At 49.6% G+C, this 144,179-nt stretch overlaps 2 protein-coding genes and 1 long non-coding RNA gene across 4 annotated transcripts in view; 1 reads left to right on the forward strand and 2 right to left on the reverse strand.

Annotated features, from left to right (window-relative positions):
- Positions 1–14,054: 14,054 nt before the first annotated feature.
- Positions 14,055–45,932, reverse strand: LOC140403979 (uncharacterized). Of its 2 annotated transcripts, XM_072492289.1 has the most exons (9): positions 45,667–45,932; positions 38,056–38,166; positions 37,219–37,323; positions 34,776–34,835; positions 23,974–24,117; positions 22,277–22,418; positions 18,821–19,395; positions 16,850–16,938; positions 14,055–14,567 (listed from the first exon to the last, which is right to left on the reverse strand). In XM_072492289.1, exons 2-8 carry the CDS (start codon positions 38,116–38,118, stop codon positions 16,879–16,881), a joined length of 1,149 nt encoding a protein of 382 aa, XP_072348390.1. In that variant the 5' UTR covers positions 38,119–38,166; positions 45,667–45,932; the 3' UTR covers positions 14,055–14,567; positions 16,850–16,878. The 2 variants fall into 2 exon arrangements, with proteins under 2 accessions (XP_072348390.1, XP_072348391.1); XM_072492290.1 differs by lacking the exon at positions 16,850–16,938 and having other exon boundaries at positions 45,667–45,930.
- On the forward strand, positions 45,044–65,950 carry LOC140403980 (uncharacterized). The gene is made up of 3 exons (XR_011938445.1): positions 45,044–45,214; positions 46,423–47,040; positions 64,764–65,950. It is a non-coding gene; the product is annotated as an uncharacterized lncRNA (long non-coding RNA).
- A 58,538-nt stretch (positions 65,951–124,488) lies between these two features.
- The window catches only part of aldh16a1 (aldehyde dehydrogenase 16 family, member A1), a 77,859-nt gene continuing 58,168 nt past the window's right edge, over positions 124,489–144,179 (reverse strand). Inside the window, exons 15-17 of the mRNA XM_072492291.1 lie at positions 139,550–139,735; positions 136,952–137,077; positions 124,489–127,912 (exon numbers count right to left, since the gene is read on the reverse strand). Of these exons, the coding sequence (XP_072348392.1) occupies positions 127,739–127,912; positions 136,952–137,077; positions 139,550–139,735 (486 nt within the window). The 3' untranslated portion in view covers positions 124,489–127,738. The remainder of the gene's footprint in view (positions 127,913–136,951; positions 137,078–139,549; positions 139,736–144,179) is intronic.

Here is a 144,179-nt window from a genome sequence, read left to right on the forward strand (position 1 = left end):
AGAGTGGACGTGGAGAGGATGTTTCCACTTGTAGGAAAAGCTAGAAGCAGAGGACACAATCTCAGACTAAAGGGACCATCCTTCAAAACAGAGATGAGGAGGAATTTCTTCAGCCAGAGGGTGGCGAATCTGTGGAACTCCTTGCCGTAGAAGGCTGTGGAGGCCAAATCACTGAGCGTCTTTAAGACAGAGATAGATAGGTTCTTGCTTAATATGGGGATCAGGGGTTATGGGGAGAAGGCAGGAGAATGGGGATGAGAAAAATATCAGCCATGATTGAATGGCGGAGCAGACTCGATGGGCCGAGTGGCTTAATTCTGCTCTTCTGGTCGGGTTGTTTGCTTCGCCCACTGCAATGCCAATGGCCCATGTCCACAGATTAAAGGACTCTTTGTGGAGAAGGTTTTTACTCAGGGTGTGGTCTTCTCCATTATTTCACTTGTGTCAGGTACAAATTACTCTCACTGATTCCCTCATCTCTGTCTCTCTCTCTTTCTCTCTCTCTCTCTTCCAACTCTCCTCACCTCCCAAGGGGTGCCTGAAGCATCTTTATTATTTTTGGTGGATGGCCAAGTGGAATTCAAACATGTAGAAAGCCTCGCAACAATCAAAAAGACATGTGCGTCTTCTGTTGTCAGAAAGTGTTGAAACAATATTTCAAAGACAAGCAAAAATTGAAAGCCTCTTTAATAGTCTGCTTCTTGGCAATATCCCAGACTTTTAGCCAACTTCCAGTAATATATTGGCACTGCTATACTGATCTCTAAAAGCAATTTCCACAACCAAAATAAAAGTCACTGGGTGTGTGACTTAAAGGAGAAATGGCCAAGAGGAGATTTGACAGGAGAGAGACAAAGAGAGATCTTGTGGCACAGTGGGTGGCATCCCTACCTCTGGGCCCAGGTGTTTTGAGTTCAAGCCCCATTGCAGGAGTGGACGGATGGGGGAAAGATGCACAAGAGGGGGGGAGAGTTTTCTGCTCAGCCAGGCTGTCGATGGCAAGGCAAACTCATACATCCTTTCCCGAGCAGCATCATTGGCCAATGCGATGGAAACCGATGCCCTCTTAGAGCAGGGTACCTGGGAGAGGAGTCAATGAGGAGAAACTGCTTTCTTTGACGGGGGAGAGTCAGTAGCCAGGGGACTCACACTCAAGGTGATCAGAGACCACTCCCACCCAGGCATCGCCTTCTTCCAGACCCTTCCATCAGGCAGAAGGTACAGAAGTCTGAAGACCCGCCCATTAGCACACTGGTCTAAATCGCTGGCTTTGAAAGCAGACCAAGGCAGGCCAGCAGCACTGTTCAATTCCCGTACCAGCCTCCCCGAACAGGTGCCGGAATGTGGCGACTAGGGGCTTTTCACAGTAACTTCATTTGAAGCCTACTTGTGACAATAAGCGATTTTCATTTTCATTTCATTTCATCCAGACACAGGAACAGCTTCTTCCCCACAGCTACTAGACTCCTCAACGACTCCCCCTCGGACTGATCTGTTCCCTGTAAGAACACTATTCACGGCGCCCTATGCTCCTCTTGCTCATGTATTTGCTTTGTTTGGCCCCTTGTTCCACACTGTAACCAATCACTGTTTGTCGATGTACCATTTGTCAATGTTCTCTGTTGATTATTCTTGTGTCTACGATGTACGTACTGTGTACGTTCCCTCGGCCGCAGAAAAATACTTTTCACTGTACTTCGGTACGTGTGACAATAAATCAAATCAAATCAAAATTGGAAAATGAACTGTAATGTAGCGTGGTGTTGCGACCTGGATCGCACTGACTGACCTTACGACATTCGAAAGTTGGATAAACAAGGGGAAACATTTGCAAGGTTGTGAGGAAAGAGCAGGCGAGGGAAACTAATTGGATACCAAATCAAAAAAAGCCAACACAGACATAATGGGCCATATATGCTCGTTGAGTATCGTACCATTCTGCCCATCTACGATGCTGGATATCAGAAATTTTAAAAATACAAGAAATGGCTGGAAATACTCCGCAGGTCAGGCAGAATCTGTGGAGAGAGAGAAACCCCCCAGAATTGACAGAATTGGGTAGCGTAGTGGTTAGCACTGCTGCCTCACAATGATAGGGACCCGGGTTCTATGCCAGGCTTGGGTGAATGTCTGTATAGAGTTTGCACTTTCTCCCCTTGATTGCGTGGGTTTCTTCCGGGTGCTCCGGTTTCCTCCCACAGTCCAAAGACGTGCAGGGTAGATGGATTGGCCGTGACAAATTGCCCCTTAGTGTCTAAAGGTTAGGTGGGGTTACGAGGATGGGGCAGGAGAGTGGGCCTAGGTGGGGTGCTCTTTCAGAGAGTCGGTGCAGACCCGATGGGCCGAATGGCCTCCTTCTGCACTGTAGGGATTCTATAGCACAGAAACAGAACTCCCTGGTTAATTGACCTCCTCTCTTCTGCAAAGTACCAACTCTGGGGTCAAGGGTCCTTTCCTCACCCGTGAACTTGGCAAGCAACCCCCAGCGATGTCAAGGTGGCTAAACATAGGCCAGGCTTCCTGCACCTGCGTGCATTCGCAGAGCTGAACCCGGGCTTTGTGGTAAAAGAACACAAAGTGAACATACAAAATAAGAGCAAGAGGAGGTCATGTGGGGTCACGGGCCTGCCCAATCTCAGAATCGTCTATCTTCCATTGAGATCACCGTTCACTCTTCGAAGCCCGAGAGAGAGCAAATCAAAATTCAAACTCCAAATTCACAAGGCGTTTAAAATCCAGCTGCACTCAAAACGCGGACTGATTCCAGAGGACACGCCGTAAAGATTCTGCAGAAGGCTCATCTTCGCTGTGAAACGCCAACTGTTGTTTCTCTTCACAGATGCTGCCCAGACTTGCTAAGATTATCCAGCATTTTCTGTCGTAAAGACCCTCTGGGCAGCCTTTGAGCCAGGACATGGGAGCCAATTCACGTACAGGACTGCGTGATTTGTTCAGTTGGCATATAACTGGCAGCATTCATTTCAATTTCGCCAACAGGATTTCAAATCCATTTAAAGTTGGGTGGCTCCATCATGCAATCATTCATTTAGGAGCCCCTGTGTGGGAGCTATGAGGGTGAGGGGGAGGAGATGGGGGTCTTAATGACAGTAAGGAGGGATGCACAGAGGTAGCGAGGTAGCAGTAGGCATAGGTGCGAGGAGATGCAAACTAAGGTGCAAGGGCGTCACCCCTGGCAGGAGAGCGTTACTACAGTGTGATGTTTACATAGGCAGATAACACCAGGGGGGTGGCGACGTCATGGTGACACCACTGGACCAGAAAGTCAAAAATAAAAACATCCAGGCCAATATTCTGGGGCAAATGAGTTTAAAATCCCACCAGGGCAGCCGGTGCAAACATGTCTAAGTGTGGTAACGAGCGGGAACTGCCGCTATAAAACGTTAGTGGGTCCACTTAATGAGTCCCGATGGGCTTCGCGCCCCAAATGATGGTCCCGCCGGCTGATTCACTGGGACGGCGCTCGCTGGGCCCCCCGCTAACAAGGGAGGGCAGCACTTAAACCGACCCTGCACAGTCAACACCACACAGCTGGCAGCCATGCCACCAGCCCCACCATTCCGGGCTGCCGACCTGGACAGATTTCTGGACGCAGTCGGGGTCAGGTGGGATAACCTGTTCCCCCAGAGGGTCAGCCACAGGGCAGCCAGTGAGGCCGAGGAGGAAGTGACAAGGGCCACCAGCTCGGCGAGGGTGGCCAGAAGGACCGGCACCCAGGTTCCACAAGAAGACCAAAAGACCTCTCCCACCTCCCCTCCCCCCATACTCGCCATTCAACCCCATATGAGCCGTCTCCCCGCCGAACCCCCCCTCCTCCTCCCCACCCCCACGATGAACGACGCCTATGGCTAACGATACCCCCGCTGTGTCCCCGCAGGATACGTTGGTCCACAAGGGGCGGGCGAGGGCCCAGATGGGCAGCGGGGTGCCAGACATCAGAGTCCTCACCCGTACAAGGAACGGGCCCCTGAGGTCGCAGGGGTGGCCAAGGACAGATCAGTAACCAACGTAGAGGTTGGCACATGACGCAGAGGTGAGGGTGCAGTATCCCCCACCCAGATGACCTGTCACGCGTGAATTGTTAATGCCATATAGACTGACCCATCCATCCCTCCCACTGACCACATGTCCATTCTCGTCATGACCATGACGTCGCCACCCCCCTGGTGTTATCTGCCTATGTAAACATCACACTGTAGTAACGCTCTCCTGCCAGGGGTGACGCTCTTGCACCTTAGTTTGCATCTCCTCGCACCTATGCCTACTGCAGAGATTCCTCGCCACCTCTGGTGCATCCCTCCTCACTGTGATTAAGACCCCCATCCCCTCCTCCTCTCCCTCGTAGCTCCCACACAGGGGCTCCTAAAGGATCTCCATCTGACGCCGCCGGTACATCCGGGGTGGTCCCCCCACCTCCCCCCCAGCCCTGCGCCACCTCCCATGAGGGGACCTCGGAGGGGACCTCCGAGCAGACTACTGTTGAAACGTCACAGCTGTCATCCCCACCCTCCACTAGCGCAGAGGCACACACACCTCGGTGGGCAACAATAGTGGTCAGCCTTGGGCACAATCTGGTGAGCGCCACACAGTCGCTGACGCACATCAGGCGGAGGCAGGAATGCCCAGGCGAGACCAGTTGGCGGCCTGCTGGATCCGAGGACCCAGCTGGGTGCCAGCTGGTGCTGAGTCCCTGGACGAGGTTGACCCAGAGGTGATGCAGGCGCGAGGGGGCAGCCGGGGCTCAACCCAACTGCCCCTCCGTCCCGAGGTGAACTCCAGGGCCCTATGGCCACCGACCTGCAGGAGGGGGCACTGGGCGTACAGCGCGCGTCTCGGAGTCGCACCCGGAACAGGGCTGTGCAAGTGGCGCCGGCAAGTGCCCCGGGGCCCTCCGGCCCCAGAGGATGCCCGCCAGGGGCATCGAAAGCCTTGGGGCGTGGTGGGCAACAGGCTGCCCCCACCTCTGATGTGCATCCTCGGGACACACCCAGGTGCAGCGGTAGAGCACGGGAGGTTAAGCAGGTCGAGGGTCACTGAGAGGGCACGGTGTGGGGGGGGGGGGGGGGGCGCGTGTGTAAAGAGGACACCATCGGGGGTGTCGGGGCAGTTGGGGACACATTTCCTGTATAGTAGAAATCGTTGTCCTCAAGCAACGTGACAACTCTGGCGCGTTCTTCCGCGATGCAGGCCGAGCACCAATCCCGTGCCCCGTCGCCCAGGACACGGAGGTCCTGGGTGCGTCTTCCCCCCCCCCCCCCCCCCCCCCATCCCCGGCATGCCCTGCCCACGCACCCCGGCCGCAGCAGGTACCCCTGGCCACCAGATCCCACCGCCTGTACCTCAGGCACCCACACGCAATGCTACCTGGACCAGGCGCTGGTCCCCTCCCTGGTCCACACATCCACCCTCTGGTCGCGGAAATGCCCCCGGCCCTCGGGCCCAGCCCCTGGTTGCTTGGAGGTTAGGCCGCTGTGCCTGTGGTGTTGCCTCCTGCAGTGTCTGGGCATCAAGGTCTGACCGGGATGCTGGCAAACACACATGCCACTGTGGTGAATGTATAATTACTGATAATTCACCAGTGCACTGTGTTACGTTATTAACCCTGTGGGCTCTATCTATGTGCCATTGTGTGGCTTCACCCACAGGGGATATGTTGGGGCATGTACGGGCTCCGCCCATGGCTCCACCCCCTTTACAGGAAGTATAAGAGCTGCCGACCTGCGGGGCGGCCTTCAGTGTTGTACCGGTCGCAGGCAGGCTCAGTTCTAAGCTGATTAAAACCACGGTTTACTTCTCCGGTGTCTTCGAGTGAATTGATGGTCGCATCAATTTAATCAGCTTAAAATACTACTATGGAATTAGCCCTCAAACCTGACAGACTGGAACTCGAACCACAGGCCGCGGAGGCGAAATAAATTTCTTCACATTGGCTTTGATGCTTCAAGGCCTATCTCGCAGCGTCGCCTACGCCATCCGTCACTGACGAACAGAAGCGGAGCCTCCTCCGCGCACGGGTGAGCCATCGCATTTCTGTCCAGCTCGACGAAGCCGCTTCCTACACAGAGGCCCTCGCACTACTCGAACGCCTCTACGTGCGGCCTGTGAACGAGGTATATGCACGGCACGTCTTCACCACTCGCCGCCAGCGCCCCGGGGAGTTGCTAGATGATTATCTACGCGACCTCAAAGCCCTCGCGCGCAACTGTAACTACCAGGCCGTTACGGCCACTCAGCACATGGAGCTCGCCGTCCGAGACTTTTACGTGGCGGGGGTCCGGTCGAACTATGTGAGACAGCGCCTGCTCGAAAAAGGGACCCAGGACCTGGACGACACGGTAAAACAGGCTACCTCTCTGGAGGCTGCTTTTCAGAGCCTTACTGCGTTCACAGCCGATCACGCAACCCCCTTGTGGGCCCCCGACCCGAGACTACCTCAGGCCTGTGCCGCGCGGCCGCCCGCCCATCATGGGGGGCTATCCTGCTACTTTTGCAGCCAGTCTCAACACCCCCGACTGCACTGCCCGGCCCGCACCGCCAACTGCAGCAGCTGCGGGCGAAAAGGACACTTCGCCAAGGTCTGCCTGGCCAGGTCTAAGAACTCGAACTCACAGACTCGACCCACAGACTCACAGGCCCGCAGACCCCGCAAGGTGGCAGCGTGTCTGCCGACTCCGCCTCCGCATAACATGTGCGACTCATGGGGGCCGCCATCTTGGCCATCCTCCCCCAAACGGCCGGCCACGTGCGATCCATGGGGGACGCCATCTTGGACGCCATCTTCCTCACCGCCCACCACGCTCCACCAACGGGGGCCGCCATCTTGGCCACCATCTGCTACGCCGCTCGATGCATACGACCTACACGGACAGTCATCGTGGGGCCGCCCCAGCACCTCCGATCACGCCGCAGGCTACCCACACCTCAGCGCGGTCACCCTGGACCAGTCGCGACCTAAGCACCTCCGGAGCTCCATGATGGCCGTCCGGGTTAACGGGTACGAGACGCCTTGCCTTTTCGACTCCGGGAGCACAGAGAGCTTCATTCACCCGGACATGGTCAGACGCTGCTCGCTCCCAATATTCCCGACGCAACAAACCATATCCCTCGCCTCTGGGTCGCACTCGGTGCAAATCCAAGGGTGCACTACTGCAACTCTTGCGATACAGGGCGCTGAGTACGCTAATTGTCAACTATATGTGCTCCCAGACCTCTGTGCTCCTCTCCTTTTGGGACTCGACTTCCAGTGCAACCTCAGGAGCCTAACTCTTAAGTTCGGGGGGCCCCTGCCCCCGCTCACCATATGCAGCCTCGCGACCCTAAAAATCGACCCCCCCCCCCCCCCCCCCCCCACCCCATTCGCAAACCTCACCGCCGATTGCAAGCCAGTCGCCACCAGAAGCAGGCGGTATAGCATGCGGGACAGGACATTCATTAGGTCCGAGGTCCAGCGTCTCTTGCGGGAGGCGATCATAGAAGCCAGCAATAGCCCCTGGAGAGCTCAGGTGGTGGTTGTCAAGACCGGGGAAAAGTTCCGGGTGGTGGTTGATTACAGCCAGACCATTAACCGGTTTACGCACCTCGATGCGTACCCCTTTCCCCGGATTGCAGCCATGGTAAATCAGATCGCTCACTACCGCGTGTTCTCCACGTTGGATCTGAAGTCTGCATGCCACCAGCTCCCAATCCGCCCGGAGGACCGCCATTACACGGCGTTTCAGGCAGACGGCCGCCTTTTCCATTTCCTCCGGGTCCCCTTTGGCGTCACGAACGGGGTTTTGGTGTTCCAACAAGCGATGGACCGAATGGTGGACCAGTACGAGCTGCAGGCCACATTTCCGTACTTGGACAATGTCACCATCTGCGGCCATGATCAGCAGGACCATGGCGCCAACTTCCACAGATTTCTCCAAACCGCCCAAAAACTCAACCTCACCTACAACAAGGAGAAATGCGTTTTCCGCACAACCAGGCTAGCCATCCTTGGCTACGCCGTGGAAAACGAGGTCCTAGGGCCTGACCCTGACCGTATGCGCCCCCTCCTACAACTCCCTCTCCCTCGCTGTCCCAAGGCCCTGAAGAGGTGCCTTGGATTTTTCTCCTATTACGCCCAGTGGGTCCCCAAGTATGCGGACAAAGCCCGCCCACTATTTAAGGCCACCCTCTTTCCTCTGGCAGCCAAGGCCCGCCAGGCCTTCAACTGCATCAAGGCGGACATCGCCAAAACTGCGATGCGCACGGTGGACGAGTCCGCCCCCTTCCAGGGGGAGAGCGACGCCTCAGAGGTCGCTCTCGCCGCCACCCTCAACCAAGCAGGCAGACCGGTGGTGTTTTTTTCACGCACCCTCACCACCTCCGAAATTCGACACTCCTCGGTCGAAAAAGAGGCCCCCGCCATCGTGGAAGCCGTGCGGCACTGGAGGCACTACCTCGCTGGTAGGAGGTTTACCCTCGTCACCGACCAACGATCAGTTGCCTTCATGTTTGACAATACGCAGCGGGGCAAGATCAAGAATGATAAGATCTTGAGGTGGAGAATCGAACTCTCCACCTATAACTACGATATAGTATATCGTCCTGGGAAGCTCAACGAGCCCCCAGATGCCCTGTCCCGCGGCACATGCGCCAGCGCGTAAGATGACCAACTACGGGCTATCCACGATGACCTCTGCCACCCAGAGGTCACCCGGCCCGCCCATTACATCAAGGTCCGCAACCTGCCCTACTCCACCGAGGAGGTCAGAGCTATAACCAGAGACTGCCAGATCTGTGCGGAGTGTAAACCGCACTTCTATTGACCGGATAAGGCCCACCTGGTAAAGGCATCCCGGCCCTTTGAACGCCTCAGTATCAATTTCAAAGGGCCCCTCCCCTCCAATAACCGCAACACGTACTTCCTTAACATCATAGATGAGTTCTCCCGCTTCCCGTTTGCCATCCCCTGCCCTGATATGACCACCCCCACTGTCATTAAAGCCCTGCATAGTGTCTTCACCCTGTTCGGTTTCCCCAACTACGTTCACAGCGACAGGGGCTCGTCGTTCATGAGCGACGAACTGCGTCAGTACCTGCTCAGTAAGGGCATCACCTCGAGCAGGACTACCAGTTATAACCCCAGGGGAAATGGGCAGGTGGAGTGGGAGAACATGATGGTCTGGAAGACCGTCCTACTGACCCTGCGGTCCAGGAATCTCCCAGTTTCTCACTGGCAGGAGGTCCTCCCCGGTGCGCTCCACTCTATTAGGTCCCTCCTTTGCACAGCCACAAACCAGACTCCTCATGACCGTTTGTTTGTTTTCCCTAGGGGAGCTCCCTCAGGGGCCTCGCTTCCGCCCTGGCTGATGACACCGGGTCCAGTCCTCCTCCGAAAATATGTTTGGAGCCATAAGACCGACCCCCTGGTAGAGAGGGTCCAGCTCCTGCACTCCAACCCACACTATGCGTACGTCGAACACCCCAATGGCCGGCAGGATACCGTCTCCCTCCGGGACCTGGCGCCCGCAGGCTCCAACACCGCTCCCACGACTGCAGCCCCCACACTATGTCCCGTCCAACCTCCCATGTTCAGCGCCCCCACCCCTTTATGGTTCCCGCGCTCCCTCCCACCCGCCGCACTGGTCCACAGGAATGAAGCTCCGGAAGAGCCGCTCCCGGAGTCCACGCCTGTGCCTGCTCCGGATCCACTTCCACAGCCACCCGAAGCGGCTGCAACACCAGTGCTTCGGCGGTCGCAACGTACGATCCGGGCACCGGATCGACTGAATCTATGAGCCTGTCACCCCCGCCGGACTTCATTTTTAAACAGGGGGTGAATGTGGTGAATGTATAATTACTGATAATTCACCAGCGCACTGTGTTATGTTATTAACCCTGTGGGCTCTACCTATGGGCCATTGTGTGGCTTCACCCACAGGGGATATGTTGGGGCATGTACGGTCTCCGCCCATGGCTCCACCCCCTTTACAGGAAGTATAAGAGCTGCCGACCTGCGGGGCGGCCTTCAGTGTTGTACCGGTCACAGGCAGGCTCAGTTCTAAGCTGATTAAAACCACGGTTTACTTCTCCACGTGTCTTCGAGTGAATTGATGGTCGAAATGCCCCCAGCCCTCGGGCCCAGCCCCTGGTTGCTTGGGTGTTAGGCCGCTGCGCCTGTGGTGTTGCCTCCCACAGTGTCTGGGCACCAAGGTCTGACAGGGATGCTGGCAAACACATGCCACGTTTACCCACGGGGATCCACTTGGGTTGTGTGAAGTGCTCACTGAAGTATGATTGACAATTCCCTATTAGCAATAGCCTGCAGCCGCATGGCCAGAGGCCTCGGCGGTCAGGGGGAGTTCTGGGCGGTCGGTGGGACGGACAGGCAGGGATGGGGATGTTGCCCCTGGACCAGGACCACGCAGTCCAGGGATTGGCATGGTGGATCCGTGGGCACTGAGACATCCATCTCTCCTCTTCCCCCCCCCCAGGGACACTTCCCCCCCCCACAGAGCACCGAGGCAGCAACCCTAGGACCCGACGGCAGCAGGCCGGTTCGATTGCAGACAGATCGGCGCCTGCACGATTTTGGCCTCTCCCACGATTTCGCCGACTCTTTGCGTTCTTGCTCAAGCGCGACGCGACCATCAAAACACGCCCCTAGCCTCCACAGTGGCGGCCATGAAACTAACGGCTCGAGAGAAATAGTGAACGAGTGCCCTTCAGGGAGGGAAATCTGCCGCCCTTACCCGGTCTGGCCTACATGGGACTTCAGACCCACAGCAATGTGGTTGGCTCCTAATCACCTTCCGGAATGGCCGAGTGAGTCACTCAATTCAGCGGGATGGGCAACACAAGTCGGCCCTGCCCACATCCCAGAGGATAATACTTTTCTTTTTAAATTAAGGACACCAGAGCTTATAAGAGAAAAGTTGGCGCAAAAGCACGAGATTGGGAAATAAGGTTTGAAACAGTTTATCATTGTTTGCAGAGTTTTTTTTAATAGGTCTGACTCAAGGGGCTGATGTCGCAACACTTTGCAGAAGTGAAACTGTTTCAAACCACAGACGGCTCCAGTGGCCAATTTTGTGTCAAATTTTAAAAAGGCCACATGGTATCCCAGCCAGATATCAAAGGCTGAAAAGATACTGGAGATAGTGCACTTAGGAGAGAGTGATTTAAAGAACAGGAGAGGAAGCTGAGTCCTGGGGCGCGATTTAACTGAAAAAAGATCTATGTCGGGTTTTGGGCGTGTTTAGCTGGGTGTTTCTTGGTGGCTGCGGCGCGGAGGAACGCCCCGCTATTCGACGGCACTGTGCCGTATTGGGTCGCGCTGATGAGTAATTTCCATCTGGCGGGGCCAGCAGGAAAGGCTCCTCGAGAATTGGGCTGCCATTTTGTCCGGCTGCCCCAATCTTTATTTTCTTCCTTCTGGAATGAAATGAAAATGGCTTATTGTCACAAGTAGGCTTCAAATGAAGTTACTGTGAAAAGCCCCCAGTCGCCACATTCCGGCGCCTGTTCGGGGAGGCCGGCATGGGGAAATTGAACCCGCGCTGCTGGCCTGCTTTCAAAGCCAGCGATTTAGCCCTGTGCTAAACCAGCCCCTCTTTTCTCCCCCCACATCAACACCCCTTCGCCCCGGTGCACCCCCCTCCTTCACCTTGTAAAGCACCCCCCCCCCCCCCAACCCCGGACCCGATCCCTGGCACTGCCGGCCTGCCACACAGGCAGGGCATTTAAAAGGTGCCACCTTTTCCTGGCCCCGACCACCCAGGGACCCTAATGCCCCCCCCAGTTGGCATTACAACTGGTCCAGGTTTGTGGCAAGGTCTCGCATGAATGCAGACATTGGATGATTGCAGAGACAACACTAACCCATTGCACAGTTAGAGACTGGTGGCATCTCCGTGGAAAATCAAACATATAAAACACGAAACAGTCCCATTATCATCCCCTGTGCCTTTGCGCCCTCATTCCTTTAGTCATTTAATCTCTCCCGGCTTCCGCCCTATCACAGGCCTTCCCTCTTGTCACTTCTCATTCGGCCCCAAGGGCTGGTAGAATCCAGCGAACGCATATTTAAATATCTGTGTCACGGTCAGTGAGGGCGAGTATCAGATCGTGACATCTCGCAAGACTTAAATCTCACTCTGCGTTTCGAGCGTCGCAAATCTCGAGAGCAAGAGAAAGACAGAGAGAGAGAGAGACAGAAAGACAGAGGAGAGAAGGAGAGAGGGGAAAGAGAGAGACAGAGGGGAGCGGGAGAGAGAGATTTGCAAAATTTAGCGGCCTCATCATGTCACCAAGTCGGGCCTCCCCAATATTGTCGTGCTCAAATACAAATCTACGAAACCCTACTCTCAGCAATAACACCACCCCACACCGCACATGACATCCAAAATAGGAGATGCCGGGAGAGAACAGCCCGGGGCAGCACGGTAGCATTGTGGATAGCACAATTGCTTCACAGCTCCAGGGTCCCAGGTTTGATTCCGGCTTGGGTCACTGTCTGTGCGGAGTCTGCACGTTCTCCCCGTGTGTGCGTGGCTTTCCTCCGGGTGCTCCGGTTTCCTCCCACAGTCCAAAGATGTGCAGGTTAGGTGGATTGGCCGTGCTAAATTGCCCTTAGTGTCCAAAATTGCTCTTAGTGTTGCGTGGGGTTACTGGGTTATGGGAATAGGGTGGAGGTGTTGACCTTGGGTAGGGTGCTCTTTCCAAGAGCCGGTGCAGACTCGATGGGCCGAATGGCCTCCTTCTGCACTGTAAATTCTATGATAACAAAAATGAAAGCATCTATTTACAATAGTTCAAACTATAATCCATCAATACTAAAATTTGCTTTTATTTTTAGGAAAGAAAAATAAATAGTTTTTATAAGCTCACATTCTCTGGACATGGTACAGCACAGCCGTAATACATATATATATTTTTTTTAAATTATGCCCCCAATGAGGTCTGTTACTCTTCCAAGATACCTCACAGGAGAACGGTACACTTCGGCTTTAGTCTTGTCAGCATTGCGGACAAACATCTGTATTCTGCTAGCAATTATGAAAGAATGCAGTTGACAATGTTCAGACAATACATTTTTGTTTAATCGAGGGAGAAGGATTGGCCGGAACACTGGGATTGTGTTTTAAATCTATCCACCAGAACAAGCAGACGGGATCTTGGTTAACCATCTCATCCCTGAGACAGCTTCTCCGACCCCCACCCCCCTCTCAGGCGGCTGCTGTGGAGCGTGAGAGAATTGGCTGGGAAAATTCTTTGTCCTCGCTCCCAGCAAAGCGGGGCGGACTCGCTATCCCGGCCTTAAGAATTTTGGGATATTGGACGGAGTCCTCAAATGGTTTGTCTGACATCTCGGTCAAATGTACCCTTTGTAAAATAGCAAGTACAAGTACAATTTGCTTTTTTCAACAACAAAAAAAGTAGCATACACCTTCATTGCTCCATTATTCCTCCCTCAGACTATTATTGCCAGGAGATGGTCCAGCACACTTCTTCCGCAGTTCTTCCCTCTCTCTTCCCCCGTGCCACCCCTGCCCTCCTTCTGCACTCGCTTGCCCCATCTCGCTGCCATAAACTCCCTCAGTCACTTGTCTCACAGCAGTCCCGATCCAGTCAGATCCTGCCTCATTCCTGGTTTTCTCCCAGCCTAGCCCCCTCCTCATTCTAGGCTGGGGTCTCACTCGCCTCCCCACTCGGATCCTGCCCCAGGGTTTGCTCCCTTGGCAGAGTGAAATTCAAAAGCTAGAATTAAACGAAAAAAGGAAATAGCAAGGCAACAATAGGCACAAAAGATAACAAATTATATATATAAAACTCAACAGGAAAGTCCTAATTCTTTGGATCACAGTTGAGCCAGGCTGCAGAAGGTCAGGCGATCCGCGTGGGTAATGATCCACAGAAAGCCATTAAGCATCTGGTGCCAATATTTCATCACTTGCCCCATTACAAGGCATCATCCTGGATGAGTAGTCATTTTCTCTGCTGTTCTCTCAACTCAAGACACCGACTTCTTTCCTTCCCTGGTTGGGGCTGACGAGGGTCACTTCCTCCACAAAAGGGGAGAGACATTTTCATTGCCTCCGAGGGGAGCAGCAAGTGGTCCCTCCCTGAAGATTGAGGCTGCCTTACCGGGGGAAGAGGGAGCAATGCAGGGTCTGTCAGTTCACTCGGCCCAAGGTCAACCAGCCAGGGTTACCAAGGGAGCCATGGGATCTTTGCTCGTCGATGAAGTTCGCATAATAAAAAAGGCAACGTCACTCTTTCCCTCCCCAGCCTTTCTCCCCCCAGTCGATCGACCATCCCTCCTGTCCAAACTGAAAACCTTTTCCCCCTCCCGCCAACCTGGCTTACTGGGGGGCAGCCTATTTCACAATTCAAGGTGATATGTGGGGAGAGGGAGGAGGGGGGGGCGGGGTGGATACAGACATGAGAGACGAGTCAGAATCGCAGCACGAAATAGATTATAGACCAGGCAATGCATGCTGAGACTTTTGAACATGGCGGAAAGCAGGACTCTCTCAAAAGTAGAAGTCCTCAGGAAGTCGTCTTGCTTTTCACATGTTCTGTAACAAAGAATAAACCTTCATCAGTTAACGTGACAACACGAGTGCTCAAATAACAAATGGAGCATAAAGTGCTTGGCAGCGAGGACTGCAGAATGACACCTGCCGAAATAGAAGGCTGAAATTCACAAGCTTTACGGGAGCATCTACCGAAACGCACTTGCACGGTTACACATTTACAACCTTCATCGTAAAAGTTCAATAAATTCTGATCATTAACTACCGGCCTCACAAACACCCCCCCCCCCCCCCCCCCCCACGCAGGGGTGCGGAGTGGCACCCCATAACCTCTGGCAACTGGATTGCGACCTGTGCCAGGAAATGCCAGCTCTGGCAACAGACGCAAGCACATGACTCTCTCTGCCTCGTGTTCTAGGAAAAAGGGGGACAAGGTGGGTGCATGAGGGAAGAGAGGAACGTTGTCATCGGGTCGGGCGGGGAGGGGGCTCCAGGGCGCAAACGTCTGCAGAGGCTGGGTGGACTGAATGACCTCTTCCTGATCTGCGTTAACCACAAGTTGGTTCCTGCTTTGAAGGAACTCTCCAATTGATTACTCAATTCCATCCTCCACCCCCTCCTCCCAGTTACAGGTGTCTCACTGTGAAAGCTGTGCAGGGTCTGGGAGCTCACGTCCGAACATGCACTCTCTCACTCACTCAAACATGATAATGGCATGTCGAGAGGTTGAATAAACTCGGTTTGTTCTCACTGGAACGACGGAGGTTGAGGGGCGACCTGATAGAGGTCTACAAAATTATGAGGGGCATAGACAGAGTGGATAGTCAGAGGCTTTTCCCCAGGGCAGAGGGGTCAATTACAAGGGGGCATAGGTTTAAGGTGCGAGGGGCAAGGTTTAGAGGAGATGTACGAGGCAAGTTTTTTTTACACAGAGGGTAGTGGGTGCCTGGAACTCGCTACCGGAGGAGGTGGTGGAAGCAGGGGCGATAGTGACATTTAAGGGGCATCTTGACAAATACTTGAATAGGATAGGATTGGAAGGCGACTGACCCCGGAAGAGTAGAAGATTTTAGTTTAGACGGGCAGCATGGTCGGCGCAGGCTTGGAGGGCCGAAGGGCCTGTTCCTGTGCTGTACTTTTCTTTGTTCTTAGTTGTCTTCTTGTAGTAAGGCGGCCCACAAAACAAAAGGCGTGGGTTTTATTCACACAGTGGGGGTGCGGGGGGGGGGGGGGGGGGGGGCATGGGGACAGGTTGAAGAGTATTTGAACCTCAGGAGCGAGGAGGGAAAATTAAATAGGGCAAGGGGTTCCACTTCTGATCCCAGTCCAGCGATGCATCTCCCTCCACACCCACCGCGCGCCCCCCTCCCCCTCCCCCTCCCCCTCTTAGTGGGCAAAAAGTAATGGGATTCGGGGTAGGGCGAGAATCAGGCTGCATGTAAATGTGAGCCACACTGGAGGAAATTTAAATGATTTGGCTAGGGTTGGTGGGAGAGGCACCCCCCCCCCCCCCCCCCCCCACGCATCCCTCCCAACGCAATGAGAGTCAATGCCATAAATGAAAAGGGTGAATATAACCCTTGCATTCTCACACGACGCGCACACACACACACACACACAGAGCTAAGTTTTACTCAGGTCACAGGATTTTTGCAGCCCTATCAAACTGGCACCTTCCCACAGGAACGCGAGTAGACATTGGCCGAAATGTTGGGATGAAATAAAGAGCATTGAGCATTCACTACAACTAACCCGGAGCCCGGTTGTGAGAAAGGATTTGCTATTGTGAACGCGGTGACTCAGTCCTATTGATGCGGGTCCCCGGCTGTGGTTGCCAAGGGGGATGGGAGCCGAGTTACCAATGGCGACTGTGCATAAATTTGAGAAGTGAAAAGGAGCCTCGCTGCCGAATCCCTTGATGTCGTCGACAACCGCCTCTCACAGGGAACGGAACCATGGTTGTCTTACTGGGTGAGCAATGCCGAGGCCTGGGCTATTAATGGCAGGCGTTCAAATCTCATCGTGGCTGCTTGCGAGTTTGAATCCAATTCAATAAAGTCTCCTCGAAACAACCGGATTGTCATCTGGAAACTCATCTGATTCACGGATGTCCTCAAGTGGAGTAAATCTGTCCTCCGTACCCGGTCTGAGCTACACGTGACTCCCGACCCACGGCAACGCGGGTGACTCTGAGCTGCCCCCCCCCCCCCCCCCCGAAGCGGCCTTGCGAGCCACTCCATTGTACTCGAGTGGACAGCTCACCAACACACCCGAGAGAATGGGCAACAAATGCTGGCATCGCCAGCGATAAAATTAAAACTCACCTCCTCATTCCTTTCCAAAGCTCTCTTCCCTAGGCCTCAGCAATCTCCACCTCTGACAATGGCTCCATTTCAGTCATATGTGCAGGGGCCTACATGACAGAAAGAGAGCCCTTTAATATAGCTGAACTAAAAGTGGCACAAGTTCTTCATACATAAACGGGTGGGATCAGTGTCAGCGAGTAGGGTCTGTAGAACACCATTTGGCCTCTTGAGCTAGTTTTTCGCCATGCAATGAAGCATGGCCGACATCTACCTTCACTCCATCTAACCACCGTTGCTATCTCCACGGCAACACCTCAGCCAATCAAGAGATGACTTGCCAACCAATCAGCCCCCTTTTCTCCTGGAGTATAAATTATTGAGTTAGTTTGAAATTTGACCTTCTTGCATTTGTCCTGATGAGTGGCAGATGAAAAGCTTCAGCAACATGTCTCTCTTTTCAGCCATATTCAAGTTTTGTCCTATTGCGTCACCTGGTTCCCCGATCCCAGGATTTGGACTGCTGCGGCTTCATTCTGTACTCCGCTAAGGAAGACATGGTCCCAGGTTTGCTTGCGGGGGGGGGGGGGGTTCTCTGACAGATCCGCAGGTACCATCTACCATCGCCTGCAAATCGCTCCAACGTCCACGCCGCGTCACGTTGGCTAGTGAACTGCGCAATGCATCGCTCATCAAATCGCTGACTGCCCTGGCGTGCGCCCCAGCAGGCGCTGCTACACGGGGATCAACAGCAGGAACTGGGATTAGGGGGACACCCCACTCTAACTTCGAAAATCGACAGCCTCACCACCTCCCGGGATGTAAATTGGGACCGCCTAGTCTGACCTTTTGCTAACGGAGCCGCGGGATGCACGGCCAAATGCAAGCGATACAAAACATGGAGTCAGCACCTGCAGGGCCCATTACTCGGAGCACCGTGAAAGACCCTGGTGAGCACACAAGGAACTCTAGTGATCAAGTGGATTTAAAAGCTTGCATGACCACAGTTACGTCCCAAAAACCCTTACACTAAACTGACTTCAAGCCTTCTCCCATCTCATTTGAGCTGCAGATACCACCGTAACCCTCCACCCCCTAATCGTGCTTCCCCTCCGGTTGTATCTATACTCTTCGATTCGACCACTCCCTGTGGTAGTGAGTTGCCCATTCTCCGCACTCTCTGGCTAAAAGACTTTTCGTCCGAATTCCCCTAGTCTTGGTGCCTCTCTCATATTGATGACCTTCAGGAAAAAGAAAACCTGCTTGTTTGTTTAAAGTCTGCCTCAACGTCCGCAACCTTTTAAGAGTAGGTTGTTTTTTAAAAATAGGAGGTATATGTTCACACACGCACACACACACGCGCACACGCACATACGCACACACACAAGGTTTCCCCTTGGGGAATGGTGGTGGACAGATTCGTGGGTGGATTGTCAGCTGGTTGAACCGTGTCATGAAGGCTCCACCGGGCAGCACGGTGGCACAGTGGTTAGCACTGCTGCCTCACGGCGCCGAGGTCCCAGGTTCGATCCCGGCTCTGGGTCCCTGTCCCCGTTCTCCCACATTCTCCCCGCGTTTGCGCGGGTTTCGCCCCCACAACCCAAAGGTGTGCAGGGTGGGTGGATTGGCCACGCTAAATTGCCCCTTGATAGGAAAAAAATAAATTGGGTACTCTAAATTTTTTTTTTTTTTTAAATGAAGGCTCCGTCCGTGGCCTGGGCCCTCGTGTGCGGCGTCAACCCCGAGCTCCAAACCCAGAGGCCCGGGGACTGTGTCACTGCACCACGAGGCCTTCATATTTGAAAGACATGAAACTTTTCAACCCCTTTGCGTTTGGGCAAGTGATTGTTGTTGTAATGTGCAACAGGGATTTTGACAGGTGCTGAGCTGTAATTGATTTTGCTTTGAAAAGTCGAGGGCCACAAAAGCCTTCTCTCCGATATTTCTTTGAGGGAGGGGGTGGGGGGGAAAAAAAACAAACAGTCTACTTACCAGCCGCCTGTTCCTTTTCAATAAGCATCCGACAAGGAACATGTTCATGAGGACACTGACGACCAGAACGATTACGACCATTTGCGTTGTCAGCGGAGCGACTGCCGGAGAGGGTTCAGTGTTGCATCTCAGTGTTGCCGCCATTATACCATCTTTTTCAGGGGCTAAAGATGTCGGGTTGACCTCGGTCCGGTTGGCTGCGGTTGCTAGGCTGCCATTGGCTAGAACAGGAACGGCGTTGGAGCCATTGATCAGGTCCATGAGGCCGGCGTTGATCAAGGATGGAGGCGGCCTGGTTTGGTTGACATCCGCTGGCCTGCCCCCGGCTAAATCTGGAGTGGCGCTGGTTCTATCGGTCAAGCCCAATAAGCTGCCATTGGTTAAGAGTGGAGAGGACGGATTGGTTATGTCGGTCGGGTCGCCATGGGTTGAGGTTGGAGTGGGGTTGGTTGTGTTGCCTTGAGTGGTTGGAGTGGCATTGGTTGTTGGATTGTCAGTTCCACTGGCGAAGGTTCCTGGTTCTATTGAAGGCGTTGTGGCATTTGTTACGGTTGGTAGCATTATTTCAATGCGTCCTGGAACAAGGGGTTCAAAAAGAAATGTTACTAATGCCCTTCTGACCAGGAGGCATTGGTGCGATCACTAGAGTTACATGTGGGTGCGCAAAGTGGGGAGGGATATGAGCCACAGAGTACATTCTCCACATACCTGTATCAGGAACCAATGGAAAAGGGGCTTCAAGTAGGCTCTGAGCTCCTTCTTTGCAAAGACAAAGTAGCAGTCAGCTTCAGGCATGTGCAAAGGACGCCTAACATTCCTGCTTATCCAATCTGGCGGACAGCACAGTTGTGGCTCCAACTCCCCCACAGCTCCACCACCCCCCCAACCCTGTCAAGAAGCAGGCACAGTGCCAAGCAGAATAGAACTTGCCAAACATTTCTCTGCTAAATTCCACGCCAGGCAGCAAGGTCACGTGATGGAGCCAATCAAATGAAAACAAGAGGTCCGAACAAGTAAAGGCGTGCTGCGGTTGTATAGACCCTTGGTAAGGTCGCGCACAATTCTGGTCGCCACACTACCAGAAGGATGTGGAGGCTTTGGAGAGGGTGCAGAGGAGGTTTACCAGGATGTTGCCTGGTCTGGAGGGTGTTAGCTATGCGGAGAGGCTGAATAGACTCGGACTGTTTTCATTAGAAAGACGGAGATTGAGGGACGACCTGATCGAGGTCTACAAGATTGTGAGAGGCATGGATAGAGTGGATGAGCAGGTACTCTTTCCCAGGGTCGAGGGGTCAGTCACCAAGAGGCATAGGTTTAAGGTCCATGGGGCAAAGTTTAGAGGAGGTGTGCGAGACAGGTTTTTTTACACAGAGGGTGGTGAGTGCCTGGAATGCGTTGCCAGGGGAGGCTGTGGAAGCAGATACATTAACGGCGTTCAAAAGGCATCTTGACAAATACATGGATAGGATGGGTATAGAGGGATACGGCACTCTGAAGCGCTGAGGGATTTGGAAAAGGTTGGTATCACGACTGGTACAGGCTTGTAGGGCCGAAGGGCCTGTTCCTGTGCTGTATTATTCTTTGTTCGTTGATCGTTAGCTGGGGTGAATGCACTCCCTCGGAATTTCCAGCCCTTTCCTGGAGAAGATGGAATTTACATAGATGATTTGGAGTTGGGGACCGAGAGCAATGTGTCCAAGTTTGCAGACGACACTAAGATAAATGGTAAAGCAAAAAGGGCAGAGGATACTGGAAGTCTGCAGAGGGATTTGGATAGGCTAAGTGAATGGGCTAGGGTCTGGCAGATGGAATACAATGTTGACAAATGTGAGGTTATCCATTTTGGTAGGAATAACAGCAAAAGGGATTATTATTTAAATGATAAAATATTAAAACATGCTGCTGTGCAGAGAGACCTGGGTGTGCTAGTGCATGAGTCACAAAAAGTTGGTTTACAGGTGCAACAGGTGATTAAGAAGGCAAATGGAATTTTGTCCTTCATTGCTAGAGGGATGGAGTTTAAGACTAGGGAGGTTTTGCTGCAATTGTATAAGGTGTTGGTGAGGCCGCACCTGGAGTATTATGTTCAGTTTTGGTCTCCTTACTTGAGAAAGGTCGTACTGGCACTGGAGGGTGTGCAGAGGAGATTCACTAGGTTAATCCCAGAGCTGAAGGGGTTGGATTACGAGGAGAGGTTGAGTAGACTGGGACTGTACTCGTTGGAATTTAGAAGGATGAGGGGGGATCTTATAGAAACATATAAAATTATGAAGGGAATAGATAGGATAGATGCGGACAGGTTGTTTCCACTGGCGGGTGAAAGCAGAACTCGGGGGCATAGCCTCAAAATAAGGGGAAGTAGATTTAGGACTGAGTTTAGGAGGAACTTCTTCACCCAAAGGGTTGTGAATCTATGGAATTCCTTGCCCAGTGAAGCAGTAGAGGCTCCTTCATTAAATGTTTTTAAGATAAAGATAGATAGTTTTTTGAGGAATAAAGGGATTAAGGGTTATGGTGTTCGGGCCGGAAAGTGGAGCTGAGTCCACAAAAGATCAGCCATGATCTCATTGAATGGTGGAGCAGGCTCGAGGGGCCAGATGGCCTACTCCTGCTCCTAGTTCTTATGTTCTTAAGAGGACCTGCTTTTGTCTTTCTGTTCCGACTGTCGCATAGTGACTCATCAGAGCATCAACCCACAAGCAGGAGGGTGGTGAGACACCTGCTGCCGGTATTTGCAGACTCAAGCAGAACAGAAGGAGGCCATTTGGCCCATCAGACCTGTGGCGACTCTTTGGCAGAAACAGGTCCAGTTGTCATCTTCAAAGGGAACTGGGAAAATTATATGTGCAGAAGGGGAGGGTTGAGGAGGACCTCCTCCTCTGGTGTCAACCATTGACTCCACTGCACTGTGCCCCTTCGAAACACACTAAGGGCTGGTTTAGCACAGTGGGATAAATAGCTGGCTTGTAATGTAGAAAAAGGCAGCAGCGCGGGTTCAATTCCCCGAACAGGCGCCGGAATGTGGCAACTAGGGGCTTTTCGCAGTAACTTCATTTGAAGCCTACGTGTGACAATAAGCGATTTTCATTTCATTTTAATTTCAAGCCTTCCGTGCCCGGTGGCACGGCAGAGGTTGGATTGCATCATCGTCACCATTCCATTTTAGTTTAGTTAGTTCAGCTTCCTTTGACATTGTTTTGGGACTGAGTGGAACATTTCTGCCAGAGATCTGGCATAGGCAGCATGGGCTGAATGGACTCTTATCTGTGCCGTACGATTCTATGACTGGATAATGTGTGTATCCAACCCGCAGCGGGTCTCCCTCCCAAGTCTGAAGAGCATAATGCCCTCCGCCACCTTCCCGTCGCCCTCATGTGCGACGTCCAAATGACCACCCTCCCCTCAAACCCCCACAACAAGAACACATGGAAGTGACGGAAAGGGATCAGGGCTTACCTGTGCGGCAGGAATTTAAAGTGCATTGGCTAAAGTCGCATTTCTGCAGCTTAAATTTTGCATCGAAAGATCTGAAACGGTCCATCAAGCTCTGGAGAAGATGCGAGGAACTATATCGCACCATTTCACAGTTCGAGGATTCCTGGATTGAGGAATGAGAAATAGGCACGATCAGCAGAAAGATACGCACATTACTTTCTTGTTTTTTTTTCCTCTAAAAACGTTACTCAAAAGCAGCTCAAAGTGGTGTCAGCCCTAGCTCATTGCGTAGTGCTAAGATCTGGATCGGAAGGTCGACACTCCAAAGGTTTGAGCACCGGAGCTGGACTGACGTTCCCCGTGTGGCGCACAGGGAGCACGGGGCCAAAAGTGTACGGGCTTCCAAATGGCAAAGTGGTCAACTTTCCCAATACTGCCCACATATCCCAGGGCAGGTACAACATGGGCTTGGGTACAGAGTAAATATTGCTGGAAAAAGAGACACGTTGTCAAAGTTTTTCGCCCTGCACTCATCAGGACAAACACAGGAATGACAAATTTCAAACGATCGCGACAATGCAGGAGAAAAGGGTGCGGATTGGTTGGCAAGTCAATTGTCATTGAGACGTTGCCATGGAAAATAACACCATCAGCAATCCTGCAGTGTAAATTGTTGCGAGAGTCGACTTGCCAGCCAATCAGCGCCTTTTTCTCCTGTAGTGTTCCTCCCCAGAGAAACAGCCAGGTGTTCTCTCCAGGTCTTTGACACTTTGTCCAAATATAGGGGGTGCATTTTTGCGCTGTCATTCTTGAGCGGCGGGGGCCGAACGACACCTGCAAGCCCAGCTCCACAGAGATCGGGTGCCTTTTTAAAGAGCATACCGATCTCGAAGTAGAGACAGGCCCCCCCCCCCCCCCCCCCCCTCCACTCAGAGACATCGGGACCCCCACCCCCTTCCCCCAACCAACATCCATCATTGCCAGCAATCTCCTCCCCTCGGTAGAAAGAAACCGAGGCGCAGGAAGAGACAATTCAGCCCTTCGAGCCCGCTCCACCATTCATTATGATCATGGCTGATGATCCAACTCAAGAGACCAATCCCGCTTTTCCCCCCCCCCCATATCCTTTGATCCCCATTGCCCCAAGTGCTGTATCTAACTGCTTCTTGATAACATACAGGGTTGTGAGGAATACGGTAATGGGGTCCCATGAGACTCGAAGGGGACGAGAGTTCCTCCCCCCACCTACAGATGCCCTGACTAAATACATATCCAACAATACTACTAAAAAAAAAACCCCAGACTATCGTATTACTGTCTGTGGGAGCTCACGGTGTTAAATTGGCACCTGTCATGTTTCCGATGTTGCAACAGTCTTGGCTTGAAGGGGCGGGATGTTCTGGCACATCCCGCTGGAAGGGTGTTCCAGCCTCACCAAAGGTGATTCCCCCCGCGGTGGGTTCCCCTGGGGCAGGATGGGTGAGCCGCACAAAACCCCTGCAGGAACTCTTAACCTTAACTCCGAACCTTAGTGTCCAAAAAGGTTAAGTGGGGCTACGGGGTTACGGGGACAGGGTGGAGGCGTGAGCTTGAGTGGGGTGCTCTTTCCATGGGCCGGTGCAGACTCGATGGGCTGAATAGCCTCTTCTGCACTGTATATTCTATGCAACATTAACGCCCTTCCCCACGCGGCCTGTAAAAACAGATGGGAAACTTACACGAATGGGGCAGTCCATTAGAAACCTCAGCTCCGCTAAGACATTGGAGGTCACTGTTTGGAGGGGGTTGACGGAGTGGTGGTACAGGTGCCCGATTGACCGATTCAACGCCAACATCGCCTGCAGCTCAACGCAACAGCCGTCCTGTGGGGGAGAAACAATAAAGTCCGGCAAGGTTAGGCGACAACAATAATCAGCTGCCAATGTGCCTGGGGTAACCCATCAGCATCAGCTGCGGCACACTGGGTAACACTTACACCCCTCAAGTCAGAAGGTTGCGGGTTCAAATCCCACATCAGAGACTAGTGGACAAACACCTAGGCAGGTACTCCCAAAACCCCACTGAAGGAGTGCTAGACTGCCGCAGGTGCCAGTGTTAAACAGAGGACATGTCTACTTAGGTGGTCGACTTGCCCAATACTGCCCAAACATCTCAGGGCAGGCACTACATGGGTTTAGGTACACAGTAAATATGGCTGAAAAGAAGAGACACGTTGCCAAAGTTTTTTGCCTTGCACTCATCAGGACAAACACAGGGATGCCAAATTTCAAACGATCGCAACAATGCAGGAGAAAAGGGCGCGGATTGGTTGGCAAGTCAACCGTAATTGAGGTGTTGCCATGGACAAAAAAAAATCAGCAATCTCATAGTATAAATTGTTGAGAATGTCGGCTTGCCAACCAATCAGTACCCTTTTTCTCCTGTAGTGTAAATGATGAATGTTTGAAATTTGGCATTCTTGCATTTGTCCTGAGCAGTGCAAGACGAAAAACAACATGTCTCCCTTTTCAGCAAAGTTCTGAACTACCGAGATCCCATGACGCTGGAATTCTCCCCAGTGTCCCGGCCGATATTCATCCTTCAAACAACATCACCAAAACATACTTTCCGGTCATTATCATGTAGCTGTTTGTGTGATCTTGCTGTGCGCAATGTTTCCAGCATTAAACCGGTGGCTACACTTCAAAAGTATTTCATTGGCCGCCAAGCTTTTTGGGGGGGCCTGTGCTCAGCAAAGGGACGAAACCGAATCAAATCTTTCTCCAGAGTGGGGTTCAACAAGGCAGGGATAGAAGCTAAATTGGAAAGGGCGTCAATTAATAGATGCAAGAGGCAGATCAGGACATGCCGAGTCACGCAAGAAAGTTAACTTACTAGCGTATGGAGTGCTCAACGCAAACAATAGGAAAGAGCTGTGAAGGGAATCTAGACAAACACATGGGGGGGGGGGGGAGAAAGGGTTAGAAGGCAGCGCTGATGGGATTAGATGAAGTAAATTGGAAGAAAGGTTCGCGTGAAGCATTAACCTACACAGCGAGTGGGTTACAGCTCACCCAGGGAGTCAGAGAGTCCGAGTTGCCTTGCCAACGTGCACTTCTCCATGCATCGAGCTACGGATAGCGATGGTTCCAAATGTTCTTTCCGCCAGGTGGCTGACCAGGAACCTCTCCCACTCTCACCCCGCCCGCCATTGGCGTGCTTGGAAGGATTTACAAGTTGACGCCCTGCCTCCTTGGCCGCGCTACGAACGCACCTTCCTCGGCCCGTCAAGTCCTGGGGTGGGACCTCTGGACTCTGGCCGAAGAGGCGGGGACGTCAGCACTCCATGGGAGCCGCAAGACCGCCCACAAATGGCCCACCGCAAGGCGGGAGACTGTAGAATCACGGGACGAGGGGGGCAAACATTTAGCATGTCGCGCAACGGGCCGGCTCTTTTGGCAGAGTCATCATCTGAAACGGGGGAAACGGGAGGCGGAAGGTTCTCCATTTCAGGAGATTAGGAACTGCAAGATTGAAAATGGAAATAAGTGTTTGAATTAAATAACCGCAACTCAAACTACGAAGAGGAACAACAGAGGATGCAGAGTGGCGGCTGGTGCATGGTGGAGGGCAAACATTGCGATTTTCTACGCGAGGGTCAACGTTCCAACAAAAATGGCTGCCATCAAGAAAGCACCATTTAAAAACACGAAATGCAAATTGCTGATACCCAATTGGCTCTTTTCCAACTTCCTTATTATAATGTGGGGCCCACATCTGGGGCGAAATTCTCCGGTATCGGCGCGATGTCCGCCAACTGGCACCCAAAATGGCACAAATCAGTCGGGCATCGCGCCGCCCCAAAGGTGCGGAATCCTCTGCATCTTTGGGGGCCGAGCCCCAACCTTGAGGGGCTAGGTCCGAGCCGGACTGATTTCCGCCCCGCCAGCTGGCGGAAAAGGCCTTTGGTGCCCCGCCAGCTGGCGCAGAAATGACATCTCCGGGCGACACATGCGCGGGAGCGTCAGCGGCCGCTGACGGCATTCCCGCGCATGCGCAGTGGAGGGAGTCTCTTCCGCCTCCGCCATGGTGGAGACCATGGCGAAGGCGGAAGGGAAAGAGTGCCCCCACGGCACAGGCCCGCCCGCGGATTGGTGGGCCCCGATCGCGGGCCAGGCCACCGTGGGGGCACCCCCCCTGGGGCCAGATGCCCCGCGCCCCCCCAGGACCCCGGAGCCCGCCCGCGCCACCTTGTCCCGCCGGTAAGAGAGGTGGTTTAATCCACGCCGGCGGGACAGGCATTCTAGCAGCGGAACTTCGGCCCATCCGGGCCGGAGAATCGCCGGGGGGGCCCGCCAACCGGCACGGCCCGATTCCCGCCCCCGCCGAATATCCGGTGGTGGAGAATTCGGCAACCGGCGGGGGCGGGATTCACACCAGCCCCCGGCGATTCTCCGACCCGGCGGGGGTCGGAGAATCTCGCCCCTGATCACAATTAATTGCGGTCCTTTATCACCAGTAAATCACTTTGTTCCACTCACCGCCCACATTAATCATTTCAGTTCTGACCACACCTATTCTAATGGGAGTTGAATGAAAAATGTGAATATTGGCAGAGAAATCCATCTTACTAGAAATAAGGAACATGTTTTGGTTTTTTTAAACTCGCTACTCCTCCCTCTAATTTTTAAAAAAATGTTTTTATTCTCCATTTTCACATTTTCCTTCAAAATTTACACCCCTCCCACGAACAGTAAACGGTAACAAATACAAAATCAATCCCCTTAACAATAACAACGATCCCATCCTCCCACCACCCCAAACAACGGCCCACTTGTCAATATATGCACCCAATAAAACAAACCCTCCCACGGTGGCAACAAAAAAACAAAGGAGCAAAAGAAAAAGGAATCCGGGACCGCCCATCGTCACCATTGACCTATAGAGTAGACTCCCCCTCCGCCCCCTACACTCAACGCCCTCCAACCTCTGAAAGAGTACCGTACATGATACCCAAGAGTTGGACCCCCCCCCCCGCCAGCTCCCTCCAACTGCTCCCGTCCACTGCCTCTTGTAAAACTCCTCCCCCCAACCTCGGTTCCTTCCCCCCAACTTTCCACCCCGGCTAGACCACTCGGACCCTGTTCTGCCAGGCTCCGATGGCCGCAGCCCCTCCCCCCACCTCACTCCCATTCACTGGCCGGCTTAAACCGGCCAGCGTGGAGGCCCCCGCCCGGGTCCCTTTCCCCCTTGCCCGGCCCTAGGAAAGCCCAAAGATCCCCTTTTAGCACACAAACCCCGCATATCCACCTACACCCTAAAGAGCCCTCATTTCGAGTGAAAGTCCCATCACTTCCCTTGTCCAAATATATACAACATTGGCTCCTTTAGCCCATACACCCGCGCGCAGTGAAACAAAAAAGAAGAAAATACAGTCATGAGGTTACATCGGCACATGGTCATTCCTCAATTTGTCAGTTCTGCCACAGTCCTTCTGCCTTCGCAAACTCCTCCGCTGCTTCCGCCGTTCCAAAATAAAAGTCCCTGAGCTTGTAAGTCACCCTCAGCTTCGCTGGATATACAATGCCGCACTGCACCTTGCTAATGTACAGTGCCCACTTCACCCAGTTGAAGGCAGCCCACCTCCTCGCCAGCTCCACCGTAAACCCCTGGTATACACGTATACCAGCTCCAGCCCACTGCACCACCCGCTTCTGCTTGGCCCAGCTCAGGACCTTCTCCTTCACACTGTACCTACGGAAGCACAGAGTCACTACCCTTGGCGGCTCACACGCCTTTGGTACAGGCCTCCACGACCGATGAGCCCCATCCAGTTCATATCGGGAACTCCCCCTCCCCCAATAGTTTCGCCAGCATCGCAGCAAAACACTCAGTCGGCCTCGGTCCTTCAACTCCTTCGGGCAGCCCACGACCCTCAAATTCTGTCGCCTGGATCTGTTTTCCAGGTCTTCCATTTTTCCTCGCAGATCCTTGTTAATGTCCATCACCTTCCGCATCTCTTTCCCCATCGAGGTAAGTTGATCACCGTGCTGCAGTACCGTCTCCTCCACTTCCTTCAGCGCCTCCCCTTGCTCTCGCACCTCCGCCACTGCGCTCGCCACCGCCTTCGTCACCGGGGAAATCGCCTCCTCCACCAGCACACTCAAAACCTCTCTCATCTCCTTCCTCATTGTCTCCATGTATTTTGTAAACTGCCTTTCGAATTCCGCAGCCATCACCTTAGTTATTTCTTCAGCCGTAAGCAGTGCGGCCTTCCCTGGTGCTCCAGCCTCCATTTTCCTTGGTGACCCCGCGGTGACCTTTCCTCACCCCGACAGACCTTCAGCTGTTTTCCTTACGGACGTTCTTTTGCTGACCCTCGACATTTTTCTTCACTGTGCCTTCACTCTGCCACCTCTGTGCCTTCTTCCTGCTTTTGCCTCCTCCGTGGACCCTGGGACCAGGCTTAAAGCCCCGAAAATGCCGTTCCCGAACGGAAGCCCTCCATTGTGCGGCCGCCTCCCGCCCGCCGTCACCGGAAGTCTCCACCCCTCCCTTTAATAATTGGATCAAAGCTGATCCGTCTTTGTGGTAACATCACATTCTGGCACCCAGTGTTAGCCAGAATACCTCCCTTCAATTCCCCAACCAGCGCCTCCCAACCATCTCTTTCACCAATGCAACCCTCAAATCTAAAAGACAACAGTTAGTCGGTCACATGGAAACATGGATTCTCCTGTCTCTACGTTTCAATTCCGACTCTGATTAAAAGAGGATGCTCTCCATATCTTCGAATTCAGAATAGCACTAAGTAAAATAAAGCTACAGGGTTAGATGCAGAGGAAAGCTCCCTCTACACTATCCCCATCAAACACTCCCAGGGCAGGTACAGCACGGGGTTAGATATAGAGTAAAGCTCCCTCTACACTGTCCCCATCAAACACTCCCAGGACAGGTACAGCACGGGGTTAGATATAGAGTAAAGCTCTCTCTACACTGTCCCCATCAAACACCCCCAGGACAGGTACGGCACGGGGTTAGATACAGAGTAAAGCTCCCTCGACACTGTCCCCATCAAATACTCCCAGGACAGGTACAGCACGGGGTTAGATACAGAGTAAAGCTCCCTCTACACTGTCCCCATCAAACACTCCCAGGACAGGTACAGCACGGGGTTAGATACAGAGCAAATTTCCCTCTACACTGTCCCCATCAAATACTCCCAGGACAGGTACAACACGGGGTTAGATACAGAGCAAATTTCCCTCTACACTGTTCCCATCAAACACTCCCAGGGCAGGCACAGCACGGGGTTAGATACAGAGGAAAGCTCCCTCTACACTGTCCCCATCAAATACTCCCAGGACAGGTACAGCACGGGGTTAGATACAGAGTAAAGCTCCCTCTACACTGTCCCCATCAAATACTCCCAGGACAGGTACAGCACGCGGTTAGGTACAGCTAATAATGTCAATTTGAGAACTTTTGTTCCACCCCTTTTCAAACAAGCAGAGACCAGCTACCAGTTGAAGCTAATCACAGTTGAAAATGTTTGTTTTTTTAAACAGTGGACGGGAATTGCAAAATTTTAAGTTTCTGAAATGTCAGCTCTGCTGTGATGAATTAATCCATTTCCCCCCAAGCAGAATAGATCTGTGTTTTGTTTTACAGGTAACTTCAAATGAAATGAAATGAAAATCGCTTATTGTCACGAGTAGGCTTCAAATGAAGTTACTGTGAAAAGCCCCTAGTCGCCACATTCCGGCACCTGTTCGGGGACGCTGGTACGGGAATTGAACCGTGCTGCTGGCCTGCGTTGGTCTGCTTTAAAGCCAGCGATTTAGCCCTGTGCTAAACAGCCCCAGTGGGACCAGATTTGAAATGGCTTTAAGAATAAGAATTAATCCGCGGTCTTTAAGTATGACAGCAACCATCATGGACTAAAGTTTTGAAAAAAATTAAACAAGCTTGGACAAGCTAGGAGAGTGGGCAATGAAGTGGCAAATGAAATACAATGTGGAAAAGTGTGAGGTAATGCACTTTGGAAGGAGGAATCTAGGCATAGACTATTTTCTAAATGGGGAACTGCTTCGGAAAGCAGAAGCACAAAGGGACTTGGGAGTCCTTGTTCACGATTCTCTTAAGGTTAATGTACAGGTTCAGTCGGCAGTTAAGAAGGCAAATGCAATGTTAGCATTCATGTCAAGAGCGCTACAATACAAGAGCAGGGATGTACTTCTGAGGCTGTATAAGGCTCTGGTCAGACCCCATTTGGAGTATGGTGAGCAGTTTTGGGCCCCATATCTAAGGAAGGATGTGCTGGCCTTGGAAAGGGTCCAGAGGAGGTTCACAAGAATGATCCCTGGAATGAAGAACTTGTCGTATGAGGAACGTTTGAGGACTCTGGGTCTGTACTGGTTGGAGTTTAGAAGGACGAGAGGGGATCTTATTGAAACGTACAAGATACTGCGAGGCCTGGATAGAACGGATGTGGAGAGGATGTTTCCACTTGTAGGAAAAACTAGAACTAGAGGACACCATCTCAGATTAAAGGGACGATCCTTTAAAACTGAGATGAGGAGGAATTATTTCAGCCAGAGGGTAGTGAATCTGTGGAACTCTTTGCCGCAGAAGGCTGTGGAGGCTAAATCACTGAGTGTCTTTAAGACAGAGATAGATAGGTTCTTGATTAATAAGGGGATCAGGGGTTATGGGGAGAAGGCAGGAGAATGGGGGTGAGAAAATATCAGCCATGATTGAATGGCGGAGCAGACTCGATGGGCCGAGTGGCCTAAGTCTGCTCCTATGTCTTATGGTCTTATGGTCTAAACTGTAACCTATTCAGGGTGTCTGTTAATCCCAGAAACAGTGCTTGTGTCTGGGGAGTCTAGGGCTGAATTCTCCGTCCATTCACGGCAGCGGAATTCTCTGTCCTTGCCAGCAGCGGTACCAGCGAGGGACCCGGGGAATCCCGGCCCCGATGTACATACATTGCCCTACGAGTATCCAACTTTTAAGAAAACACCAAGCACAAGAAATTGGAATCGATGGAATCATTTTAATTCATACAAGTTGGTATTGTTAAGAAACAAAAAGGAGAAGAAAAAAAACCCTGACATTGAAAGGAATTCTGAGACAATTAAAAAAAAACACACATACACACACACACACACAGTCAAAGTGGTTCCTATGGATATGAGAACAAAGGTTATTCTGAAGAGCAGATTAAACAAACATGAATGGAAGTCTGTCAACCAAACAACACAGTTATTTGATTACGGAACAATTTCGGAGGTGCGGAAGTGAGATGTAAAGTTACTTTTGATGTCATCAGAGATAACTAACGCGCAATGAAGACATGTTAATTAATGACTGGAATCAAACAGAAATGTCTGATTTCCGATGTGAGAGTATTTAATTGGATCTGCAAAATGTCTCCAAGAGCTCGTGAATGAGACAGGACAGCACCGCGGCCGTTAGATCTCACCCTTGGACTGTGGGAGGAAACCCACGCAGACACTGGGGAGAACGTGCAAACTCCACACGGACAGTCACCCCAGGCCGGAATTGAACCCGGGCCCCTGGCGCTGTGAGGCAGCAGTGCTAACCACAGCATTGGTCTTAGCACCACACTCAAAATTAACAAGGGACAAAGAATGTGTGGTCTTTGAGGCAGTGATGTGAGGCTTCAAGGTTGAACAATTACTGGTGTGGAACCATCCAACTCCCTCGCAATTAAAATTCTACGCTCTGTGCTCTAAAGTTCTATTGTCAAAAGAGAAACAAATAGTAAAACAGTCATCCTTGTGCACTTAGTACAGTTTAACTTGTGATGTTTAAATGAGTATTACATTTCCTGGAGTATTGTGAGCAGTTTTGGTGCTCTTATCTGAGGAGGGATGTTCTTCCTATGGAGGGAGTGTAGCGAAGATTTACCAGGCTGATTCCTGGGATGGTGGGACTGTCATATGAGGGGGGACCAGGTCGGTTAGGATTATATTCATTGGAGTTCAGTTGAGTGAAAGGGGATTTCATAGCTAAATTCTAACAGGATTAGACAGGGTAGATTCAGAAAGATTGTTCCCATGGTGGGGGAGTCCAGAATTAGGGGTCGCAGTTTGAGGATAAGGGGTAAACCTTTTAGGACTGAGGTGAGGAAAAATGTCTTCACCCAGCGGGTGGTGAATCTGTGGAATTCACTACCACAGAAAGTAGTTGAGGCCAACGCGTTGTGTAATTTCAAGAAGGAATTAGATACAGCTCTTGGGGCTAAAGGGATCAAGGGATATGGGGGGAAGGCAGGATCACGGTATTGGACTTGATGATCAGCCATGATCATAATGACTGGCGGAGCCGGCTCGAAGGGCCGAATGGCCTCCTCCTGCTTCCTAGGTTTCTATGGTCATTCTGTGTCGCCATCTTTGATCTTGTAATTTTGGAATTAAGTTCTGTAATTAGTGTTTGTAACTCTGTAGTTCTTTTAAATTTTCATACCGGTTATATTTAGCAGAACAATCACTTTCAAGTATCTAATTTCAGTAACTGTCCCCTATTCTGCAAGTTTAATTAATTTACACCAGTCACAACAACTTTATACTATCGCAAAGCAGTTGTCTCAACAAAAGCACATTAAAGATAGATCAATTAGACCCCCAATGAACCCATGCTCCCAGATATCGCATGCTGTTTTATCTTAAGGAAAAGCAGACACGAAAACTATTTTCACTTACATTCTCTATACATAATGCTCAACTTTCTTACTCTATTCTTTGTTTTAGAAGTAAAGTAGCAAACAAACTTGAATTACCGCGAGAAACTAATTAGAAACTGATTGCGCCAACATAGTCCTTCCTGATCCGGGAGAGTATTCCGGTATCACTATTCAGTTAATGGGAAACTGGAGAGGGATTGAGCTCCGGATTTTCTACCGTAAGAGAGAGAGAGAGGGTGGGCGTTATGATGAACTTGCAAGAGCGCGGATTCGGGGTGGCAGCGGTGGTGAACCTATGGGAGTGGGAGGGAACCAGCCCGTCAACCGGGATCAGACAGAATGCACGGAAGCGTGAATTTGGAGAGGTCAGAAATAGGGGATAAGCAGCATCTTGGCAACATGCGGCAGAAATGGCACAATTTAAAATGCAGCAATCAGCTCCTTCTACCTCTCGCCTGCAGTTGGTGGGGGGGGGGTGTGGGGGCGGCAAGATAAGACAAGAGGAAATGAAGACCACATCTCAAGTGCTAATCAGAGATAAATCCTTGCAGTGTCAAAAACAAAACACCCAATGCTGCACTCTCTCCCACCCATAAAACTTAAAACAGCTCAAACTGGTAATCTGGCACAAGAAATGCAACGAAATTAAAAAGAAATCCTGGTTTGCAAAGTTACATGAAAGACCCCATGTGACAATCGAGCCCGTGATGTGCACCGCATGCTGTGCCTCTGTTGAACAGACAGTTTTCATCCCAACCAAACAACTTTTTTCTTTTTTTAAAAAAGAAGGCCGTAGACGGAGTGTTACCCAGCATTCTTTGCCGTGCTGAGTTGCAGGCTGTTTCTCAGCAAAAAAAAGATGGCAAAAGATTGAAGATGCGGGGCAAAAGGTGTCGGGGTGTGACTGGATGCTGTTGATGTGGTTTTCAACAGCTCGTGTAGGTTGGAGGAAGGAAGGAACTACTGAGGAGACCGGGGTAGCGAGAGAAAGAGAGGATGAATTTCAGGAGGGTGCGGTGGGCCGAAACGTTAACCTGGTTCCTCTCTCTATATACGCCGCCAGACCCACCAAACGTTTTGGTGTCTGGTCAGGGCATTTGACAAAAAATTTTTTAAATGGCTTTCCCAAGGAGTCATATTTGACTCGCAACATTGGGCGAGGGTTTCCAGGGCCGCCCGCCCGGGAACTGAAATTCCCGGCCAAGGTCAACGGATCTTTCGTTTGTTCCGTCGAATTCTCCGTTCCCCCTGTTCTTGTGACGATTCCCGCGGTGGGCGGGACCCGATGATGTCGGCCATTAACTCTCGTCTCTCACTCCGCAGCTGCGCTGAGCCTTCCCGGCACTCTCCGTTTTAATATTGTTTTGAATTTAAACGCAGACGGTTTCCGTTTCAAACGCGGACAGAAAACGTAAGAGGACGCAACTGCTCCTGCCCAGAGTTACCACCAACATAGGGCGAGGGCGCTGGTGTGTTAAACAGTAAAATAAAAAGAGACTTGTATTTTACATAAATCTAATTCGTGCCGCTAAAGCACTTTGGAGACAATGACCTACCTTTTGAAGAGCCGCTCCCACGTAGGAAAGGTGGCAGGAAATTCATGCACAGTAAGCTCCCTCAAACAGCAGTGTGATAACGAGGGGGGGAGGGACTGGAATGGGGGGAGGTCAGCTTGTGTGGGGAACGTTCCCCTAAGACAGCGACGCTCATCACTGCACTGAATGTCCCTTTTACCACTTGTGACAAGTGGGCTTCACCACCCCACAACCCCACCCCCACCCAATTTATTTAATCGTCCTTTAAACAGAAAAGGATTGACGCAAAACTTACCAGACTGGCAGAGTCCTGCAAGAAGACGGTGATGTTGTAGTCTGTAGGAAGATGGGTTATCTGTCAATAAAAGTTTTTAGAAAGAGAGATTTAAGGAACGTTTCTCTTTGCAGGATTGTTTCCGAAGTTAAAAGTCAGGAGCTCGAATTGAAAAATAAAAGAATGGGTGCGATGCAGCGACCAGGTTGTGCCCGGAGCGGAGCTGGGCGCAACAGGCGAATCGTGTGACAGCCCCAAATCGGACTTCACCAGTGACCCGACTCGGTTCGCCCGGGGCGATCTGCATCCCACCCTCAATGGACGAGATCTGGATCCGAATATTTAAATAAGCCCAATGAAGATGCATTTTGGAAGGTCTAATGCAGGTAGGGAATATACAGTGAATGGTAGAACCCTCAAGAGGGCCTGGAACCCGCTACCGGAGGAGGTAGTGGAAGCAGGGACGATAGGGACATTTAAGGGGCATCTTGACAAATATATGAATAGGATGGGAATAGAAGGATACGGACCCAGGAAGTGTAGAAGATTGTAGTTTAGTCGGGCAGCATGGTCGGCACGGGCTTGGAGGGCCGAAGGGCCTGTTCCTGTGCTGTACATTTCTTTGTTCTTTGTTCTTTGTACGCAAAGGTGGGCCAGGCATAACCGCACCTGGGGGGGGGGTCCTCTCAGGCCATTGGAGACCCTTGGGTGGTCAGAGACAGGGCAAGGTGGCACCCTGGCACCGTCATCTGGGCCCTGCGAGGGCACCAGGTTGGCACTGCCAAGGGGTAGGGCTGGGAGGGCCTTGCCACTTGGAGAGGGAAGAGAGTGAGGGAGGGTTGCCAGGGGCCAGGGAGGGTTGCCAGGGGCCACCCCAAGGTTTGGGAGTGAGGTTTACCGCCTCGCTCTACTATGCAAGATTTGCCAAAAGGTTATCCCGCCGTTTACATCGCAACGTCTAGCGAGATCACGTTGAATCTCACGAGGCGCGGCGGGTCAGGGAAATCCCAGGAGCGGGGTCTCCTGGCTTTCACCGGCCACACTGCGCCACGGCGAGCTGCTTTTCCGGCGGAAGGTGGCCATTGGATCGCGCCCATTGTCTAAGTATGGCCGACGCCCTTGTTCCGAGACTGTGACCTTGCTCAATTCCCCGGCTGGAGAAAAACATTTTCTCAGCACCCATTCCTGTGAAGGCCCTCACCCCGATGATGCCAATGACTTTGTGCCAACTCTGCTCGTGAACCCACCATTAGAACAGTAAGATGTCTAACCTCACCTGAGGAAGGAGCAGCGCTCCGAAAGCTAGTGATTCAAAACAAACCTGTTGGACTTTAACCTGGTGTTGGAAGACTTCTGACTGTGCTCACCCCAGTCCAACGCCGGCATCTTGGGGCTGGTCCAGCACAGTGGGCTAAACAGCTGGCTTGTCACGCAGAACAATGCCAGCAACGCGGGTTCAATTCCCGTACCGGCCTCCCCGAACAGGCGCCGGAATGTAGCGACTGGGGGCTTTTCACAGTAACTTCATTGAAGCCTACCTGTGACAATAAGCGATTATTATTATTATCATGGCCACCATTAGAAGGCAGCAGGATGGGCTGGAGATTTTCACCGTGCCCCTCGAACCTGGATTCGATGCCAGGCCCCTTGAGGCCAAAGTAGGAAATAGTTTAGCTACGGTTCCAAAGCTGCCCTATCTCCTCCCGAGCTGCCAGTCACCTTATCAATTACAAGAGGCATCAACTTCAGGGAAAAATTGAAACATGGGCCGGAGGCCTCTGTCGGAGCACCTCAAGGCTACTTAATCAATTGCAGAGAATGGTTGAGAGACCGTGTCTGATTGACTCTGAGCCGCACACTTTGCAAACGATGTCTGGGCCTTGGGGAGGGGGGGATATTACCAAAATGGAACAGCTTTCCTTAAAAGAGCTAAGGAGGTTCAGGGCAGGATTCAATAGGGGTGTTCAAAACCAAGAAAGGGTTTTGATTGCAGTGAATGAGAGGAACCAGTTCCCCCAGGCAGGAGGTTCGATAACCACGGTGTTGTCAAACCGGGGAATTGGATCAATATCGGAAGAGTAAGATGAAATGAAAATGAAAATCGCTTATTGCCACAAGTAGGCTTCAAATGAAGTTACTGTGAAAAGCCCCTAGTCGCCACATTCCGGCGCCTGTTCGGGGAGGCTGTTACACGAATTGAACTGTGCTGCTGGCCTGCCTTGGTCTGCTTTCAAAGCCAGCAATTTAGCCCTGTGCTAAACAGCCCCTGCCCATTCCCTTTCTCCCTCAGCAATTCTAATCTGTGGTGTGACCGCGGGACTGGAGTGCAATGGGAAGAGAAGACGGTCTAAATTGGACAGCAAAGTGTTGCCACGGGCAAAATAAGCCAAATGACCTCCTCGGCGTTGGATGACTCTTAGGGCAAGTAACCCTTACTCCCAGGCCCGCACCCCTCAATACTCACCAGCTTCTCAATTTTCCAATCATAGGATGAGGAGTATGGTGTAAAACCACCAAAGTTGCAGGCCCGGCAGCTTCCTGCTAAAAATATAACGGAGAAGAAAGCCACCTGAGGGAGAAAGAGGAAATAAAAAGTTACTTTACAACAAATTAATCTTTTTTTTAAAGGAAATATTCCACAGGATATTCTCCAACCTTCTTGCCCTCTTATGCCTGTTACTCCAAGGCCTCCTGCAGAGTGTGGTGAACTCAGCCCAATGTATCACACAAGCTTGCCACCTGCACATTGATTCTGTCTACACCTCCCGCTGCCTCATGTGGCGACTAGGGGCTTTTCACAGTAACTTCATTGAAGCCTACCTGTGACAATAAGCAATTTTTATCATATTCGCAGCAAAGCATTTCCAGCATTGATATTCTCCCCCTTTCAGGGATTTTTTAAACCAAAATTGTGAATGAGCAAAACTGCCTGAGGGAAGGGAAGAGAATGTTGTGTTGTCCTTCCCCCAAAATGAGTAATGACAGGCAAGGCACTAACTGAAAGAGCTGTCGAAGCAAATCCTGGAGGAACCTCAGAAAAAGGGAGTTCGACGCATGCTCAAAGCTAAAAGGAAGATTTGCGGGGCCGTGGGGAGTCAAACTTTCCAGAGGGCTGGAGAAGTTCTCCTCTTGTGCTTCAACCAAATTCAGCAAACAAAAAACTGAAACATTCGCTGTTGAGGAGCCTTCCCCGCTTTCTCTCTCTCGTTCTCTGGGAAGAGGGGAGGGGTTCGTTACTCCTCTGGAAAACTGGGATGGGAAGTAAAAGAAATATACATATATAAATAGAACAGGTACTCACAATCAGATTCTTCACAGCCCCTCGTTCCTTTAATGAGTCCTGATGTACATGACGAAATTTCATCTCAACATCGCCACGCTTTACATTCCACTCTCAAAGACCTTTCATTTCCTTAAAATGCAAGAGAATACTCGGTTACCCATTTAGCATGGTCAACAGACCAAATCTGTTAGCCTCCTCCGTGGGCTTGCAGAGGTTACCAGGTGGCAGGGGTCGGCAGCAATGCCAAGGTCGAGTTTACAATCAGATTATTTTATTTTTAATAATAATCTTTATTATTGTCACAAGTAGGCTTACATTAACACTGCAATGAAGTTACTGTGAAAAGCCCCTAGTCGCCACATTCCGGCGCCTGTTCGGGGACACGGAGGGAGGATTCAGAATGTCCGATTCACCTAACAAGCACATCTTTGGGACTGTGGGAGGAAACCAGAGCACCCGGAGGAAACCCACGCAGACACGGGGGGGGGGGAACGTGCAGACTCCGCACAGACAGTGCTCCAGCGGGGAATCGCACCCGGGACCCTGGTGCTGTGAAGCAACAGTGCTAGCCACTGTGCTACCATGCCTCCCTATTGAATGGCGGAGCAGGCTCGTCCTGCTACCTACGTCCATTCAATTGGCTCGAGTGCCACATACTTAATGGGCAATTCTCTTTTCGTGACCCGGCACTGTTGTGGGGGGCCGGGGGGGGGGGGGGGCGGGGCGGGGGGGGGGGAGCTGTTATTACAAATTCAGATCAGTTCTTTTGAGAGAGACACACACACATGCAGACTGAGGGGAAAATCGAAGAACATTTTACCCGGACCCCACCTTTTTAAAAATGAAACACTTCCTTAGGGATAAAACGGAAAGATACGCATAGGAGTAAAAGAAAAAAGAGAGAGCGATCTTTTGTATTTATTTAAGGGCGACCGGGTCTGCTCTTTCATTCTTCCTCCTTGTACAGCGGGGAATGAAAGGGTATACAATTTAAATTAATTAAAAACAGATTTGAATAAAAAGAACAATTGGGACTAAGCTTTGGAATAATCCATCAGTGGAGTGGAGCCCAGATTTAAAACTCGAGGTTACCAGTGCTGAGCAAGGGCTAATATGAACGCCTTAAATGTTTTTTAAATTTGAATTAGATGTTTGCATTTTTATTGGACGCATGCTAAAATGGCATTGACAGAAGGAACGGGGATGGGGCGGGGGGGGGGGGGGGGGGGGGGGGAAGAGTTATTGGGGTGGTGGTGGTGGACTCACCAACCCAAACCCATTTTGGAGGCTAGATCATGGCAGCCTCCGTGGCTTTTGGGAAGAATTGCTCTTCGCAGGCTGCGCCACGTAGAGTTTATATCGGAGCATCGGGCCACGGGTTCCGCTTCCCACACCACCCAACAAGCCTTCACTTTATTTCCTTCCCCAACACCCTGGAAATGGGTTTGTGACGCACAACCCTCCAATCCCCGACGTAATCGCTTGACTAAAAAAGAAAACGATAATACAGTGAATGGTCCCTTCCAAAGGGGCTTTGAACGACAATGCTGTGTTGCAGAATTTGTACCTCGACCCCAAACCCCAGGGGCCAGTTACTCCGATTCCGAGGCTAAGTGTGGAAGGTCTGTGGCATTTTACATTGAAAAAAATCAGCGGTGCCCCCTCACCAATGCTGCGACCGGTTGCGGGTCGAGCAGCCGCGCCACGTAAAACTCCCGGCCTCCACGAAATAAACGGCCGGAGAATGGCCGGGTCCGCGGCCGCGCACGGCGACGACCTGCAGCGGTCGTGCCGTAAAACATGGCGTCGGCCGTGTGCAAATCCGACCTGCCAGATAGTGCCCCCCTGGCCACCCACCACCAGTCCCCCCAGCCCTCGTGGAAGCACCCCCCCCCCCCCCCCCCCGGCCAGCGGCACGGCTCCCGCCCGACTGTGGCGCCGCTGGACACAGTCCGCAGCCGCCACGCCGGGTTCCCGCACGGCTGTGACCAGAAGTGAACCGCGCAGTCGGGAACTCGGCCCATCGGGGGCGGAGCATACGATACGTGCGTCAAACAGGCGGTGCCCCCCATTTCGGCGCCAAAAGGGATTCCCCGCTAAATCGCCAATTACAAAATCGGCGTCGGGTGACGGAGAAACACGCCCCACACCTTTTCCTTGCAAACAATATTGGAGGGAGTCCCTTTAAGTATTCAGGACAGGTCAGGGCAAGGTTTAACTTTTCCTGGTGATTTCCATCCAGATGTGGAAGGAAGCACATTGCGCAAGTCGATCTCCCTGCTGCCGCCGAAATGATGGTTTAGTCAAATCACATGTTTTCAACTAAAACTGACAGGCGATTAGCAACATCACTCCCTCTGTGTTATAACCCGACAGGAGGCCAGGCATCTGCAACCTCAGAGTGCCTGGGGCCTCACCCGAGTACAATGTAACTCGATGGAAGGGGGCAGAGCTACCCCGTTAATCCAGGGGCGTCTGGGACATAAATACTCCGGTCCCAGCGTGGGCCTGGCGCTGGAGACCTTTCGGGGAATAGGAGGTGAAATATAATAAATAAATATTTGGGTTTCTTACACTCATCTCTTGCCTGGGACTTTACACTCTCTCTCTCTCAATGGAATGCAAATGCTCGCCAACTGAAAACAAAAATTCATGCTTCTTTGCTCAGGTGGGAGCAAATAAAATGAGCGGGATCCTCCCATTCCGCGGCAGAGTGCCCACGCCGTCGGAAACGCCGTTGCGTTTCACCACGGCATGAATAGGCCGCTGGGAGTACCGATTCTGGCCCCTACAGGGGGCCAGCACGGCGCTGGAGCGGTTCGCACAGGTGTGGACGTCGCCGGCGGGACTCTGCCTTTTTAGAGCAGCCGCTCGGCCCATCCGGGCCGGAGAATCGGAGGACCGGCCGCGTATAGCGGCCCGCGACCGGCGCCGCGCGGAGCCGGCATCGGGGCGGCGTGGCCTGGTTGCGTGGATTCTCCAGCCCGGCGCCGAGCTAGGAGAATCCGGCCCAGTACCTTTGCAATAATCCAGAGGGGAATTAAATGAGAGATTTTATCACCGCTGTGACTAGTACTCCATAGTATTTCAACAGCTACAAAGCACTAGAATATTCTGAACTCCGTGTGATCATGGGAGTTCCTTGTCTGCTCACAAGGACCACTTTTCAATTGTGGACCCTACGATGCTCATGGTGGCCTTCATCAGCGCCTGGTGGCACTTATTTAGGGGATAATGTTTTGTAACTCCACTGGCTGAAGAAACAGATAGGTAAATCAGATACTGCTAAATTCAATGGTCAGTTCACCTGTTTCCATGATGTCGGTCGAGGGGAAATATTGGCCTTGACAGCGGGGAGAAATCTTCAGAATGTTTTTTTTCTGGCATTTACCCTAGAGGAAAATGAGGCCTCAATTTGGAGGCTCTCCGAAAAGTCTGCGCCTCTGACAGTGCAGCCCCTCTTATTCCGCCTCGACTGTGTCCTCAAGTCTCTGAACTTACTGACTCAAGAGTGTTACTCACCGTCATTGGGCTGTCACCGTACAAAATATAAATAGACTTTTCACACTCCTTCCCAACAATCTCACACATTTGGCACCAAATGACATGTGCACACTGCTGCGTATTTCAAATCTTTACATCCGCACAGTTTCTGTGTCACTGACCGCAAAGGGGAATCTCGGCAAACACCATGATTAGAGCTCACCTCTTGATGAGAAGCTCCACTATTTGAAATTCACCAGCTCCCAGCGATCACATTCTTTTTTTTAAATGAATGAATTATTTTTTTTAATTTTTCCAATTAAGGGGCAATTTTAGCGTCGCCAACCCACCTACCCCGCACATCTCTTGGGTTGTAGGGGTGAGACCCACGCAGACACAGGGAGAATGTGAAAATTCCACACGGACGGTGACCCGGGGCCGGGTCCTTGGCGCCGTGAGGCAGCAGTGCTAATCACTGTGCCACCATGCCCCCCCCCCCCCCCCCCCTCTATCGATTACATTCTTAACCTATCCAAAGACTGCAGACAATTTGCACACATCAACTATAATGTTTCGTAGAATCCCTAACTGCTAGGTCTGCACCGGCCCTCTGAAAGTGCACCCTTCCTCAGCCCACTCTCCCGCCCTGTCCCCATAACTCCACCTGATCTGCACATCTTTAGACACCAAGGAACAATTTAGCACGGACAATCCACCTAACCTATGTAAATTTGATGATTCTATGAACCTGCAGGTCTTTGGACTGTGGGAGGAAACCGGAGCACCTGGAGGAAATCCACGCAGACACGGGGAGAATGTGCAAGCTCCACACAGTCACCCGAGGCCAGAATCGAACCCGGGTCCCTGGCGCTGTGAGGCAGTGGCGCTGACCATTCTGCCATTGGCGGATGGCAGGTGGATGGATAGACACCTGGGTGAACACAAAACCAATTCCTGCCCCCCCCCCCCCCCCCACACCCCCACCCTACCCCCCAAAATAGTTTCATGGGATTATATTTATATTCACTCAAGTCACCAGTAGGGTCCTGGGTTTATGGTTTCACCTGAAAATAGACGACAGCTCGACCAGAAACGCCAGCCTAGTTTCTCTGTTCAAATCTCGGGGGAGCGAGACTGGCACCTGCAACTTTCTGATTCTAGAGATAGCAGTGCTACCCAGTGAGTCAGTTGTTCAGGACACTTGATACCTTCTGTTTTAACGAGAGGAAAGTTGGCAGTGTCAAACCAGCCGGTGTTTTAGAAATAAGTCAATCACCGCCACACCCGTCTGTACTTGTTCCGATGCTATACTCCTAATAGATGTACATGTGCGGTTTTGTTTTGCCTGCTTCAGATTTCTTGCCAGTTCTTGCTGTGATTCAGCGCTATGAGCACAGGAAGCAAAATCCCCAAAGCCTCGCACTACTGGCCAACGTCGAACCTTTAAAATTAATTTATGGTCTGTGGTACGTCATGGGCAAGGTCAGCACTAATTGCCCACCATAACTGTCCCCAGGAACGTGGTGGTGAGCCAACTTATTGAATACAATGGAATAGGCTATTTAATAATAACAATCTTAATTGTCACAAGTAGGCTTACATTAACACTGCAATGAAGTTACTGTGAAAAGCCCCTAGTCGCCACACTCCGGCGCCTGTTCGGGTACACAGAGGGAGAATTCAGAATGTCCAAATTACCTAACAGCACGTCTTTCGGGACTTGTGGGAGTAAATCGGAGCACCCGGAGGAAACCCACGCAGATACGGGGAGAACGTGCAGACTCCGCACAGACAGTGACCCAAGCCAGGAATCGAACCCGGGACCCTGGCGCTGTGAAGCAACAGTGCTAACCACTGTGCTACCGTGCTGCCCATTTCAGAGGGGCAGTTGAGAGTCAACTGCATCGCTGTGGGTCTGGGGTCACTTGTCGGCCAGACCGGGTAAGGTCTGCAGATATCTTTCCTTGAGGTATGTTAGTTTCCTGATCACGATTCCCGAAAGCAGCTTTTAATTCCTGATTTATTCGATGAATTGAATTTAAATTCTCCTGCTACCGATGGGGTCTGACTTTCATGTCTTTAAATCATTGGTTCCGACCTCTGGATTACTCAGCCAATTGACAGAATCTCGATACTAAAAGGTGCCACTTGACAGTGGGCTACAAGCGAGGAGATCATCAGAGGGCAATCTTGTCCTCACAGAAGGTCTGTACAGAGGTAACCCCCAACAGGGTGAATAGTGGGACCAGGAACAGAAATCCCAGCTGAGTCAGCTCCCCCCCCCCCCCCCCCCCGACCTCCATAACTTCGGGAAGTGAAAAGCAATGTAACTGCTCTCGCTGCGCTATCCTAACCCTTGTACGGGTTAGCAGCCCAGACTCAGCCACAAGTATTGAACACAAAACCAACAGCTCACTTACGGTGAAGGGTGTGAATACTTAGGTGGTTGATTCAGCATTTAAGCGTCGCCTCGGAGCTGAACCTGTCAGAGCCTGGAACACAAGTCACCGCACACCAGGAGGGCACTCTTACTTAAATCGGAGAACAATCATACGCCGGGTGCGGTAATCAGTCCACAGAGGACCATAGGCATCTCTCTCCGTTAGAGAGAGAAATTAAATTATTGAGCTTGAAGGGGACCATTCCACAAGGCGGCAAGGTGAGGAGAGTCAGGGTCTCCACGAACTGCCACAGCCGGTACAGGGATTGAACCCACGCCATCCGCGTCGTCCTACACCACACTCTAGCCAAGTGAGCTAACCTCCCCCCCCCCGCACCAGAGGAAAGCGAGTGGGATGGTGGAGCAGACATCAACGGGGCAGAAGAAAACCCCAAATCCCTTCTGCCAAACCTCCTGTTTGAGGAAAGACACAGCAGTGTTTTGGTGATTAGCCGGTCACCATTGGACCTACGGGCGCCAAACGGTGATGTGTGAAAAAGCAAAATACCGCAGATGCCGGAAATATGAAAGAAAAACCTCGAAAACGCTGGAAAGGCTCAGCAGGTCGGGCAGCATCTGCGGAGACAGGACAAGAGTTAACGCCGCGGAGCTAACATTTAGGTCTGAAATGTTAACTCTGGGCAGGATTTTCCACCCCCCCCCCCCCCGAGGTACCCTTTCACGAGGTAGCCCATCATCAGCCGCCGGGGGAACCTATTGAAAATCTCCCCCCCCCCCCCTTGCCCACTCCTTAATTTCTCTCCACAGATGCTGCCAGACCTGCTGAGTTTATCCAGCATTTTTCCTGCCAGTTTTGTAAAGGTTACTGGTAGATGTGTGTGGGTGTGGGTGTGGGGGGCGGTGGGGGGTTGTAGGGGGAGACAGGGACACCCTGTCTTTTAGTCGCACATTGGAAGATGCTTCACAGGATTGCTAACGCCACAGAAGTCTGACACAAGGCCTCATTTTGAAACATTAGGGAAGGGCAGGTCAAAGATCCAAGTGTTTTTTTGTGTGTGACGCGCAGGGAATGAATTCCAAGAGACTGGGGGGGGGGGGGGTGCAAAGCCTGTCCTAATTTGCCCTCCCTGCTTCCACTCCACCCCCCAAAAAAAACTTATTTCATTGGGAATTTTTGATGTCCCAAAAAGGTCATGCATAAATCGACACATTTTGGAACCACTTGTGTGAGCAGGCGCGCGCACACGCGCTGGGGCAGGAATATGGAGGCATATAGTGGCAAAGTTTGTACAGGTGAGGGACTAAACAAGACGGAAAACTTATTCAGAACTCCGGGGCGATCTTTGGTGGAAGGTAGTTTCAAAAGAAACCCAAAGGAGTGAGTTCAAAGAAAAAAATAAACCCGGGGCACCCACAAGCAGGATTCTTCCCATTCAGGGAAGAAATCTGTGTCAGCAATGGGGGCTGACAGTGTGGCGACTGCTGCCTCTCAGGGAAAGTTGTTACATTTTCACCCCGCGTGGATTGCCCTTCCTTCCCCCCCCCCCCCCCCCCCGCCCCCAGAAACTGATCAAGAGACAATTTCGGATACTGAAACTGATCACGGGCGCTTTTGAGATGAAAGTGTCAAATAAAACCCAAAACAACAACAAAAAAAGAGAGAGGAAATAAACTTTTGGTTTTTGCCGGGAGAAAGGGGGCGGTGGATAGAAGAAGAAAAAAGTTCCAGCAAAGTTGTCCTTTACCTGTAGCAGAGTTGAGAAGGTTCCCCCAGTTTGTGTGCGCTAAATCCACACTATCTCCTCGCCTCTCTCTCTCTCTCAGCTGTATCACCAGTGGCTCCTTTCACCGCTCGAAACCCCAAACAAAAGCAGCATCTTCGCTTTTTATCCGCTTTTATGGGCGTGTTTTTTTGGTGTCAAAAGTGCGGTGAAACCCAGCTGATTCTTAGAAGGTGTACATACATCCACTCAGGCGAGAGGGTGGGCGGGGGTTGGAAAAAAAAAATTCGTGTGTTTCCCCTACCCAGGGGAACGTGGAGGGGGAGGTGGTACCAATTCTGTGCAGAATTGAGTGGAAGGAAGGAGGTCGGAGAGAGAAAGAGAGGAACAGTTAGGGAAAAACTGAGTGTGTAGCAATCATGGACTTGTAACAGAGGAGAGGGAGCACAGTAAGAAGTCCTACAACACCAGGTTAAACACAGGTTTGTTTCGATGTCACTAGCTTTCGGAGCGCTGCGCCTTCCTCAGGTGAATGAAGAGGTATGTTCCAGAAACATATATATAAACAGATTCAAAGATGCCAGACAATGCTTGGAATAGGAGATTAGCAGGTGATTAAATCTTTACAGATCCAGAGATGGGGTAAGAGGAGAGGGAGTAATGGAACTTGGAAGAGGCACTGGGCGAATGGGAGACGCTTCCCCAACGTTCATAGAACCCAGGGTTAAACTCAATGCTCTGGGACGTTGCTTTACCACTGCCCTGTTTCTCTCTCCACAGATGCTGACAGACTTGCTGAGTTTATCCAGCATTTTACTGCTACAAAATAAGAATTTTTATTGTTGTCGCAAGTAGACTTACGTTGACACTGCAATGAAGTTACTGCGAAAAGCCCCTAGTCGCCACACTCCGGCGCCTGTTCAGGTACACGGAGGGAGAACTCAGAATGTCCAATTCACTTAACAAGCACGTCTTTCGGGATGAGCAGGAGGAAACCGGAGCGCCCGGAGGAAACCCACGCAGACACGGGGAGGGCGTGCTGACTCCGCACAGGCAGTGACCCAAGCCGGGAATCAAGCGACAGTGCTAACCACTCTGCTACCGTGCCTTTTCCAGCATTTCGCTTTTATCGTTAATCCCAGGTTTGCTCCTTTCGGGTACTGACCTGATTACAGATGGGACAAGGTCGGGGACACACAATTGCAAAGCTTAATGCTCCGAGTTTGGGAAAATCTTAATGGAAAATCCCTCAGAAAGATTTATATGGTGCCTTTCGAGGCCAGCGAGCTATTCCAAAGTGCTTTGGAAATGTGGGGGCAGGAGAAGGCTTTTCGCACCCACCTTTAAAATGTCACAGCTCTTGTCATGCAGGGAAGCACTTTGGCCAATTCACGCATGGTAAGCTCCCACAGACACCAACGCAATAGTAGTAACCAGATCATCCTTTTTTTATGATGTCGGTTGAGACATTTGGGGAGACAATGACCAGTAGCTTCGGTTTTTCATTATTCATTCATGGGATGTGGGAGTCGCCGGCTGGGCCAGCATTTATTACCCATCCTTAATTGCCCTTGAGAAGGTGGTGGTGAGCCGCGGTAGTCCCTGAGGTGTAGGTCAATCCACAGTGCTGTTAGGGAGAGAATTCCGGGATTTTGACCCAGCGATAGTGAAGGAACAGCCGATATATTTCCAATTCAAGATGGCTTAGAGGGAAATTTGCAGGTGGTGGTGTCCCCAGGTATGGTGAATGGTCACAGTAATACATTCACCACACTGCCCTATCCCTACAACCTGACCTAATATGCACATCTTTGGACACTAAGAGGCAATTTAGCATGACCAATCCACCTAACCTGCACATAAGAACATAAGAACTCGGAGCAGGAGTAGGCCATCTGGCCCCTCGAGCCTGCTCCGCCATTCAATGAGATCATGGCTGATCTTTTGTGGACTCAGCTCCACTTTCCGGCCGGAACACCACAACCCTTAATCCCTTTAATCTTCAAAAAACTATCTATCTTTATCTTAAAAACATTTAATGAAGGAGCCTCTACTGCTTCACTGGGCAAGGAATTCCATAGATTCACAACCCTTTGGGTGAAGAAGTTCCTCCTAAACTCAGTCCTAAATCTACTTCCCCTTATTTTGAGGCTATGCCCCCTAGTTCTGCTTTCACCCGCCAGTGGAAACAACCTGCCCGCATCTATCCTATCTATTCCCTTCATAATTTTATATGTTTCTATAAGATCCCCCCCTCATCCTTCTAAATTCCAACGAGTACAGTCCCAGTCTACTCAACCTCTCCTCATAATCCAACCCCTTCAGCTCTGGGATTAACCTAGTGAATCTCCACTGCACACCCCCCAGTGCCAGTACCTCCTTTCTCAAGTAAGGAGACCAAAACTGAACACAATACTCCAGGTGTGGCCTCACTAACACCTTCTACAATTGCAGCATAAACTGCCTAGTCTTAAACTCCAAACCTCTCGCAATGCAGGACAAAATTCCATTTGCCTTGTTAATCAGCTGTTGCACCTGTAAACCAAGTTTTTGCGACTCATGCACTAGCACACCCAGGTCTCTCTGCACAGCAGCATACTTTAATATTTTATCATTTAAATAATAATCCCTTTTGCTGTTATTCCTACCAAAATGGATCACCTCACATTTGTCAACATTGTATTCCATCTGCCAGACCCTAGCCCATTCACTTAGCCTATCCAAATCCCTCTGCAGACTTCCAGTATCCTCTGCACTTTTTGCTTTACCACTCATCTTAGTGTCGTCTGCAAACTTGGACACATTGCCCTTGGTCCCCAACTCCAAATCATCTCTGTAAATTGTGAACAATTGTGGGCCCAACACTGATCCCTGAGGGACACCACTAGCTACTGATTGCCAACCAGAGAAACACCCATTAATCCCCACTCTTTGCTTTCTATTAATTAACCAATCCTCTATCCATGCTACTACTTTCCCCTTAATGCCGTGCATCTTTATCTTATAGAAAACATAGAACATAGAAAAATACAGCACAGAACAGGCCCTTCGGCCCACGGTGTTGTGCCGAACCTTTGTCCTAGATTAATCATAGACTATCATTGAATTTACAGTGCAGAAGGAGGCCATTTGGCCCATTGAGTCTGCACCAGCTCTTGGAAAGAGCGCCGTACCCAAAGTCAACACCTCCACCCAACACTAAGGGCAATTTTGGACACTAAGGGCAATTTATCATGGCCAATCCACCTAACCTGCACAGCTTTGGACTGTGGGAGGAAACCGGAGCACCCGGAGGAAACCCACGCAGACACGGGGAGGTTGTCCAGACTCCGCACAGACAGTGACCCAAGCCGGAATCGAACCTGGGACCCTGGAGCTGTGAAGCAATTTTGTGCTATCCTCAATGCTACCGTGCTGCCCTTAAGAACAAATAAATCCAGACTATATCATTTTACTGTAATCCATGTAACTATCCAATAGCTGCTTGAAGGTCCCTAATGTTTCCGACTCAACTACTTCCACAGGCAGTGCATTCCATGCTCCCACTACTCTCTGGGTAAAGAACCTACCTCTGACATCCCCCCTATATCTTCCACCATTCACCTTAAATTTATGTCCCCTTGTAATGGTTTGTTCCACCCGGGGAAAAAGTCTCTGACTGTCTACTCTATCTATTCCCCTGATCATCTTATAAACCTCTATCAATTTGCCCCTCATCCTTCTCCGTTCTAATGAGAAAAGGCCTAGCACCCTCAACCTTTCCTCGTAAGACCTACTCTCCATTCCAGGCAACATCCTGGTAAATCTCCTTTGCACCTTTTCCAAAGCTTCCACATCCTTCCTAAAATGAGGTGTCCAGAACTGTACACAGTACTCCAAATGTGGCCTTACCAAAGTTTTGTACAGCTGCATCATCACCTCACGGCTCTTAAATTCAATCCCTCTGTTAATGAAAGCTAGCACACCATAGGCCTTCTTCACAGCTCTATCCACTTGAGTGGCAACTTTCAAAGATGTATGAACATAGACCCCAAGATTTCTCTGCTCCTCCACATTGCCAAGAACTCTACCGTTAACCCTGTATTCCGCATTCATATTTGTCCTTCCAAAATGGACAACCTCACACTTTTCAGGGTTAAACTCCATCTGCCACTTCTCAGCCCAGCTCTGCATCCTATCTATGTCTCTTTGCAGCCGACAACAGCCCTCCTCACGATCCACAACTCCACCAATCTTCGTATCGTCTGCAAATTTACTGACCCACCCTTCAACTCCCTCATCCAAGTCATTCATGAAAATCACAAACAGCAGAGGACTCAGAATTGATCCCTGCGGAACGCCACTGGTAACTGGGATCCAGGCTGAATATTTGCCATCCACCACCACTCTCTGACTTCTATCGGTTAGCCAATTCGTTATCCAACTGGCCAAATTTCCCACTATCCCATGCCTCCTTACTTTCTGCAGAAGCCTACCATGGGGAACCTTATCAAATGCCTTACTAAAATCCATGTACACTACATCCACTGCTTTACCTTCATCTACATGCTTGGTCACCTCCTCAAAGAATTCAATAAGACTTGTAAGGCAAGACCTACCCCTCACAAATCCGTGCTGACTATCCCGAATCAAGCAATGCCTTTCCAGATGCTCAGAAATCCTATCCTTCAGTACCCTTTCCATGACTTTGCCTACCACCGAAGTAAGACTAACTGGCCTGTAATTCCCAGGGTTATCCCTAGTCCCTTTTTTGAACAGGGGCACGACATTCGCCACTCTCCAATCCCCTGGTACCACCCCTGTTGACAGTGAGGACAAAAAGATCATTGCCAATGGCTCTGCCATTTCATCTCTTGCTTCCCATAGAATCCTTGCATATATCTCATCAGGCCCGGGGGACTTGTCTATCCTCAAGTTTTTCAAAATGCCCAACACATCTTCCTTCCTGACAAGTATTTCCTCGAGCTTACCAGTCTGTTTCACACTGTCCTCTCCAACAATATGGCCCCTCTCATTTGTAAATACAGAAGAAAAGTACTCGTTCAAGACCTCTCCTATCTCTTCAGACTCAATACACAATCTCCCGCTACTGTCCTTGATCGGACCTACCCTCGCTCTAGTCATTCTCATATTTCTCACATATGTGTAAAAGGCCTTGGGGTTTTCCTTGATCCTACCAGCCAAAGATTGTTCATGCCCTCTCTTAGCTCTCCTAATCCCTTTCTTCAGTTCCCTCCTGGCTATCTTGTATCCCTCCAACGCCCTGTCTGAACCTTGGTTCCTTAGCCTTACCTAAGTCTCCTTTTTCCTCTTAACAAGACATTCAACCTCTCTTGTCAACCATGGTTCCCTCACTCGACCATCTCTCCCTGCCTGACAGGGACATACATATCAAGGACACGTAGTACCTGTTCCTTGAACAAGTTCCACATTTCACTTGTGTCCTTCCTTGACAGCCTATGTTCCCAACTTATGCACTTCAATTCTTGTCTGACAACATCGTATTTACCCTTCCCCCAATTGTAAACCTTGCCCTGTTGCACGCACCTATCCCTCTCCATTACTAAAGTGAAAGTCACAGAATTGTGGTCACTATCTCCAAAATGCTCCCCCACTAACAACCTTTTGTGTGGCACCTTGTCAAAGGCTTTTTGGAAATCCAGATATACCACATCCATTGGCTCCCCATTATCTACCGCATTGGTAATGTCCTCAAAAAATTCCACGAAATTAGTTAGGCACGACCTGCCCTTTATGAACCCATGCTGCGTCTGCCCAATGGGACAATTTCCATCCAGATGCCTCGCTATTTCTTCCTTGATGATAGATTCCAGCATCTTCCCTACTACCAAAGTTAAGCTCACTGGCCTATAATTACCCGCTTTCTGCCTACCTCCTTTTTTAAACAGTGGTGTCACGTTTGCTAATTTCCAATCTGCCGGGACCACCCCAGAGTCTAGTGAATTTTGGGAAATTATCACTAGTGCATTTGCAATTTCCCTAGCCATCTCTTTTAGCACTCTGGGATGCATTCCATCAGGGCTAGGAGACTTGTCTACCTTTAACCCCATTAGCTTGCCCATCACTACCTCCTTAGTGATAACAATCCTCTCAAGGTCCTCACCTGTCATAGCCTCATTTCCATCAGTCACTGGCATGTTATTTGTGTCTTCCACTGTGAAGACCGACCCAAAAAACCTGTTCAGTTCCTCAGCCATTTCCTCATCTCCCATTATTAAATCTCCCTTCTCGTCCTCCAAAGGACCAATATTTACCTTAGCCACTCTTTTTTGTTTTATATATTTGTAGAAACTTTTACTATCTGTTTTTATATTCTGAGCAAGTTTACTCTCATAATCTATCTTTACTCTTCTTTATCGCTTTTTTAGTACCTTTCTGTTGCCCCCTAAAGATTTCCCAGTCCTCTAGTCTCCCACTAATCTTTGCTACTTTGTATGCTTTTTTGTTCAATTTGATACTCTTCCTTATTTCCTTCGATATCCACGGTCGATTTTCCCTCTTTCTACCGTCCTTTATTTTTGTTGGTATAAACCTTTGCTGAGCACTGTGAAAAATCGCTTGGAAGGTTCTCCACTGTTCCTCAACTGTTTCACCATAAAGTCTTTGCTCCCAGTCTACCTTAGCTAGTTCTTCTCTCATCCCATTGTAATCTCCTTTGTTTAAGCACAAAACACTAGTGTTTGATTTTACCTTCTCACCCTCCATCTGTATTTTAAATTCCACCATATTGTGATCCCTCCTTCCGATAGGATCCCTAACTATGAGATCCTGAATCAATCCTGTCTCATTACACAGGACCAGATCTAGGACCGCTTGTTCCCTCGTAGGTTCCATTACATACTGTTCTAGGAAACTATCGCGGATACATTCTATAAACTCCTCCTCAAGGCTGCCTTGACCAACCTGGTTAAACCAATCGACATGTAGATTAAAATCCCCCATAATAACTGCTGTACCATTTCTACATGCATCCGTTATTTCTTTGTTTATTGCCTACTCCACCATAATGTTACTATTTGGTGGCCTATAGACTACTCCTATCAGTGACTTTTTTGTCTTACTATTCCTGATTTCCACCCAAATGGATTCAACCTTATCCTCCATAGCACCGATGTCATCCCTTACTATTGCCTGGATGTCATCCTTAAATAACAGAGCTGCACCACCTCCTCTACCATCCACTCTGTCCTTCCGAATAGTTTGATACCCTTGGGTATTTAACTCCCAGTCGTGACCATCCTTTAACTATGTTTCAGTAATGGCCACTAAATCATAGTCATTCACGATGATTTGCGCCATCAACTCATTTACCTTATTCCGAATGCTACGAGCATTCAGGTAAAGTACACTTATGTTGGCTTTTTTTACCTCTGTTCTGAATCTTAACACCTCGATCAGTAACCTCTCCTAAGTTATATTTCCTCTTAACTTTTCTCCTAATTTTCCTTGTCGTTGAATCCATATCTTCATGTAACAACCTGCCGCGTCGCTTACCATTAATGTTTTTACTTCCCGTTTTATTCCTTTCAGTATTCCTGGTCCTATTGACTGAGCTCCCCTCAGTCACTGTACTTTGTACTGTCGCCCTTTTTGATTTTAGACTATGGCTTCTCTGCCTTACACTTTCCCCCTTACTGCCTTTTGTTTCTGTCCCTGTTTTACTGCCTTCCGACTTCCTGCATCGGTTCCCATCCCCCTGCCACATTGGTTTCAACCCTCCCAACAGCTCTAGCAAACACCCCCCCTAGGACATCGGTTCCAGTCCTGCCCAGGTGCATCTTTGGACTGTGGGAGGAAACCGGTGCACCCGGAGGAAACCCACGCAAACTCCAGTACGTGCAAACTCCACACACAGACAGTGACCCAAGGCCGGAATTTAACTGGGCCCCGGCACTGTGAGGCAGCGGTGCTGGCCACTGAGCCAAGCTGATGTGGTTAATGAGAGGAGAGGAGCACAGGACTTAGGGGGTAGGCCATTCGGCCTTAGGGCCTACTCTGTTTGCAGGGCTGAATAAGGCAGGGAAGAAAAAAACAGATATCACTGTGTGCTTTCAGTGTGAGAAATGACTGTTCGTTATTGTGTCATAACAGAATGATGAGATATGACCGGTAATGTTACTGCACCTTAAGGTATCCAGAACAATGAACTCTTGAGTATGCTGTATGCAGTAACGTATGGGGCGCTGCAGTGATGCTAATCAGGTTTGGGTTACATAACTTATCCCATCGTCTCAATCTCTTGATATGTTGCGACTTGCAAATGCAACATGACCTCCACTGGAAGTGTGATGCATGCTTAATATATTTTCCTCTATTGCAACTGGTCTTTCAGCTTCATTCACATTGCTGGATGCTTGTGCCAACAATAGGAAATGGAGAAAGCTGCATCATTATGCACCACTTAATCGAGTTAATCACAACGGTGACACAGTTTGAGAAGCTAAATATAGTTAGCAGCTCTTTCCACTGGTTAGCGGATGAATAAGATAAGGATTGAAATGACAAAGCGAAAGGTTCGAGGAATTCTTTTCCGAAGAACGTTGGAACATATATCATGCTGCCACAAATTAGTCATTAAAACCATAAAGAAAATACTTAAGAGGGAACAGGGTCAGAGGGCGCCAGAGAAGGTTAGCAGGTCTGGCAGCATCTGTGAGGAGAGAAAACCTTTTGAGTCCTGGGCAGCACGGTAGCACAAGTGATTAGCACTGTGGCTTCACAGCGCCAGGGGCCCAGGTTCGATTCCGGCTTGGGTCACTGTCTGCGAGGAGTCTGCACGTTCTCCCCGTGTCTGCGTGGGTTTCCTCCGGGTGCCCCGGTTTCCTCCCACAGTCCAAAGACGTGCAGGTTAGGCGGATTGGCCGTGATAAATTGCCCTTAGTGACCAAAAAGGTTAGGAGGGGTTATTGGGTTACGGGGATAAGATGGAAGTGAGGGCTTAAGTGGGTCGGTGCAGACTTGATGGGCCGAATGGCCTCCTTCTGCACTGTATGTTCTATGTTCCTTTGGATCTTCGTCAGAACTGATGGGAGAGGGAATGTGTTGCAGATGTGAGCGATTGCAACAAAAAGTCACAACTTTGAGAACATAATAAAGATGGCCGGGGGGGGGGGGGGGTGTTTGCCTGGAGGCAATACACGTATGGGATATTTTTAAAAAGGGGTTTCAGGTGGAGGAGGAAGTTGAGCGACGAAAGAAATGTATGTGTTGATGGGGTGAGAAGGGGTTGCGAAGATGACCGGCAGGGATTGCAGTTGGGCTAAATGAGCTTGTTCTGTCCTGCAAGTACATTGTCATGTACAAACGGTATGGTGGGTTTGGCAAGGTGTTTGTGTGACCAATGGACCTCTTCCTTTATTATTGATTCCTTCACTGTGGCCTCCCTACTATCCATGTAATGGACAATGTGGGTGAGCACCTGACCACAGTTAGATGGAAGTCACTTTCCTGCAGTCTAACTGTTGAAAGTGTCTTAAGTGAAGACATAACTGGAGGTTGCCAATTGACTGAAACATGCAGGTTCATGGGCGGCGCGGTAGCACAGTGGTTAGCACTGTTGCTTCACAGCACCAGGGACCCGGGTTCGATTCCTGACTTGGGTCACTGTCTGTGCGGGGTCTCCACGTTCTCCCCGTGTCTGCGTGGGTTTCCTCCGGGTGCTCCGGTTTCCTCCCACAAGGCAAGAAAAACGTGCTTGTTAGGTGAATTGGACATTCTGAATTCTTCCTCTGTGTACCCGAACAGGCGCTGGAATGTGGCGACTAGGGACTTTTCACAGTAACTTCATTGCGGTGTTAATGTAAGCCTACTTGTAACAATAATAATGATTATTAATAGATTATTAATTCACCTGAGGAAGGAGCAGCGCTCCGAAGGCTAGTGATTTGAAACAAACCTGTTGGACTTTAACCTGGTGTTGTAAAACTTCTTACTGTGCCCACCCCAGTCCAACGCCGGCATCTCCACATCATAGATTATTAATAGCATTGGAGGTAGTGAAAGAGAGAAATGGGCAGAGTGCGCCATAGGCTGCCCATTCAACCCTCCCATCCCAGTCTACTGTATAAGTGGCAGGGCATTAATGTATGGGTATCCCAAAAACTGGTACAGTATTACAGAACGTACACTGTTAAAGAATGTACAGTGCAACCCACCCCCCCCCCCCCCCCCCCCCACCCCCCCCCCCCCCCCCCCCCCCCCCACCCCCACCTTACGGGCCTTTATTAATTGATGGTGAGAACAGAGCCATCCATTTATCCAGTGCCTTGAAGATACTAGGTACTTCACAGGAGTGTAACCGTACAAAATGTAATGCAAGGCAACATAAGGTCAAAGAGTAAGTATTTAAGGAGTTTTTGAAAGGACAAGAGCGAGGCGGTGAGATTCAGACAGAGAATTCAAGAACTAAGATCTCACGAAGCTGAGGGCACAGCCCCCAAGGGTGAAACCATCAATATCTGGGATATGCAAGAAAGAGGCCAGAATTGGAACAGCATAGGTATCTCGGAGGATTGCAGGGCTGAAGAATGTCAATGCAGATACAGGGCTGTGGGAGGAAGGACAAGGTCACAGAGAGAATTGAAAACAGGGATAAAGGCTTTACAATCGAGGAGTTGATGGACTGGGAGCCAACAAGCGGAGTGACGATGGGTGAATGGGTTTTGGTGCAAGTTAGGATTCGGGCACCAGAGTTTTAGATGAACTCGAATTTATAGAACCACAGAGCCGCTTCAGTGTAGAGGGAGGCCATTCGGCCCATCGAGCCTGCACCGACCCTCTGAAGGAGCATCCCTACCTAGGCCCGCTCCCCTGCCCTATTCCTGTAACCCCACCTAACCTGCACATCCCTGGATACTAAGGGGCAATATCATGGCCAATCCACCTAACCTGCACATCCCTGGATACTAAGGGGCAATATCATGGTCAATCCACCTAACCTGCACATGTTTGGACTTGTGGAAACCGGAGCAACCGGAGGAAACCCACGCAGACACGTGGAGAAAGTGCAAACTCCACACAGTCACCCAAGGCCAGAATTGAACCTGGAACCCTGGCGCTGTGAGGCAACAGTGCTAACCGCTGTGCCAGCATGTCACCCTGTGGAGAATGTAAGATGTGTTGGAGGCGTGCGGGGGTGGGGCGGGGGGGGGGGGGGGGGTGCACGTGGCCAGGACATTATTGGTTTTTTTTAAATTAATTTACGGGATGTGGGCGTCGCTGGTCGGGCCCAGCATTTATTGCCCATCCCTAGTTGCCCTTCAGAAGGTGGTGGTGAGCTGCCTTCTTGAACTGCTGCAGTCCCTGAGGTGTAGGTACACCCACCGTGCTGTTAGGGAGGACATTCCAAGATTTTGCCCCTGCGACAGTGAAGGAACGGACAATATATTTCCAAGTCAGGATGGCGAGTGACTTGCAGGGGAACCTCCAGGTGGTGGGGTTCCCAGGTATCTGCTGCTCTTTCCTTCTAGATGGTAGCGGCCGTGGGTTTGGAAGGTGCTGCCTAAGGAACCTTGGTGAGTTACTGCAGTGCATCTTATAGATGGTACACACGGCTGCCGTTTTGCGTCGGTAGAAGAGGCTTTGAATGTTTGTAGAAAGGGGAGCAATCAATCAAGCTGCTTTGTCCTGGATGGTGTCGAGTTTCTCGAGTGTTGTTGGAGCTGCACTCATCCAGGCAAGTGGAGACTATTCCATCACACTCCTGACTTGTGTCTTGTAGATGGTGGACAGGCTTTGGGGGTGGGGGGGGGGGGGTCAGGAGGCGAGTTACTCACTGTAGGATTCCTAGCCTCTTTCCTGCCACAGTACTAATGTGGCTAGCCCAGTTCAGTTTCTGATCAATGGTAACCCCCAGGATGTTGATAGTGGGGGATTCAGTGAAGGTAATGCCATTGAATGCCAAGGGGCAATGGGTAGATTCTCTCTTGTCGGAGATGGTCATTGCCTGGCACTTGTGTGGCGCAAATATAACTTGCCACAAGCCTGGATATTGTCCGGGTCTTGCTGCATTTGGATATGGACTGCTTCAGCATGTGAGGAGTCGCGAATGGTGCTGAACATTGTGCAGTCATCCGCAAACATCCCCACTTCTGACCTTATGATGGAAGGGAGATCATTGATGAAGCAGCTGAAGATGGTTGGGGCCTAGGACACTACCCTGAGGAACTCCTGCAGCGATGCCCTGGTTGTCCTAATATAGTCAAGTCCAGCAAGGCAGCCAAGACGTGAAGAAGGATTTCCTGCTGCGGATTGGAGGAGGGGACAATCATGGTGCTGGAGAAGACTGTGTTGATGGAGCTCGGAATTTAATAGTACTCCAAAGTTGTGAGTGGCCTGATCTAGTCACAAAAAAATAAGAGTTTAGTCATTCCTCCAGCTGGCTAACTCAGTTCTGACAATGAGGCCAATATTGACAGCCAGAGTAAATGCATATGATAAACAATTTGCATGGAGTTGCGCCCAAATTGACCCAGATCAAATAACGGCTTGAAATACCATAACATGAGGGGCAACAAGGTGGCGCAGTGGGTTAGCCCTGCTGCCTCACGGCACTGAGGTCTCAGGTTCGATTCCGGCCCTGGGTCACTGTCTGTGTGGAGTTTGCACATTCTCCCCGTGTGAGTGCGGGTTTCGTCCCCACAACCCAAAGATGTGCAGGTTAGGTGGATTGGCCACGCTAAATTGCCCCTTAATTGGAAAAAATGAATTGGGTACTCTAAATTTATTTTTAAAAATACCACAACATGTTCCAGCTATCCTTTCCAGAACAGATTGGAATCTTCAGTTTAGTTCACAACAAGTTTATGTTTATTCACGGTTATCTTCGAGAGCAAAAGTTGAGAGAAATTGTGGAATTCACCCACTTCCAATTCCCTCTGCTTTGCTAAGTTTTGTTGAATCGGGGTTAGGTTAGGAAAACCGTCCTGCCGTCTCCACGTGAGATGTTGCCAGGAACCCTGCTCTTCCTCATATTCCTCTCTCCCGCGATGGGCGAATGTGGGTGAGGTTGACCGAGGCTGTGGTGCACCCAATGGCCCCGTCGCCCATTGTCCAGCTTCACAAGTGAAGAACGAGCACTCAGATGGGGCACCCTTCAACCTGTTGCCCAGTGAGAACCAGCACCCGACTGGAGAGGAGAGAGCCTGGGTAGACGGTAATGGGGCAGGAGGTGTCGTACATTGTTCCGTAACGGAGCGCTCTGCAAGTAGATTAAACCCTGACTTAGGCACCCAGCGATGAGCACTTTAGTAATATTTGCCCCCCCCTCTTCTCTCCTTATAGGTCAGCATAAAAGACTCGAGTGCAGGGAAGTACACAATGGAGCACCAATCAATATATGGGGCTGATTTAGCACAGGGCTAAATCGCTGGCTTTGAAAGCAGACCAAGGCAGGCCAGCAGCACAGTTCAATTCCCGTACCAGCCTCCCTGAATAGGTGCCGGAACGTGGCAACTAGGGGCTTTTCACAGTAACTTCATTTGAAGCCTACTTGTGACAATAAGCGATTTTCATTTCATATACCCTCCCACGGATATCACTGAAGCAGGTTATTTACTCATTTATCTCATTGCTTCTTGTGGGATCCTGCTGTGCACCAATTGATTTACATGCTACATATTCAAAAGCACTTTGTTGGCTCCGAGGCATTTTGGGAGGTCCTGACTTTAGCTATAGAGGTGCTATATAAATGCAACTCTCTCTTTCCTTCACTGTCGTATTTTGAAATATTCATTCGGGAAATAATTCTTCGAGCTGGTGCTACAAGGGGCTGATTGTTCTGTAACTACCTCCGGTTTTAGGCAAGGAAAGATATAATAATAATAATCGCTTATTGTCACAAGTAGGCTTCAACAAAGTTACTGTGAAAAGCCCCTAGTCGCCACATTCCGGCGCCTGTTCGGGGAGGCCGGTACGGGAATTGAACCGTGCTGCTGCCTTGTTCTACATTACAAGCCATCTATTTATCCCACTGTGCTAAACCAGCCCTTAGTGTGTTCCGAAGGGGCACAGTGCAGTGGAGTCAATGGTTGACACCAGAAACATACTTGACTTTTCTTGATTCCTTTGTGGGATGTGGGCTTCGCTGGCTGGGCCAGCATTTATTCAACTGGGCCATTTCAGAGTCAACCACATTGCTGTGGATCTGGATCCGCTTGTGGGCCAGGCAGGGGTAAGGGTGGCAGATTTCCTTCCCCCAAGGATAGAGAGAACAATGACAAAATTCCCGTCGGCCTTTCAGGAAACGAAGAAGAGGTGAGTTCCCGATGGCATTGCGGGTAAAGGATGTTCTCTTCCTTTGACGGCAGGAACATTGTCGAGCCTTTTTCTTTGCGACTTTTGAGGCTAAGAAGCTACGACATCGCCACCTTCTCCAGCGGGATGAATCTCTATGACGACGCGAAAACCAATGTGTTGTGCAGGATCCTGAAGCTGTAGAATCTTTCGGGTTCTGTGAAGGACAGCTCCAGTGGGAAGAGGATTTTCAGCTAAGGGTGAACAAAGGGAGTCAGTGTACTTGCACCCAATTAAACAGGTACGGCCAACACTCTAGCAGTGTGTTCCTCTGTGGATTCCAGCGTGGAACGCAAGAAAAACTCAGCAGGTCTGACAGCATCTGCGGGAGAGAAAACAGAGTTAACATTTTGAGTCCGTCTGACTCTCCATCAGATTCCACCATCCGCAGTATTTATGCTTATTTTGGGGAATTAAACATGTTTTACTCCCTGGACAACTTTTATTTTTATAATCTTTGTCACAAGTCGGCTTACATTAACACTGCAATGCAGGTACTCCAGCGCCTGTTCGGTACACTTCACGGTTAACCAGTGATATGTGACTCCCATCAAGAACGCCGATCTGGGAAAATCCTCCCACACAGGACGTCAATGCAAATTCCACCTGGACATGTGAATGACATAGACATACATATATGTGCAGAAAGAGGCCATTTGGCCCATCGAGTCTGCACCTGCCCTCTGAAAGATGACCCTACCTAAGCCCTCACCTCCACCCTTTCCCCCCAACCGTGGTAACCCCGTTTTACCTTTTTGGACACTAAGGGGCAATTTAGCGTGGCCAATCCACCTACCTGCACGCCTTTGGGACTGTGGGAGGAATCTGGAGCACCCGGAGGAAACCCACGCAGACACGGGGAGGATGTGCAGACTCCACACAGACAGTGACCCAAGCCGGGAAACGAACCCGGGACCCTGGAGCTGCGAAGCAACTGTGCTAACCACTGTGCTACCGTGCCACCCATGGGACTCATTGAGCATGACAAACAAGTGCCTGGTTTCAACGTTCCAAGGAAAAGAGTGGTCGAACCGTAACAGGTTCCGGACTGACCAAGGCCCCTACTTGGTCAACCTCCACAGATGGAACATTAGTGTCAGCCCCCTATATGCCTAGAACATTGAATTCCTACAGAGCAGAAGGAGGCCATTCGGACCATTGAATTTGTACCAACCCTCCAAAAGGACATCCTACCTAGGCCCACTCCTATCCCCGTAACCCCACCTAACCTGCGCAGCTTTGCACACCAAGGGGCAATTTAGCACGGCCAATCCAACTAACCTACAGGTCTTTGGACTGTGGGGGAGAGGGCAAGCCATGCAGCACATCATAGAAGGATGTCCAGTCCATAGACTCAGTGGAGGCCTAACCACACTCAACGCAGCACAAGCGGAAGAAACTGCTTGGCTTCGGGTCTTTGCACTCGCTAAATAAAATAGCGGCATTAAGGCATTGGTAGGTTCAGTGAGATGAGGATCTGAATGCTTCTCTGCTGTAGAAAACAATGGGGGGATTTTCTGGTCGCCGACGCCGAAATCGCATTCAGCAATCGGCCAGAGAATACCCGATTCCGACCAATTTCAAGCCGTTATTTGATCTGGGTCAATTTGGGCGCAACTCCATGCCAATTATTTATCATATGCATTTACTCTGGCTGTCAATATTGGCCTCATTGCCAGAACTGGGTTAGCCAACTGGAGGAATGACTAGACTCTTATTTCTTTGTGACCAGATCAGGCCACTCACAACCTCGGAGTGCTATTACATTCCGAGCTGAACCTCCATCAACACAGTCTTCTCCAGCACCATGTCTGTCTCCTCCTCCAATCCGCTGCAGGAAATCCTTTTCCACGTCTTGGCTGCCTTGCTGGACTTGACTATTTTAGGACAACCAGGGCATCGCTGCAGGAGTTCCTCAGGGTAGTGTCCTAGGCCCCAACCATCTTCAGCTGCTTCATCAATGATCTCCCTTCCATCATAAGGTCAGAAGTGGGGATGTTAGCGGATGACTGCGTAATGTTCGGCACCATTTGTGACTCCTCACACACCGAATAAGTCCATGTCCATATGCAGCAAGACCTGGACAATATCAGGCCTGGGCTGATGAGTGGCAAATAACGTTCATGCCACACAAGTGCCAGGCAATGACCATCTCCAACAAGAGAAAAACCATGGGCCTTTGACATTCCATGGAATTCCCATCGCTGAATTCCCCACGATCAATATCCTGGGCGTTTCCGTTGAAACTGCAGAAACTGAAATGGACTAGCCATATAGATACTACAGCTACAAGAGCGGGTCAGAGGCTAGGAATCCTCTCACCTCCTAATTCCCCAAAGTCTGTCCAACGTCTACAAGGTACAAGTCAGGAGTGCAATGGAATACTCCCCACTTGCCTGGATGAGCGCAGCTCCAACAGCACTCAAGAAGCTCGATACCATCCAGGACAAAGCAGCCCGCTTGATTGGTACCCCATCCACAAAAAACACTCCCTTCACCACTGATGAACAGTGGCAGCCGTGTGTACCATCTACAAGATGCACTGCTGTAACTCACCAAGGTTCCTCAGACAGCACCTTCCAAACCCACGACCGCTATCATCTAGAAGGACAAAGGCAGCAGATACCTGGGAACCCCACCACCTGGAGGCTCCCCTCCACATCACTCACCGCTTTGACTTGTCGCTGGGTCAAATTCCTGGAACTCCCTCGCTAACAGCGCTGTGGGTGTACCTAAGCCGCATGGACTGCAGCGGTTCAAGAAGGCAGCTCACCACCACCTTCTAAAGGGCAATTCAGGATGGGCAATGAATGCTGGCCTAGCCAGCAAAGTCCACAGCCCTTGAATGAGTAAAAACAAATTGTTGTCCACCCCACTTGAACTGATTGTTTTGTCGGCCATTTCAGAAGGCAGTGAAGAGTCAACCTCACTACTGTGGGCTGAGAGTCACGCACAGGCCAGACCGGTTAAGGATGGCAGATTTCCTTCCCTAAAAGACATTACACATTAGACAGACATCCCATTGCATTAGAGGCACAAGCGGATATGTACAAGGTAAAAAACAAACTTATGTTTTTTTGCAGAAAACATACTTTTTCTCAACCCCTTCTTGTCCTCTGGAAGGGCCAGCACTTTCCACCTTCCTTCATTTGTCCAATAATTTAAAAGCGAGTTGAGGTTGTTTTGTACAAACAACACCTTTCAGCCCGAATTTGACAAGTTTGGACACCGGGTGAGACTTGTAGGTGAATTTAAGTTTTGCAAACGGTCGCATTCCAAAAGTTACTCTTACAATCTTTCAAGACCCAACGCCTAAAGTTTATAAACTGGAGCTCCTGGCCCGTGACTAACTCTGGAATTTCTCAACAGCTGTATTGGATTGGATTTGTTTATTGTCACGTGAACCGAGGTACAGTGAAAAGCATTTTTCCGCGAGCAGCTCAACAGATCATTAAGTACATGAGAAGAAAAGGGAATAAAAGAAAATACATAATAGGGCAACACAAAGTATACAATGTAACTACATAAGCACTGGCATCGGATGAAGCATACAGGGTGTAGTGTTAATGAAATCAGCCCATAAGAGGGTAATTTAGGAGTCTGGTGACAGTGGGGAAGAAGCTGTTTTTGAGTCTGTTCGTGCGTGTTCTCAGACTTCTGTATCTCCTGCCCGATGGAAGAAGTTGGAAGAGTGAGTAAGCCGGGTGGGAGGGGTCTTTGATGATGCTGCCCGCTTTCCCCAGGCAGCAGGAGGTGTAGATGGAGTCAATGGATGGGAGGCAGGTTTGTGTGATGGACTGGGCAGTGTTCACGACTCTCTGAAGTTTCTTGCGGTCCTGACAAGGTGACTGAGGCAGATTTGCCTATTTACACCCATGCTCCTGCTTCGAGTGGTTACACATTAAGACCAGGTCACAGCTCAACGGCGCCATTGGCTCCAAGATACAGAGATGCCTGTGTGTGTTGCGGATGCTGATCTGCTCATCCATAACATATGGAAAATCTCCCGACTGGGGCCACTGCCTGTGGTCACGTTACTTCTTCCTTTGTGCTGTCATGCCCCTTTGCCGCAATTTGGCCTGGATTCCATGGCACTTTCAGGCGGGATCTTCCAGTTACGTTAAGGCGACCACCCACTCCCACCCTCCCTCCGTCCCCAATGGCCATGTGGGTGGGGGGGGAGGGGGGTAGAAAATCCAGACGTCTGTCTGCTGTAGCTCAGTCGGTCCACTCTTGCCCCGGAGTCAGAGGTTCCTGAGTTGAAGTCACACTGCAGATATTAGCCATGGTGTGGAGATGCTGGCGTTGGACCGGGGTGGGCACAGTAAGAAGTCTTACAACACCAGGTTAAAGTCCGACAGGTTTCTTTCGAATCACTAGCTTTCACCCCCCACCATCTGGCCTGGGCTTGCGAAATCCTACCAACTGTCCTGGCTTGAGACAATTCACACCTCGTTAACCTGCGATTATCCCTCTCTCCAGTCGCTCTGTCTGGACCTGTAAAGACTTAATTACCTGCAAAGACTCGCATTCAAAGCATTGTCTTGCATCTTTGACTTTGTCTATATATATGTTTCTGGAACCCACCTCTTCATTCACCTGAGGAAGGAGCAGTGCTCCGAAAGCTAGTGATTCGAAACAAACCTGTTGGACTTTAACCTGATGTTGTAAGACTTCTTACTGTGCAGATATTAGGAACAACAACAATCCAGGTTGATGTACTAGTGCATTACTGAGGGTGTGCTGCACTGTCAGAGGTGCTGTCTTTCGCGTGATATGCTAAGCTAAGGCCTTGTCTGTGTTCTCAGGTGGATGCGAAAGATCCCATGGCAGTATTTTGAAGAAGAGTAGGCGAGATACTCCTGACGTCTGGGCCAATCTTTATCCTTCAATCAGCAATCAATTCTCCCGTCTCTGTGCACCCGCCTCGGGAGCAACGATCTCAGCCAAGGGGACGGATTCTCCGGGTTTGTCCGTGGAGGGGCGCGTCGCTTGCGAGAATGGGAAATTTGCCGTTTCAGCCAAACCTCCATTCACTTTTTTTTTCTTTCAATTTAAAGTATCCAATTGTTTTTTTCCAACTATGGGGCAATTTATCATGGCCCAATCCACCTACCCTGCACCTCTTTGGATTGTGAGGGGTGAGACCCATGCAGACCCGGGGAGAATGTGCAAACTCCACACGGACAGTGACCCGGGGCCGAAATCGAACCCGGGTCCTGGGCGCCGTGCGGCAGCAGTGCTAACCACTGCACTGCCGTGCCGCCCTAAATCTTCGTTCACTTTTAGCGGCACTGGGAAATCCCAGCTGCTAATGAGGATTTTGGCCAATGTGTTTTATTGATGTAAACGTGTCACACTGTAATTACACAAGCGACCACCGGATGGCAGTGTTGTAAACTGCTTCACAGCCTTTCATCGCCAACCTTGGGAATATCAATCCCTCAGTCTCATAAGTGTCCCATGACCTGCTTAACCCCATGTTATGACAATTAATCCTTTACATTGCCCTATTTTTAACAGAATAGTTTCGATTGTATTAATTGCTTTCTTTTTAATTAATTTTTCAACTACCGGTTACTTTTGGCAAAATATAAACTGAATTCAGCATTCCCTTTGGCATCTGACCTTGCTGCTAATGACAGAGTTTTAGCCAGTACAGTTTGCATTTGTATAGCCCCTTTCACAGCCTCAGGATGGCACTGTTGCTTCACAGCCCCAGGGATTCGATTCCCGGCTTGGGTGACTGTCTGTGCGGAGTCTGCACGTTCTCCCCGTGTCTACGTAGGTTTCCTCCGGGTGCTCCGGTTTCCTCCCACAAGTCCAAAGACGCGCAGGTTAGATGGATTGGCCGTGATCAATTTCCCCTCAGTGTACCCGAACAGGCGCCGGATTGTGGCGACGAGGGGATTTTTGCGGTAACTTCATTGCAGTGTTAATGTAAGCCTCCTTGTGACAATGAAGATTATTATTAAATGGCCGACTTCTGCTCCTACGTCTTGTGGTCCCGTGGCCGGGTTTGAGTTATTTTTTTCCAAATAAATAATCTATCTTTTTGCTTGCTCTCGTTTGGCTGGATCCCCATGGCAACCGAGGTATCACACGGTCCACTGCCTCCATTTGCATTCAACTCACGAGGAACTGCAGAGTTTGCCAGTTCACCTGAAGGCGGCCCTTGGTTTTGATTGCGCGCGAACATTGCCACGGTGGAAGTTTTTTTGAAAGAATCTCAGAAACTCCCTGGGAGTTCATTCAAGGGCTTCAGCACTGAAAGACTGTAGTCAGAAGATAATGAAAATGTATGTTTAGAAACTTTCAGATTAATTTGGGGAAAATCATGACTGAGGCTGGCACGATTGATTTCAAGGAAGAACTTTTTCCTTTATTTGTTTGACCAGACTTGAAACGCTCTTCATGTTGAATTTGGTCTTTGGCCAATTAATCTGTTGTTGGGTGAAATCCAGTCAAGAGCGTCCAGGAACTAACATTTTCTGGCCCATTAACTCCTTTTGTGTTATTCCCACACTTCTTTCTTTTTAAGTCTCCCAATTTGCCATCCAATCCTGAAGGCACAGCATCAGAATGCTCAGCAAGCCCCCCTGTGTGAAATTAATGCCAGGGGGCAGTGCCAAGGTACGCAAGAGCAAGTCCCTCCTCCCTCCCCGCTCCCGGGGCTGTACTTACCTGTGCCTCCCCCCCCCCCCCCCCCCAACCCGCGGCATGACCTCATCGGCGATGGGGTAGATCCCATTGCGGGGAACGATACGATGGGGGGGTCCCGCTAACGAGATTGAAATGAGCTTCCCGAGCTTTCTGGAAGAGAACCTCATTACATCAATGGCGGGAGGGGCAGGAACCATCGTTTTGCAAGGTCTCGCCGGCGGAAATCTCGCTTTTAGCCCCTCACGGGACTTTGCGCCCATGCCCGCCATTTGCGGAGAGCACAAAACCGCGGCCAACATAATAATAATAATCTTGATTAATGTCACAAGTCGGCTTACATTAACACTGCAATGAAGTTGCTGTGAAAATCCCCTCTCTTCTTGCGTTGTTTAATTCTGCTGCACGCTTCACTTAATCTCATTCTTTCTCCAATTTTACGCTTGTATCTTTGTTTGCTTCCCCCCTCCAGTTTGTTCATCTTGCGAACTGGTTCCGTGATCCTCCATGACCTTACTGACAATCTTATTTATCGTCTATTGCTTTTCTATCAGTGTGTCGGCCACTCAACCAGTTAGGCGGCTCTTTGTGATTCATCCCGCTGTCTGATTCTCTCCTTTCTTCCCATCGCGAGCCCCGTTTTTATTGAACCAAAACTTTACTAAAATGCCCGCATCTCCTTTAGTTTCCAGTTCTGATAAAAATTATACGGCCTTCAAACCTGTAGCTAACAAAACTCGAAAACTCTCTTAAACGAACGGCTTCTACAGAGTTAAGAAGCACCGAGGAGGACGAATATCGAATGTGTACACTCAGTCTCTCAGTCTCACTTTGCTTTACCCAAAGGTTCATTCAAGTACTGAATATGACTAGAGTACAGACGTGTCCGAGAAGGAATTATTATGTAATTAGATCTCCAGGCAAAGATTCGCTGAAAATCGTACGTTGAACTCTCAAAGTGAATGGGGAATCGGGCGAGATTCTCCGACCCCCCCGCCGGGTCGGAGAATCGGCAGGGGCTGGCGTGAATCCCGCCCCCGCCGGTTGCCGAATTCTCCACTACCGGAGATTCGGCGGGGACAGGAATCGCGCCGCGCCGGTTGGCGGCCCCCCCCCCCCCCGCGATTCTCCGGTCCGGATGGGCCGAAGTCCCGCCGCTAAAATGCCTGTCCCGCCAGCGTAGATTAAACCACCTACCTTACCGGCGGGACAAGGCGGCGCGGGCGGGCTCCGTGGTCCTTGGGGGGGGGGGGGCGCGGGGCGATCTGGCCCCGGGGGGGGTGCCCCCATGGTGGCCTGGCCCGCGATTGGGGCCCACCGATCCGCGGGCTGGCCTGTGCCGTGGGGGCACTCTTTCCCTTCCGCCTTCGCCACGGTCTCCACCATGGCGGAGGCGGAAGAGACTCCCTCCACTGCGCATGCGCGGGAATGACGTCAGCGGCCGCTGACGCACCCGCGCATGCGCCGCCCTGAGATGTCATTTCCACGCCAGCTGGCGGGGCACCAAAGGCCTTTTCCGCCACCTGGTGGGGCGGAAATTCGTCTGGCACTGGCCTAGCCCCTTAAGGTTGGGGTTCGGCCCCCAAAGATGCGGAGCATTCCGCACCTTTGGGGCGGCGCGATGCCCGACTGATTTGTGCCATTTTGGGCGCCAGTCGGCGGACAGCGCGCCGTTTACGGAGAATTTCGTCCCAGATTTACATGATCAACTTGCATCAGTTTGATTTATTTTTGGAGACAGTGCAGTTTGGTGTGAAGCATTAAGGCAGCACACTGGAGCAAATGGCTCACTCCAGATTCAATACGCTTCGGGCTTCTCATTCCTTATAGCCACTGGGCGGGATTCACTGTCCCCGACACCAAAATCGGGGCAGACGAATCGGTGAGGGTTTCGCACCGATTTTCCCGTCGTGAAACACCACAGGCCCTCCGTTGGTGTCGGCACTGAACGTCAGGAAGGGAGAATGCAGCCCACGAGATCACACGGTGAAACGGTTCAAACAGAGGAAAGTGCGATAAGGAAAACTGCGATGGAAGATTGCATTAGGACCAGTATCATTTTCTGGGCAATAAAAGATAACCAATAACACTCCAAGGGAGGGTAAAATGGGTCGTATGTGTACACTCTCTGCCCTCGCCCCCTCCCCCAGGCATCACCAACAACCTGTCTAGCCCCTTTGTACAAAAAGACAACGCTACCTCGCGGAAGTGTAATCAGCAAATATTTGGCATCGAACGAAAGAAGGAGAGATTGGACTGTCACTTCAGGGTTCCAGGATATCGTAACTGGGAGGAGTGGTCGGCTAAAGACGCGTTGGAGAACCCCTGCCCGGGATTTCCCAGGTAAGGATTGCATGGAAATGTCCCGGGACGTTCAAACTTCCATTGGGCAATAGGCCCATAATTGGAACCATCTGAAACTCTGACTTAAATCAGAAACTTTGGATGGTTCTGGCTGTCTTACAGAAATACTGACCCAGAGTATGTCCGAAGAATTAAAACCACTTCTAATTCCTGGGTAATTGCAGTACGCACCCCCGACCCTCCGTGGGACCCGCCAGCCACCTCCCTGGGTCCACCCTGACCACCAGACCCTCCCCCCACTGATCATCCCTCTAGCCACTGTGGTAGTATGTATTGGGGGTCACGTGGGACTGGAAGCCCTAATGTCATTGGCTGACAGATCCCGGGTCCTGGTTGGCCGTTGACCTCAATCTCCGCCCTGAAGGCGAAGTATAAGAAGCCGGTGTCTTCCCCCGCATGCCAGTTTACTATTGGGCTGCTGGGGAACAGACACGCTTAATAAAGCCTCATCGACTTCACTCTATTCGTCTCACGGAGTCTTTGTGCGCTACAGCCACCTAATCCCCACACCCCGAACGACCATCCTCCCCACCCCCCCCCGACTGACCACCCAACCTCCCCCCCCATTGACCACCTGAACCCCATTTCCCCACTCACCACTAAACTTCCACTCTACCGATCTCCCCTGACCGACCACCTCCGACTGACCCACCCCATCCCGACTAACTCCCCCCAACCAACCCTCACCGCCACTGACCGCAAGTCCTGGCCACCCAACCCCACCCCCTGACCGACTTCCCTGGACCAACACTTCCCACTGACCACCACACCGACCCCTCTGACTGACGCCTCCCAATGGAACCCCCACTAGGACCGACCCTTGAAAGACGCTCCCCCCCAACCCCCCCCAACCACCCGACCCTCCACCCAACAGGGTTCATCAACCGGCCTGCGTGGGAAGGTAGGGCGAGAAAGGATTGGCTGAATTTCGAGGTAAGTGACTCGGGGCAGGCCGACAGTCCAGCTCTAATTGCCACTCCGCGGAAGAGGTTGATTTTAAGAAGTGTCTTAAAGGAAGATAGGGAGGTGAGGAGATAGCTCGAAAACTTTGGGACAAGATTCCTGAAGGCATGGGCAGCCATGGTGGGGTGAAGGAAGTGAGGCGTTGACAAGATGCCTGGATTGGTGGAATGCAGTTATTTTGGGGGTTACAGAGATAGGGAGGGGCAAGGAGAGATCTTAATCATAGATTATCATAGAATTTACAGTGCAGAAGGAGGCCATTCGGCCCATCGAGTCTGCACCGGCTCTTGGAAAGAGCACCCTACCCAAGGTCAACAACTCCATCCTATCCCCATAACCCAGTAACCTCACCCAACACTAAGGGCAATTTTGGTCACTAAGGGCAATTTAGCATGGCCAATCCACCTAACCTGCACATCTTTGGACTGTGGGAGGAAACTGGAGCACCCGGAGGAAACCCACGCACACACGGGGAGGATGTGCAGACTCCGCACAGACAGTGACCCAAGCCGGAATCGAACCTGGGACCCTGGAGCTGTGAAGCAATTGTGCTATCCACAATGCTACCGTGCTGCCCCTAGACGAGGATGAGAACTGTAAATGCTAGCTGTTGATGCAATAGGTCAGCGAGCACAGAGTCAGTGGGGAAACAGGGCCTAGAGCAAGTTGAGATACAGCAGCAGTTTTAGATGGGTTAAAGTTTATGGAGGGAGCGTGGAAGGCCAGCCAGGGGCATGTCAGAACAATCTAGTCTGGAGCCATCAAAAACATTCTGACCAACCAGTATTTGGGGACCAGGATCTCAAAACCATGACGATGGTCATGGGGTTTACTGGCCAGTATTGATCCACGCACCCCTATGCCTTTTGGAGCGTTGGACAATGAACCACCCTCAAAGCCCTGGAGCAGTATCGCCGATGGGGCCAATCCTAGGATCCTCCAAATCCAGTGACAGGAAAGATGGCCCTCTCCCAGGCCAACATATCCAACATTCAGGCGCTAATCACTCAAAAGCATCTCCACTGGGTGGGACATGTCGTTCGTACACCTGACACCAGGCTTCCGAAATAACCGGTCTACTTGGAGCTGGGTCGCGGCGGGAGACTCCCAGGTGGACAACGGGAAACACTTTAAGGATGTCCTCCAAGCGCCCATGAAGGGGGTCAAACGTCCCCCCGCTGACTCACGGGAGAATCCTGGGCTTGCGACCGACCAAACTGGAGAAATTTCATTCGGGAAGGCGCCGGCCACCTGGAGGGACCGGGAGTGTGCAGAGGCGAGGTCGAGGCATTGGAAGGAACACCCAGGCCCCGAAACAACCCCACCCTTCCAGCACTACCTGCCCCACAATGGCAGGGTCTACAGATCTATCGGCCATCCCAGAACCCACTGAAGTCATTCTCAATCCCAGCGGACTGCCTAAGGAGAAGAAGTCGGAACTGTCTCCAACCTACCTCCAACCTACCTCAGCATACGGTGAAGTTTCCAGCGTCAAATGTACCTCCCCATAAATTCTGAGTTGGGGACCTGCACTGATTGGTGAACCAGTTTTTATTTCCAGATTTACCTCCCCACAACCTGATAAGTTGAGGTGCACTTTTCCCCCCCCCCCCTTTGGCAGATGGACAGGGGAGAGATGCATTCAACTCTGTCAGCATGCAAGGACATCGGACGCAAAACTGCAAAATAAACTATGTCCATCGGCCCTGTTTGTTTTGTCATAGACCCTTTAAGAAATGGCTGTTTATAAATGGGTGTGTATATAAATATCTGTAGTGAGAGTACCTTTAAGAAATGGGTGTTTATTACTGCAGTGATGTCAGGGAGTGGGTGGAGCTGGGCTGTCTGTCAGCTTTTCACTTTCATTTTAGGCTGTTTGCTGCAGGGTGTGTTTTAGTTTCGTTTTCAGAGCTGGATAGCTGCAGTCACAGCCAGAAGGTGTATGAATCTCTCTGTAATCTAAAGACTGTAAATCGACCCTGGTGATTTAAAACTAATAACAGTAGTGACTTTAACCTGATGTGCTTCTGGTAAAAGGTGTTTTAAGTCTTGTGGATGTTAAAAGGAAAGCTTAAAGGCTTACTTAGTGTTGTATTCTTTGGGGGTTGTATTTGAATTAATGGTTGCTAAGATGTTCACTGTATTTTAAAAAGGTTAACTTGAGTTCATGGAATAAACATTGTTTTGCTTTAAAAAATACGTTTCCATTTCTGCTGTCCCACACCTGTAGAGTGGGCCGTGCGCTCCCCATACCACAATCTAGTAAAGGTTGTGGGTCAGGTGAACTCCATGATACACTTTGGGGTTCTCTAAACCCTGGCCCATAACAGTTTTGTCCCCTCCCATCCGAAGCCAACTTGCTGAGGTTGCCTGGGATCAGTGTCTGAAATCTAACACCAGTTCCCAGGGCTTCCTAGCTAGAAGTGCATTCCACTTGTCCTGGGTCAAGAGGCAAGATGTTGTGTGAGTAGCACTCTCACTTCCGAGTTGGAAAGTTGTGAGTCTATGCCCCATACCCGGAGACTTGGGCTTATCAGTCCAGGCTGACGCTAAAGGTGATATGAGAGAGGGAAAAGCAGAAAACGGATTGAGTCGAAGGTGTGAGCGAGAGGAACTCTACAAACTGGAGATAGAAATAGGAGACAGCTTTCAGGTCAGGTTTCAGTTGAAGCTCACGTCATAAAGGCTAAATTAAGGTTAAACCTGCACCCTTCTAGGGAAAGTCCCTGGGTCCAAGACTGAATGGTGCAATCAGCAAAATACCTGAACAGAGCAATGAACAATTGAACACATTGTGAAAGTTGATGTCAGATGGATTCTTTGGAAATAAATGTGAGCTGATAATTACTGATGGTGTTTGCATATGCTTATGTATCTCTCATGTCATGCAAGAGTGCCTTTAAGAAATGGATGTGTAAGCAATGTACCTTTAAGAAAACAGTGATGTCAGAGAGTGGGTGGGGCTGGGCTTTAGGTCAGCCATTTTGCAGGTTTTTAGTTTCAGTTTAAAAAGCGGTTTGAAAAGTGCCTGGCTGGATTTGCTGAGAGCAGCTAAAAAAAGTGCCTGGCTGGTTTTGCTGAGAGCAGCTAAAAAGTGCCTGGCTGGTTTTGCTGAGAGCAGTTTAAAAGTAGAAAGCCAGTTTGAGAAAGCAGCTTGGGTGTGTCTGTGTGTTTCCAGAGAGTTTGCAGGAAGAAAGCAAGGTGCTGGAGCTGAATTCAACCAAGCTAATATGTCTCTACCATTCTACAGAAAATATATATATTTTTTCACCTGATGTGACACTGTTTAAAGGTGTTAAGTCTCTTGGAAGTTTGAAGGGACATTTTAAGGAGTTACTTACTGTTGCAATATTTTCTGAGTTATATTTGAAGTAAGGGGTGTTAAGAGATCCAATGTTTATTTAAGATGTTAAGTTGAGTTCATGGAATAAACAGTGTTTTGTGTTTAAAAACCCACGTGTCCATAATTGTAATCCCACACCTAGGGAAAAAGCCGTGTGCTCGGAAAATCAACAAATCCATTAAAGGGAGAGGTTGGTTGAACTACATGATACATTTTGGGGTTCTGAAAACGCCTCGCCCGTAACAATTGGGGGCTCGTCCGGGATAAAAGTCTATCTATTGGATTGGCTTTTGTGAACTTAAAGACAGTGAAGGATTGTTGCTTTTCCGGTGTGGTATTTTAGTTTAAGTGGGGAGAGTGTTGTGAACAATGGCTCTTTCAGAGGCTCAGAAGTTTTTGAGGGTGGAGAATGTCACACGTAGTACGTTACGGATAGAAGCGAAAAGCAGACTGTTACATTTGGCAAGAACATTGCAGTTAACATTACCTGATAAAATGCAAAAAGGTGAGGTAATTATGGCCGTGGTTAAGCATTTAAAGTTGCCTGAGATAGAGATTGACTACTTAAACAAATGGAACATGAGAAAGAATTAAAGCAGCTGGAATACGAGAGTGAGAGAGAGGAAAAAGAAAGAGAAAGAGAGAGAGAGGAAAAGGAAAGAGAAAGAGAGAGAGAGGAAAAAGAAAAGGAGAGAGAAGAAAGGAGAAAAGAAAGAATAGCCCTGGCAGAACAAAAAGAAAAAGAACGGGAGATACAGATCAGGGAAAAAGATAAAGAGAGGGAGTTTGAACTTCAGAAAATGGCCATGAAACATGGCAATCAGTTAAAATTGGCAAACGTACAGTTGTATGATAGTGATGAGGATAGTGAGAAAGAGCGTCAAAGGCGAATGCTTGGTGAGGATCTATTTAAATATGTCTAAGCATCGCCAAGGTTTGACGAGAAGGAAGTGGAAGCCTTTTTCATTTCATTTGAGAAGGTAGCTAAACAAATGAAATGGCCACAGGACATGTGGGTATTCCTGATTCAAACAAAGCTGGTAGGTAGAGCTAGTGAAGTGTTTGCATCACTACCGGAGGAGGTATCTGGAACGTATGAGGAGGTGAAGAAATCCATCTTACGTGCATATGAGCTCGTGCCTGAAGCTTACAGACAAAGGTTTAGAAATTTAAGGAAAGAATTTGGTCAAACATACATGGAGTTTGAAAGGCTCAAACAGAGTAATTTTGATAGATGGATAAGGGCTTTGAAAATTGACTAAACGTATGAAGCTCTCAGAGAAATTATACTTTTGGAGGAGTTTAAAAATTCAATTCCTGATGCAGTGAGAACTCATGTGGAAGAACAGAGGGTTAAAACGGCGCAGCGGAAATGGCAGATGATTATGAATTAGTTCATAAATCAAAGATTGGTTTCCGACATCAGTTTCAGCCGGTGAGGAATAGAAACTGGGGACATGAGAAATACTCAAGTGGTAAAGGTAAAGGTGATCTGATGGGAGACAATAAAGAGGGTGTACCTCAGATTAAAAAAGAAATCCAGGAGGGTGGAAAAGAAATTAAAAGTTTCAAATGTTTTCACTGCAATAAACGATCCTCTGCCCTACAGGAGGCCAGCACGGCACTGGAGCGACTCACGCACCTCCAGCTGCCGATACCGGTGTCAAATGGACGCCGCGAGTCTGCGCATGCACGCTGCGACCGGCGCGAATGCGCGCATGCACGGTGGCTGCCTTCTCTGCGCCGGCCCCGATGCAACATGGCGAAGGGCTACAGCAGGGGCCGGCTCGGAGTAAAAGAGGCCCCCAGCCCGAGAGGCCGGCCCGCCGATCTGTAGACCCCCGTCGCGGGCCAGGCCATGGTGGAGGCCCCCCCCCCCCCCGGGGGGGGGGATGCGTAGAGTGGACCCCGACCAGCGCCACGCCGACCGCGCTGGCGCCAATGTCACCTCCTCTCTGGTGACCGGAGAATCAGGGGACCGGCGTCGGGGTGGCGTCGCGCAACTCGCGCCCAGCCCGGTGATTCTCCGACCCGGCGTGGGCTGAGAATCCCGCCCCTGTTACCAGAGAGGCAAAAAAGGAGAAGATAGCTCATTGATTTCTGGATGTGTTTCAAAACACTTTAGCTGCAAGTTAAGGGAAGAGGAGAAGTTCGCAATAATGATATTCAACACTGGGTGAACTATCAATTTCACTTAAAACCATGACAAAAATCAACAGAAACTCAATAGATTCGTGGATACCAAATCCCCTTGAGAACTCTTGCTAATGAAAAGTGTTGGTGAGTTCGGAAGAAACAACTTACATTTTGTGTTGCACCTTTCTCTACCTCAGGAACCCGCAGTGCGCTTCGCAGCCAAGTTTGAAGTGTTGTCACCGTTATCGCGTAGAGAACACGGCAGCCAATCTGCGCACAGCAAGCTCCCACAAGCACCAATGTGATGCCTCTGGTGTTGCTAAATTCAGGATGGTTGGTGTAGTGTTAACAAAGACCACAAAGAGCTTTTAAATTGAATAAAGCGATAAATTTATTAACACTACTTAATTGGTTCGACACTTACTCCTATGTAAAACACAGTTGATAATAAACATATAATCTACATTCATTCGCTACTAATCTTGACACTATAACATTAACTATGATCTGCTCTCATTCACACTATCTTTCCTTCAGTCTGTTCTCTAGCCTTCTCATCTCTCACCCCCAAGGCTTAGCATCGATGCCTTATATAGTTGTACATCTAGCTCCCTCTAGTGGTTGATTTAGACATTACATTAACCCTTGAAGTTCTGTACATTTATGATAATGTCACAACGATGACCTGATAATCTGTTTCCATAATCTTGGTTGTGGGCAGGGGGATAAAGTTTGGCCTGGGCACCAGGGAGAACCTCTCTACTCTTCTTCCAACCAACCTCGTGGGATCTTCTGCGCCCAGCTGAGAGGGCGTGCCTCGGTTTAACGCGCCTCATTCAGAAGAAGGCACCTCTGGCAATGCAGCACCCCCTCGGTCGCGCACGGCAATGGTGACCTGCATTTTTGTGCTCACGTCTCTGGAGTGAAATGTCAAACAAGAATCTTCCAGAGTCAGAGGTGTGAATCCTAACTCTTCCCTCCCCCCCTCACCTCTTCCCCCCCCACCCCCCCCACCCCCCCCACCCCCCCACTCACCGCTGAGCCACAGAAGACAAAGTGACAAGTATCTTGGGATGTTTTATCCTGCAAAAGTGCTCTATATAATGCAAGTTATTATTACAGAGAAACGAGATAGGAGCAGAAATAGGCCATTCAGCCTCTCAAGTCCACACTGGCCGTCAATAAGATCATGGCTGATCGTTTGTGTTGAGTCGCACATTCCCATCTACCCCCAGTAACCTTTGAAATGAGCATGTGAAATAAGGAGCAGAAGTAGGCCATTGTCCTCGAAGGGTGCAGACACTTATAAGTGATGGTGCACGCCTTAATACAGATTTTGTTTCTTACAGGCGGCATGGTGGCACAGTGGTTAGCACCGCTGCCTCACAGCACCCAGATTCGATTCCGGCCTTGGGTGACTGTCTGTGTGGAGTTTGAATGTTCTCCCTGTTGTGTTTGGTGTTCAGTGTCTAGCAAGGAATCTACCAAACGACTTGGGACTTGTCCAAACCAGGATCTTTAGTGAATCACACGTGGTAAGATAACGATCTGTTTCAGAGCAAGTTATCATGGAGCTTCTTTGTATCCTCTGGAACTACCCCTAGGCACAACTGTACCTCTTGTTCGTCTTATATCCATCTCTCGATGGCCGATGTGCCCCACTTATATTGGAGTGCCTTGTCACATGACCACTGTCTTGATGTGTCTGCACCGCCACCTGCTGGTTGGAGGTCGCACCACCAACCATCTATGATATTACTTACAGGCATATCACAACACTCCCCGTGTCTGGTTCTCCTCCGGGTGCTCCGGTTTCCTCCCACTGCCCAAAGATGTGCAGGTTAGGTGGGGGTCACATGGTGGCAGGGATGTGGTGGGGGAGTGGGCCTGGGTATGGTCCTCTTTCAGAGGGTGGATGTAGACTCAATGGCCGAAGAGCCTCCTTCCGCACTGTGGGGATTCTACGTATTTATGATGTGTGCGCTGAGGCGAGGGGGTGGCGGGGGGAGGGGGGGGGTGCCCAGACATCCTCCCTCCAGGCTGCAATCCCTTTGAAGTGCAGCTTCCTTGCTGAGAATGCCAGCTCGCAGCGCAGAGGGACTCAAAAGTGTGCTAGTCATCTCACTGAAATGTGTATGATTCTGAGGCTGTTTGCCAGTCTAGGTGCTGATAGAATGTTGCCCCTCATGGGGGGAGTCAAGAGCAATGGGGTGCGGTTTTGGAATAAGGGGGGTCCCCAATTTAGAACAGAAATGAGGAGGAATTGCTTTTCCCAGAGGGACATGAATCTTTAGAATTCTCTACCCCAGTGAGCATTGGAGGCTGGGTCGTTGAATATATTCAACGCTGAGATAGACAGAGGGCGGAATTCTCCAGACGTTGGGATTCTCCGCCGGCTACGCACCCCCGCCCGCGGGTTTCCCAGCCGAGTGGGTTGGCCACTATGGGAAATCCCAGCGAACGGCGCCTCCCGAGAAACACACAGCTGAGTGACCAGAGAATCTCACACAGATTCTTGAACTATCGGACAGTCAAGGGCAATGGAGAACCCAAATCAGAAAGTGTTGAGGCCAGGATCAAAGAGGCCACGAACATACTGAGAGGCGGAGTAGGTTCGAGGGGTCAAGTGGCTGAATACTGTTCCTGTTTTTATAATTAGTTGAGGGGAGTGATGCCAAGTCTTGGGTTTTATCTGGAATCGGTCCAGCGTTAAGGTCGGATGTCAGGCACAGCTGCTCAGAGAATTGTTGATTCACAAGAATAAGAGTTGATTTCATTGAAATATTTAAAATTCCTCAAGGAGGTGACAAGCGGCACGGTAGCACAGTGGTTAGCACTGTTGCTTCACAGCTCTTGGGTCCTGGGTTCTATTCCCAGCTTGGGCCACTGTCTGTGCGGAGTCTGCACGTTCTCCCCGTGTCTGCGTGGGTTTCCTCCGGGTGCTCCGGTTTCCTCCCACAAGTCCCGAAAGACGTGCTGTTAGGTAAATTGGACATTCTGAATTCTCCCTCTGTGTACCCGAACAGGCGCCGGAGTGTGGCGACGAGGGGATTTTCACAGTAACTTCATTGCAGTGTTAATGCAAGCCTACTTGTGACACTAATAAAGATTATTATTATGGGCATCGCTGGCTAGGCCTGCACGTCTATTGCCCGTCCCTAATTGACCCTTGAGAAGGTGGTGATGAGGCGCCCTCTCGAATCGCTGCAGCCCCTGAGGTGTAGGTGCACCCACAGCCCTATTAGGGACGGAGTCCCAGGATCTTGAACCAGCGACAGCAAAGAGACATCCGATATATTTCCAAGTCAGGATGGTGTGGGGCTCGGAGGGGAACTTGCAGATGGTGGTGTTCCCCGTGTGTCTGCCGCCCTCGTCCTTCCCGATGGTAGAGACAGCGGGTTTGGAAGGTGGCAGATGCTGAGACGGCGTTTCCCCTGGCTGGAGTGTCCAGGTTAAATCCTCAGAACGAGCAGTCGGCCATTTTGGACTGAGGTGAGGAGAAATGTCTTCGCTCAGCGGATCGCGAATCTTTGCAATTAGAGAGCTGTGAATGCTCTTTCATTGAATATATCCAAAATTGCAATGAATAGATTTTTGGCTATTAAAGGAATAGAGCAGGAAAGTGGGGGGTGAGGTAGAAAACCAGTCATGATCTTAGGGTCAGACTCAAAGGACAAAATGGATTGCTCCCGGTCCTAACCCTAGTGCTGTTATCTCACCCACTACACTTTATCAGATGATGTGGAGATGCCGCTGTTGGACTGGGTTGAGCACAGTAAGAACACCTGATGAAGGAGCTGCACTCCGAAAGCTAGTGATTCCAAATAAATCTGTTGGACTTTAACCTGGTGTTGTAAGGCTTCTTACTTTAGTTGATGTGTTTGGCCAGTGGCATTCTGGATGGCACCATAAGAGATGCATGACTGTTGTAGACATTTCTGAAAGTTATCAGGTTTTTTTTAAATGGAAAGTTAGGTTTTTTTGCTGAACTCGCCGTGGGAACTGGGGTCAGCCAGGGGTCAGCTGGTAGCATTCTGAGTCAGAGGTTTGTGGGTTCAATTGCGTCTCCAGAACCTTTCGGCCGACGCTCCCAGTGCAGTACTGCGGAGGTGCTGCTCCGTCAGAGGTGCCCGCCTTGCTAGACGAGGTGTCAGATCGAAGCTCCGCCCAGAGGTCTCCTCTGACTCGAAGGGAGTGCCCAGGCGCCAATCATAATGCAAAGTGACAACTGCGACCTGTGAGCCAAGCGGTGGCCGACGAGGTTTGGGTTAATTCGGAGTTTGCTGTTGGTTGAGTTTGCCTTTCGGTCGAGAAGCTTTTATTGTGTCTCACCACCGCAGGTAATATTTCTTCCCTCGTTCGTCTGAACTCCCTCCACGTCACTGAAATGCTCTCTGACATCAAAAGCAGTGACGCCCACGATGGTGCCGCTGAACACCCAGAATACTCTGCAATGACGAAGCCACTCTCTGGCGTGAGCTGCACATGCTCAGAATACCCTCTGGGCCGGCTCTAATAATAATAATAATCTTTATTGTCACAAGTAGGCTTACATTAACATTGCAGTGAAGTTACTGTGAAAATCATAGATTATCATATAATTTACAGTGCAGAAGGAGGCCATTCGGCCCATCGAGTCTGCACCGGCTCTTGGAAAGAGCACCCTACCCAAGGTCAACACCTCCACCCTATCCCCATAACCCAGTAACCCCACCCAACACTCAGGGCAATTTTGGACACTAAGGGCAATTTATCATGGCCAATCCACCTAACCTGCACATCTTTGGACTGTGGGAGGAAACCGGAGCACCCTGAGCCCCTAGACACCACATTCCAGAGCCTGTTTGGGTCCACAAAGGGAGAATTCAGAATGTCCAAATTACCTAACTATCGGGACTCATGGGAGGAAACTGGAGAACCCAGAGGAAACCCTTGCAGACACGGGGAGAACGTGCAGACTCCCCACAGACAGTGAACCAAGCCAGGAATCGAACGTGGAACCCTGGCGTTGTGAAGTGAAGTAAAAAACTCACCACTATTCTTAGAATTCCCCCTATACCAAAAAAGGGTCGACATTCTAAATGATGAACAGGGATTCTCACTCCCTGACTCCTATGCAGACTTAGGTGGGTGCTATTCAGGTCAAACTATATTTTCAAGTTATCCCCCAGTATAACCCATATCTTCATAGAAGAATTTTACCTACTTACCACTTAGTTGCATTGATCCTGGGTCCCACATTGCTAAATAAGTAAAGTAGACTTTGTAATAACCGCTGTTTCAGGTTAAAACTTTAATGTTATTTTATTATTATATTTTTTATTTTAAAAGATGCAATCACTGTCTTTACAGAAAAGTAAAAAGATCTTGCTTCTGGATTCTCCTGGTTGGTTGAAGAGACCTTCAGGTCCACCTTGACAATCTCTCTTGTTTAGCTTTTGGTCTTCCTCAGGTGGATTCACTGTTCCGCCCGGTTGCTATGTTCTATCCGTCCCATGTACCGAGCTATGAGAGCTGACTCTGCTGGCTGTCCCCTTTTTTAGGGTTTATATATCCCTTCTAGCAGTTATTAAGTTTATATGACATTATCGTAAAGTAACTTTATTTACTCTTGATTGTACAAGATACCTTTAATCTGAATTGTTTCTAACACGACTATGTATTCATATTGAGCATGAATTCAGCTCATCGATCTCTGATTACATTGTTTCCTTTGTGATGTTCAAAAGTGCTTTGATCCCAGAGGGGAGTTACATCTGGTTCCTGTCATTTCTAAAGTTGCTTTATTATCAAATAGTGCCCCCAGCTCAGAACTCTGACTCTGATTTGGGTCTAACGTGTGTTCCCGTGGACACGTTGCCTCCAGCTTCCCATATTCACCTGGTGTCCGCAGAATTTCACACCTAAACATTTGTCACCCAATTCAACTGAAATTCCTAGCCATTCTTTTCTAGCTGCTTACTAAAATAATTAACTTCAAAGAAGGTGCTTTATTCCATATAACGAAAAGTTCAATCTGCTGCGACTTAAAAGGCATGCATCAGTTTTACAGCTTGAATAGTCACAGGCTGCTTTCTTAACGCCTGCTTGATAAAGGCTATCTGCATTTCAAAACTTTCGTTTGCAGCTGCTGTTAACCCTTCGTGGGATTTTTCCCTACATTCTCTCATGTAGCCTTAGGTCAGGTATTGCCAGACTTCCATGTTTCAAATGACATATTTTCCCATTTTTTCTTTTACAGAAGCCTGTGCTTGAACACATGCCACTGGGTCAGTCAGAACAACAGACAGGAAATGCAACGCTTCCCTGCAAACGAGCTGCCCTACTTTTGCCATTACAGTCAACTCATCTGCCTTGCAGAAGATTCAGATCAAAGTGGGGATTTCTATGCTCTGAAGTGGAATTACTATTTCGTGTCTGCATCATCCACCACAGTTTACCCAAGATGCTTTAGCTTTCCGGCTATGATTCGTTCGGGAAATTTTTTTCAACAGCTCGGTTTTGTCCTCATGTCCTCCGTTTCCTGCCTTGACCATCGCAGGTGCAGCACCCTGGGTGCCTGAAAAGGTACAAAGCCCCAGATAGCCTAATTAGACTCTTGTCTTAGACTTCAGCCTGTAGGGCAGAGGCTACCGTCACCCAAATTAGCAGGTCAACACTTAGATAACGGCAAATTACTGCGGACGCTGGAATCTAAAACCAAAACAGAAAAGTGCTGGGCAATCTCAGCAGGTCTGGCAGCATCTGTGGAGAGAGAAGGGAGCTGACGTTTCGAGTCTGGATGACTGTTTGTCAAAGCTAGAGAGAACTGGAAATGGGGTCAGATTTATACTGTGTTGGGGGGGGCGGGGGGTGGGGGGGGGGGGGGGCGGCGTGGAGTGGTGCGGCTGAATAGGGGGCCTGTGATAGATTGACAAAGATGTCGAGGGCAGAAGACGAAAGGAATGTAACTGAAAATATCAGCCATGATTGAATGGCGGAGCAGACTCGATGGGCCGAGTGGCCTAATTCTGCTCCGATGTCTTATGGTCTTATGGGGCTGATTAAGGATAAGAAGGGGGCTGATAGTGGCACATAAAGCTTTGAAAACAGACCAAGGCAGGCCAGCAGCACGGGTTCAATTCCTGTACCCGCCTCCCCGAACAGGCGCCGGAATGTGGCGACTAGGGGCTTTTCACAGTAACTTTATTTGAAGCCTACTTGTGACAATAAGCAATTTTCATTTCATTTCATAAAGAGATTAGAATGTGTGAATGGCAGAACAAAGGTGAGCAGTGTGTCAAAGGGCACAGGGAACAGATGGCCCAAGTGGAGTGGGTGGAGTGGGGGGGTTCAATGGTGAGGGAAAAAGTGATCAATGGAAGAAATTAAAGTAAATTGATAGAAATAAAAATGTGGTGAAGGTGGAGGAGAGAGTTCACAGTCTGAAGTTGTTGAACTCTATGTTAAGTCCGGAAGGCTGTAAGGTGCCTGATCGGAAGATGAGCTGCTGTTCCTCCAGTTTGCGCTGGGCTTCACTGGAACATTGCAGCAGGTCAAAGACGGACATGTGGACGTGGGAGCAGGACGCTCAGTTGAAATGGCAGCGACAGGAAGATCTGGGTCCCGCTTGCGGACGGACCAACGGTGTTTTGCAAAGTGGTCACCCAGTCTGCGTTTAGTCTCCCCAGTGTAGAGTAGACCGCATTGGGAGCAGCAAACGCAACAGATCAGATTGAAGGAGGTGCACGTGAAGCACTGCCTCACTTGGAAAGGCTGTTTAGGGCCTGAGATGGTGAGCAGGGAGGAGGTAAAGGGGCAGGTGTTACACCTTCTGCTATTGCATGGGAAGGTGCCGTGGGAAGAGGGTGAGGTGTTGGGGGTGAGGGTGGAGCGGACCAGGGTATCCCGGAGGGAATGGTCCCTGTGGAGTGCTGACAGGGGGAGTGAGGGGAAGGTGTGTTTGGTGGTGGCATCAGGCTGGAGTTGGCGGAACTGGCAGAGGATGATTCTTTTGAATGCGGAGGCTGGTGGGGTGAAAAGTGAGGACAAGGTGGGCCTTATCCCCCTTGGGGATCAACACTTAGTGTGGTTACCGAGGTGATAGTGTGTGGTAATGTTACCAGTAATTCAGAAGCCTGGATAAATAACAGTTGGGGTTAAATCCCACCATGGCAGCTCGCAGAATGACTAGAACGCGGAAGGAGCCTATTCAGCTTCTCGTATCCATGTTGGCTGTCCGAAGGAGCAATTTACCACATAGAACATGCACTGCAGAAGGAGGCCATTCTGCCCATCGAGTCTGCACCGACCCACTTAAATCCTCACCTCCGCCTTATCCCCGTAACCCAATAACCCCTCCTAACCATTTTGGTCACTAAGGGCAATTTATCAATCCACCTAACCTGCACATCTTTGGACTGTGGGAGGAAACCGGAGCACCCGGAGGAAACCCACGCAGACACGGGGAGAATGTGCAGACTCCGCACAGACAGTGACCCAAGCCGGGAATCGAACCTGGGACCCTGGCGCTGTGAAGCCACAGTGCTATCCACTTGTGCTACCGTGCTCCCCCCTGGAGCTCTGTAAGTAATAATAATCTTATTATTGTCAAAAGTAGGCTTATATTAACACTGCAATGGAGCTACTGTGAAAAGCCCCTAGTCGCCACATTCCGGGGCCTGTTCGGGTACACGGAGAGAGAATTCAGAATTCTCAGCTGGTACGGGAATTGAACCCGCGCTGCTGGCCTTGTTCTGCATCACAAACCAGCTGTTTAGCCCACTGAGCTAAACCAGCCCCTGTAATGTTCTCCTATTCCGGATAACAATCCAAATCCCTCTTAAATGCCTCGATTGAACCTGCTGCCAAACCGGTTGAGTGTCAACCTGCAAATCATTCCAAACACGCCAATGGATGGCGGTAAGAGTGGGACTGAGACTCCTGGTCGGCCACGGTTGATGTGGAGTGGCGCCCCTCAAGCAATAAGCCTCTGGCAACCCTCTAGTCACCTGTTCCAGGAATAACTAACTATGGCAACAGACAAAAAGTCGGTGTGGGAAGAGAATTTGAATTGGAGTTGGAATTGGAATGGAAGATAGGAAATGTAACAGAACATAAGGACTAGGAGCAGGAGACGGCCACCTGGCCCCTCGATCCTGCTCCGACAGTCAATAAGTTCATGGACCCAGCTCCACTTACCCGCCCGCTCACCGTAACCCTTAATTCCTTTACTGTTCAAATATCTATCTATCTTTGCCTTAAAAACATCCAATGAGGCAAAGGGGAGGGAGAACAAAGGGGAAGGTCTGTGACCAGGAAGGTCTGTGACCTGCCAATATTCACCTCTCTGATTGCCCAGCGAATGTTGGAGTGGCGGTCAGCAATGCCGCGGGGGGGGGGGGGGGGGGGGGGGGGGCGGCAGCCGGGCTGGGGGACTCGGATGACTTTCTTCGGCTGGAAAAGAATCAAGTACGAATTAAGGGGTAGGGCGGAGGGCTTGGAGGCGAGGTGGGGGATGCTCGTGGCCGTGTTTGAGGAGCTGTTCGTCGCTGGACCTGGAGGGGTGAGGGGGTGAAAAGGGGAAGTTGTGTGTTGGGGAGCTTGCTCCCTGAATTGTTTACGTTTTGTAACATTTTATATAAGTTTGGAATAAAATAAAATTTCAAAAAAAAAGGAATGGACAGGTTGTCTTGTGAGGTTAGGTTTGTATCCACTGGAGTTTAGAAGACTAAGAGGCAACTTGATCGGTACTTTTAAGATCCTGAGAGGTATTGACAGGATGGCTGGGGGGGGGGCACAGTGGCGCGCGGGGGGAGGGGGGTATGGATAGACCCCTGGCTAAAGACATGGCTGCACAGGCAAAGACAATGGAAGATCAGAGCGAGCACAGTGTCATACTGCATAATAATAATCTTTATTAGTGTCACAAGTAGGCTTACATTAACACTGCAATGAAGTTACTGTGAAAAGCCCCTAGTCGCCGCATTCCGGCACCTGTTCGGGTACACGGAGGGAGAATTCAGAATGTCCAATTCACCTAACAGCACATCTTTCGGGACATGTGGGAGGAAACCGGAGCACCCGGAGGAAACCCACGCAGACACGGGGAGAACGTGTAGACTCCGCGCAGACAGTGACCCAAGCCGGGAATCGAACTCAGGACCCTGCCGCTGTGAAGCGACAGTGCTAACCGCTGTGCTACCGTGCTGCCCATTCAAAGCTGGTTAAGGATGGGGGAGTAAAGGGATGAATCTGAGGCCTTTAACGCCAACTGACCATCCTGGGGTAGAAGAGGGGAAGGTCAAAGGAGATGGAGGAAATCCGGCAAGGAGCGAGACTGGAAGATGGGGTGGGATAAGAAGAAAGTGAAGGGGAAGAAAGATCCGGAAGAAGCATTGGTGCCCGAGAGCTGTTGCAGCTTGACACTCGAGAGGAAGAAGGAGGAATTTTCTCAAAGCACCACTTGCGGTGAAGGTTGAAACGAGTCTGGGAACTCAGGCAACTTTGCGATCGAGAGAGCAGAGGCACTGAAGAGAGAGAGAGAGAGAGAGAGAGGGGCTGAGTTTGCGCATCAGGGTAATTTGCTTCGTGATAATGAGTTTTTGGGCTCTTGTTAAGGAAGAACCTGAACTTTGTTCAGGGAATTTCCTGTGTTTGTTTTGTAGGTGGGATAAACAAGATTCTGGCACAGATAATGTGACTTAACAATTGTTCCTTACTCCCTGATTATATATTGCGAGGGCTGCATGCACGGACTTGGTTTGTACACCCAAGCATGTAGAGGATTACGGGTAACCTAATTGAGGTATTTAAGGTGAATAATGGAGGTGATATGGTAGAAAGAGAGAAATTATTTCCTTTTGTTGGTGGGGCGGGCTCAGGAGGAAGTTGAGGGGAGTCCAGAACAACAGGGCTTAACTATAAATTAGAATAAGACAATTCAGTGCTGGGGAGGGGGGGGAGAGTTCTCCGTCCCGCCGCACCAGATTTCCGGTGTGCCGCGCCCCCGGGATTCCCTGACTCGCCAGCCGGCCAATGTGGGCAGCCTCACCCCCTCCGGAAACCCCGGGGCTGCCGACGCAATGGAGAATGCCGACAACGGAGAATCCAGCCCCGGATGTCAGGAAAGACGTCTTCGCTTAAAGATGGGCGGAATCCTGGAATCACTCCCCCAGAAAGGTTGGAGGCCAAATAGAAATGGCTAAACCAAGATTGGTAAGACTTTTGTCGGGTAAGGGCATTAAGGGTTTGATGTGTTGGGTAGGCTGGGTCGAGGTGAACTGCACTTGATGCAGTGTAGCGAGAGACTGACCTCCAACATTTGATAAAATGCAACACGATTTTATTCAACATCCAAACTATTATACATGTTCAACTGTGGGTTGACACTATGCTGACTTGACTGGAGACCTGACACTGGCCAGATCAGACTAACTTAGCTACCACATGTGTAGGCACTGGCTAGCTCACGAGCTCTGACTGTCTCAGAGGCTGGGTCCCGAGAATGCGGGAAAACTGACAAACGTTTCTTTGCAAGCTTTAATCACCGCCTTCGACGTGAGGTCAGACAGTTTCACCACTTCAGGGTAATTGGAGAAGTAGTCGACCAGGAGGACATAGTCACGCCCCTTGGCATGGAAAAGGTCGACACCGACTTTGGACCATGGGGAGGTCACTATCTCATGTTGCTGCAGAGTTTCTTTGGGTTGAGCTGGCTGAAATTTCTGACATGTGGGGCAGTTGAGGACCATGTTGGCAATGTCCTGGCTGATGCCTGGCCAATAGGCTGCCCCTTGAGCTCTGCGTCGACATTTCCCGACCCCCAGGTGACCCTCATGGAGTTGGCCGAGCACCATAGCTCGCATGCTCTGCAGAATCACAATCCTATCGAGCTTCATGAGGATGCCGTCCACCACCGTCAGGTCGTCCTTGACGTTGTAAAACTGGGGACACTGTCCCTTCTGCCAGCCATTTGTAAGGTGCTGCATCACACGCTGTAGCAGAGGATCCTTGGCCGTTTCCTCACAAATTTGGATGACCCTCTCACCAGTGGCCGGAAGGTTGGAGACACACAATTGCACCTGCGCATCGATTTGGCAGACAAAGTCAGTTTGTTCACACGGTGTGGTGATAGACCGGGAAAGGGCATCTGCAACAATGAGTTCTTTGCCTGGCGTGTAGACAAGTTCAAAATCATAGCGGCGTAGCTTGAGAAGGATTTGCTGTAACCGAGGCGTCATGTCATTCAAACCCTTCTGCATTATGTGGACTAGTGGCCTGTGGTCCGTCTCAACTGTGAATTTTGGGAGACCATACACATAGTCGTGAAATTTGTCGATTCCCGTTAGGAGGCTCAGGCATTCCTTCTCAATCTGAGCCTACCGTTGCTCAGTGGGCGTCATGGCTCTGGAGGCATACGCAACTGGGGCCCATGAGGAGGAGTCATCCCGTTGGAGGAGCACCGCCCCAATGCCGTCCTGGCTCGCCTCAGTGGATATTTTGGTCTCTTTGGTAGGGTCGAAGAACGCCAGAACCGGGGCTGTGGTGAGTTTTGCCCTGAGCTCACGCCATTCGTTCTCATGAGCGGGCAGCCACTGGAATTCCGTCGACCTTTTGACGAGATGGCAGAGGGCTGTGGTGTGTGCCGCCATGTTGGGAATGAACTTCCCGAGGAAGTTGACCATCCCTAGAAAGCGGAGGACGGCCTTCTTGTCCTCTGGGGTCTTCATGGCGTTGATCGCCGAGACCTTGTCAGCATCTGGCCGCACGCCTTGCTGCGAGATGTGGTCACCAAGGAATTTGATTTCTGATTGACCGAACGAGCACTTGGCTCTGTTGAGTTGGAGGCCATGTTCATGGATTCTGTGGAATACCTGCTTGAGGCGATCGATGTGTTCTTGAGGAGTTGTGGACCAGATTATGACATCGTCAACATACACGCGCACCCCCTCGATACCCTCCATCATCTGTTCCATGATGTGGTGAAACACCTCTGAGGCATTTGTTACCCAGGGGTCACTCGATTGTACCATCTGGTCAAAGCTCGCAATCTGCCCTACTCCGTCGAGGAAGTAAGGACAGTCACCAGGGACTGCCAGGTCTGTGCTGAGTGCAAGCCGCACTTCTACCGGCCGGACCGTGTGCGCCTGGTGAAGGCTTCCCACCCCTTTGAGCGCCTCAGCGTGGATTTCAAAGGGCCCCTCCCCTCCACCGACCGTATCACGTACATTCTCAGTGTGGTCGATGTGTACTCCAGATTCCCCTTCGCCATCCCATGCCGGCTATGACGTCTGCCACCGTCATCAAGGCCCTCAGCACCATCTTCGCTCTGTTCAGTTTCCCCGCCTACATCCACAGTGACAGGGGATCCTCATTCATGTGCGATGAGCTGCATCAGTTCCTGCTCAGCAGGGGTATAGCCTCCAGCAGGACGATCAGCTACAACCCCCGGGGAAACGGGCAAGTAGAATGGGAGAATGGGACAGTTTGGAGGGCCGTCCAGCTGGCCCTACGGTCCAGAAACCTCCCAGCTTCTCGCTGGCAGGAGGTCCTCCCAGACGCTCTGCACTCCATCCGGTCACTATTGTGCACCGCCACTAATAACACACCCCATGAACGTATTTTTACCTTCCCCAGGAAGTCCACATCCGGGGTGTCGCTCCTGACTTGGCTCGCTGGTCCTTCTCCGTAGGCACATCCGACTCCACAAGGCAGACCCCTTGGTGGACAGGGTTCACCTGCTCCACGCCAATCCTCAATATGCCTACGTTGAGTTCCCCGAAGGCCGCCAAGATACTGTCTCACTCAGGGACCTGGCACCGTCAGGTTCCACCCCAACACACACCCCCACCAATGCGCCCCCCCCCCACCTCCCACCACGCTGCCAATATTGACCCAACCAGACCACCCACCTCCCTCCCCTTTCCGCACAAGAGGACGAAAAGGACTTCTGCACACTCCCGGAGTTCCCCAATGACTGGCCAGCATTAGCATCGCCACCACCGCCATCGGTGCCATCTCCACCACCGCCAGCACCGACTTCGCCACCACCGTTTTGCCGCTCCCAGCGAAGCACCAAAGCACCGGACCAGCTGAACCTTTGACGGACTCTGGACCGTCAACATGGACTTTTCTTTCCCTACCACTGTACATAATTGCACTAATTGTATATAGTTTCACGTCACCCCCGCCGGACTCATTTTTAACAGGGGGTGAATGTGGTGAACCACTGTAATATGAGATGTAAGGTAGGACCTGCACTACAGGTTCGCCGGTAGCTCCTGCCGGCTGGCTCCCCCCACGGAGAACTGTATAAATATGCCTGACTTCCAGTGCCCTGCCATTTCGCCAGCTGCAGCAGGAGGCCACGCATCTGACTGTAATAAAGCCACAGTTGAACCCAACTTTAGTCTTTGTGCAATTGATCGTGTATCAGCATGAGCCACTGGCAGGTATGGCATTGCCATTGTAGTCAAGGAGCTGGCAGGCCGGTGGAAGAATGCTTGGTCTGACGCGGATGGTGTCGAGATGGGATTTCGAGATGAGGTTCGCCGATGCGCCGGTGTCCAGTTTGAACCGGATGCGAGCCTTGTTGACTGTGAGGACAGCACACCACTCGTCGTCGGGATCCACGCTGAGGAGCGGGAGGGGCGTCGCTGTCTATGAGAAAGGCAGCGCATGCTTCGTAATGATGCCCACCCGTTATGGAGATTTGAGGCACGCAGCATCAGGATCTGTTGGGCTGTCGGGGTCGGAGTCTGGCATGGCCTGCTGTATTGAACGGATGCTTCAGCGCTGCGACTGGGATCGCTGGATGCTGGACAGTGGAGCAGATCTGCAAAGGGCTGCGTAGGGGCCAAGCTTGCCACACTGAAGGCACCGTCGTGATTTTGCCGGACATTGCCGCTTTATATGGGCGGAGCCACAATTCGGACACGTCATGACGCCAACCTCAGCGCGTTCCATGCGCCATCGCGCATGCGCAGTGCGGTCGAAGGACGTACGCACCTGCGCAGTCTGGTCGTCGGTCTCGCCGTCCCCTGGGTCGTGGCGCGCATGCGCAGGGGCCCAGGAAAAGCGCGCGGAATGGCCACTCTCGTTGATACTTAGGCCCTGCGTTTGTGCGATGGCCGTTTCTGCCGCCCTGATGTGGGAGTACCGATTGTTAGCATGTTCGTGGAGAACGCACGTTTCGATGGCGATGGCGAGGGTGAGCCGCTTGACTTACAGGAGCTGCTGGCGAAGGGAATCGGACTGGATCCCGAAAACGATCTGATCCCGGATCATGGAATCAGTGGTCGAGTCATAGTTACATGACTGCGCGAGGATGCGGAGATTGGTCAGAAAGGACTGAAAAGGTTCATCCTTACCCTGAAGCCTGTGCTGGAAAACGTACCGTTCAAAGCTCTCATTCACCTCAGTGTCGCAGTGGCTGTCGAACTTCAGTAGGACTGTTTTAAATTTCGTCTTGTCTTCGCCTTCAGCGAATGTAAGGGAGTTGTAGATGTGGATGGCGTGGTCCCCGGCCGTGGAGAGGAATAGTGCAATTTTCCTGGCGTCCGATACGGCCTCAAGATCGGTGGCTTCGAGATAGAGTTGGAACTTTTGTTTGAAGATCCTCCAATTTGCACCGAGGTTGCCGGCGATGCGGAGCTGCGGAGGAGGGCGGACGTTTTCCATGTCACCGGTATGGCTGTTTGCCGGTCAGCGCTGATTCACTCAAGGTAGATCCGTCAAATTTTCAGCATCACTCAGCTGGTACCATGATGTGTTGAGTAGGCTGGGTCGAGGTGAACTGCACTTGATGCAGTGTAGCGAGAGACTGACCTCCAACACTTGATAAAATGCAACACGATTTTATTCAACATCCAAACTATTATACATGTTTAACTGTGGGTCGACACTATGCTGACTTGACTGGAGACCTGACACTAGCCTGACCAGACTAACCTAGCTACCACATGGTGTAGGCACTGGCTAGCTCACGAGCTCTGACTGTCTCAGAGGCTGGGTCCCGAGAGTGCGGGAAAACTGGTGCCCTCTGGCTTTATAGTGGTCGTGTCCTGTCTGGTGATTGGCTGCTCTGTTCTGTGTGCTTACTGGTCATCTTGTGTGTCAATCACTGCCAGTCTGCACTCCATTGTATACATAGATGTATGTTATGACAGGGTTCAGGAACCGAGGCAGGCAGATGGGAGTTAAGACACAGGTCAGCCATGATCTAAGTGAACGGCAGAAGAGGCTCGAGGGGCTGAATGGTCTTCTCCGGTTCCAATGTTCCTTTCAGCCCTGGTCCCAAAAAGACGGAGATCCCTCCACATTGGAGCAGGCCCTCAAGTGTGGAGGATGATCGAAGCTTTGGAACAACTTTCAGGAATTCCACAAGTAATTGTTCCTTTGACTTCCCTTTGTTCCCATTTCTTTGGTTTTATTTTATTATTTTTGGTCCGTGGGCTCATAATCGGAATGCACCTTCAGCAGCCGACATAAGCTGAGGCAGCCTGCTGGTCAGGACAGGGTGTTCCAGGGTTGTTTTTATGGACAGGAGAAACAGACTCGGCGTCGTCAAGGGAATCTTAAGAACCGGGTTTGGAGGAAGTCCCAGGTGATTTAACCTGAGGGTCGCCGCACCTCAGGTGAGGAGTAAGGCTGAGAAGGCGGGGCCTTCACAAATAACCTCAGCTGGTACGGGGATTGAACCCGCGCTGCTGGCCTCGCTCCGCATCATGAACCAGCCGTACAGCCCACTGAGCTAAACCGGTCCCCTCAAACACCAAGTTGTTTCCCTTCTCTCACCCAGTGATAATAACTGGTCACGTCTCTCATTACCGGGCAGCACGGTAGCACAGTGGCTAGTACAGTTGCTTCACAGCTCCAGGGTCCCAGGTTCGATTCCCCGGCTCGGGTCACTGCCGGTGCGGAGTCCGTACGTTCTCCCCGTGTGTGCGTGGGTTTCCTTCGGGTGCTCCGGTTTCCTCCCACTGTCCAAAGATGTGCAGGTTAGGTGGATTGGCCATGATAAATTGCCTTTAGTGTCCAAAAAGATTGGGTAGGGTTACTGGGTTACGAGGATAGGGTGGAGGTGTGGGTATGGACTTGGGTAGGGTGCTCTTTCCAAGGGCCTGTGCAGACTCGATGGGCTGAATGGCCTCCTTCTGTACTGTAAATTCTATGATCTATGATCTAATGTTGAGGGAATTTGCGGCATGCGAATTGCCAGTCATGTTTTGTACACGGCACTCTAAAGGAACTCCCAAAACAGTGCTTTAAGAGATCCTTGGGAAAGGCGTTATATAAATGCGAGTCTTTCTTATTGACTGGAGTTGTTCCGTCTCTCCCACGGGAAGGTGTCTGAAGTTGGGCTCATTTCTCTCAATTGAACCTGAAAAGCCCACGTTTCCCTTGCCGTCCCCCATACGTCAAATATCCAACACCGACAAACAACCACGTGGGTCTTCTTCCTCCTTGTGTCTCCTGCATGAAAACCACTGTTACTTCTCAGCAACCAGTGCTGTGTCAGTATTCAAAATATGGCCTGATTGTTCCAGCGAGTTGCCCATAAGGGAGGCGGTGGCATATGGGGGAGGCAGTGGTGTATTGGTATTGTCACTGGATTAGAACAAAGAACAAAGAAAAATACAGCACAGGAACAGGCCCTTCGGCCCTCCAAGCCTGTGCCGACCATGCTGCCCGTCTAAACTACAATCTTCTACACTTCTTGGGTCCGTATCCCTCTATTCCCATCCTATTCATGTATTTGTCAAGATGCCCCTTAAACATCACTATCGCCCCTGCTTCCACCACCTCCTCCGGCAGCGAGTTCCAGGCACCCACTACCCTCTGCGTAAAAACTTGCTTTGCACATTTCCTCTAAACCTTGCCCCTCGCACCTTAAACCTATGCCTCCTAGTAATTGACCCCTCTACCCTGGTAATGCAGAGACTAGTAATGCACAGACCCAGGATACTGCTCTGGTTACAATCTCATCGCAGCAGATGGTGAAATTTTAATTCAGGAAAAGTCTGGAATTAAAGTCCAAATTGTCGTAAAAACCCATCTGGTTCACTAATGCCCTTCAGGGAAGGAAATCTGCCGGCCTTGCCCAGTCTGGCCTACATGTGACCCCAGATCTTGAAAAATGCCCTCTGAAATGGCCCAGCAAGCCACTCCATTGGCAGGTAATTAGGGATGGGAAATAAATACTGGCCCAGCCAGTAACACCCACATCCCATGAACAAATTTGTTTTTGAAATGACCAAGTGAGAAACGGTAAAACTTTGGTCCCAATGTTTCTGACTCAAAATGGTGAAGTTATTTTCAAAGTGGTGATGGGGGTTGCTCAAGAGGCCAGATTTGGAGGAACGCCCTTAAATCTCGACTCACAAAGCTGGATTCATCTGGTTTTTTTTAATGGGATATGCATCTCTTTAGGCTCTGAGGGAGTGGCAGCATTGAAGCTGTTTGAGTGTTGATCCAACTCGAATGGCAACTTCTCGTCCCAGACCGAGAGTCGTGAACACAGCCCAGTCCATCACGCGAACCCGCCTCCCATCCATTTTGATTCTGTCTACAGCCCCCGCTGCCTTGGGAAAGCGGGAAACATAATCAAAGACCCCTCCCACCCGGGTTATTCTCTCTTCCAACATCTTCCATCGGGCAGGAGATACAAAAGTCTGAGAACACGCACTAACAGGTTCAATAAAAGCTTCTTTCCCGCTGTTACCAGACTCCTGAATGGCTCTCTTATGGACTGAACTGATCTCTTCACACATTGTCTCTACTGAGTACTTCTCTACACTCCGTATGCTCACCCGATGCCTGTGTCTATGTATTTACATTCTGTATTTATATATGTCCTATGTTTTGTTTCATGTACGGAACGATCTGTCTGGACTGTACGCAGAACAATACTTTTCACTGTACCTCGGTACACGTGACAATAAAACAAATCCAATCCAAAGCACTGTTGAAGTGTAGTCACTGTTGCAATGTAGGCAATACGGCAGCTAATTTGTGCTCAGCAAGCTCTGACAAACAGCCATATGATTATAGCCAGGTCATGTGTTTTGATGATAGCGATTGGGGGCTGAATAGTGGCTCAGTTGGTGCCACTTTTGCCTTGGAGTCAGGAGGTAGCGTGTTGAAGTCCTACTCCACCGGCTGGGAGTACGAAACACTAGGGTGATGCTCTGGTGCCATACGGAGGGTGGAGGTGCCAATGTTTGAATGGGAGGTTAAAAACCAAGGCCCAGGGCAGCACGGTGGCGCAGTGGTTAGCACAGCTGCCTCACGGAACCGAGGTCCCAGGCTCGGTTCCCGGCTCTGGGTCACTGTCCGTGTGGAGTTTGCACATTCTCCCCGTGTCTGCGTGGGTTTCGCCCCCACAACCCAAAGATGTGCAAGGTAGGTGGATTGAACATGCTAAATTGCCCCTTAACTGGAATAAATGAATTGAGTACTTTAAATTTATTATTAAAAACAGGATTTGCACATTGTTCTCAGAATAGTATTCTGCCTGTTGAGTGTGTAAGCACATCCACCTCTCTTGGGATTAATTTCTATCATTGCCTTGATAATTATTTATGCCACACCACTCAAACTTCCAAGAAGTGTTACGATTGCCTCTGGTGTGAATGCATCATTTCCTTTGGCTCATGAACAGGGGAGTGAAGGGAAATTCTGGAACATTTTAGTGCCAAATACAGAGTCACAGCAATTTGCTTGGGGTCTTGGCTTGAATCCCCGACTAACATTGAAACCCGAACTAATGATTCCACATCACTAGTGGACAGAGAGTCCTTCTTTTAAAATGCAAGCTGCTGGACTATGTTCCTCTCAATTTTCCAAGCCATTAATCACACATCACACATGTGACAAAGAAAACTGAGCTTGTGTGGTAGTATGCATTAGGGGTCATGTGGGACTGTGAAGCTGTGATGTCATTGGCTGACAGATCCCGGGTCCTGGTTGGCTGTTGACCTCTAGCTCCACCCTGAAGGCGGAGTATAAGAACCAGGAGTTCTCCCCCGCAGGCCAGTCTGTTACTGAACTGCGGGGAACAAGTCACGCTTAATAAAGCCTCATCGACTTCATCTCTATTCGTCTCTCGTGAGTCTTTGTGCGCTACAATTTATTAAGCGTGCTTAAAGGACTATGGAGCTCAGGATCATCCCGGAATGCCTGAGGATCAGCCCCCACGCAGTGAACTCAGCAGCAGCTTTCAAACACTGGCAGACTTGTTTCGAGGCCTACCTCAGAACGGCCCCCGGCCGGGTCACAGAAGACCAGAAACTACAGGTCCTGCACTCGAGGGTAAGCCCGGAAATTTTCCCTCTCATCGAAAACGCAGAGGATTTCCAGACGGCGTTCGCAGCACTAAAGAGCATCTATATTCGCCCAGTGAACCAGATCTACGCACGCTACCAACTCGCAATGAGACGGCAAAATCCCGGAGAATCGCTGGACGAATTCTACGCCGCGCTGCTAATTTTGGGATGGGCCTGCAGCTGGCCGCCGGTAAACGCGATTGAACACATGGACATGTTGATGCGTGATGCTTTTGTCGCAGGTATGAACTCTCCCCCAATCCGCCAAAGACTTTTGGAAAAAGAGTCGCTGGGACTCTCAGAGGCACGGGCCCTTGCAGCCTCCCTGGATGTAGCCGCGCGAAACGCCCGCGCGTACGGCCCCGGCCTGCTCGGCAGCCCCTTGGGCTCCGTGGACCCCCGTCGCGACAAACCCCCCCCACCCCACAGGCTTGCGCGGTTCAGACTCCAAGTCGTCCCGGGGGAGCCCGCTGCTATTTCTGCGGCCTGACGAAACACCCCCGGCAGCGCTGCCCGGCCCGCGCAGCGATTTGCAAGAGCTGCGGGAAAAAGGGCCATTTCGCGGCTGTGTGCCGGTCCCGGGAGGTCGCCGCTGTCCCAGGAGAAGAAGCAGTCCTGCGCGTTTCTAACGCTCCCCAACCCCCCCCCAGTGCCCTATGTACGACCCGCAAGCGCAGCAATTTTGGGTCCCGGTCACCGCTATCCCCGGAGAACAAGGAGTCCTGCGCGTTTCAAACGCTCCCCAACCCCCCCAGCGCCCCATGTGCGACCCGCAGGCGCCGCCATTTTGGGTCCCGGCCACCACGAGGGGAGGAGGGGCGCCGCCATCTTGGGACCCCCCAGCCCTGTGCGAGGCATGGGGGCGGCCATTTTGTCCACCCCCGCCGCCATCTTGTGACCCCCCAGCCATGTGCGATGCATGGGGGCGGCCATTTTGTTCACCCCCGCCGCCATCTTGGACGGCAACAACGTACCCCAGTGTCGACGGCTCCACGGGGTTCGAGGAAGACGCTCAAGCACTACGATCACGTCTGGCCTCAATGACGCTGGACCAAGCACGGCCCCGGACGCTCCAGACGACGACAACAACGGTGCTGATAAACGGGCACGAGACACCATGCCTGCTCGACTCCGGGAGCACAGAAAGCTTCATCCACCCCGACACGGTAAGACGCTGTTTTTTGACCATCCGTCCCAGTGCGCAAAAGATTTCCCTAGCTGCAGGATCCCACTCCGTACAGATTAAAGGCTTCTGCATAGTAACCCTAACGGTGCAAGGGAGGGAGTTTAAAAACTACAGGCTCTACGTCCTTCCCCAACTCTGCGCGCCCACATTACTGGGATTAGACTTCCAGTGCAATCTGCAGAGCCTAACCTTCCAATTCGGCGGCCCAATACCCCCACTCACTATCTGCGGCCTCGCAACCCTCAAGGTTGAGCCCCCATCCTTGTTTGCAAACCTCACCCCGGATTGCAAACCCGTCGCCACTAGGAGCAGACGGTACAGCGCCCAGGACCAGACATTCATTCGGTCCGAAGTCCAGCGGCTACTGAAGGAAGGCATAATCCAGGCCAGCAATAGTCCCTGGAGAGCACAGGTGGTAGTAGTAAAGACAGGGGAGAATCAAAGGATGGTCATAGACTATAGCCAGACCATCAACAGGTACACACAACTAGATGCGTACCCTCTCCCCGCATATCCGACATGGTCAATCGGATTGCCCAATATAAGGTCTTCTCCACCGTGGACCTCAAGTCCGCCTACCATCAGCTCCCCATCCGCCCAAGTGACCGCAAGTACACAGCCTTCGAGGCAGACGGGCGATTATGCCACTTCCTAAGGGTCCCATTTGGCGTCACAAACGGGGTCTCGGTCTTCCAACGAGAGATGGACCGAATGGTTGATCAACACGGGTTGCAGGCCACGTTCCCGTATCTCGACAACGTAACCATCTGCGGCCACGATCAGCAGGACCACGACGCCAACCTCCAAAAATTCCTCCAGACCGCTAAAGCCTTGAACCTCACATACAACGAGGACAAGTGCGTTTTCAGCACAAACCGGCTAGCCATCTTGGGATATGTAGTGCGCAATGGGATAATAGGCCCCGACCCCGAACGCATGCGCCCCCTCATGGAATTTCCCCTTCCTCACTGCTCAAAAGCCCTAAAACGCTGCCTGGGGTTCTTTTCATATTACGCCCAGTGGGTCCCCCAGTACGCAGACAAGGCCCGCCCCCTAATACAGACCACGACCTTCCCTCTGTCGACAGAGGCTTGCCAGGCCTTCAGCCGCATCAAAGCGGATATCGCAAAGGCCACGATGCGCGCCATCGACGGGTCCCTCCCCTTCCAGGTCGAGAGCGACGCCTCCGATGTAGCTCTAGCGGCCACCCTTAACCAAGCGGGCAGACCTGTGGCCTTTTCCTCCCGAACCCTCCACGCTTCAGAAATCCGCCACTCCTCAGTGGAAAAGGAAGCCCAAGCCATAGTGGAAGCTGTGCGACATTGGAGGCATTACCTGGCCGGCAGGAGATTGACTCTCCTCACGGACCAACGGTCGGTAGCCTTCATGTTCGATAATGCACAGCGGGGCAAAATTAAAAACGACAAGATCTTAAGGTGGAGGATCGAGCTCTCCACCTTCAACTATGAGATCCTGTACCGTCCCGGAAAGCTGAACGAGCCGTCCGATGCCCTATCCCGCGGCACATGTGCCAACGCACAAATTAACCACCTCCAAACCCTCCACGAGGACCTCTGCCACCCGGGGGTCACTCGGTTCTACCACTTTATAAAGTCCCGCAACCTCCCCTACTCTGTGGAGGAGGTCCATACAGTCACAAGGAACTGCCATATCTGCGCAGAGTGCAAACCGCACTTTTTCAGGCCGGATGGTGCGCACCTGATCAAGGCTTCCCGTCCCTTTGAACGCCTTAGTCTGGATTTCAAAGGGCCGCTCCCCTCCACCGACCGCAACACATACTTCCTGAATGTGGTGGACGAGTACTCCCGTTTCCCCTTCGCCATCCCCTGACCTGACATGACAGCGGCCACAGTTATTAAAGCCCTTAACACCATATTCACACTGTTCGGTTGCCCCGCATACGTCCACAGCGACAGGGGGTCCTCCTTCATGAGTGACGAGCTGCGCCAGTTCCTGCTCAGCAACGGTATAGCCTTGAGCAGGACGACCAGCTACAACCCCCGGGGGAACGGGCAAGTAGAGAGGGAGAACGGCACGGTCTGGAAGACTGTCCTACTGGCCCTATGGTCCAGGGACCTCCCAGTTTCACGGTGGCAGGAGGTCCTCCCGGACGCTCTCCACTCCATCCGGTCGCTACTGTGTACTAGCACTAACCAAACGCCTCATGAGCGCCTCCTTGTCTTCCCCAGGAAGTCCTCCTCTGGAACGTCACTGCCGACCTGGCTGGCGGCCCCAGGACCCATCTTGCTCCGAAAACATGTGCGGGCACACAAGTCGGACCCGTTGGTTGAGAGGGTTCACCTCCTCCACGCGAACCCGCAGTACGCTTACGTGGAGTACCCCGACGGCTGACAGGACTCGGTCTCCCTGCGAGATCTGGCGCCCGCCGGCAACACGCACACCCCCCCGACACCAATCACCCCCTCGCTGCCACCGGCGCACCCCGCCACTGCCCCCTTCCCGGGAGGATCGGTCCTCCTCCCAGGTCCGACCAGAAGTGAAGCTGAAGCAGAAACCGTAAGGCTCCCGGAGACGACAACATGGGAACAAGCACCACCACCGGGGCCGAGGCGATCGACAAGGACGACCAGACTGCCCGACCGACTCGGGGCATGGATGTAACACTACAATGTTGTGGACTTTAACGAGAACTTTTTTTCTTTTCCCCCTTACGACTACTGTAAATAGTGCAAAACAAAAAAAAAAACCCTGTACATACTGTGATGACATGCAAAAGTTTTCCTCCCAGGACCAGCCTTGTAAACCCTTACCACCATGCGAAGCACCACCCCGCCGGGTTCATTTTTAACAAGGGGTGAATGTGGTAGTATGCATTAGGGGTCATGTGGGACTGTGAAGCCGTGATGTCATTGGCTGACAGATCCCGGGTCCTAGTTGGCTGTTGACCTCTAGCTCCGCCCTGAAGGCGGAGTATAAGAACCAGGAGTTCTCCCCCGCAGGCCAGTCTGTTACTGAACTGCGGGGAACAAGTCACGCTTAATAAAGCCTCATCGACTTCATCTCTATTCGTCTCTCGTGAGTCTTTGTGCGCTACAGCTTGTTCGACTCAAACTGTACGATCGCAATGCCAATTCATACACTTTAAGCAATTGTTATACAGGGGAGAGAGAGGCAAACTGAATTCCTTTATTTTTCTTGCCATCTGTCTGTAAGTAGCAGTGTTTTAATTTGTGAAATAGACGGTGACGTGTTTCCCCCCCCCCAAACCTTCTGTTTGCGAATTCAATCTCAAAGTGACTTGCGGCAAACTCTGTCGAGGGTTAAATCAGAAGTATTGTTTACTCATACATTCAAACCAGGGGATAGTTGTCCCTGCAGTGTGCACAAGATGGAGACATGAAAGAAAATAAATTTACAACTGGGAATAGTTCACTCGAGTTTAGTTAGCTTTTTGTGAGGGCCACGAAGAATCCAGCACGGATTTGTAGAATCGAAAGAAATAACTTTATTTACAATTACATATATACAACAGTGGCAGTACTCCACCACTGCTCTCTCCTCTCTAGCTGGTTCCACACTGGCCAGTTCTATTTATGCAGGTGACTCTGCTAATGATTTCTCTGCCAGCAGCCCCCCCCCCCCCCCCCCCCCCCCTCCCTCATTGGGGGAGCTCATACTCACTAAGGATTGTGGGATTGCCAGCAGTCCCCAGCCAGTAGTAACAGGCAGGTTATAACATAGCTATAAGCAGGAGTTTCCAATTCCTTCAAAGCTGATAATGCCGCAGCAAGATGTGGTTAGGAGACTGAAACTTGGACCATTCTACAGACCATGATGGCAATCCTCCAGAGAACCACGCTTTGAGGAGGTTTTGACTTGAGGCAGGCTATGTTGTCACTCTGGAGTCCGTGGTGTTGACAGGCTGGATATTAACAGCCAACTGCCCTGGCACTCTAAGAATGTAACGTTAAACTTTCCAAAGGAGCTCAGGTCATGTAGTGTTGGCCACCATTGAGTCAGTTTCAGGTTAACAATCAGTTTCCATGGACTTCGGTCGAACCCCATTGCTCACCTTCGGAGATGGATGGTGTCTTTTAGCGCCTTCACAGGTATAACAAGTTTTGATAGCTCCTTTTTCTTTGACCCAGGCTGAGGAGACAGACCATCTGCTGCTCCCTTGTTTCATCGATTGTAATGGGTCCACACGACGATAGGCGTGAGGTTCCACAAGGATGAAGGATGAGCTTTGTCCTATAATTACTGTTAAAAGTTTCCAGAGCTGTAGCCAACTTGTAAATCATGTGGCCCACATGTAGCGGACATGGAGCTGGAGCCTCCATCCCATCGCACCAGATTTCTGGTTCAGCACGCCGTCGGGATTCTCCGTATTGCCGGCTGTCTAATGAGGTTTCCCATTGTGGGGCATTCCCACGCCGTGGGGAAACCCCCGGGCTGCCGGCCCAACGGGGCGGACAATTCAGCCCCATGTGTTTGGTCGAGCAAAGTCCAGTTTTAAATAAGGAGAAAGTAAGGTTTGATTTAAACAGTAAGAAGTCTTACAACACCAGGTTAAAGTCCAACAGGTTTATTTGGAATCACTAGCTTTCGGAGCATAGCTCCTTCCTCAGGTGACTGGGTGGAGGAGCAGCACTCCGAAAGCTAGTGATTCGAAACAAATCTGTTGGACTTTAACCTGGTGTTGTAAGATTTCTTACTGTGCCCACCCCTGTCCAACGCCGGCATCTCCACATCTTGATTTAAACAGTTTATGATATATTTCATGTCTTATGGATACGACACAATGGTTCACCATGTGCAAAGGAAGCTGAGGGGAGATCTGGATGTACAAGGTTACGACAGGTAGGCAAGGAAAAGCTGTTCCCATTGGGAAAACAGTGGGGAATAGAGAATAAAGAGGGAGAGATGATTGTGCGAATGATGCTATTGGAGTTCAATGGGGGATAATACTTTGGTCACTTTGACCTTCCTGGCAGATACAGCAGAAATTCCTGTTTAACTCAAAGTTTCTACAGCAAAGTTAGGAGTGATCTGCAGTGTGCGTAAAGTCTTTTTGCCAGACATATGTCACTGAACTAGTAATCCAGAGACCCAGAATAATGCTCTGAGGTCCTGGGTTCAAATCCCACCATGGTAGACGGTGAGATTTGAATTCATTAAAAATAAAACACGGCTGGCTCTGATGTTCAGCAGGGAGGGTCAAAGCGCAGAAGAGCAATAGTCATAGGGGACTCTATAGTCAGGGGCACAGATAGGCACTTCTGTGGACGTGAAAGAGACTCCAGGATGGTATGTTGCCTCCCTGGTGCCACGGTCCAGGATGTCTCCGAACGGGTAGCGGGTATGCTGAAGGGGTAGGGCAAACAGGCAGAGGTCGTTGTACATATTGGTACGAGCGACATAGGCAGGAAGGGGCATGAGGTCCTGCAGCAGGAGTTCAGGGAGCTAGGGAGAAAGTTAAAAGACAGCACCTCTAGGGTTGTAATCTCGCGATTACTCCTTGTGCCACGTGCCAGTGAGGCTAGAAATAGGAAGATAGAGCAGCTAAACAGCTGGTGTAGGAGGGAGGATTTCCGTTATCTGGACCACTGGGAGCTCTTCCGGGGCAGGTGTGACCTGTATAAGAAGGACGGGTTGCATCTAAACTGGAGAGGCATAAATATCCTGGCCGCGAGGTTTGCTACTGTCACACGGGAGGGTTTAAACTAGTATGGCAGGGGGGTGGGCACAGGAGCAATATGTCAGAAGATGAGAAAATTGGGGGGGAACTAGGGAATAGGGCCAGTATGGCTCTGAGGAAGACCAGACAGGGAGATGTTGCTGAAAACAGCGGGACTGGTGGCCTGAAGTGCATATGTTTTAATGCAAGAAGTATAACAGGTAAGGCAGATGAATTTAGAGCTTGGATTAGTACTTGGAACTATGATGTTGTTGCAATTACAGAGACCTGGTTGAGGGAAGGACAGGATTGGCAACTAAACATTCCAGGATTTAAATGTTTTAGGGATAGAGGGGGATGTAAAAGGGGTGGTGGAGTTGCGCTACTGGTTAGGGAGAATATGACGCTGTTAATCTAGTGATGGGAGACAAGGAAATAGCTGAGGAACTAAATAAGTACTTTGCGTCAGTCTTCACAGTAGAAGACATGAGTAATATCCCAACAATTCAGGAGAGTCAGGGGGCAGAGTTGAATATGGTAGCCATCACAAAGGAGAAAGTGCTAGAGAAACTAAGAGGTCTAAAAATTGATAAATCTCCGGGCCCAGATGGGCTACATCCTAGAGTTCTAAAGGAGATAGCTGAAGAAATAGTGGAGGCGTTAGTTATGATCTTTCAAAAGTCACTGGAGTCAGGGAAAGTCCCAGAGGATTGGAAAATCGCTGTTGTAACCCCCCTGTTCAAGAAGGGAACAAGGAAAAAGATGGAAAATTATAGGCCAATTAGCCTAACCTCGGTTGTTGGCAAGATTCTAGAATCCATTGTTAAGGATGAGATTTCTAAATTCTTGGAAGTGCAGGGTCGGATTAGGACAAGTCAGCATGGATTTAGTAAGGGGAGGTTGTGCCTGACAAACCTGTTAGAGTTCTTTGAAGGGATAACAAATAGGTTAGACCAAGGAGAGCCAATGGATGCTATCTATCTTGACTTCCAAAAGGCCTTTGATAAGGTGCCTTACGGGAGACTGCTGAGTAAAATATGGGCCCATGGTATTCGAGGCAAGGTACTAACATGGATTGACGATTGGCTGTCAGGCAGAAGGCAGAGAGTTGGGATAAAAGGTTCTTTTTCGGAATGGCAACCGGTGACGAGTGGTGTCCCGCAGGGTTCAGTGTTGGGGCCACAGCTGTTCTCTTTATATATTAACGGTCTAGATGACGGGACTGGGGGCATTCTGGCTGAGTTTGCTGATGATACAAAGATAGGTGGAGGTGCAGGTAGTATGGAGGAGGTGGGGAGGCTGCAGAAAGATTTAGACAGTTTAGGAGAGTGGTCCAAGAAATGGCTGATGAAATTCAACGTGGGCAAGTGCGAGGTCTTGCACTTTGGAAAAAGAATAGAGGCATGGACTATTTTCTAAACGGTGACAAAATTCATAATGCTGACGTGCAAAGGGACTTTGGGAGTCCTAGTCCAGGATTCTCTAAAGGTAAACTTGCAGGTTGAGTCCGTAATTAAGAAAGCAAATGCAATGTTGAGATTCATCTCAAGAGGCTTGGAATATAAAAGCAGGGATGTACTTCTGAAGCTTTATAAAGCATTAGTTAGGCCCCATTTATAATACTGTGAGCAATTTTGGGCCCCACACCTCAGGAAGGATATACTGGCACTGGAGCGGGTCCAGCGGAGATTCACACGGATGATCCCAGGAATGGTCGGCCTAACATACGATGAACGTCTGAGGATCCTGGGATTATATTCATTAGAGTTTAGGAGGTTGAGGGGAGATCTAATAGAAACTTACAAGCTAATGAATGGCTTAGATAGGGTGGACGTAGGGAAGTTGTTTCCATTCGCAGAGGAGACTAGGACCCAGGGGCACAGCCTTAGAATAAAAGGGAGTCAATTTAGAACAGAGATGAGGAGAAATTTCTTCAGCCAGAGAGTGGTGGGTCTGTGGAATTCATTGTCACAGAGGGCGGTGGAGGCCGGGACGTTGAGTGTCTTTAAGACAGAAGTTGATAAATTCTTGATTTCTCGAGGAATTAAGGGCTATGGAGAGAGAGCGGGTAAATGGAGTTGAAATCAGCCATGATTGAATGGTGGAGTGGACTCGATGGGCCGAATGGCCTTACTTCCGCTCCTATGTCTTATGGTCTTATGGTCTAATATCACAACTGTACTGCAGGAGGACACCTCAGAGGGCAGCAAGGCTATATGGGTAGAGATCAGGAATAAGAAGGGTGCAGTCACAATGTTGGGGGCTTACAGCCAGCGGGAGATAGAGGAGCAGATAGGTAGACAGATTTTGGAAAGGAGTAAAAGCCACAGGGTTGTTTTGATGGGAGACTTTAATTTCCCCAATATTGACTGGGACTCACTTAGTGCTAGGGGCTTGGACGGGGCAGAGTTTGTAAGGAGCATCCAGGAGGGCTTCTTAAAACAATATGTAGATAGTCCAACCAGGGAAGGGCAATACAGGACCTGGTATTGGGGAATGAGCCCGGCCAGGAGGTAGAAGTTTCAGTAGGGAGCATTTCGGGAACAGTGATCACAATTCAGTAAGTTTTAAAGTGCTGGTGGACAAGGATAAGAGTGGTCCTAGGCTGAATGTGCTAAATTGGGGAAGGCTAATTATAACAATATTAGGCAGGAACTGAAGAACCTAGATTGGGGGCGGATGTTTGAGGGTAAATCAACATCTGACATGTGGGAGGCTTTCAAATGTCAGTTGAAAGGAATTCAGGATCGGCATGTTCCTGTGCGGAAGAAGGATAAATACGGCAATTTTCGGGCACCTTGGATAACGAGAGATATTGTAGGCCTCGTCAAAAAGAAAAAAGAGGCATTCGTCAGGGCTAGATGGCTGAGAACAGACAAAGCCTGTGTGGAATTTAAGGAAAGTAGGAAGGAACTTAAGCAAGGAGTCAGGAGGGCTAAAAGGGGTCACGAAAAGTCATTGGCAAATAGGGTTAAGGAAAATTCCAAGGCTTTTTACACGTACATAACAAGGAAGAGGGTAGCCAGGGAAAGGGTTGGCCCACTGAAGGACAGGCAAGGGAATCTATGTGTGGAGCCAGAGGAAATGGGTGAGGTACTGAATGAATACTTTGCATCAGTATTCACCAAAGAGAAGAAATTGGTGGATGTTGAGTCTGGAGAAGGGTGTGTAGATAGCCTGGGTCACATTGAGATCCAAAAAGACGAGGTGTTGGGCGTCTTGAAAAATATTAAGATAGATAAGTCCCCAGGGCCTGATGGGATCTACCCCAGAATACTGAAGGAGGCTAGAGAGGAAATTGCTGAGGCCTTGACAGAAATCTTTGGATCCTTACTGTCTTCAGGTGATGTCCCGGAGGACTGGAGAATAGCCAATGCTGTTCCTTTGTTTAGGAAAGGTAGCAAGGATAATCCAGGGAACTACAGGCCGGTGAGCCTTATGTCAGTGGTAGGGAAATTACTGGAGAGAATTCTTCGAGACAGGATCTACTCCCATTTGGAAGCAAGTGGACGTATTAGCGAGAGGCAGCACGTTTTGTGAAGGGGAGATCGTGTCTCACTAACTTGATAGAGATTTTCGAGGTCACAAAGATGATTGATGCAGGTAGAGCTGTGGATGTTGTCTATATGGACTCCAGTAAGGCCTTTGACAAGGTCCCTCATGGCAGACTGGTACAAAAGGTGAAGTCACACGGGATCAGGGGTGAGCTGGCAAGGTGGATACAGAACTGGCTAGGTCATAGAAGGCAGAGAGTAGCAATGGAAGAGTGCTTTTCTGATTGGGGGGCTGTGACTAGTGGTGTTCCGCAGGGATCAGTGCTTGGGACCTTTGCTGTTCAGAGGATATATAAATGATTTGGAGGAAAATGTAACTGGTCTGATTAGTAAGTTTGCAGACGACACAAAGGTTGGTGGAATTGCAGATAGTGATGAGGAATGTTAGAGGATACAGCAGGATTTAGATCATTTAGAGACTTGGGCGGAGAGATGGCAGATGGAGTTTAATCCAGACAAATGTGAGGTAATGCATTTTGGAAGGTCTAATGCAGGTAGGGAATATACAGTGAATGGTAGAACCCTCAAGAGTATTGAAAGTCAGAGAGATCTAGGTGTACAGGTCCACAGGTCACTGAAAGGGGCAACACAGGTGGAGAAGGTAGTCAAGAAGGCATATGGCATGCTTGCCTTCATTGGACGGGGCATTGAGTATAAAAATTGGCAAGTCATGTTGCAGCTGTATAGAACCTTAGTTAGGCCACACTTGGAGTATAGTGTTCAATTCTGGTCGCCACACTGCCAGAAGGATGTGGAGGCTTTAGAGAGGGTGCAGCAGAGATTGACCAGGATGTTGCCTGGTATGGAGGGCATTAACTAAGAGGAGCGGTTAAATAAACTCGGTTTGTTCTCACTGGAACGACGGAGGTTGAGGGGCGACCTGATAGAGGTCTACAAAACTATGAGGGGCATAGACAGAGTGGATAGTCAGAGGCTTTTTCCCAGAGTAGAGGGGTCAATTACTAAGGGGGGGGAGGTTTAACGTGCGAGAGACAAGGTTTTAGAGGAGATGTACGAGGTACGTTTTTTACACAGGTGCCTGGAACTCGCTGCCGGAGGAGGTGGTGGAAGCAGGGACGATAGTGACGTTTAAGGGGCATCTTGACAAATACATGAATAGGATGGTAATAGAGGGATACGGACCCAGGAAGTGTAGAAGATTGTAGTTTAGTCGGGCAGCATGGTCGGCACAGGCTTGGAGGGCTGAAGGGCCTGTTCCTGTGCTGTACTTTTCTTTGTTCTTTGTTAATCTGGAATTAAGAGTTTAATGATATCCGGGAAACCAATGTTGTAAAAACACACCTGGATCACGAATGCTGGCCGGAGCCATTGGGATTTGTTGTTCCCTTAGGCAACGCACCCCTGACTGCGACCTCCCCGGCAGCGGGGGGTGGCTTCATTGACAAGCGGCGGGAGTAGAGACTCCCGCTGTTATCGAACAGCACGCTGCCATGAAACACGCGGCCGGGGAAATCGGAGAATCCATCCCGTCTTTAGGGGGGGAAATCTGCCATCATTTTCGTTATAATAATAATCTTTATTGTCACAAGTAGACTCACATTAACACTGCAATGAAGTTACTGTGAAGTTACTAGTCACCTAATTCCAACGCCTGTTCGGGAACACAGAGGGAGAATTCAGAATGTCCAATTCACCTCACAAGCACGTTTTTCGGGACTTGCGGGAGGAAACCGGAGCACCCGGAGGAAACCCACGCAGACACGGGGAGAACGTGCAGTCTCCGCACAGACAGTGACCCAAGCTGGGAATCGAACCTGGGACCCTGGCGCTGTGAAGCAACAGTGCTAACCACTGTGCTGCCGTCCTTATCCATTCTGGCCAACACGCATTTCCAAATCCAGAGCAATGCGGTTAACTATTGACCTTTAAATGACCAATCAGTTGAAGGGCATGCTGGCTGTCCCGCAGCGAAGCCCATGAATGAATCGAGGTAGAACATTCTCTCATGCGTGGTTGATGTTGAAAGGAGATTGGCAGCTGCTGCAGGAGTATGACCTCAAAGGAGGGGAATGATTTATTTGCACCTGGTGGGCATGCACAGGCCCATGCTTACATGCGATACGCACCAGGTAAAATGGAAATGCCACTGCATCGAACCCATCCTGTGCCAAAACCACAGACAGCTTGGTAGGGCAGTGTGTAGGACAATTTTCCTTCTGTCTAATGTTGGTGAGGCATTCATTCCCAGGACGTGTGTGTGTGAGTGTGTGTGTGTGTGTGAGTGTCACCAGCAAAACCAGCGCGTACCGCCCATGAGGAGATGTCGGTCGAGCCACCTTATCAAATATAACTGAGAGGCTTGTCAGGCCATGTCTGAGGTCAGTTAAGAGTCAAACGCACTGATGCGGGTCCGTAGTCAGATATTGTATTACTTAACACAGGTGCAGTAGCATTGTGGGTACATTACTGCACTAGCCATCCAGAGGCCTGAGCTAACGATGCAGGGTATGAATTCAGATGTCACCATGGTAGCTGAGGAATTTAGAATTCCGTTAATTAAATGAATTTGGAATGTAAAGCTCATGTGGGTACATCCAATTGTCCGCAAATTGGACATTTTCCAAGCTGTGCTGTGTGAATTTTGATCATTGTTAGGTGGGTATAATAACTCTGCAGCCTGTATAACTGGGGGCGGCATTGGTGCAGTGGCATGCCAACCGGTCAATGGATTTGCCGCCCCTGCCTTTGCGCTCCGAGTGGTCCGAGCAACCTTTGACCTGACCTGACCCAGCCCCAACCGTCGGACCAAGAATCGGCAAAATACTAAATCTGACACGGACTTGGTCCCGAGGTAGCTGGTCTTGAGACTGCACCTTCTCCCAGTGTCTGCGTGGGTTTCCTCCGGGTGCTCTGGTTTCCTCCCACAAGTCCCGAAAGACGTGCTTGTCAGGTGGATTGGACATTCTGAATTCTCCCTCAATGTACCGGAACAGGCGCCGGAATGTGGCGACAGAGGGATTTTCACAGTAACTTCATTGCAGTGTTAATGTAAGCCTACTTCATAGACAATTTCATACAATTTACAGTGCAGAAGGAGACCATTCAGTCCATCGTGTCTGCACCGGCTCTTGGAAAGAGCACCCTACCAAAGATCCACACCTCCACCCTATCCCCATAACCCAGTAACCCCACCCAACACTAAGGGCAATTTTGGACACTAAGGGCAATTTATCATGGCCAATCCACCTAACCTGCACATCTTTGGACTGTGGGAGGAAACCGGAGCACCCAGAGGAAACCCACGCACAAACGGGGAGGATGTGCAGACTCCGCACAGACAGTGACCCAAGCCGGAATCGAACCTGGGACCCTGGAGCTGTGAAGCAATTGTGCTATCTACAAGGCTACCGTGCTGCCCGTGCTGCTTATTTAAGATGAAAGCTAAGATGCTTTGACCATTTGAATCATTTCTATGGGCGGCACGGCAGCACACTGGTTAGCACTGATGCTTCATAGCTCCAGGGTCCCAGGTTCGATTCCCGGCTTGGGTCACTGTCTGTGCGGAGTCTGCACGTTCTCCCCGTGTCTGCGTGGGTTTCCTCCGGGTGCTCCGGTTTTCTCCCACAGTTCAAAGATGTGCAGGTTAGGTGGATTGGCCATGCTAAAATTGCCCTTAGTATCCAAAAGTGTTGGGTTGCTGGGTTACGGGGATAGGGTGGAGGTGTGGGCTTAGGTAGGGTGGTCTTTCCAAGGGCCAATGCAGACTCGATGGGCCGAATGGCCTCCTTCTGCACTGTAAATTCTATGATTGTATGATCCTATCTATCAGTAATCATGGTGGTGGATTATTGTACAAACCCAACTGGTTCACTAATGTTCTTCAGCTGTTTGTGACTTCATTTCCAAAATAATGTGGTTTATTTTAACTGCACTCTGAAACAGCCTAGGAAGTCATCCAGTCTTATTTAAGAAGAACACTGGAAGGACACAAGCCTGGGAACACCACCACCTGCAGGTTCCCCTCAGCCACCGGAAATGTGTCGCCATTCTGTCACTGTCGCTGGGTCAAAATCCGAGAGTTCCCTCCCCAACCGCACAGTGGGTGTACCTACACCACAGGGCCTGCAGCGGCTCAAGAAGGCAGCTCACCACCACCATCTCGAGAGCAATTAGAGATGGGCAATGAATAGCGCAGCGCAAATTCTATGGACGAATATAAAACTGGGCTAACCTGTGAATTTTACATGGAATAGCCCCTGCTGTATACAGTAGGACTATCAAACGAACATGTTGAGCATTCAGCTGTTCCAAAACAAAGTTTTCATTAGGTTCTGCACGCCGTAAATTGACATTGATTCAATCATGCGGAATGATTGGGCGCAAATGATATACTTCCCCATGAAGCACTCCAAAGACAGATGCAGCATGGGGTTAATGGAAGGAGCAATTAGCCACTCCATCCCATAGATGTATCTTCAAACCAATCTCAGAAAAGCAAAGGCTTCTTCGAGTGAAGCTACCCATTCATTTCCAATTAGTCACATGCCACGGGGGATTTTGTGGTCCAAGCCTCTGAAGGACTAGGGAATTGTTGAGATTTTTCCAACCTCATTCGCGAGAGCATTCACCAGAAGTGGGTTGAGAAAAGGTTTCTTTTGGTTCTCGAGTTCTTATCCCACCCGTTCCTTGGGAACATCTCAACTGGGACCCTCAACAAATGCGATCATCCCAAAGGTTGATACTCAACCCTTCCCATCCACATGTGCTGTTCTCTCTCTCTCTCCAGGTGATGTCCTCTTTGTCCAAAGGTTGCTAAATGCTGGATCATCCTGTGATATAATTATGGGGCAAGGCAAGATTTCAAGAATTTCCTGTTGCTATTCAGATTTTGATTTGATTTGATTTGATTTATTGTCACACGTACCGAAGTCCAGTGAAAAGTATTTTTCTGCGGCCGAGGGAACGTACACAGTACGTACATAGTCGGCAAAAAGAATAATCGACAGAGTACATTGACAAATGGTACATCGACAAACAGTGATTGGTTACAGTGCGGGCCAAACAAGGGCCAAACAAAGCGAAATACATGAGCAAGAGCAGCATAGGGCGTCGTGAATAGGTAATAATTATTAAATCCAAGACCCCAAATAATGATATTTGACAGCTACCATTCATATCAAGTGATTTACCAGAGGTACGTCACAGAATATCTGATATTACTGTGGGTAAAACATACAACTTGGGCAGGAGTTTTAGGATGGCAAGGTTTCCCTTCCTGCCTGCCCTGCAGCGATTTCATCCTCCAATGAGTGTTAATTGGCTGGAAGCGGGGCATCCGCACACCCCCCCCTCCCTCCCCCCAGCCCCTCCACCTCACTCGGGATGTAGTCACGTCTTAGACAGCTGCCGATCAATCTGATTGGCCGGCTGCTCTCTTGTCCATGCAGTGCCAGAAGCTGCACTGGACAGATGAGGGTTGGGGGGGAAGGCCTGAGGAGGTGGGCAATGGGTGATTGGGGTGTCCACGGAGAGGCCAGTGGAGGGGCAAGGGAGGTCCTGCTTTTACTAGACTTTAAGATTGGGGTGGGGGGGGTTAATGCTAAAAGAGGACCGTTGATGAAGGTATGCAGATGGGGACCATGTTGAGCACAGAGGACATTTGACATTTAATCTGTGTGCTGTATCCGACTTGGGAGTGTTTGACTGGACAGCATAGAGCTGGCTATGTCTATCACATCTTGTATCCGATGTGGTTAGTCCTTAATGCTGAGATTCCATAATGGTGTGGAGAGGGGGGAAGGAGGATGTTCTCCCCTCTATTACAGACATCTCTCACCTTTATCTAATCAGGAAGAACTTACATTTGTATAGCTCCTGTTAAGACCTCCGACCATCCCAATGCACTTTAGGCCCAATGAAGTTCCTTCGTAGGGTCGTCCCCTTCTTTTCTTTGAAATAGTGGCCACACAAACTCTTAACTCCACCTGAAAGAACTTCACTTTGAGGTCTAACTTGAAAGATGGTAGCCCCAACAGTCCCAAGTGAGACAATGTGCTCGATTCTCTGGAGTGGGACTTCAGCCTACAGTTTCCTAGGAACATAGGAATTAGGAGCAGAAGTCGGCAATTCCGCCCCTCGAGCCTGCTCCACCATTCAATCAGATCATGGCTGATCTCTTCCTGGTCTCAAATCCACCTCCCCACCTGTTCCCCATTTCCCATTAACCCGCTTTTAAAATCAGAAACATATCTATCTCCTTCTTGAAACTGACACAGATTCCACCGCACTGTGGGGCAGCGAGTTCCACAAATTCACCACCCTCTGCGAGAAGTAGTTCCTCCTCATCTCAGTTCTAAATCTACCACCTCTCAAACTATAACCGTGATCTAACTGGGGAGGTGGGAGTGCTGCCAAGCGAGCCAAGGCTCGTGCTTAACAACCAAGGGAACGAGAAAGTGATTAGGGACTTAAAAGTTGGGCGTAGATAATTTTGGTGGGTGATGAACGCAGAGCTGGCAACTCAAAGCATAAAAACCAGAGATGTGACACTCAGTTATTAATAATATCCACCTTGTGCAAAGTAATTTAAGATATTGAGTCCCGTTACAAAGCATAAGATGTTACTGGCTATGTGCCAGCTCTGGTTTTGATGGTGGAAAGTTGCTGGGCCAAAATGCAATTAAGTGGCTGTTGACGACAAGAATGAACTTGCGAATTCTGTTAACAGCGCTTCTTGGAACAGGAAACAATAAATTTAATACATCATTTCAATGCCACAGGGACATCCTGCGAATAACAGACGGTAACGTTTCAGTTTCATGGTCTATCGCTGTTAAGGCTGACTGACCACATATAGAGCCTCAAGTTCGGCGCAAAAACAAATGGCCACTTTTATTACTTGGGATTCTAATGGTTCAGGCATGATGTTGCCATCATTTCGTCCGTTTATGATAGGGAGCACAATCGCCATCAAATTCCCCTCCAAGTAGCACACCATCCTGTCTTGTTGTTTTTCTTGGAACGGGGAGACCCGGGGAGACATGATTGAGATGTGTAAGCATATGAGAGGCATAGATAGACATGGAAAAACGTTTCCCCTTTGGTGGAGGGGTCAATGACCAGCGGGCGGCTTAGATTTAAGGTCAGGGGCAGGAGTTGTAGAGGGGATATGAGGAAAACAATTTTCACCCAGAGGGTGGTGGGAGTCTGGAACTCGCTGCCTGAAAGGCAGAGATCCTCATAACATTTAAGAAGCATTTAGATGTGCACCTGCGGTGCCAAGGCACTCAAAGCTATGGGCCAAGCGCTGAAAAATGGGATTGTTTTCTGACCGACACAGATGCGATGGGCCTTTTCTGTGCTGTAGACCTCCATGGCCTGGAACTATACCGCTGCCATCCCTTCACTGTTGTGGGTCAAAATCCTGGAATTCCCTCCCTAACAGCACTGTGGGTGTACCTACACCACATGGACTGCAGCGGTTCGAGAAGGCAGCTCACCAACACCTTCTCAAGGGGCAATTAGGGGATGGGCAAAAAATGCAGGCCCGGCCAGCGACACCCACAAAGGAATGGAGGCAACAGATTTATTGGAGGCCCAGTAGGTCTATTTTGGGATGAGGAATTTTTCTGGATTTTTGTCTATTCTTCTCCGGAAACCCAAACAACGGGGGGGTGGTCATAAAGGGGATGACTTCACCTTTCAAAGAATTAAGATGCACCCTGGGACCTTGTAAATTAGGCCAGGTTTCCAGCCTCCCGGCCAGATGGTCCATTCGTAGCGGCCTGGTTGGGTGAACATCAGGGTTTAGTGTGCTGGACAAGAACTAGAATGAATATCTCTATTCCGATTGGTTCATCATCAACTCAGCAAAAGAGCATGCATTAACTTTTCCTTTGATAAATTGCCAAATTGTACTTTGAAGCTTAATTTTCATCCCCTGTGGCTTGACCCATGACTGTTGGATGCCATTGGCATGCTTGGAAATGCATTGAGACACCTCAGCCCCAGTAATCCCAAGTACTTACTTCATCTTTCTTCCAATTTCCCCCACAGCCCTTCCTCCCCGCTCTGTCAGTGAAGAAGTCTTGTTAAAATGTTTTTAAGGCAAAGGTTTTGAACAGTAAAGGAACTAAGGGTTATGGTGAACGGGCGGGTAAGCGGAGCTGAGTCCACAAAAAGATCACCACAATCTTATTGAATGGCCGAGTCGGGTCGAGGCCGACTCCTGCTCCTAGTTCTTATGTAAGGCGCTCAGTGTGCGTGACATCTTGTCCCACGGTCTCCAGTTGTCCTCTAGTGCCTTACTCCATTGGCAAGCCTTCACAAGTGATCCTAGACTGTGGAAGGAACGTCGACATGATGGTTATCTCAGGGCTGCCTGCTCCAGATCTCCATTCAGAATTAGGAGCCTGTGTTGACATTCCCCCCCCCCCCCCCCCCAGTCCTCTCGCCCAGGGGGCAGATTCCAAACCGCTGAAATGACCCAAGGAAAACAGCAGTGCATTTAGGTAGCGCCCTTCGCAATTCAGGAGGTCGGCGATCGCTCCACCACCAACGCATCACTTCTGGAAACGATGTCAGTCGTAGAAAACTGGGAGGCCGATTTGCGCACAGCAAGCTCCCACAAACAGCAGTGAGATAAATGCCAGGTAATCCTTTTCGGTTGAGGGATCGGTACTGGGCCTGTCTCCGGAAGAGTACTCGCCCCCTGGTCCTCCAGATAGTGTCCATGGGATCTCACTTCCCAACTGAAAGGGCAAAAGAGGCCTCCGTTTAACGTCGATGAGATGAAAAGCAAATCGACGTAGATTCAGACACATACCTGAAATAAGCTCAAGGGAAGAGAATGATGACTCACAGGGGAGCTTATTGCTGTAACCCTCACTCATTCTGACTCCCTTAAATCTCAACAGTGATGGCTCATGGGTTATTCACCTTCTTGAATGGCAGCTTCGTTTCCCAAATCCACAAGTCCTCTCATCCCAGCATCATTATATCTTGAGGGACATTCTGGAGTTATCATGGAATCAGCAGGCAAGATGTGAGACCATTTGAAAACAGCTCTCTCGGCTCTCTCCGACTTCGAGAACAAACGCCAGACACAGGGGCGTACAGAGGTAGTAGCCAAAGGGAATCTAGACAGGGGCGGTGCAGAGGTTAACAGATTGCATCAGGCACGCGGTAAGATGACCTCAAAAGCTGGGCAGGGGGGTGGGGTGATGCTTTGGTAACTGTCCATTGATCTTTGGCCACCTGATTGACGTGAGGCAAAGAGCCAGCCCCTAGATATCTTAACCGGCGCTCAGAGGGAGAGAGGGCTGTCCCCATTGGCAGAAGTCTTCGTAACTCCCAAAACCTCTCAGTCAGCTCATAAAGACAGAGAATAAAAGAGAGGAAGGCTAGAGACAGAACAGAACAAAGACACTGCCGCCGAAACCTCTGTCAGCTGGTGTGGGGCGCCTTCCGACGGACGATGGCTGCTGGCGACGATGCTGATCCGTCCGAATGTCCCGGTTCCGCCCACGCAGTTGTGAGGCTGGGATTGGGTTCACCTTCTGACCCCTGGTCCTATGTCACCCTGTTGCTGATGTCGGTCGGGGGGGGGGGGGGGGGGGGGGGGCTAAACCTGCCAGGTCATTGTTGTGTTACGTCCTCTGGGATAACACAGGCTGCAACTAGGGGCTGGTTTAGCACACTGGGCTAAATCGCTGGCTTTTAAAGCAGACCAAGGCAGGCCAGCAGCACGGTTCAATTCCCGTACCAGCCTCCCCGAACAGGCGCCGGAATGTGGCGACTAGGGGCTTTTCACAGTAACTTCATTGAAGCCTACTTGTGACAATAAGCGATTTTCATTTCATTTCAATGCAGCTTTGACCAAAAGATACTTCAGACTTTGAAGTAAGTTCAATGTGATTTATTGAACCATTAGCACAGTTCTCTATGAGTTTGACTCTCCTGCTAATCTTGCTATAGTAACTCAGTCTAACTAACCAGTCTGCTCTAAGCCACGTGGTGGGTGTGATGCTTCTGATCTGCCCCTGTCCTACTCTCTAAGTGCCGCCTGTGGAAAGAAACAGAGCATGTGTGCCCTGTCCTTATATATGGGTTGTGTAATGCCCCCTTGTGGTAGTGTCACCTCTGGGTGGCTTGACTGCCCATTGGTCGTGTCCTATCCTGCGTTCATTAGCTATATGTCTGCATGTCATGATGTCTCTGGGGCTCCCTCTAGTGTTTACTTAGTTGTAGTGTATTTACAGTGATGCATATCACCAGTCATCACCCTCCTGCTGGGTCGTTGGCCGCCTGGGTCCGGGTGAGACATCATGCTAGAAGCAATGAGGCTTCATGCTTCCATCACTGGAATCCTTTGAAGATCCCAAAAGAGTCCTCACCCTCTTTGCTCCTGCTTCATCCTTGATTCTGCTTTCTTCATCTGACAGAGCAGAAGTCTTAATCCTGATAACTGCCTGGTATCTCGGTTGTTATCCTGGACTTTGCTCCCGGATTATTACCCTGCTGTCCGTCGATGCTCTCTATTTATTTGCTTGCAGGGAATGAAAATGAAATGAAATGAAAATCGCTTATTGTCACAAGTAGGCTTGAAATGAAGTTACTGTGAAAAGCCCCTAGTCGCCACATTCCGGCGCCTGTTCAGGGAGGCTGGTACTAATCCAGCCCCTTGTGTGGATGATTCGGGTTTGATGTCCTGCCGCCACAGGTTACCCTGGTTTAATAAGTTTATATCTTGTTAATTCGTGAATTGTGCAAAAGTATCTTTATCCTAATGTATCCTGGTGGGGATAGAATGGTGAATGGTGTCACCCTTCTTGAGTGTTGTTGGAGCTGCAGCCATCCAGGCAACTGGAGCGTATTCCATCACACTCCTGACATGTGCCTTGTAGATGGTGGTCAGACTTTGGGAGACAAGAGGCGAGTTATTCGCCACAGGATTCCTAACCTCTGACCTGCTCTTGTAACCACAGTATTTATATGGCTAGTCCAGTTCAGTTTCTGGTCAATGGATATTGATACTGGGGGATTCAGCGATGATAATGTCATTGAATCTGAAGGGGAGATGGTTAGATTCTCTCTTGTTGGAGATGGTCATTGCCTGGCACTTGTGTGGCATGAATTTGCCAATTCTCAGGCCAAACCTGGATATTGTCCAAGTCGTGCTGCATTTGGACACGGACTGCTTCATTATCTGAGGAGTTGTGAATGGTGCTGAACATTGTGCAGTCATCAGCGAACACCACCACTCCTGACCTTATGATGGAAGGGAGGTCATTGATGAAGCAGCTGAAGATGGTTGGGCCTAGGACACTATCCTGAGGAACTCCTGATATGATGTCCTGGAACCAATATGATTGACCTCCGACCACCACAACCATCTTCCTTTGTGCCAGGTATAACTCCAACCAGCAGATGTTTTCCAGTTTTGTTAGGGTTCCTAGATGACACACTTGGTCAAATGCTATCATAATGTCAAGGGCAGTCAGTATTGTTATAGGCCAGGGTTTAGAGAACCCCAAAGTATATCATGGAGTTCACCTGACCCACAACCTTTAATAGATTGTGGTATGGGGAGCACACGGCCCATTCCACGGGTGTGGTAAAGCAGAAATGGAAAAGTATTCTTTTAAGCAAAACAATGTTTATTCTATGAACTCAAGTTAACTTTTTTAAAGCATACAGTGAACATCCTAGCAACCATCAATTCAAATACAACCCCCTAAGAATACACTAAGTAATCCTTAAGCTGTCCTTTTAACATCCATAGGACTTAAAAAATAACTTTTAACAGAAGCACATCAGGCACTACTGAGAGCAGTTATTACTTTTAAATCACCAAAGGATCGATTTACAGTTTTTAGATTACAGAGAGATTAATACCCCTTCAGGCTGTGACTGCAGCTATCCAGCTCTGAAAACGAAACTAAAACACACCCCGCAGCAAACAACCTAAAATTAAAGTAAAAAGCTGACAGACAGCCCAGCTCCACCCACACTCTGACATCACTGATAAACACCCATTTCTTAAAGGTACTCTCACATCACACTATCATCTCACCTTTAAGTGTCCAACTCTTTTTTTTGTCCATGTTTGAATCAAGGCTATAGTGAGATCAGGAGCTGAGTGACCCTGACAGAACCCAAACGAAGCACCAGTGAGCAGGTTATTACTAAGCAGGTGCCGCTGGATAGCACCGAAATGAAATGACATGAAAATCGCTTATTGTCACAAGTAGGCTTCAAATGAAGTTACTGTGAAAAGCCCCTAGTCGCCACATTCCGGCACCTGTTCGGGGAGGCTGGTACGGGAATTGAACCATGCTGCTGGCCTGCTTTAAAAGCCAGCTATTTAACCCTGTGCTAAACCAGCCCCTGCTAAATGAACTGTTGATGACCCCCTTCCATCACTTTACTGATGATCCAGGGTAGATTGATGGGGGCCAAGTTGGATTTGTCCTGCTTTTTGTGTACAGTTCATATCTGGGAAATGTTCCGCTTTGCTGGGTAGATGCCAGTGCTGTAGCTGTACTGGAACAGCTTGGCTACGGGCGCGGCAAGTTCTGGAACACAGGTCTTCGGAAATAGTGCCGGAATATAGTCAGAGCCCATAGCCTTTGCAGTCTCCAGTGCCTTCAGCTTGTTTCTTGATATCACATGGAGTGAATCGAATTCTCTGAAGAATGGCACCTGTAATGCTGGGAAGGTCAGGAGGAGGCCCAGATGGAGAGAGAAACTTGAGTTAACGTTTTGGGTCCAAATGACTCTCCTTCGGAACTGAAGGGAGGTAGAAATCTGATGGATTACAGGCTGTAGAAAGTGGAGAGAAGAGGTCAAACCGAACCGAAGGTCTGGGATAGGTTAGAGGATGGGAGAGGTTCTATGGATCGAGCTTTGGAATTGATCGCAATACCAAAAGGATATTACATTAGAGGACTTGCACTTTCTTACAGCTCGGCCCAATTCTCAACCTCCGGGTATCCCAAAGCACTTTACAACCATTGAAGTACTTCTGAAGCAGTGTCATCGTTTTTCTGTCGGAAACGTGGCCAGCTAATTTGTGCTCAGCAGATATAAATTGGAAATATGTGCACTCACAATGGAGTCATAATTGCAGGAGATTTTAATTGTCCAGATATAGATTGTGGTAGGAAAGTAACTGCGGTGAGAAACTTGAAGACCTTGTGAGTGTATTTCCTGAGTAAGTACACTTTCTACTCCCACAAAGAAGGAAGCCCGTCTTGACATAGTTCTGGGTTAACAAAATGGTGCGAGAGGCAGCTTAATGTGGGAGGAACATTTAGTCCCATTAAGCAGTACAGAATAAAAAGTCACAATAAATAGTGAAGTACAGGAAAGTTATAAAGAGGGAGGTCCCTAACGGTAAGATGGGTGACAATGTTAACCAGAAATTGGCAAGAGAAAGGCTTTTGGAGGCTACCTCAGTAAGACAAGGATAGGGGTGGCACGGTGGCACAATGACCCAGGGCCGGGATCAAACCCGGGTCCTTGGCGCCATGAGGCAGCACTGGCGCCTCATGGCGCTGAGGACCTGGATTCAATCCCGGCCCTGGGTCACTGTCCGTGTGGAGTTTGCACATTCCCCCCGTGTCAGCGTGGGTCTCACACCCACAACCCAAAAATGCGCAGGGTAGGTGGATTGGCCACGTTGAAATTGCCCCTTAATCTGGAAAAAAAAGAATTGGGCACCTTAAATTTAAGAAAAAATAAGTCAAGGATAGACAAGGTAGGACTTAGGCTGTGACGACATGCAAGAGGCAAGGAGTGGGGGGTAAGAGAATGGTGGAGACACTAAATAAGTAGTCTGCTCGTGGAGAAGGTGGATATTGGGATTACAGAATCAGCAAGGGTGGTGGGCCCCGAACAGCTAGCGGAGGTCACTTGCACTGAAGCCTCTCTAGGAGATTGGCTCCGGAAGCGTTTGCATTCCATACCCTGGCTTGAAATACCCGTGCTCCTGGACAGGGAGATCTGGAAGGTGGGAGAAATTTTGAAACAACTTCCTCATTGGCTCCCGATCGTACTTTCTAAGTAGCTTTCTGGGTGGTTGCCTGACTTTTCCTCCCGAGAATGAGATGCAAATTTTACTGGATTGGTTGCTCGAACAAAAACTGCATTGTCTCCTGTTCTTTCTCATTAGAACAAAGCTTGCACACCTCCAAGGTGGCGATGAACTAGACGGTGAGAAATTGGTTTGAATTACCTGAAAAAGGAACAGCTCAACGTAGCTCAACTCAGAGTCAGAATGTGAGAACTGAAAATTAAATACTACGCAATTGAAGCCCGTAAATAATATCAGCTGTCCGATCATACTTTAACAATGAGTAATACGTAAAACTGATGAATCGATTTCTGTCTCAGAGAATTAATTCCGACACACATACATATGCATGTTCTCGACTTACCAGCTCTCCTCTAAAGGTAACAATTGTATTTTACCCGAGCTGAATCATAGAATTTACAGTGCCATTCGAGTCTGCACCGGCTATTGGAAAGAACAGCCTACTTAAGTCCATACCTCCACCCTATCCCTGTAACCCCACCTAACCTTTTTGGACACTAAGGGGCAATTTAACACGCCCAATTCACCTAACCTGCACATCTTTGGATTTGTGGGAGGAAACCGACGTGATCTCACGCATGCGCAGCCCGGCCGGCATATTTTGGTGCATGCCCGGGGGGTTCTCTTCTCCGCGCCGGCCAATGTGGAGCCCTACAGGGACTGGCGTGGAAGAAAGAAGTGCCCCCACGGAACAGGCCCGCCCGCAGATCGGTGGGCTCCGATTACGGGCCAGGCCACCGTGGGGGCCCCCCCTGGGGTCGGATACCCCTGCGGACCGCCCCCGCCGACTTACCTGCCAGGTCCCGCTGGTACGAGTGGAGTGACTCACGCCGGCAGGACTGGCCAAAAACGGACGGCCGCTCGGCCCATCGGGGCCTGGAGAATTGCCGGGCGGCCGCTGCCAACGGCCCCCGACTGGCGTGGTGTGAATCCCGCCCCGCCGCCGGAGAATACGGCAGCCGTCGTCGGGGCGGGATTCGCGCCGCCCCCCCACCCCCCCCCCCCCCCCCCGGGGATTCTCCGACCCGGCGGGAGGGTCGGAGAATCCCACCCCACAAGTCACATTGCTGAGTGTTACTTAACACTCATTAACTGGCTAAAGTCAAAATCCTACGGCTGCGTTACTTCTACGACAAAGTTCTGGACCATGAAAACTCATTCTGTCTTCTGATCTCGTTTCTGTTGGGGGTCCTGCGAGGGGTGATCCCGTGTTTGTTTTTTGTGTGAAAATGAGCTGATGTGGCTTTATATTGGCACCAGTATAGAACGGTGACGTTTCATCGGTGTTTAATGGTTAGTGCGATATGTGGACTATTACGTAGTTGATTTTCAAAAAATCGTTAACCTCGACTGTTTAATGAACAAAATATTCTCGCCCTGCACTCCCGAAATTAGGTTTTAGAAAAGGGATTTCTTTTCATTGGCCCCTCAAACATCTCTGTGGAACTATCCCAGTTCAATAGCAGTTTAAGAATCAAGATCTGGATAATCTATTTCAAACCTAGCACTTGCGTACCGGAGAGACTTGCACTTGCATAGTACAATTCATCAGCTCAAGGCTCAAAGTGCTTTAAAATCAATCAAGCGCTTTTGAGGTATAGTCACTGTTGTAATGTAGGAAACGCACACAATACAATCCCGCAGAATCTCAAGACAGCACAGGCCATTCGGCCCACCGTGTCCGCACCGGCTCGAAGACTGAACTCACCTAGTGCTGCCCTTTCTCAGGCACTCTTATGCAATGAAATAAATTAACAGGTAACCAGGGGCAATGAGACGAGATTCCTTCACTCAGAAAGTTGTTCGGATTTGGAAAGTTCTCTAAGTGAAAGGTGGGTAGTAGCTGATTCCATATATAATTGGAAAAGGGAATGGGAGAGAAAGAACTTCGTACAGGGTTAACGGCACAAAGCAGAGATTGTGACTAAAGAACAAATTCATGTGTGAAGTGATGGATGGAACCTTACCACAATTTGGCAAAGTGTCAGGCTCAAAATTGTCGTGTTAAGCACAGAAAGATAACATGGGCTGCAACTGGATGCAGCTTTACCTGAGAGATACTCCACACCTTGAAGTTAGTACAATATGATTTATTGAACCTGTCAGTTCGCTCAATCCTCTGTGAGTTCGACTCTCTGCTAACCTAGTGTGATTAATCTGTCTGACTGAACCAGACTAGCTCTTAGCCATGTGCTGTAGGAGTTATATGATATGGACACCCTGACTCACACTGTAGATGTCACCAGTGGAAAGAGGCAGCGTGTGAGTGCGTCGTGCCTTTTACAGTGGGGAAACTACCCCCAAGTGTTCTGCCTGCTGATTGGTTATGTCCTGTTCTCTGTATTCATTAGCTGCCTGTTTGTATCTCATTACGTGCATGTCTGCATATCATGACAAGAGTGAAAACTGGTTTCTCACTCTCCAGTTGCACAGACCAGTATTCTCTCAAAATATAGAGTGTCTTGGAGAAAAAGGTGGGCGTGGTTTATTATTATTTTTTATTCATCCACGGGATGTGGGCGTCGCTGGCTGTGCCAGCATTTATTGCCCATCCCAGAGGGCATTTAAGAGTCAACCCCATTGCTGTGGGTCTGGAGTCACACGTAGGCCAGACCGGGTAAGGACGGCAGATTTCCTTCCCAAAGCATTCCTGAACCAGACGAGTTTTTAAAGTCAATCGACAATGGTTTCATGGTCATCATCAGACTTTTGATTCCAAATGTTTATTGAATTCAAATTTCACCATGTGCCCTGGCGGGATTCGAACCCAGGATCACAGAGCATTACTCTCGGTCTCTGGATTACTAGTCCAGCGACAATACCACTGTGCCACTGCCTCCCCCATCACTAGGCGGGGCCTGATAGAACCAGCAACCAGCTCAACAGAGATCGGGGCACCATCTTTAAAGGGAGCCCCGATCAACACTGCAGGGTAACGGTCCCCGGCCCCCATCACAGAGATACCGGGCCAGCAGTCCACTCCCTCACCAACACAGCGGAGTCATCGCCGGCAAACCACCTCCCCACCCTCCGCCCCCCCAACATACTTGCCCATCATGAGCCGCCACTAGGGCCTTTCCCTGGCACTGCCAGGAGGCACCAGGCATGTCCCTCTCCTCACCCCTGGAGCTACAACTTACCCTCTGTGGCCCCGGAGGAATCCCTTTGGTTGCTTCCCTTTCGGCCAAACTTGTTACAAACTTCGCCGACGTGTATGAATATTTGCTGAGGGGGGAATGATGTGGAGGAGGGGGGGGGGAGAGAGAGAGAGAGAGAGAGAGAGAGAGAGAGAGATCTGCTAATAACATTCAAATTCATGGAAATCTAATCAAAGGAGGTTCACTCCCGGTCGTCGACGAAGGGTAAAGAAAATCAGGAAATGCGATCTCTCCGGTGAGAATCATTTTTCCCAATTCTTGCAGGATTTTCCACTCGCGTAGCCGATTCCATGCATAGCTAGTGCGGGCTCAACTCCCCCACCTGATGTGTACAACATTTGATAATAGTCTTGAGATTTGCAGCATTGTAGAGCGGTGAATAGCGAACGCACCAATCCTGCAAACCACATAACAGAAGATGGAATTTATAAAATGGCCAAACTCCAAAAACAAGCTAGTGACAGCTCGACGTCCAGTGAAACGCCTTGGCCAAGTCAAAAATTCATGGCTTGCCAAGTCCCGGGGACAGAGAGGTCTGTGTAGAAAGGAAACTTCCCGAGTGAAGAGGACGAAGGTCGGCCTAAGGAACATCAGCCAATCAAGAGCAAAACCGTACTTTCCTACAACAGTGACTTTATTGGTTGTAAAGTACTTTGGGGATGTCCTGAAAGGTGCTATATAAATGCAGGTCTTTTCCCTGTGTAGAGGTATCGATGAGAAGGAACAAGAACATGAAAGGGGCGGCACAGTGGTTAGCACTGCTGCCTCACAGCGCCAGGGAGAATCAACATGGTTATAAAATGTTGAGCAGGCCCGACTCCACACCCATCAGCTGTTCACTTTGTATTTAGTAAAAACCGGTTGTATTCCATCGCACAGAACACAGACGGGTGAGGAAATATCACAAGCGTGTAAGTAGGTGCAGATGCAGAACGGCGAGGTAATAGAAATAGCATCTTTTTTTATATTTCAGTTGTGCATGGAGGTTATGCTGAAGACTGCTACAGACAGATTAGCTCCTGGAAACTGCAGCCCAAGTCTTTAGTACAATTGCTCAGGGCTTGCAATGGGCTGTGCAAAACATTATAGGGGGGCTGACCTGGCACATGAGAGTTTTGAGTCTCAAAATGAGGCAACAGGCTCAGTAGTGTGTATAGATGGGGTAGTTTATTAGCAGTTTGTAATTATTAAGTTTTAAACAACGCAATTCTTCAATATGCTACAAAACCTTTGATTGCAAAGTGTGTTTGTGATGAGATTAAATCGGCCCCTTTGTTTTGGATCAATGTAAGAAACAGCAGGAATGGTGAAATGGCCCCTCAAGCAAGCTCCACCATTCAATAAGATCACGGCTGATTGATAACCTCAACCCAACTTCTTGCTGATCTCCAGATCTCAATTCCTCAGAGTCCCAAAATCGACCAATTGCAACCTTGATCATACTCGACGACTGAGCGTCTGAATTCAAACCGTGAAAATGCCAAGAATCCCGTCCCTCTGAAAAATAAATTTCTCCACAGCTGAGTGCTAAGTGGCACTCTTTCTTCGGAGACTATACCTCCTCTTCTCGATTCTCCAGCTAGTCAAGGGAAACAGCCTCAGCCTTTGACCTGCCAAGCCCGCTCAGAATCTTACTGGTTTCAACGAGGCCGCCTTTCGTTCTTCTAAATTCCAAAGAGTACAGGCCCATAATGCTTTAAATTCTCCTCACAGGACAACCCTCTCATTCATGGAATGAATCTAGCGAGCCTTTGTTGAGGCAAATACACTCTTCTTTGATAAGGTGACCAAAACCGCACAAAGTATCCAGGTGAGGCATCAACAAACAGCTGTATAATAGAAGCAAAACTTTATTACTCGTGTCCTCCAACACTCTTACAATGAAGGTCAACATCTCAATTGCCTTCTACATTGCTTGTGGTAACTGTGTGTTACATTTTGGTGTTTTGTGCACAGGAATACACAAGTCCCTAAATCGGGAATATGGACTGTAAGCGGCCGAGGCTCCGGAGCTGACCCTCACGACACCCAAAAAGCCCGACCTGAAAATGACCTGCTTATTCCTACACTCGGTTTTTTGTTTGTTAACCAATCCTCTACACATGCTAGTAAATTGCCCCCAACCCCATGATTCCTTATCTTGTCTGATCTTGATAGCTCTCGCTGGCTGATAGGTTTTCACACCTGCTCACAAGTTTCACATCTGCGTTTATTACCCGAGCAGTAAAAGTCATTTGTCCGAAGCATTTTTAGATATCGTTCAGACCTGATAAAAATTTATACAAATTCATACCAGTGTTTTTAATTGAAGACTGGCTCTATTTTCCCGGTTTGCAATTTGATATAATTATAAAATAAATATAACATTTAAGCCAGCGTGGCACAAAAATCTCCAGCGCAGACCGAGATTAAAAGTTAGTACACAAAGGAGTTTTAAGTTCGACAACCTTGATCCACTTTTTTCCTATCTCACCTTATCAATAACGCTATTTGTTTTATCGGCATTTTATTCACATCTCCGGCTAATGTCAAGGAACACAAACTCTATTGTTCACCAGGAATTACTTGGAAAGGTTGAGTATGCGCTGCAATCAGAAAGTATTTGGTGGCATTTCAAATTTCCTCCTCCGCCACCTTCGCAATAGAAAGGCAAATCTAGTGCTAAAGGGACAGGTGTTTTTTTTTTTTGCACTGAGAGCTTAACTTGGTTCGAGGAATTGGATTCAGGCTGCACCAAAATTACTGTGCATGAACACTCAAAGGCAGCAGAGAGAGGAGGGGGTTTGGACTCCATCGATTTGGCTTCGAACCCAGGTTCCAACAAGTAAAAATTCAGGATTACTATCACACTGCCCAGTAAAGGGTGGTTCCGGAATTGAGAGGATTGGCTTATGAGGAGTAGACTGGGACTATACTCATTGGAATTTAGACAAATTAAGGGGGAATCTTATAGAAACAAATAAAATTATGAGGGGGATAGGATAGAAACAGGGAGATTGTTTCCACTAGAGGATGAAACTAGAACTGGGGGCATTGCCTCAAAATGAGGGGGAGCAGATTTAGGACTGAATTAAGAAGGTATTCTTCACCCAAAGGATATGAAGTGTGTGGAATTCCCTGCCCAGTGAAGCAGCTGAGACCTGATTGAATGTTTTTAAGGCAAAGGTAGATAGATTTTTGAACAACAAGGGAATTAAGGGTTATGCTGAGCGGGCGGGTAAGTGGAGCTGAGTCCACAAAAAGATCAGCCACAATCTCATTGAATGGCGGAGTCGGGTCGAGGCCGACTCCTGCTCCTAGTTCTTATGTAAAGCTGCGGTGGATTTACACAAGAATCACTCCCTGCCTGACAGTCGATCAAAAGGTTCAACACGCAACTCATTATACTAAAACACTATAGATTCTCAAAGAGAACATTTGCTCGGAGTATGGATGATGGCCCCAGGATCACAATCGATTGAGGGCCGTGAAAGTGTTGTGCAGTTCTTTCAGAGCTTTGCAAATCTTGTGGGAAATGTGTCCAGCAATCCTGGGTGAGATTTTCCATTTGTTAAGACTCATTTTTCTATAACTGCGTCCTTCCATCTAATAATAGCCATCGAGCACGAACCAACAGAAAGCTTTCCTTACGCGTAATGTTTGCAAATTGGTGGGTAACACTCTTGGGGGTAAGTTTGCAAAACTATCACCCTCATTCCTGATTCAGAAAAATCAGCAAAAAACACCAACTAGTTGATGGTGGTGAGGTAGAACGGGACGCTGATTATGCACGTGACTTATCCTTACACACAGTGAATCTGGAGGGATGTGTTTTCATGGGTGTGGGAACTAACTTCTTGGGGGGGGGGGAAACGCAAGAGAAGCAACAGAAGAAAGATGGAAAGGACTAGCAAGATGCGTGGGTGCTCAGCTCTTTATGAAATGATCATCTCAACGGCAGGGAACAAAATTGGAAACACGCTTCAATTTTTGACGGCCGATACTGCTAAAGCATGAGAAAAAAAAAATCTAAATGTACTCATCATCTGAAAGGTTAGCTTTGTCATCGGAGTTGTGATCCAGTTCTGATCCCCAATTTGTGCAATTCTGAAATCTGCAATCGCGATGGCCATTATGCCTTTGATTTTTTCTGATGGCTTTCAGCAGCAATCTGCAGTTTCCCGCTCATCAGACACCCTGCCGACACGAGAAGAAGTGACGGCCAGGTTGATTAAGATTGAAAAAAAACTTTGCTTTTTTTTTGGTCCAACCCAATATTCGTATTACAATGGGAAAGGCACATGAACTTAGCGAGACAGAGCTCCTGGAAAATCATTGATTGCTGCCCTCCAGAAAGAAGTGTTACTCTCTGGAAAGGTGGGGAGCATTGCAGTCCGTTGGGCCCAAGGTAGTGTGGCTCTAGTTGGCAAAGATTTCCCCCATCGGGATCCAGATGTTCTTGCACTGCGTGGCATGGTACAGAAACTCCTCTCCTGCCCCCTGCTGAGGGTTCCACCAGTCTCGCTGGACCCCATAATTCACCCAGGTCCTCTTCACATTTGCAGCTGACGACCATTCAACAAACTTGGACCCCTATAGAAGACAACAGAAAAAGACGATTGTTCTTTAAAAAAAATAGATATAAAGAAAAAGTTAATGAATCAAAGCGATGGAGTGCGGCCCATGATGCAAGCTTTCACAAAGGAAGACTGTTTGGTGCCACCGATTGTACACTCCGTCAAGATCATGCAACTCTGGATTTATTTAGCACCTTTCTAAAGCACAGATTCTTCCAAAATGCCTTACAATGAAGCGTCGGTAAGAGAATGTTTAGGGTACAGTGATCATTGTACCAGAAGGTTTAGGATGACTACGATAAAGGACAAGCAGCAGACCAGAGTAAGAGTAATGAACTGGGGGAATTCCAGCTTCATTGCGACAAGAACAAAATCTGGGTTGAATAAACTGGAGTCGAAGATTTGCAGGAAAATGGTAGCTGAACAGTAGGCTATCTTCAAAGGAGGAGGTACTTCGGGCACAATCAAGGTATATTCCCTCAAATGGGAAAAGCCCAGAGTTGTGAAATAGTTCCCTGTACACCAAGGTCCAGGTCATTAATAAGCAAGGGCCCCAACAGATTCTTGGCACGTTCCACTACAAACCTTCCTCTGGCCCAAAAAATATCCATTAACCGCTGTCACTCAGCTAACTTTGTATCCATGTTGCTACTGAGCCTTTTACCCCAATAGCTATAACTTTGCTCACAAGTCTATTTTGCGGCACTGTGTCAAAAGCCTTTTGGAGGTCCGCGTACACCACATCAACAGCATTACCCTCATCAACCCTCTCTGTTACCTCATCAAACAATTCCAGCAAGTTAGTTAAGCACCATTTATTTTCTCTTAGGAAATCCATGCTGACGTCCGTAAATTAACCCACGCTTGTTCATGGGACTTGTCATTTTGTCCCGATTTATTGTTTCTGGAAGTTTCCCCACCATTGATGTTGAACTGACTGGTCTATAAGTTTCTGAGCTTATCTTTCTGCCTTTTTTTTTTGAACAAGGGGATAACATTTGCATTTCTCCAGTTCTCAGGCATAATCGCAATTACCAAGTCAAAGAAAGAGTGGAAAGGACAAAGTCAGAGCTCCCTGGGTGACAATACAGACAGAATTAAGATAAAATCGTGTCTGCACCGGCCCTTAGAAAGAATACCCTACTTAAGCCCTCGCCTCCACCCCATCCCCGTAACCCCACCTAACCTTTTGGACACCAAGGGGCAATTTATCACAGCCAATCCACCGAACCTGCGCATCTTTGGGCTGTGGGAGAAAACCGGAGCACCCGGAGGAAACCCATGCAGACACGGGAGAACGTGCAGACTCCGCACAGACAGTCACCCCAGGCTGGAATTGAACCCGGGTCCCTAGCGCTGAGAGGCAGCAGTACTAACCACCGTGCCGATGTATAGATACGCCCAGCAAGCACAGGTTGAATGTACAGGTGACAGGTGAAGCTCAATGCGGAGAAATGTGAAGTGATTTATTTTAGTAGGAAGAACATGGAGGGACAGTCTAAAGGTCACAAATCCAAAGGGGATGCAGGAGCAGACGGACCTGGGTGTACACGTGCTTAAGTCATTGAAGGTGGCAATACAGGGTGTGGGCATGGTTAATAAAGCACACAGTACCCAAGGCTCTATTAAGGGAAGGGTGGGGGCATAAAGTACAAGTACAGGAGATCATGTTGAACTTGCACAGAACAGTAGTTTTCCTCTCAGCTGGAGTACCGCACTCAGTTCTGGCCGCTGCAATTTAGGAAGGATGCGGAGGTGCAACATCGGAGAGTGCGCAGAAAAGATCCACGAGAATGGTTTTGGGAATGAGAAACTTCAATAATGAAGATAGGTTGGAGAAGTTGGCACTATTTTCCTTGGAAGAAAGAAGGCTGTGGGGAGATTTGAGAGGGGCATTCAAAATCATGAGGGGCCTGGACAGAGTGGATAGGGAGAAACTGTTCCCCCTCGTGAAAGGATGGAGAACGAGAGGGACACAGATTTAAAGTAATTAGTAAAAGAAGCAAAAGGTGACGCAAGGAAAAGTTTTTTCACACAGCGAGGAGTTGGGGTCGGCAATGCACTGCCCGAGTGTGGTAGAGGTAGGGTCAGATGATTAAAGAGGGCATGAGGCATTCACCTAAAAAGGAATAATGTGTAGGGTTGCGGGAGAAAGCGGGCGAGTGGCACTACATTAACGGCTCAGAAGAGCTGGAGCAGATATGATGGGCCAAATGGCCTCCCCTCCTGAGCTGTAACAATTCTCAACCGTTTTGTCACTTTGCACACAGGGGCTAGCTTTTAGCCCGTGGCGAGTTTCAGTTCCTGACCTACATTGCAACAGGAAGAAATTACTTTGGGCAGTGTGCCGACTCTTAATGAGGGGAATTACACAAATTATGTTCAAACAGGACACAGAAGAGGGGCATCACCTTATGTGATGATCTTTTAAAAAAAAAATGCCACAGATGAAGTGAAGTAACAACAAGTTCAATAGTGGACTGATCAACCAAGTGTAACAGTTAAAGGCTAGGTTTTACAATCCGATCAGCCAATTACAATGTTAGCATGTGCCTCACATTACTGCGTGAATTTTTAATGGCAGTATTTTTGGCTGACCTTGTGGAGGGAGAGAAATGAGACTTTTGTTTCCTCTCTGCCAGTCAAAGGTGAGGGAATGACGACATATTAACCATTCAAAGTGGACAAAGAAGCTTGGGCAGAGAGTGGTTAGACTGATTGCTAGTTTGAAGCAATTGGCAGTAATCCGATTTGGGGGTCAACCCTAATCCAAACTCAAACACATGATCTAATAATAATCTTATTAACAATCTTTATTGTCACAAGTAGGCTTACATTAACGTTGCAATGAAGTTACTGTGAAAAGCCCCTAGTTGCCATATTCCGGCGCCTGCTCGGGGAGGATTCCGAATGTCCAATTCACCGAACAGCACGTCTTTCGGGACTTGTGGGAGGAACCCGGAGCACCTGGAGGAAACCCACGGGGAGAACGTGCAAACTCCACACAGACAGTGACCCAAGCTGGGAATCGGACCTGGGACCCTGGTGCTGTGAAGCCACAGTGCTAAACACTCTGCTACCGTGCCGCCAGCTGTTCTCAAACCTCTTCCATCTGTGCACCGCTCGGGTGGGATGAGAGACCCGACAGATCACCCACAGCGCCTTCCTCACCCACTATCACTTCCCACAGTGAAAGAAAACAATCAGAATTACCGGGGGGAACGAGGAAACTTTTCTATTTATTCTTTTCTGGGGATGTGGGCGTCACTGGGCTGGTTCAGCATTGTTGCCCATCCCTAAATGCCCTCGAACTGAGTGACTCGCTCGGCCATTTCAGAGAGGCAGCTGTGGGTCTGGAGGCATATGTAGGCCAGACCAGACCGGGTAAGGGCGGCAGATTTCCTCCTCTAACCGGACATTAGTGAACCAGATAGGATTTTCACCACAATTGATGATAGTTGCCATGGTCACAACTACTGAGACTAGCTGTCAATTCCAGATTTTTCGTATTAATCAAATTTAAATTCCACCAGCTGCCAAGGTGGGATTGGAACCCGTGTCCCCAGGGCATTAGCCTGGGTCCCTGGATTATAGTCCAGTGACGTAACCACAACATCGATAAGACATCAACGAGGTGATGCCTGGTTTCTAGCTGGAGAGTTTCAATCTCCTGCTGCGCTCCACGTTCACCCAGATCCTCCTCGATGATTTCAGCCTAGGAGTGTTGAAAATGCGATTGTCAGGGTTTTTTTTTCTTTTTAAAATTTAGAGTACATCTTTTCCAATTCAGGGCCAATTTAGCGTGGCCAATCCACCTACCCTGCAAGGTCAGCCAAACTTTCTGGTCAAAGTCCAGCTTCACCGAGTTAATAATAATAATCGCGTATTGTCACAAGTAGGCTTCAATGAAGTTACTGCGAAAAGCCCCTAGTCGCCACATTCCGGCGCTTGTTCGGGGAGGCTGATACGGGAATTGAACCCACGCTGCTGGCCTTGTTCTGCATTACAAGCCAGCTGTTTAGCCCACTGTGCTAATTCAGCCCCTAAACCAGTTGAACTTTTGGAGCAGTCTGCGAACCACACAGAGGACCCCTCGCAGGCCACCAATGGCCCGTGGCACACACTTTGAAAACATGATCTGTATGGAGGCGAGGGAGGACTCCATTGTTGCAGGCGCTGTCTTTCGAACAATGTGTTAAGCTGACTCTACACATGCCTGTTGGGTTGGGTAAGATATTCTGCAGCATTCATTAAATTCAGAGCAAGGAGGTTCTCTCCGTCTCCTGTCCAGAATTCTGCTCTCAATCACCTGAATCTGACAAATTGTTCGCTCAAAAGTAATCAAGATGATGATGAAATCATCAAGAGTGTGGACAACGTAGAGCTCAGATTATTGCAATATTTGATCAGCCATTGGAACTTCAAGACTCAAAAAAATGAGGCTGGCTTTATATTTTGAATGGAGCTTGATTATCTAACGCAAAAGTAACTTTTCCTTCACACTAAAACGGGCAATTTCATTTTCACTTCTGGAATATTGCAATAACAAAGATGTTTGTCTAGTCCATCAAGTCTTTGCTACTCCATTGAAAGATCTATCCACCTATCATCCTTGGTCTTCAAACTTGCTTTTCTTTTACCAATGTGCTCCACTACTTTCTCACAGAACTGTCTTGACTCATCAGAGCCCGGTCATAAAAATCCCCTCAATTTATCCATGCCTTTTTAAATGAATATTAATCATATCCATACCTGCTAGAAACATTCATATTACTCTGTCCATCACTTCCTACTTTGTGAAGGGATTTACATGGACATTGTTATACTGCTCGAGCACAACCTCCATATCTAAGGATATTTGAAGGTTTTAATCGTGGTGTTTACTACTTCCTCTGCATTCTGGGATGCATGTCACGCAGGACTGGTGTCTTCCCTCCTTTAAAGTCAACATTTTCCATATTACACCCTTATCTGGTTATCTTACGAAGTTGTTCCATTTCCTTTTCCTCCACCTGTACAGTCCCACCATTACATGCGATAGCTAATGATGACTCAACTCACTGGGCACATTTTAAAGGGGAACACTTTTAGGAGCGGCGAGGTTGCACAGCGGTGTGTATGTTTTCTCCGTGTGGGTTTGTTTCCTCCCACAGTCCAAAAGATGTACAGGTTCGGTGGATTGGCTGTGCTAAATTGCCCCTTGGGTGTCCAAAGGTTGGGTGGGATTACAGGAATAGGGCGGGGGATTGGGCCTCGGTAGGGTGGCCTTTCGAAGGGTCGGTGTGGACTCGCCGGGCCAAATGTCCTCTTTCTGCAATATCGGGATTCTATGTTTCTATGATTTTCCAGTGCGCAATATAAAATTTAGCGGTCCTGCGTGTTAATCCTATTTCTTCACACGATCAGGCTCTCTAACCCTCATCCCCTCATCACCGACATAGGTTTGACCAAAGCCTAAAAGTGGATAATTCCGTTGAACCATTTTAAGGGGAAATGCTGACGGTCAAAGTCTTTCTTCATATATCCATTTCGTACAAGACTGGTCTGTGTTACAATTTCAACTACTGACCTCCGGGAAATCGTACACAGAGCAAGACCTTTCCAAAGTGTAAGCACTTACTGTGAAGTGAATCCAGGTCAACGACCCAACTGCCCTAACTATTCCTCAGATCGAAAGTTTAAGCGAGTGGTATTTAGCAATCACAGTCAGAAATTTAAGAGGGGGTGTGAATATAAGGCTTCTATTTCTGTTTCACCAGATCAGAGACACTGTCACGAACATACAGTGCCACCCTCCAGCTACTTCCTCTCTATGGAAAGTGAGCGGGTGTTGGGCTGCAGTCTTCTACACGCTCATCAGCGAGGTTCAGAGAGCTTTTTGATGTGCCTTAGAAGCAATGCACTTTATCCCACAACCTCCCCCTGTACGGAAACAGTGACGGGTCAGCACACTCCAACGGCTTCTAGAGTTTCCAATAATCAGTTTTATTAATCTCACAACACAATCACCCAGGCTGAAATAAATTGAGGTCAGCCTTTTAATTTGGTCACACTGTGAAAATGTCAAAGAAAATATAATGGAAAAATTAAAAGCCCCGGGACACATTCTGCTCATTTCCATCCTGCCCAACGTGCAACAGGCTCAACTAATCCAAACCAGCTTTGATCTCTCTGGACTCATATATTGACTGCAGATACAATTGCACAGAGGACACACTGGAAAAGGTCCACTTCCGAGACAGTAAAATGTCCAGATTTTAAAATGAGAGACACCCCATGAGAAATCATTGCTAACAAAACCTCATCTTCGAAATGAACCAAAGTAAAGCCAACCACAGATAGCCTGGCAGGATGGTTTAAAAAAATGCTTCCTCTTGCAGAATGTACCACACGATCAAAGTCATCCAATGTACAATGTACAGTTAGCCCTCTCATTAACTATTAAAAAGTAGCCATTGCTTGAAAGAGCTAACACGCCATTACATATCTGTGTTAGCAGGATTTTAAAAAATGGGACCTTTAAAATATACTCCACAGCAGACAGCAAAGGTGAGCTGGTACTGTTCATTTACTGCACTGAAACTATTCATACCTCAGGCCGAAGCTCAGACTACATACGTACAGACGCGGCGTCTTAAACAACAGTCTGGTCAGCGTGGCCAACTTAAACCTAGAAGTGCAGCGTTTAAATAGATGGGGGGGGGGGGTGGCCTTGTCTTCTTTGCAAGTTCCTGTTGCAGTTTCATTTCTATTTAAAGTTTATGCAGAACAAAACTTTAAAATCTGTCTACATGAATTATGAGCTATAAATAAATATAATGGCCGTGATTCTCCCGAATGTAGACCAGGTGCTCCCGCCAGTTGGCACGAGGAGCAATTCTGATGCCATTCAATGCCAAGGTCCGTCCCCTCCTGCCCAAAATCGCTGGCAAGACCCCCCCTCCCCCCAACCTGTAGTTCCCCACCTTGAAGCTCCATCCCTTGACCCTTTGTTCTGAGCACCCGGTATTTCTAGGAAGCTCTCCAGAACACAGAGACCACCTCTTTTTTAAAAAAACGTGGTTGGAAAAACAGTTGCTCGTCAGAGTTAATGGACCCCTGTAGAGCTATGTAAATAAACAACAGTAGTCCTTCCTTTGAAAACGCCTAGGTCTGTCAATCAAAAGTCTTGTAAAAGACAATGGTCTGTCGGATTGAATATAAATAATGCAGATCAAAGCTTTTAGGCTTCTAACCTTGTAGAGGCTTCAGAAAGCTAAATGGCAATGGAAGTGACTGTGAAAAAAACACATCAAAGGCTCCACCACATTGATGGGAATACTTGCCATGCTGACAAGACAGTAAAAAGGGCTTAAGCTGCAGATGGGAAGACTTTCACTCTCTTCCCAGAGATCTTTAATTTTGACATGCTGACAATTTAAAGGGTTTCAAAGCTGCAGATGGGAAGACCAGCCGAATGACCCCCATCCCAGGGAAGACCCCTGACCTGAGCCACCCCCAGCCCAGCACAGTGCCCCCCAACACCCACCTCCCATGAAGGACCCCTCGGCACCCTGGAGGCAAGTGTAGGGAGGGTACTCACCCCCTTTGGAGTACAGGTCGCCGGGTCCCCATTTCTCAGGACTTGCCCCGATTCCCGACAGCGGGACCCCGGACGGGGCGGTCTGGAGCTTCCCAGGAGGCAGGTAAATCGGGCATCCTGCCCGATAATTACATTCAAATGAAGGTTAATCTGGTATTTGCACGTTTCCACCGGGTCTGGGTGAAAACCTCATCAGGGCCGGCGGGGCGAGCCAGGAGAATCGCAATGGTTTGACACCAGGATGAGGAACTGACTCTGCATTTCATCAAACTCAATGGTGTAGATCAGGCCTAAAAACATGCGCGTGGTTTGGAATACAATCTGCACCTCTCCAACAGACAACAGCCTGAAAACCACTTCAGCTATCAGTTACTTTGGTAGAAACCATTCAAAGTCCTCCATTAGGATCCAGCCCTGAGTTTACTTCCAGGATTGCTCATATTGTAATGTAGAAACCATCAGGAACCTCAATCAATCAGGCTCCTGCCCTCAGCTCACTTACCGATACCGGTTAGGTGATATGTAAACTATCAGGAATTTCCTACGACATTCCAGCCTTTATATCAATCTGTGGTTTCTGCAAGTAATGTTCCGGCCTTCACCTCAACTTCCTGTTATTTGTTATTCCATGTAGAAACTCTCAATTACATTTCCACATTTATCTCACTTCCTGGTATCTGTTATTCCTTGGCAACTCTTGAGGGAACCAGACTTTTCGCAACCTGTATGTCTTGCTCAACTCCAAGACGAGCTGCTGACTACATATCCTTGTCATGACTAAGACTGTCTATTTCTGCTTCTGGTGCATCACCTGACCACATCAACGTATCTGCTGCTGAAATCCTCAAACATGCCCTTATTACCACGAGTTCTGACTATTCGAGCGCACTCCCAACTGGCCTCTCTTCCAACCTCCATAAAGTTAAAAGTCGTCCAAACCTCTGCTGCCCATAATCTTAACTCAGACTAGGTCCCATTCACCCATCACCACTGTGTTCACGACCTACATTAGCTCTTGATTGAACAAAGCCTCGAATTTCTTACCCTCGTTTGCAAAAACCCTCCACGGCCTTGGCCTTTCCCATCTCTACAGCCCTCTGACATTCCTCTAATGCTTGCCTCTTGCGCGTCCTTGACATTCATCGCTCCACCACTGGAGGTCGCGTCATCAGCTGCCAGGGCCCGGAGTTCTGGAATTCCCTCCCCAAACTTTAAAGATGCTCCTTAACATCTACCCCTTTGAGCAACCCTTTGCTCATTTGCTCCAATACCTTGAGTGGCTTGGAGTCAAATTCTGTTTGATGACGCTCCTCTGAAGCACCCTGGGATATTGCACTACATTAAAGGTGCTACATAAATCCAGCAGGAATTCATTATTAGATTCCAGTCTGTAAATCACTTCCTTTGTCTTTGGCTTATGCACTATAGCAGCTACAGCGAAGAAAGCCCCCCCCGCCCACGCGGGCAGTTTACCTTTTCGGATCCAAAATACCACATGGCTTGGACATCCTGATGCTCTACCAAGGATTTACTGAGGTGATCTCGGCATCCCGTCAGGATATTCACAACACCGGCTGGAAGATCCGAGGTTTCAAAGACCTACGGAAGCAGAAATAAGAGTTCTTCGCTTACAAAGTGCAATGCTCATGTCGATGAGTCTTAGCCCGCAGGTCAGGTTTGTTATTAAGTTACTTTCTGATCATGATGAAGACGATTTTAGATCACTAAAATGTCAACACTGCAGTTGTGAATTGAGAACGATGGTTCTACCTCTATAGCATCATAAAGGCATAGGGCCATAATGGAAAAGATATTCTTTTAATAATAATAATCTGGGGGGCAGCACGGTGGCGCAGTGGATAGCACTGCTGCCTCACGGCGCCGAGGTCCCAGGTTCGATCCCGGCTCTGGGTCAGTGTCCGTGTGGAGTTTGCACATTCTCCCCGTTTTTGCGTGGGTTTCGCCCCCACAACCCGAAGATGTGCAGGTTAGGTGGATTGGCCACGCTAAATTGCCCCTTAATTGGAAAAAATTAATTGGGTAATCTAAATGTTAATAATAATAATAATAATCTTTATTGTCACAAGTAGGCTTACATTAACACTGCAATGAAGTTACTGTGAAAATCCCCTAGTCGCCACACTCCAGCGCCTGTTCGGGTACACAGAGGAAGAATTCAGAATATCCAATTCACCTAACAAGCACGTCTTTCGGGACTTGTGGGAGGAAACCGGAGCACCCGGAGAAAACCCACGCAGGCACGGGGAGAACGTGCAGACTCTGCGCAGACAGTGGCACAAGCCGGGAATCGAGCCTGGGACCCTGGAGCTGTGAAGCAATAGGTCTAACCACCGTGCTCCCGTGCCGCCCACTAATTTTTAATTCATCAGTCAAATCTTTGCTTTGAATCTTTCATAAGAAATGCATAATTTTTTTGAAGTTATCATCAAACAGTGCAGACAATTAGCACCAGCGTTTTAACCTCTGCCCAATGTATCAATTCCAGCCGATGTGCTCACCCAGTGTGTATTTGGTTTGTTCGTGCAGGAGGAATGCTATAGGAATCCAACCTGTTGTTGTTTTGAGGCAGAGTTGAATCCACACATTAACTGGACAAGTCTGGAGCACAAAACCGGGCATGTAGAGACAGCGCTGTTTTAAGATTCCGGCGAATTTCAGAGAACAGGATAATAGAAGCTTAATTCAGTACCTGACAAGTTCTGCGTGACGGAGTGTGATCAGTGCCAATGCTGGCTTCAAAAATGTGGGAAAGTGTATCAAATGCCAGCACTAGCTCTCCCGATTGAAACGGGCACCCTAAAGTGATTTTTAAAAACTTTGCAGTAACCAGTTCGATGCTACCGTGGACATTCGATAGCAAAGAACAAAGAAATGTATAGCACAGGAACAGGCCCTTCAGCCCTCCAAGCCCATGCCGACCATGCTGCCCGACTAAACTACAATCTTCTACACTTCCTAGGTCCGTATCCCTCTATTCCCATCATATTCATGTATTTGTCAAGGTGCCCCTTAAATGTCACTATCGTCCCTGCTTCCACCACCTCCTCCGGTAGCGAGTTCCAGAGCAAGGCATCGATCCACCATAGTGCCAGACCCAGGGAGGAAATAAAACAGGAACCTATTGGAAATAAAACAGGAGCCTATTTATATTTGGGTGTGCGGATTTCATGATTCATGAGATCTAACAGTGCATTAAGCGCAAAGCCCAGAGACATGCAGAATTCAAGGCAGGGGGTCGAACACGTAGCAAAGCTAGGAGTGTGCAGCCCACAACTATAGATCCCTCTGCCACTTGCGATCTTCCAAGGTGCTCGTCAATCCACATCCACAGAATAGTCACCATGCTGCAGAAAACTGGGCTAGCTGTCACGTCAAATAAACATCGACATGGCTGGATACAGCCAGCTCTGCCTGTGGCAGGAATGGAAGCAGAGGCGCTGTTTCAGGGGAATGTTGCAAAGACAACTTTCTGATTAACAGGCAGCTGTAGCTTGGCATCCCGGGCGCTGAAGTCCAAGAAATACCAAAATTTACCAGAACAAAGTTTACATGAAGTCTTTACCGCAATGATCAAATCTGTCATCAAACCTAATATCCGTGCAGGTTGATTTCTTTTCTTGCTGTTCTCACCCAGAGACGGCGCTGCTCTACATTGCTGGGACACCGCTGGTAACTCGCCCAAGCACCCAGGAACCCAGTCAGCAGGCTATTTGAGCATAAAGGCTTCAATGCCGTCTTCACTAGATATTTCTACCTGTACTTTTCAACATGGGGGCCGTGGGTAGGAATCCGCAGCAGAAACTCTTAAGGGGTCAACCACAGCCCATCCGAGTTCAGTTAGCTCAGCGTATCAAAGGGATGGAATCTATCCTGCTCTGGACAACCCGTTAAATTAGGTGGTTTGAGACATTCAAAATGTTAAAATTCATCTCACTGGTTGTACATACAGCAATACAATCATTACAGCACAACCTAAGAATAGGGGGAAAGGTGGGACGTTTTCTACAAGGACACATTGTTGCGCAGATACCTTGAAATTCGCGCCTGTACCTGGTACAGCTCCAGTGCTGGCAGAGGATATTTCTCACTGGGGACAATGACGACTGCGTTTCCTCGAACAATGGCTGGAGCAAAGAGACTCACAAAGCTGAGCAAGGGATTCTCATCCGGGCACACAATGGCGACCACCCCAACAGGCTCCCGAACCATGACTGTGGCGCCATAAAGCAGGGTCTCCTTCAGGGCAGGGAGAAACGTTAAAAGGAGTCAGTGTTGAATAAACCACAAAACCCTTACAACCGCGGAGTGAGAAGATAATCTATTATTACGCAGTGAGCAACTTGTTACCTTACTGAGTATATAGTGAACCCCCCCCAGACAACTAAACAGGCATTAACACTTCTTCTTTTGTATGACTGGGTACAGAACGACAACTACAATTCAACATCAAGGTGGTCGAGCCAGGATATTCCAGCCATTGGGCTGCTCAATGCTTAGCACAGTGGTTAGCACTGTCGCTTCACAACGCCAGGGTCCCGGGTTCGATTCCCGCTTGGGTCACTGTGCGGAATCTGCACGTTCTCCCCATGTCTGCGTGGGTTTCCTCCGAGTGCTCCAGTTTCTTCCCGAAAGACGTGCTGTTAGGTGAACTGGACATTCTGAATCCTACCTCCGTGTACCCGAACAGGCGCCGGAATGTGGCGACTGGGGGATTTTCACAGTAACTTCATTACAGTGTTGATGTGGATGCCTACTTGTGACACTAATAAAGACTATTATAAAATCTCATTGACAAAGAGGGAAAGGGGGGGGGGAGAAGCAGAGAATCTTGCTGCCAGCGAACGGTGTGCCGCCAAGAAACACGCGGCGAGCGGACCGGAGAATCCAGCCTTATGTCAGGAGCAGCAGTGTGTCTCGCTGCACCGCCTCACATTAGCACTAACCTCAGTGAATGGTGGAAATCTATGACAACCTTCTTCCAGCTGAATTAACATGACATTCATAGGCATGAGAGAGGCTTTTATCTTCGGAGTTTAACAACAGTTAAATAGTAACACTCACACAGCAAAGTGACAATAAATATGTTATCATTATAGAATGATGCAACATAAGGAACCCATTCGGTCCATCAAGCTGATGTAGGAGTCATCAGATTTGGTTTCCTCTCTTTCCCCATGGAAGATTTTCCCGTTCAAGTATTTATCAATCCCCTTTGCAAAGTTGTCACCTATCGGCTTCCACCACTCTCCGGAAGTCCACTCCAGATCATAACAACTTGTTGTGTTAAAAAGAAACTGGCACATCTTATCCACAAAGCCTCTAATGCTTCCACCAATTACAGTAAACCTGTGTCCTCCAGTTTTCATTCCTCCAATCACTGAAAATAATTTCTCCTTATTTACTCCATCTAAAACCTCTACCTAAATCTCCCCTAGCTTTCCCTGCTCTGAATAGAAATGTCGCTGTTTCTCATTTCTCCTTGTAAGGAGCAGCATAGTAGCAAGGTGGTTAGCACAGCTGCTTCACAGCTCCAGGCTCCCAGGTACGATTCCCAGCTTAGGTCACCGTCTGTGCGTTCTCCCTGTGGCTGCGTGGGTTTCCTTCGGGTGCCCCGGTTTCTTCCACAGTCCAAAGGTGTGCGGGTTAGTTGGATTGGCCATGATCAATTGCCCTTAAGTGTCCAAGAAGGTTGGGTTGGGCTACGGGGATAGGGTGTGGAGCTTGGGTAAGGTGCTCTTTCCAAGGGCCAGCGCAGACTCGAAGGGCCAAAAGGCCTCCTTCTGCACGGTAAATTCTATGAAATCTACGAAACTGAAATCCCCCATTGATGGAATCATCACCAAATTTCCTTTACACAGTGTCTTAAACCATGACATCCCACCTGAAATGTGGCCGGCTGCCGTCGGCTACCCCGGTGGCTGCCGTCGGCTACCCCGGTGGCTGCCGTCGGCTACCCCGGTGGCTGCCGTCGGCTACCCCGTTGGCTGCCGTCGGCTACCCCGGTGGCTGCCGTCGGCTACCCCGGTGGCTGCCGTCTGCTCAGCGGCTGCCGTCTGCTCAGCGGCTGCCGTCTGCTCAGCGGCTGCCGTCTGCTCAGCGGCTGCCGTCTGCTCAGTGGCTGCCGTCTACTCAGTGATCAGCTTTTGTTCTCTATGCCTCTGGCTATAGAGATAAAAGTCACAAATGTCTTTTTTTGAAACTGCCTTGTCAAGCCATCTTCAAAGATTACAAGCATACAAAACAGGAGAAGGATGAGATGGGATTTCTTCTCTCAGAGGGTAACGAATTTGTGGAATTCTTTACCGCAGAGCGTTGTGGAGGCTGGGTCGTTAGATGTGTTCAAGGTTGAGAAAGACAGATTTTTTTTAATCAGTAAGGGAATCAAGGGGATATGGCAGGAATGTGGAATTGAGGATTATCATATCAGGTCAATCATGATCTCATTGAATGGCGGAGCATTAGAGGGGCCGAATTGCCTACTTCTGCACCTACATCTTATGGTTTAAAGGAGGCCATCCCACACCTCAAGCCTGCTCTGCCATTCAGTAAGATCATGGCTGATCTCTTTGTGTTTCAAGTTCTACATTCTCATCTCGCCCTGATTCCGTTGGCTCACAAGAATCTATCTCCACCTTAAAAATGTTCAGTGGGCCCCCCTCTACCGCCTTCTGAGGCAGAGTTCCAAAATCACTCAACCCTCGGAGAGATTTGTGTACACAGATCTCTGTTGCTGCACCGACTTTTAGAATTGTACCATTCAGTATCTCTCCACGTTCTTCCTACCAAAACGAGTCACTTCACACTCCCCGACATTTAAAATTTTCATTGCCATGTGCCTGCCTATTTCACCAATCACAGGGCGGCACGGTGGCTAGCACTGCTGCCTCACAGCACCAGGGAACCGGGTTCAATTCCAGCCTCGGGTGACTTGTCTGTGAGGAGTCTGCACGTTCTTCCCATGTCCTCGTGGGTTTCCTCCGGGTGCTCCGGTTTCCTCCCGCAGTCCAAAGATTTGCAGGTTGTGTGGATTGGTCGTGCTAGATTGTTCATTAGTGACCAAAGACTAGGTGGGTCAGGTGGGGTGGGGTTACGGGGATAGGGCGGGGGAGCGGGACTAGGTTGGTTGCTCTTTCGGAGGGCCGGTGCAGGCTCATAGAATCACGGAATTTACAGAGCAGAAGGAGGCCATTTCGGCCCATCGAGTCTGCACCGGCTCTTGGAAAGAGCACCCTACTCAAGCCCACACCTCCACCCTATCCCCGCAACCCAGTAACCCCACTTAACCTTTTTTTTTTGGGACACTAAGGGCAATTTCGCATGGCCAATCCACCAAACCTGCATATCTTTGGACTGTGGGAGGAAACCGGAGCATCCGGAGGAAACCCACGGGGAGAATGCGCAGACAGACAGTGACCCAAGCTGGGAATCGAACCTGGGACCCTGGAGCTGTGAAGCAACTGTGCTAACCACTATGCTACCGTGCTGCTCGATGGGCCGAATGGCCTCCTTCTGCACCGTGGGGTCTCTATGGTAGGGATTCTATGGTTCAGTCTGTCACTATCATCTTCAATGTCCATTACATTACTGACTTTTGCGTCATCTGCAAACCTTGAGATTATGGAGTGTGATTTTCCACCCTTCACGCCAGCGGGATCTCTTTCCCCCGCTCCCCCATTCCAACTCTATACTCAAGTCCAGGTCATTAATATATATATATGTATATATATATATATATATATATATACGCTGACAAAAGCAGTGGTCCTCACACTGACCGCCTCGTGACACCCCTGTATCATTCTCTCCAAGCTGAGGAACACTCTTTCAACTGCCTTCTGTACCTTAAGTCAATTTTGTATCCATTCTGCCACTGACCCTTTAATCTCATGGACCTCAATTATGCTAATAAGACATCAGAAGTTCACACAAGCACTTTTAACAAATCCATCCTGGCTGTCATTTATTAACACATCATTTTTCAACTGATATTACAAAGACTAGTGCCAGGAGATAAAAAGCATTTTTATTACCACTTAGAAAGGACACCAATAAAACTAAGATTGGGAATGTTTGCCCCTTGATACAAAGGTTTATCTTTATAATATAATAATATTTATTGTCACAAATAGGCTTACACTGAAATGAAGTTACTGTGAAAAGCCCCTAGTCGCCACACTCCAGCGCCTGTTCGGGTACAGAGGGAGAATTCAGAATGTCCAATTCACCTAACAAGCGCGTCTTTCGGGACTAGAGGGAGGAAACCGGAGCACCCGGAGGAAACCCACGCAGGCACGGGGAGAACGTGCAGACTCCGCACACCCAAGCCGGGAATCGAACCTGGGACCCTGGAGCTATGAAGCAACAGTGCTAATCACTGTGCTACCGTGCCGCCTTTCGTCAGAGAAAGAAAACACTTACATTTATATAGCGCCTCTCACAACCACCAGGCACCTCAAATTTACAGCCAATCAAATACTTTGTAGTCAAAAATGCCCCGACTCTATTTATGGTCGGAGGCTTTTGGGGTTCCTCAGGGCAGTGCAGCTGCCCCCAGAGTTGGGACTTGTCTCTCATCCAGAAAAATGAGAATATGGGCACAGCAAGATCCAAATTCTTATGCAGTGGCACTTGTCCTATGGCGGCCACTGTAACTGCTGATGAGGCACCACAAGCAGAAACA

The sequence above is a fragment of the Scyliorhinus torazame genome, chromosome 29 (assembly GCF_047496885.1).
Source record: "Scyliorhinus torazame isolate Kashiwa2021f chromosome 29, sScyTor2.1, whole genome shotgun sequence".
Taxonomy (NCBI): domain Eukaryota; kingdom Metazoa; phylum Chordata; class Chondrichthyes; order Carcharhiniformes; family Scyliorhinidae; genus Scyliorhinus; species Scyliorhinus torazame.

Bases quoted from the DNA above. Each gene is read 5' to 3' on its own strand.
- LOC140403979 (XM_072492289.1), bottom strand. From the start codon at position 38,118: ATGAAATTTCGTCATGTACATCAGGACTCATTAAAGGAACGAGGGGCT. The intron at 34,836-37,218 runs GTGAGTATTGAG...TTTTATTGACAG, and splicing joins ATTGGAAAATTGAGAAGCTG to ATAACCCATCTTCCTACAGA. The intron at 24,118-34,775 runs GTAAGTTTTGCG...TCTCCCCCACAG, and splicing joins TGCAGGACTCTGCCAGTCTG to GACGGCTGTTGCGTTGAGCT.